Below are 138,336 nucleotides of genomic sequence, written 5' to 3'. Positions count from 1 at the left end.
AGTGCGAATGAGACGAGCCGTTTCGTCTACTACATACTCAAGTACGCGACGCGCTAATGGTGTTTTCAGCATCTCACAAACAATAGGCGGATCTTTTGTGACGTCATTGTTTATGTTTGCCGCGTTGCTTCACGGGAATCGTGTGGCAGCCGAGTCATATGTTTTCGCGTTCTGATTCAGGTGTCCCAAACCGCGATCCACAGCACCCAGACTACCGTATTTTCCGCACTATAAGCAGAGGCGCACCTTCAATGAATGGCCTATTTTATAACTTTTCATATATAGGGCGCACCGGATTATAAGGCGCATAGAATAGAAGATACTGCAGTCAAACTTTTGACTGGGTTTGCGTTATGCAGTGGTCACCAACTTTTTCAAGCCTATAAGATCACATCCAAGTCCAAATGTAAACCAAGATCTTCCACTTGCAAAAAAATATGAAAAAACAAGTGGCTGAGCTGTAAAACCTTGTTTATACTCGACGCGTCCGCATGAGCGCAAAGGTAATAAAAAAATTAGTAATATCCGTCATGCGTACAAAGATGTCAACAAAGGTCCTCCTATATGAGGACATGAAAACATGAACATCTCCAGAGCTGCTCTGAGAGAACGCCTAGTGAGCATTTTCATCATTTTATTTGAGAAAAACCTTGTCAAATACACTCTGAAACAGGACTTCACTACAATATCACTACTATTGTGGGCCTACAATAGAATGTACTTCTCATAATAATATTAACAACAACAATAATAATACAATTTATTTAAACATTACTTAAGGATTTTTTTTTTGTCCATGGTTTGAGTAAATCTGTTTTGCAGCACTTTGCCAAAAAATAAAAGGATAAAAAAATATGTTAAACTTTTATTTGATTACCACCGATTTGGATAATATATTTGTTTTAAATCATAAAAAGAAAAAAGGATTTTTATGAATGAAATACAATTCATAGAAGTCTATTGTTCTTGAACATTTTAATAAATTATTAATGATAAAAAATAAGTTGTTAAATGAGTAGTTCACATTAAAATGAAAATTACCCCATGATTTATCAGCCCTGAAACCATCCTAGGTGTAGGCTATATGACTTTATTCTTTCAGACAAATACAATCGGAGTTATATTAATAAACACTCTGATGATTCTGAGCTTTATAATGGCAGTGGATTGCAACCATCAGTTTAAAGCTCAAAAAAGTATGCCATACGCAGACTACTTACACCTAAAACGCAACTTATGCAACTCATGACATCAGAAGTAGTGTAGTGCGTCCTGGCATAGCGTACAGTAAATATCAGCAGTATGTCGCATTACTCTCATAAGTTGCGCTTTAGATTTAAGTCGAATCCATATGTTCGTTGGGCCGGAAGCTAGTAATTCTACTTTATAAAGTTTTAAATATGAATATCTTTCTTCACAAACTCAACGTTTTGTTTCAGAAGGCCTTTATTAACCCCCCATTGCCGTGTGGATCACTTTTATGATGGATGGATGGATAGATGCACTTTTATGATGGATACATGCACTTTTACGAGCTTCAAACCGATGGTTGCAATCCACAGCCATTATCAAGCTAGGAAGCGTCAGGGTGTTTATTAATATCAGAGGCTTCCTTCACCTCTGTACAGATAAAACATTATCTAAATGATTCCAGTTCGCATGGATACACGGAAGCGACATTTTTGTTTTGTATTATGCAGGCCTATAAATTAAACACGTAATACACATGCGTTTTCACAGATTCACGTTTTTGAAGTTTACACAGAGATGATAGCGTTTTTCAAAAAAATTTCAAAGCTTGCACTTTGGAACCTATTTCAAGGTTTACATTCTTGAGCTCCAAACACTGTTGTCGTGCAAATGAACGGCCAGAACACATTAAAGTTTTCTGTTTTCTGTTAAAGCGGTGTCATGTTAGCGGCCCCTATGTTAATAACTAATGATCTTTGCAACGGAAGTGAATCAATCAAAAATTAATGAATCAAAAACTAACTTTAGCTGGACAATAACTTTATTCTAGAGCTGCTGTAAAGCCAAAACAATCTCTGCTACTTTAATTTCCTATTATCACCGTAAAACTGCTTTGAAACAATCTATATTGTTAAAGCGCTGTATAAATGAAGGTGACTTGACTTAATATAACTCTGATTGTATTCATCTGAAAGAAGAATGTCATATACATGGCTTGAGGGTGAGTAAATCATGGGCTAGTTTCATTTTAAATAATTGATTATGAATTAGATTAAAGGAGTAGTAGTTACTCCTTTAATCTAATTCATAATCAATTATTGAAATTAGTTGATTAGACATGTTTTATTGAAATTTTAATAAAACAAATGTTTCCAAAAAAAACTGTTTTCATCCATTTAACTGTCATTTTAACTGATGATAATAATAACCATAATTTAATAATACAGTTTTTATATTTAATAATTGTTTAATACCGTAAACCATTATATTTCTGAGTCGGTTATCATACTGTGAAAATCTCATACCATTACAACCCTACTCGGGGGACTCCCCAACCCACCCCCGCTGTTAAAAAAGTAACTCAGTAACTTTTACTCTGAGTAAATTTTAAATGAGCTACTTTTTACTTTTACTTGAGTAGATTTTTCTACCGGTACTTTTACTTGTACTTAAGTAAAAAAAAATTGTAGTAATAGTACTTTTACTTGAGTAGAATATTTTATTACTCTTTCCACCTCTGGCAATACACTAAGACGTCATGGTTTGAAATCATGCATGGCACGGAAGTTTCCCCTGCTTAAACCAGCACATGTCAAGGCCCGTCTTAAGTTTGCCAATGACCATTTGGATGATCCAGAGGAGTCATGGGAGAAAGTCATGTGGTCAGATGAGACTAAAATAGAACTTTTTGGTCATAATTCCACTAAACGTGTTTGGAGGAAGAAGAATGATGAGTACCATCCCAAGAACACCATCCCTACTGTGAAGCATGGGGGTGGTAGCATCATGCTTTGGGGGTGTTTTTTCTGCACATGGGACAGGGTGACTGCACTGTATTAAGGAGAGGATGACCGGGGCCATGTATTGCGAGATTTTGGGGAACAACCTCCTTCCCTCAGTTAGAGCATTGAAGATGGGTCGAGGCTGGGTCTTCCAACATGACAATGACCCGAAGCACACAGTCAGGATAACCAAGGAGTGGCTCTGTAAGAAGCATATCAAGGTTCTGGCGTGGCCTAGCCAGTCTCCAGACCTAAACCCAATAGAGAATCTTTGGAGGGAGCTCAAACTCCGTGTTTCTCAGCGACAGCCCAGAAACCTGACTGATCTAGAGATGATCTGTGTGGAGGAGTGGGCCAAAATCCCTCCTGCAGTGTGTGCAAACCTGGTGAAAAACTACAGGAAACGTTTGACCTCTGTAATTGCAAACAAAGGCTACTGTACCAAATATTAACATTGATTTTCTCAGGTGTTCAAATACTTATTTGCAGCTGTATCATACAAATAAATAGTTAAAAAATCATACATTGTGATTTCTGATTTTTTTTTTTTAGATTATGTCTCTCACAGTGGACATGCACCTACGGTGACAATTTCAGACCCCTCCATGATTTCTAAGTGGGAGAACTTGCAAAATAGCAGGGTGTTCAAATACTTATTTTCCTCACTGTAACAATGATTCGTTTTCTGACGATAAAGGTATCCAAACAGTTGCTCACCTATCTAATAAAACGTCCTCTGTGTTTCCATGGCTTCTACAGAAGTAAAAGCAGAAATCGAGGGTAACGGGGGTATGATGACATTGACAGGCGACGTAATGACAAGGGCCGTTACACTGGTTAAAATTGCGAATGTCTCTGGATTGAAACATTGTTGGAAACATTTGGGATAATGTAAAACACAAGTCAACAAAATATATAACATTGTTCTAGTGGGAGGTTCATCCAAAACTTTGACATAGTACATATTGTGCCTTTAAACTATTAAAAACAAATTGGTCCTGTCAAATTCTGTTTTTAAAAAAAGCTCGCTTTTTATGAGACTTTATATCTGGTCATTCTTTTAAGGTGGTTGCTAAGATAGTTTTTCTACTTATTAATATGATGAATTAACCTATTTTTAGTTAATTTCCTGGAGATTAGGATGGTCAGAAAATTAAAGGTTTTTATGATCCTATCAGGTTTATTGGTAAAAATCAGATCTCAAATAGTGTTGCCATGTTAAACCATTGAGGGGTTTGTTTTGCCTACAGCAGGGATGGACAACTGTACTATGTTTGGTAACGTACTCGGTTACCTAATGTAACCTCGGTTCTCTCTAGAAGAGGGAACGAGTATTCCGTAAGTTGCTTACGCATCGGGAAAGTCTTCTTTCTTCGAGATCTGAAGCCAAAAATTATCCTTAATTTTGTATTCATTGTCAACGCAGTGCGGCAGCCGACAGACCTAGGCAGGCTGTATAAGCGTGCTCATTGGCTGCTCGGCGGCAACTGCTTAAGCCTATCAGTGAGCACTGCTTCGCGCCCTCCACACCCTTCTAACCGTCATAATGGGTGTGGCCAGCGTGTATATAACCAGTGCTCACAGGCTAAATATCTGGTTTTCGCAGTCTGAAGCGCAAAAGCTCGTGGCGCGACACGGCAGGTTACGCAATACTCGTTCCCTCTTCTAGAGAGAACCGAAGTTACATTAGGTAACCGAGTACGTTCTCTTACGAGAGGTTCTCTCGTATTGCGTAAGTTGCTTACGCATCGGGAACCCTTTGTCAACGCCGTGTGCGTCGAGCATCCAGCCCATGAATCCCAGGGAGACCGGGGAAAACATTCTGCTGGAATAGGTGGCCGGTCGGAGAGACGGGCCAACACAGTACAAAGCACTTCACTCAGTATATAAAATAGAGCGGCGTGGCCGGTCTATAAGCATATAACAGTGCAAAACAGTAGGGCCGGCAGAGCGAGCCCACACAGTACATAAGCACTTATTAGGGTAAGAAAAGAGCGACATAGTCGGTCTTTCATGAAGAGAATAAACCCCCGCGCCACAGAGTAGAATACGGGCAGCCAGCAGCGCGGGCCAGCACCGGTAAAACAGCGCGCAAAGGGGAAACAGAGCGGCCCAGCCGGTCTGAGTATAAAACACTTCACCCTAAGTATCATACCAGAAATATCGCCAGCATGTGAACGTAGTCTGCACATGAGAGACTGGGCAGAGCATATATGTCACTTATACTGACAGTAATTTTGCCTGTAAGGCGGGAACTTCCAGGTTATAAAACCTCACGAATGTTGATGGGGAGGCCCAGCCCGCCGCCATACAAATATCGTGGATAGAAATTCCGCTGGACCAGGCCCACGAAGAGGCCATGCCTCTAGTAGAGTGGGCTCTGATACCCAGAGGGCACTGCAGGTGTTTGGAGGCATAAGCTGCTGCAATCGCGTCCACTATCCACCTGGACAGGCTCTGTTTAGAGGCGGCGAGACCCTTGGTGCGTCCGCCGAAGGAAACAAAGAGCTGCTCTGAACGCCTGAAAGCGGCGGAGCGCGTGATGTAAACTCTCAGCGCCCGGACAGGGCATAGGAGGTTATTACTGTCCCCATTATCGGATGCTGGCAGAGCCGAAAGGGAAATGACTTGTGCCCTAAAAGGGGTTCCAATCCCTTTGGGGATGTAACCGTGTCTCGGTCTGAGAATGACTTTCGAGTCGTTCGGTCCGAACTCAAGACATGCAGGGCTAACAGATAGCGCGTGCAAATCCCCCACACGTTTAACTGAAGACAGAGCTATCAGAAAAACGGTTTTAAGCGGCAGGTACTTTAAATCCACGGATTCGAGCTGTTCAAAGGGAAAAGCCTTCAGGGCCTCCAGGACCAAGGACAGATCCCAAATAGGAACCGAGGGGCTTGCGAAGAGCTTCGCTGAAGACAAGAAAATCAGATATTTAGCCTGTGAGCACTGGTTATATACATGCTGGCCACACCCATTCTGACGGTTAGAAGGGTGAGGAGGGCGCGAAGCGCCCTCATTGGAGGCCATGTTTCAGAGTGCTCACTGATAGGCTTAAGCAGTTGCCGCCGAGCAGCCAATGAGCACGCTTATACAGCCTGCCTTGGTCTGCCGGCTGCCGCACTGCGTTGACAATGAATACAAAATTAAGGATAATTTTTGGCTTCAGATCTCGAAGAAAGAAGACTTTCCCGATGCGCAAGCAACTTACGCAATACGAGAGAACCTCTCGTAAGAGAACTACACAGTCACCAAACAGAACATGTATTGTTCTCGTAAAGCTGGACAACTTTCAATATTAAAGACATAAGCTCCCCCAACAGGGATTCTGCCACTTGTATTTATTCTACCCCTCCAAGGGGATTAATACATTTCTCACAAAACTTGGTCAATATTATGCCAAGACATTTAAGATTGTAGATAGTATAGCAATGAATGGTGTTACCATGGTAACAGATGACATTTGGCAAAAAGGAAATCAGGAAGAATCTCATATCTTACAAGAGCATTATCTGATCTATAACCGGTCTTGTATGTTTAGTCCAGGGGGCTGATCATTCATAGAATAAAATGTACAAAATGCTGTCATAGGGTAATACCCTTTTAAAATGCACACCTTTGAACCTTATTTACCCTTAAAGGGTGCATATGCCTTAAATGTATGTATCATTACCTAAATGGTACATATTAGAACCTTTTGAAAGTATACCGTCCCAGTGACGTGGAGAGTGGGTTTGTTAGGTGCTGTGAACGGTGACCCTGGTTTAATATAAATATAAAATTAAGAATAATAACAACTGTTACTATTATTGTTTTTTAATTAAACAAAAAAAATATATATATAATCCAAATAAAGATAATGAAGCATAAACAAAAAAGACTATTGTACTGTAAAACACACTGAATAATAAAATTAATAATATCTTACAGTACAATAGTAAAATTACAAAATAACAATACTAGCATTTATGTCTTCATGTTTCAAGGTTGTTGTTGTTATTTTTTGCAGAGAGACCTTGTCATGCTGCATCTCAAAGACACTTTCAACAAAAAGGAGCATAGAATCCAGGGAAGAATTCAAAACCACGAAACTCAAGAATATGGAGGCAGAACAGCATTAAACAGGCTATACAGCATCTAACCAAGACTAACACCAGAACAAAAAAAGAATCAAGACTGAGTATAAATAGTGTAAGCAAACAAGGGAAGCTAAACGAGGAGCACCTGAACTGAATAGATCAAACAATGAGTAACCATGGTGACAAACATAAAAACTAATACAGAAATACAAACATGGAGGAAAACAAACTCAAAATGTGACGGTACACCCCTTCCCGGAAAGCACGTCCTCGAGTGCCCAAGGACGTGCCGATAGTTCAGGGAGCCTGGAAGTGACCAGCATCACAGTGAGCCAGAGAGGTGCCGATAGTTCAGGGAGCCTAGAAGTGACCAGCATCACAGTGAGCCAGGGAGGTGCCAATAGCTCAGGGAGCCTGGAAGGAGCCAGCATCACAGGGAGCCAGTGAGGTGCCAATAGCTCAGGGAGCCTGAAAGGGACCAGCATCACAGGGAGCCAGAGAGGTGCCAATAGCTCAGGGAGCCTGGAAGGGACCAGCGTCACAGGGAGCCAGAGAGGTGCCAATAGCTCAGGGAGCCTGGAAGCTACCAGCATCACAGGGAGCCAGGGAGGTGCCGATAGCTCAGGGAGCCTGGAAGGAGCCAGCATCACAGGGAGCCAGGGAGGTGCCAATAGCTCAGGGAGCCTAGAAGGGACCAGCATCACAGGGAGCCAGGAAGGTGCCGATAGCTTAGAGACCCTGGAAGGGACCAGCATCACAGGGGTGCCGATAGCTCAGGGAGCCTGGAAGGAGCCAACATCACAGGGAGCCTAGAAGGGACCAGCATCACAGGGAGCCAGGAAGGTGCTGATAGCTTAGAGACCCTGGAAGGGACCAGCATCATGGCGAGCCAGGGAGGTGGCGATAGTTCAGGGAGCCTGGAAGGAGCCAGCATCACAGGGAGCCAGGAAAGTGCCGATAGCTCAGGGAGCCTGAAAGGGACCAGCATCACAGGGAGCCAGGAAAGTGCCGATAGCTCAGGGAGCCTGGAAGGGACCAGCAACACAAGGAGCCAGAGAGGTGCCAATAGCTCAGGGAGCCTGGAAGGGACCAGCATCACAGGGATCCAGGGAGGTGGCGATAGCTCAGGGAGCCTGAAAGGGACCAGCATCACAGGGATCCAGGGAGGTGGCGATAGCTCAGGGTGCCTGGAAGGAGCCAGCATCACAGGGAGCCAGGGAGGTACCGATAGCTCAGGGAGCCTGGAAGGGACCAGCATCACAGGGAGCCAGAGAGGTGCCAATAGCTCAGGGAGCCTGGAAGGAGCCAGCATCACAGAGCCAACGAGGTGCCGATAGCTCAGGGAGCCTGGAAGGGACTAGCATCACAGAGCCAACGAGGTGCCGATAGCTCAAGGAGCCTGGAAGGGACCAGCATCACAGGGAGCCAGGAAGGTGCCGATAGCTCAGGGACTCTGAAAGGGACCAGCATCACGGCGAGCCAGGGAGGTGGCGATAGTTCAGGGAACCTGGAAGGAGCCAGCATCACAGGGATCCAGGGAGGTGCCGATAGCTCAGGGAGCCTGGAAGGGACCAGCATCACAGGGAGCCAGGGAGGTGGCGATAGCTCAGGGAGCCTGGAAGGGACCAGCATCACAGGGAGCCAGGGAGGTGGCGATAGCTTAGGGAGCCTGGAAGGAGCCAGCATCACAGGGAGCCAGGGAGGTGCCGATAGCTCAGGGAGCCTGGAAGGGACCAGCATCAGAGGGAGCCAGCGAGGAGCCGGTAGCTCAGGGAGCCTGGAAGGAGCCAGCATCACAGGGAGCCAGGGAGGTGCCGATAGCTTAGGGAGCCTTGAAGGGACCAGCATCAAAGGGAGCCAGAGAGGTGCAGACAGCTCAGGGAGCCACCAGGGAAGTGCTGGTGGCACAGAACTAATAGTCTTTGCAGGAACGGCCACTGCAGTCAAGACGAGGGAACTAGAAACACTCAATCAATGTCTCTGGAGACAGGAACAAGCTCTGGGGCTGGACCGGACTATGGGCTGAGCTCTGGGGCTGGAGCGGAGTCTGGGCTAGAATCTGGGCCGAGCTCTGGGGCTGAAGCAGACTCTGGAGCATTTTAGTATATATTACTACTCTAAGGTACTAAAATGCACCTTTCAGGGGGTTAATGAGCTTCAGAAATCAAGTCCCTTGGAGAGGTTCTGGTCTAGGGACAAGCTGCCGTACCCCTAAAGATATAATTTCACTTTTGTTCTGACAATGTAATTATTAAAAATAATATATAAAAATCAGTGTTGTTATCCATGATTTAAATCTGCATAAATCACTTTCAAATTAAAATTTAAATGAAAAACAACAAATTCATAATTCATCCACTCCTTCATGTGATATAATTCAGATGCTGTTCCTTCAGTAATGTTGTATATGCCTTTCATTTGTTGAATTTGGTTTGTTGGCTGTATTCATGTAATTTAAGATGTGAATTTGCCCCATTTTTGCCTCATCAGCCATTAACTTAATTTTGTTGGATTGCACTTGAATTCATGCTGTTGTTTGTGTGATTTAATGTAGACAGTAATTTAATTTAATTTGTTTTTATATGATGTTTCCATATGGCTTCAGATATCCAGAGAGTTGCTGTATTTGGATATTTTCCTGTTGAAATGAAATGTGACTACAAACCCTTCATATTTGTGGCACCTTTGTGTCTGTGCTTTAAAAATGAAAGTATTTTTTAATGGCTACTTTATTTGTTGAATTATAATTGTTGGAATGCTCTGCCTTGTTTTTTAGGCTGTGCTTGTGAATAATGATTCATGACTTTATCCTTTAAATATTCCCATTTAAACATTTGTAATTAATGTTTCAGGTGTTTGAGCTTACTGTATGGATATACTGAATGCATACAATACATACAGCCTGTACCATCCATTTTGATTTCCTCTATTACATATTTTCAAAACATTTTTCATTTATAAAATAGCCAGCAATTGATTCGCAAAATGATTCAAAGCGCTCGAAACAGTGAGTACTGATGACACCTGCTGGTCAAGAATAGAGATTGTTACAGGCCCACAGAAGTGCCTTGAACCTCGCAGTATTTTTCCATGTGAACAGAATTTCCACTGAAACAGGAAGACAGGGCTGAACATATCAAACAGCTCCTCCCATTTTTTAAAATAGCCAATAGCATTTAGTTTATATCAAAGCTCAGTAAAGCCACAGTTTCCTCCTAATCTCTAATAGTTTATCCTCCAAATCTCCTTCATATCACTTTAAAATAGTATTCTGTGCAGAATTCAAATGGGTCCAATATTTTTCTGGTCTGCACTGACTCACGCATGATCTGCTTTGTGCTAACGTGTCTCTGGACTGAAGCTTTAGTTTGAACTTTTACTGAACGTACCAAACCCTTGTTGTCAGGTATAGGTCTCCACTCCAACTCTTCCAAGTAGCCATGTAGAATCAGCAATAATCACAATGTCTCCGGGGGTAAAACTTCTTCATTCTTTGTTCCACTTTTGTCGCTTTTGCAAAAAGGGTAAGTATTCTTGAACCCATCTTTTCCAGAAGAGATTGGAAATATAATGCACCTGTCTCCATCTCTTTTTGGCATACAGATCAGATCTTTCAAACAACCCAGGAGGCAATGCAGGATTTGCCATGAGAGCTTCCAAATCATTAGGATCATTGGATAGTTAAGAGATAGGTTGATCATTCAAAATAGCTTCGGAATCACACAAGACAGTTTGCAGTGCTTCGTCATCCAATGTTTGTTGTTGAAGCCACAACAACGAATTTGTCTCACCATTCGAATTATACGCTCCCATATTCCACCGAAATGAGAGCCTGTAGGAGGATTGAAGCTCCACTGAATTCACTTCTGCAGTAAGGCCCTTTGAACCCTTTCATTGTTTAATGCAGTGATAGCCTCATTTAACTCCTGCTCATTTGTCCCGTTATCAGACCTCATGTGAGAGACCCGTCCACGACGACAGACAAATCTGCGTAAGGCATTAAAGCATGAGTCTGTGTCTAGTAAAGATGTGCGGATGGGCTATTATTTCATCCACGAGGCTAGAAAGCTCTTGCCTGTTCTAGAAAGGATACTGATCCAATGCAGCAAAGATATTTAAAGGCTTAAGTCCCTACTAGTATAGCCTATTGACTATGTTGTATCCCCAGAATATCAGCAGTGAACTCCGTCTGCAATCGGCGCACAGACAAAAATAAATAAATAGCCTAAATAAAACGCACATCGGCAAACCTGACCTTACCTGACTAGGCTACTGTACAATTTTATCATTGTAATAAAAATCGCAATTTGGCACATCATTTCAACATGCTGCTATTTAGCCTACTATTCTGCCCTCGCAGTACGACGTCTGCTTTGTACGGTTAGTTAACAGCAATGAAGAAGAGAAACTCCAGAAGTCTTGTTGAGGACTGATGTTTTATCTTTTGTTCTCTTTTCTTCCTCAGTTTTATTTCTTAAGTTTTTCTCCATTTAAGTCTGTAAGACTGAGGGCCCTATTTTAACGATCTGAAACGCAAGTATCAAGGGCAAAACCCAAGCAACTTTGTGGGCGGGTCTTGGGCGCTGTTGCTATTACACCAGCGGGATAAATGATTCTTTCGCCTGACGCAAATCTAAAATGGGTTGGTCTGAAGTAGCTTCATTATTCATAGGTGTGGTTTGGGCGTAACGTGAAATAAACCAATCAGAGCGTCATCTCACATTCCCTTTAAGAGCAGGCGCGCTGGTTCTATAGCGGATTCCTATTATAACGGCGGATTTGCCAGGCGCACGTGAGGAGCGGTTCACAGCCGAGGAGACCGACATTCTCGTCAGGGCCATTGGGGATGGAGAAACACACCCAAATTAACTTCGGTTAAACAGGCATATGATAATTTGGGTAAATGTGTAAGCTAGATGTATACTTTTATAATAAACTATCTATCTATCTATCTATCTATCTATCTATCTATCTATCTATCTATCTATCGTAATAATGTAGGCTATGATTTTCAAAAATGAAAACTGCTGCGTCTGTGTGTAGATGAGAGAATCAAAGTGTATGCGCGTTGTGCACGCTATACATTATGGTCAAGCATGCGCCCTTAAAATAGCATAATGAACAACGCGCAACGCGCCACTGACTTTAAACTAGGTTTTGGGGGGAATCCCGCTGGACCAAGCCCACAACGAAGCCATGCCTCTAGTGGAATGGGCTCTGATGCCCATCGGGCACTGCAGGTGTTTGGACGCATAAGCTGCTGCGACAATCCACTATCCATCTAGACAGGCTATGTTTCGAGGCGGCGAGACCCTTGGTGCGCCCACCAAACGAAACAAAGAGCTGCTCAGAACGCCTGAAGGCGGCGGAGTGCGTGATGTAAGCTCTCAGCGCCCTGACGGGGCATAGGAGGTTATCACTGTCCTCGCTATCCGATGCTAGCAGAGCCGATAGGGAGATGATCTGCGCTCTAAATGGAGTGCCAATCGCCTTGGGGATGTAACCATGTCTCGGTTTGAGGATGACTTTAGAGTCATTCGGTCCGAACTCGAGACATGTGGGGATAACAGATCCCCCACTCGTTTTACTGATGACAGAGCTATCAGAAAAACGGTCTTGAGCGAGAGGTATTTTAGATCCACGGAATCTAACGGTTCAAAGGGAAAAGCTTTCAGGGCCTCCAGGACCAAAGAAAGATCCCGAATAGGAACCGAAGGGGGCCGCGGGGGATTCATCCTCCTGGCTCCTCTAAGGAAGCGGATGATGAGCTCGTTCCTTCCTATCGCACGGTTGCGTGTCGGCTCAGCGAACGCTGCAATAGCCGCAACGTAAACTTTGAGCGTGGAAGGGGACCTGCCCTTGTCCAACAGCTCTTGAAGGAAGGAAAGCACCTACGAAACCCCACACGTGCGTGGGTCCAGGCTCTTTGTAGCGCACCATTTGGAGAACACTGACCATTTAGAGCCTTCTCGTAGAAGGAGCTCTAGACTGTGTGATCGTGTTCACAACCCCTTCTGGCAAAGCAACGGGTATCCGTTGATTATCCACACATGCAGAGACCAGCACTCTGGATGGGGATGCCAAATTGATCCACCGGCCTGAGAGAGAAGATCTCTCCTCACCGGGATCGGCCATGGGGCTATGTGCGACAGCCTCATCAGCTCTGGGTACCAGGTTTGGTTCTCCCATCATGGGGCTATGAGGAGCACTGAGTGGCGCGTTTCCCTGATCCTCTTGATTACCTGTGGTAACAGCGAGATCGGAGGGAAAGCATACAGCGGGAGGCTGGGCCAGGTTTGGGCCAGCGCGTCCTCGCTCTTTGAGAGAAATCTCGGGCAATGAGCGTTGTCTTTTGACGCAAAAAGGTCGACTTCCGCTTTGCCGAAGAGGCGCCATAGTAACTGGACTGTTTGAGGGTGCAGGGACCATTCTCCCGGGGGAATGTTGTCCCTGTACAGTCTGTCTGGGCCGACATTCCTGTGGCCCGGTATATGCGAGGCTCTCAGCGAGCACAATGAGTGATGGGCCCACACGAGAAGGCGTTCTGTCAGTTTGCAGAGGTTTCTGGATCTGACACCGCCCTGGTGATTCACGTAGGACACCACAGACATGTTGTCCGAGCGGACTAGAACATGGTGGCCCCGTATGTGTGGGAGGAAACGCTTCAGCGCGTTCTCGACCGCTATCATCTCCAGACAGTTTATATGAAGGCATTTCTCCTGGTCTGACCACAGGCCAAAAAACGGTTTGCCTTCGAAAAGAGCGCCCCCAACCCAAGTTGGAGGCATCTGTCGAGATAACTTTCCGGTACGAGACGGCTCCCATTGTCACTCCCCGCTGGTACCAGTCGGCCGCTAACCAGGGTCTCAGTGCTGAAACGCAGCTCTGAGTCACTCTGATCCGGATGCAGCCGGACGCCCAGGCTCGGTGAGGCACTCAAGCTTTCAACCAGCGTTGCAGCGGGTGCATACGCAGTAGACCCAGCTGAAGCACTGCTGCAGCTGATGCCATACAACCCAGCATCCTCTGAAATGTTTTTAGAGGTGCGACACTGCCTTTCTGGAAAGACGCCAGGCATTGAACACGGCGCGCACTGGCCGACAGCCGGGCCGTCATTGCCACAGAGTCCAGTTCTATACCCAGAAAAGAGGCTGAATGACTGGGCAGTAATGAGCTCTTGGTCCAGTTGACCGTGAGACCCAGGCTTTCCAGATGGCCGAGAAGCACTGTTCTGTGAGAAATAAGTTCTTCCTCTGACTGTGCTAGAATAAGCCAATCGTCCAAATAGTTCAAAATCCGCATGCCCTGAGTCCTCAGGGGAGCGAGAGCCATGTCCATGCACTTCGTGAATGTACGGGGTGCTAAAGACAGGCCGAACGGCGGGACGGTGTATTGATATACCTGGCCGTTGAAGGCGAATCTCAAGAATGGCCTGTGACGGGGTATTATCTGAATCTGAAAGTAAGTGTCTTTCAGATCGAGGGAAATAAACCAGTCCCCCGGGCAAATTTGCGTGAGGATCTGTCTGGTTGTGAACATTTTGAATGGTCTTCTCATAAGAGCCTTGTTCAAATATCTCAGATCTAGAATCGGTCTGAGAGCTCCGTCCTTCTTGGGCACGAGGAAATAACGGCTGTAAAAGCCTGACTCGCTCAGAGAAGGCGGTACCCATTCTATGGCCCCTTTGCACAGAAGTTTCGCTATTTCTGCAGGAAGTAGGTGTGCTACTTCCCCATTCACTCTCGTCTCGGTTCGTGCCCAAAAGCGCGGGGGGAAAATGCTTGTCAGTAAGTGTGAGCGCTCGCGAGCGGGCACAGGGCTTACATTCGTGATGTGACCGGCAGAGAGTGGGCGTGTGACAGAGGGGGCGGTGAGTAGGTGTGGGCACGGGCTCGTGGGCACATATCCTACATCTAACACTCGAGCGGCTTTCGCCAGCTTTATGAGAGTGGGCTCTGTGAGAGACACGGGGGGTATAGTGCTTGTGTGCAGGGGTGAACACTGAAATGTGGGCACATTTTCTGCATTTAACCTGTTAAGCTGCAACGCCACTTTTGAAAAATCCCCAGAAATGACATACCCAAACTAAAACAGATACAGTTCATGAACCCTTTGTACTAAAAGCACAAGTATGATCTCGTTTGAAAGCTGACACCTGGCAGTTTATTGTAAATGTAGAATTAATTATTGTCGTAATGAGAAAAATTGTTATAAATAGCTTCAAAGTTTTGTAAAGTTATTAGAAATTATTTTTTATGAAACATCCTCATGAAAATAAAATTGAAATTGGCACTGTAGCAATCTAGAAATGCACTACAGCTAAAGCCACATGTCTAAACATTTTATGTTTAAAATCTGAAGATAATAAGCCCAAAACTCTGTATTTAGTTAAATGTTTTTCAAGACCATGTCATGTGACTAACAGTTAGGGCTAGCTAGCATGTTAGCTTAGCACACCATCAATACACGACAATATATGAGATTAAAACCATATTTATGCTCAAAACGTACTTTATAACTCAAGCCGAATGTTTTAAATAATCTTCTGTGATCTAATTTAGCTTCAGATAAAAAAATCAGACAGAAAATATATTATTTGATAGTATTATGCACAATGATGAAGTCTATATAGATTAGCATTACATTATAAATATAATCTATTATTATAAAAATACCTGGCATGGCTTGAAGAACACAGGCAAATCAGATATCATTGCAATCATGTTTATTGTCTTCAAAACATCTTTTATCTGCATGATTACAGCCGATCTCTGTTAGCTGTGTGTGTGTTCGAGGCTTCCTGGAATGTCACATGATCATGGCTTTTCTTCATGTGCCATATATGGACTATATTACTGTGCATATAGCGCCCTCAGGCTATTGGTATGAATTGAAAACACTGTGAATTAGAATACCAAACGCTCATAAAGATTACATTGACGCATTTGGGTATAAATTCAATAAATATTATTCCTGTCTATAGAAATATGATGTGAATCTAAAAGAATCTATCAATATTTCTCCAAATCTGCACATTTTTGAGCTAAAGCCCTGAGGGACGTTGTTTTGTGTATCGCTGTCATGACGACAGCACGGGAGTTTTTTATGAATGGGAGCGGCTGACGCGCATAATTCATATTAAAGGTATCGACTCATTTTTTCATTTCATAACTCCTGACACAAATTAAGACATAACTGTCACTATGAGTTTCTCAGAATACAATAGTGGTCAAATACTGAAACTTGAGTCTTATATCTTTTTAATGATGTATAGTTTGTCAAGGTATAACATTAAATCTGATAGTAATTTTGAATTAAATAAATAAAAAACGCTTCAGTGCGCCGACGCACTGGTGAAGCTTAACAGGTTAAAACACATTATGCTCTTTTTGAGATTTCTCTGGATCGCCTTGACAACGGAGGTTGTATGCAGGCGAGTGGGTTGTATCACTGGCTCGTTGGCTGCGTAATACACATCTGCAGAAGCCATGACTACGGGGACTGACAGAGCGGAAAGCTTTGACGGTGGTTCGGCCGCGGCGGGACTTAACCGTCTTTTCCTCCTTTGAGCTGCTAGGAGGACTTCGCAGGCTCGGGTTTCAGCACAATCTTGGGCCAGGGTCCCCACGGGGGAGGCGGCCTGTTGCGGCTGGTCGAGCGCGATCTAGGGCGGCCGCCCTGTCGTCGCTGCGAAGACGGAGGCTGAGCTGGACGCTGGGTGGAGCTTCGCGCAGGCTGGTCCCGAGGGCGGCGTGCGGCTGAGCTCGAGCGTCGAGGCAGGAAAAGGTTCATAGGATTCTACGATCCCGTTAACCGCTGGGCCAAAGAGGCCGGTGGGGGAGAGCGGGGCGTTGAGGAAAACAGCACGCTTGGACTCCCTCATGTCGGCGAGTGTCAACCAGAGGTGCCTCTCTGTGACGGTCAGCGAGGACATGCACCTTCCAAGAGCCTGGGCAGCAGATTTAGTAGCGCGAAGGGAGAGATCTGTCGCGCTGTGCAAATCCGAGATGGAGGTCCCTTCGCGGTCTCCGGTGGCCTCTGGGAGCGGCGCATCTTCCTGCGCGTCCCAGCAGAGACAGGCGGAGTGACAGCTTCATCATTAAAAGCTTCAAGTCTAGCCCACAGGGTCGACATTGAAAGCTCCTCGCACTCAGGGCAGCCGCCCGTAGAGAGAGCGATGGCTGCGTGCTCACGGCCCAGACAGACAGCGCAGATCAGATGGCGGTCGCAGCGGCGAACACACACAGCAGAAAAAGGATACTGTCACCGGATAGCTCAACAGGCACGGATGGCTGAAGGCGTCCTCAGGCGCTTCCTAGGCTTGCTTTAAGCATTAAGCACGCTTATACAGCCTGCTATAGTCTGCTGGCTGCCGCACTGCGTTGACAATATATACAAAATTAAGGATAATTTTTGGCTTTAGATCTCGAGAAAAGATGACTTTACCCGTAGCGTAAGCAACTTACGCAATATGAGAGAACCTTTCGTAAGAGAACTAGCATGTTTGAAATGTTAACACATATTCTCTATGTGACGTCTGCTTAGCTGCAGACATGTCTGCATAATCGTACTCTTAACGGCTCTGATCGTAGCCTACTTATTGACTAGTGCTGGTTACTTGAAAAATCATATTTCGTGATAGTGTCCTGGACGCGGGGCATTCATTGATAGTAAACGGACGCCCGCACTTCTTCTTCTGAAATGTTTTGCACATTCGGTTTGCCCGGTGTAGATAGCCTCGCACGGGGTAGACATAATGCAAGAAATTACAGAACATACGATTTTGCCTTTTAAAGGCAATTCACAATCGCGGTGACAAATAACAATAGGACATAAATAAATGTCATGTAGAATACCAAATATGAGCCCAAATGACCACCCAATATGTAACAGTACGAGCCTCAACATCAGCGTGTCGTAGAGAGAGAGAGAGAGGGGGGGGGGGGGGCTGTGTCTGTGGGTGGGGATGGAGGCCGTGGGGAAGAGAGAGAGAGAGAAGACTTCGGCTGGATAGCGGGTGAAAGCCTTGGTTGCACCGTGAGTCTGTTGAATTGCAGTTTTATTGTGGAAGTGAGCACGAGTGAAATCTTGCAGTGTGTTGGTGAATATACGAGTGTGGGAATTGTGTTTCTGCTGTCCACTCGCAGTCACAGCTGTTTATTCCTCTCCCCGCCTGAGCCCTGTTGAAAGAGAATGCTGAAACTGCTGAGATACGAAGAAGAGAACGCTGAAGAAGAGAACGCGGAAGCTGTGAATTATGTTCATATCTCTTTCTGTCTGAAACTGCTGAGATACGTCCATGTTATGTTCATATCTCTCTCTCTGAACCCTAAAGAAGAGAACGCTGAAGAAGAGAACACGGAAACTGTGAATTATGTTCATTCCTCTCTCTGACAGAAATTGCTGAGGTACGTCCATGTTATGTTCATATCTCTCTCTGTTTGAGCCCTGTTGAAAGAGAACGCTGAAGAAGAGAATGCGGAAACTGTGAATTATGTTCATTCCTCTCTCTGTCTGAAACTGCTGAGATACGTCCATGTTATGTTCATATCTCTATGTCTGAGCCCCGAAGAAGAGAACGCTGAAGATAACGCGGAAGCTGTGAATTATGTTCATTCCTCTCTCTGGGCCCTATCTTGCACCCAGCGCAATTGACTTTGTACACCGACGCATGTATCATTCCTATTTTGCACCCGCGCAAAGCGGACTTTTCCCTCCAGAGACGCACATCGGTAAGTTAGGAAATACACTTGCGCTCCCCAGGGCGGTTCAGCGCAAAGAGGAGGCGTGTTCCGGCGCAAACGTTCCTTCATGCTATTTTGCAGGTTTAGAAAACAATTCCGCCACTAACCAGGAAAAAATAGTTTAAAGTCAGTGGCGCGTTGCGCATGTTATTCATATGCTATTTTAAGGGCGCATGCTTGGCCATAATCAATGTAGCGTTTGCACAACGCGCACTTTGATTCTCTGATCTACACAGAAGCAGCAGTATTCATTTTTGAAAATCATACATTGTTACAATAGATAGATAGATAGATAGATAGATAGACAGACAATTTATTATAAAAGCATACATCTAGCTTACACATTTACCCAAATTATCATACGCCTGTTTAACCGAAGTTAATTTGGGTGGGTTTCTCCATTTCAATGTAACTTTCTCTCTTCTCTCACGGCTGTGAACCGCTCCTGGCGCGCGCCTGGCAAATCCGCCGTTACTATAGCAAACCGATATGGAAAAAGAGTGTCTGCTCTTAAAGGGAATGTGAGATGACTCTCAGATTGGTTTATTTCACGTTACGCCCAAACCACACCTATGAATAATGAAGCTACTTCAGACCAACCCCTTTTAGATTTGCGCCGGGTGCAAGAGTCATTTATCCCGCCGGGAAAATAGCAACAGCGCCCAAGACCCGCCCACAAAGTTATATGCGTTTTGCGCTTGACACTTGCGTTTCAGATCATTAAAATAGGGCCCTCTGACTGAAATTGCTGAGGTACGTCCATGTTATGTTCATATCTCTCTCTGTCCGAGCCCCGAAGAAGAGAATGCTGAAGAAGAGAATGCGGAAGCTGTGAATTATGTTCATTCCTCTCTCTGTCTGAAACTGTTGAGATACGTCCATGTTATGTTCATATCTCTCTGTCTGAGCCCCGAAGAAGAGAACGTTGAAGAAGACTCAGTTATTAACTGCTGGATTCTGTGCTCATCAATTGCTGTTCTGTGAACAGAGATCCTGTTATCCGCTGCTGCATTCTGCCATTACTGTCCTGTGGTAAGAAGACGACTCAGTTATTAACTGCTGGATTCTGTACTCACCAATTGCTGTTCTGTGAACAGAGAGATCCCGTTATCCGCCTGCTGCTGCCCTGTGAAAGAAAGGTGACACTCAGTTATCTGATGCTGTCCTGTGAAAAGAGAAAGCCCTTGTCCCCTCACACTGCTGTTCCGTAGAAGGAGATGACCAACTGCCGGCTGGCCCGAGTCTTCCTCCAATGAAGATTCCTTTGACCTGTTTCAATGTCAGTGACATTTCCTTAAAGTTGTTTTTACATTCAATAAAAAGAATCAAGCTTTTATATCACGTCGTTGTCCTGTCTCGTGGTGTGCTTTGGTATAGCTCCTCCGGAGTGGTGGTTGTCCTCGGCCCGTGACAAACATTTGCTTTGATTATCAGACTTTTGCAACACAGCGATCTTTGCGGTTGAAGCTCAATATTTTATGTAGCAGGGTACAGACTTTTTTTCTCACAGTTTGTTTTGCCAAGGAATAAAATATAACAGTAATTGCGACTTATTTCACAATTCTTACTTATTTCTCACAATTGTGAGTTTCTTGGAGTTCTGAGTTTACATCTCGCAATTATGAATTGCAGTATTTCTGGCAAATAAACCATGTATATGAGTTGTGTGCATCTCCAGACCACAATGAACATAGTCGGGGAAGTGAGTCACAAACGCAATGCCGGCAGACAGTGTCAAAGCATTTATAATAATCAGAAATGTTTCTTGAGCTGTAAATCAGCATATTAGAATCATTTCTGAAGGATCATATGACACTGAAGACTGGATTAATGATGCTGAAAATGTAGCTTTGATCACAGGAATAAATTACACTTTACAATATATTCACATAGACAACAGCTATTCTAATTTGGAATAATATTTCACCATTTTTACTGTATTTTTGATCAAATAAATGCAGCTTTCAAAAACATGAACACATATTAGAGTATAGTAGTAGAAATGCAAGATCATTTTAAGAATACAGCAGCTATTGCTGATACAGGCTTCCATATCATTGCAACATAATCCTGCATGTCAAACTCTTGAGTGAGTCTGAAAACGCAGGCCAGAATTGGAAAAACACAATCCAGAATAGCCAAAACATCCACTATTATATTCACATGATGAAGCATAAAACAAAGGCTAAATTCTGAACGGCAGGGGCCTGTACCATGAAGGTAGCTGAACAAACTCTGGGTTACAGGATTAGTTTTGAGTTGACAAAACCAAACCGATGCAATCAGGCTTTATTGGTACCATGATGCACCTCATCAACTTTCTCTGTCAACTCAGGCTTTGATCCTTAAGCTATGATTACTCCACGCGCGCGTGCACATAAAAGAGTGACGTCGACACTGAACAACCAATCGCGGGTAGAGCGAGAGCGATATATTTTTCCGCGGAGGAGCAAGAGATAATCATTCAGAATTACGATGAATTTAAATATGTATTTCAAGCTCGAAACAATAGTCTCTGCTGCCAAAGCAAGAGAAGACTGTTGGAGAAAGATTGCTGATTGTTAATGCGTAAGTTAAACAAATACGTTCTATATTTATGTAAAATTATGTATATAATAAAATAAAAAATGTGCATGTATGTACTAAGAAAGATTAATATTCATTGATTTTTAGATGCAACCCCAACTCCAAATGTTTTTGGCAGCAGATTAAGACAAAATATAAAAATATAATTCAAAGTGGTGAGTATTTACCACAACCTTTTATTACTTTTGTGAACATTTTATCACAAACACTTAAGCACTTAGAAATAGAGTTAAATTCAGAAAATCAGAATACACTGGCGGAGGAGGCTCTGAGTAGGCAATAAGGTACGGACGATTATGGATGGGATTACAGGTGCTATACAGTCTGACCCTGGTGCTGGCTCCTCTAAGCAAGTAACACTTGGTACGTGTGCAATACATTACTACTTTTTAAAGGGGCAGTAAGTAGGAATTACTCCCATCTAGTGGTGAATTTGTATTTTGCAATCAAACTAATTTTGCTCTCCAGCGCCTCGCGTTTTCAAATGCGCGTTGCATCTACGGTAAGCGATATGTACCAAAAAGCTTTGACAGGATGTCTTCTAATAGCGCCTCGTCGAGTTTTCCTTCTGGTGAACTGGTTTGTTATTTCAAACAAACTACAACTTGACACAACGAACAAACGAATGTTACAGTTTTGAACAAACAAAACTTACAACCTTGTTTATAGGACCTTCTCTACTTTACTCAATAGCTGCTATTCATCAAAGAGCCTGTTTAACTTTAACTATGTTCTACTGTCTATATCAGTGTTTCCCAACCTTTTTTCAGTCAAGGCACCCTTTGAAATTTAAAAAAAAAATGTGTGGCACCCTACAGTAGTGTTGTCACGATACTACTTTGATACTATACTTTGAAATGTGCTGGGATTTTTATTTTTTTATTTTTGATGTGCACAAATAAATGACAGGTAGGCTACCAGTACCATAAGATTTTCTTCTTCCTGTTCCTTTTTTTTTCTTCGTTCATGCATGTTACAAATGAATGAATGAATTAAACATTTTTAATTTTATATAATATATAATTTTGTTATAATTGCACAAGATAGCTTGTTTTTACTATATTTTATGTAGCCTAATAATTTCACAGTAAATCTCCAAATTAATGTAGAAACATCATAAAGACAGTATATTTCAAATAATTGTTTAATGGCATCTTTTTATGAATGAAGTGTTATTTGATTCTGATGTCACTGCTGCAGTGTCACATGTGGATCCCACACGCGTCCCATTTTCTCACAACTCTTAACGTTCATTTAAGACTTTATTTAACTAATTTAAGACTGCTCTCATGAGGATACTCAAAGCGAAAGCGCGAAAGAGAAGTCGAGTCTGGCGCGCGTCGTGTCAGCATCACAGGCCGGATTCTCTTTTGTATTTTCTCGCTTGCATGGTTAGAAGCATTTGCATGAAGAAGAACGTGATTATATAATGTAACGCTAGCCAAAAGATGACAGAAAAAAAATGCTGCTTTAATTGCGTTAAATATTTTTAACGTGTTAAACTGAAAAATAGTTGACAGCAGCACGGACATAACCGATGTGTTTATGTGAATACGCGGCAAGACGGACGTTGTGACAATGTTTTCGTGTGTATTTGACTGTAAGCGCATCAATCAAAAATAGGCAGCTTTATGTGGACGCACTGGGAATAAGGCACGGGAATATATCACATGCAAGCACAACCTCCGCAATTCAACGCCGAAAACTTATGATTTGCATTTGTATAATAAATTTGTGCGCATTATTTGTTGTTATTAGAGACTTCCGACGATCCGAGATTGATGGTAAAAATTTGTTTTTTTTTACACAGCACCCCTGCTCTCGCCAGAAGCACCCCAGGGTGCCGCGTCACCCCGCTGGGAAACGCTGGTCTATATAGGCTAATAAAAAAATAAAAATAAAAAGCCTGTAATTAAGACCTTAACATTGACTTACCTGTCGAGAAGAAAGCAGGCAACTTCAGCGTCTCTTTTGAAAGCTTTCTCCTGCATTAGCTATCCCGACATTATAGCTAATAATAACCCTTGTTTTTGTAATCTCCGATCACGTTTCCCTTTACGGTCTTATTGTGGAGTTTTTCGACTAAGAGGACTCGTTATCCTGTGACTTAACCGTGCAGTGCAGCCTTTTAAACTTGCCGGGGCAGTGACAAAAGCGCCTCTAACTGCTCTGCTCCGTTTCTGCTGGTTTCAGTCACTTGACGCGGGCTCTGAACGAAAACGCGTTAAGGAAACGTGTTGGCCTAGTACTTTTTGTCCCTCTCTGCTATTATAGTTTTTCAAGATGGCGGAACTACATGGAAGCCTCCGTGGTCCTACCCGTCCCATGTATATAAAGATAATAAATTCTTCGTTTACGAGGATAAGTCAGATCATTGGCAGAGGTATTTGGACACCATTGAGGACATATTTCTGAATAAAAATATTGATTTTAGATAATAAAATACCTAAAAAGTTACTTATTGTCCCTTTAAGTTTTAAATATGGCTGACTGTATGTTCTGCAGTAGAGGGAAATACAGTGTCCCTGTTGAAGCCAGCACACATACACACAGTCTCCCACACAGAGGTCAGTATGCAGCAGACAGAACACCAAACATAACCTGCTTTACATTGGCCTATTTTTATTTATTAGGGTGGAGGAAATGAAGACACTCTATCTGTGTGTTCTCAGACAGTTGCTGATGTGAATGCACTGGGCTTTTTATTATGGCAAACATTTGAATGTGTGGCCCTCACGCCCACGCCCTCATTTTATGCCATGGACACACGGAAGACGGCAAAGAAGAGAAACTTCTTTGAGAAAGAGAAAGAGAAACGAGGGAAGTGGAAAGAAACAAAATTGATTTCTAGATTTTTATTATTAATGACGCTTATTGTTATTTAGAAGAAGAATGTCGTTATTATTATTATTTGTATTTTTGTTAATATTATTATTTAAAAGAAGAATGTCATTTTTATTATTTTGTCAGTCTGAATTATTTTTTGGTCATTGAAAGCCTTTCATTACTGAACCCAGTCCGTTCACACCTGCCGGGCCTAACCCTGGCCCATCGTTTCAAAGAATAGTACAACGCCTCGTCCATTTGGGGAGGTGTGCGCACAGTCCGCGGAGACTCGCGCTGCGGAGCCAGGCGAAAGTATAGGCTAAACCAGGCTTGAAACGTCAGGTAAAGTGCACAGGCTCGCAACTGAAGGAATACATATGCCTACAAATCAAATGCTTTGGTAAAGTCTCACAAATTAAACATTGAAGTCCATGTTGCACAAAAATAAACACTGAAGTTTATAATTACTATGTTGTTGTTTTTTTACAGTGGGTCATACTATATCATATCTTTTAGTTTGTCAGTGCGTTTTGTGGTGTTAGGAATTGTTTTTCTGCGCATTTCCGCACTAACTCAAAATGTGCGTACACCACCTCCTGAGCTGGCGTAGGATTTGAGCGTGCCGTACGCCAACGTCCATATTGATAAATCTCAAAGTCACCGTGGTTTTGGGTGTACGCCAGGTGTACGCTGGAAATTTGGTGTACGCACTTTTGATAAATGAGGGCCAATGTGCTTTTATTAAGTGTAATATTGTATGGTGCATCTCAGTTCAAATTAACAGTGTTTTGTACTGTACCAAATTTAACTTGCTTTCCTCAAAGTGCTGACACAACACAGACTCATGGAAAATTTGTGAGACAAGCACTGGAAGCATTTGGCATCCAAACTTGATCATACGTTCATGACCACAAGTCGTCTGCAGATAAAATGTTTAATAGATCATTGTTATATCTGTTAATGTTACTATTAATTTAAAGATTCATCTCACAGAAAATAATCATCTAACATATTCACATCATCTCTACCTGAACATTAAGGCTGTGATAGGACTTCCTATTAACACAATCTGCCTCATGTTCCCCAAGAGCAGTGGAGATTGGAGCAATAGACTGCATGCATGTTGCAATGACTCTAGGGAATCCTATCATAAGATTAACAGAATAATAATACAAAGATTCTAAATAATTCTTAACATGTATTATATTGTATAGTACATTTGTGAAATTTGCTTTTTGAAAAAGAAAAAAAATGTGTTCATGTGATGTCACCCTATCAATATATCTTACTGGCAATTTTATAAAAGCCCTCTTTTATGGACATGGTCGATAAATGTCCGGGGAACACTATTAATGAAACTATTCATGTACTCCTACAGAGCGAGGACCACCTTGCGAATGGTTCGACAAACCGTGTTTTCCCCTAGCTTCTGCGTCACCCACCGTGCAAGTATGTACCACTTGCAAAAAAAACGCAACACAAACCATTTGCGGTACAGTAAGTGCTGCGTGCATGAATTCGACGTGTTAAATTCTTTATGTGCGGCTCAAGAAGTTTGCAAAGATAAGACATTCTTTCCGCGGAAAATCTGTATCTTTCATACACAGGGTAGCCGCGGGGTCTTAAAAGTCTTAAAAAGGTCTTAAATGTCATGTTCCTAAATTAAGGCCTTAAAAAGTCTTAAATACCGTTGTCCAAGTCTTAATTTTTTAAACTAAGGTCTTAAATTTCATTATACTAGCCTATTTATTCAAAGTCAACCAGACTGCAACGCAAATGAAATGGGGGGGAAAAAACAACAACAACGTGAAAATTCAACAGGCAGGGCTCGAATTTCGGCTCGGTATTGCGCATAATTTTAATAATTCCCGCAGGTCTGCCATTTACAATGCGGGAAATTCCCGCAAACATTGATTCACTTTAGCATGTAGGTTGTATTAGTAAATTAATCCACACAGATTATAAAATCAAATCAGTCATTTTAAAACTGTCTGCGAGACGCAATTTCACAAACAGCGTGAGTGATTCAGTGGCGCTGCGTCTTCTATCTCTCGTCTCTCAAAATGGGTTGCACAAGGTAATCGTTAAGCGCGCTGCAGGCGGCGATAATACACTCTCGCTTTCGGGAGTCGTGATAGACGGAATTGTCACTTGCATTATCGGGCCAGCATTGCATCATGAGTAAGTAAAGTTTACCATTAGCACGTCTTTTTAAGTCTTACCAGTTTAAACATTCACGCGATTTTAAACTCTTCGGTACATGCGCGCTGTCTGAGAGATGTTTTTTTTCTCTGCACACATACATAGAGTAAAGCCGCCTCACAAACAGCTCGCGGGTAACAAAAGTTATTTTTCGTGAAATTTTATCGCTTTAACAGTCAAAAACATGCGAAAATCATGTCAATTTCGGTCTTGGTGAGTATCCTCTAAACACAGTCGGTTATGTCTTAAATAAGCATAAATCGCAAGTGACCGTATAATGAAAACAGGTTCCGTGCACTAGCTCTTAAAGTGACAGCAGCCATATGTGTCTGTCATTAATTTGGTTGTCAAAACAACAAAACATAGCTTTCATTTTAAGGAATCAGGATTAATAGCCTATGTATTTAATTTAGTCAGGACTAAAATACTACCCAGTGTTATTTTACATTTGATTACTTTATTCAGTCTCTGGTATTTCTGAATACTAGTGTTAGACCTAAGCAAAAACTTTTCTCTTTATTGGTATCTTTATTCTATTGTATTTATTTGTGCTACTTTTTTCAAAATAATTCAAAGATTGAAATCAAGCTTCCTTGAGTTGTGTAAATTCTTGAGAACAAAATTACCCCATTGTAAAAATGCAATGAGTAAGCATACATTTAGGCGAGATAAATTCTAAACTCCCCCCTCAAATTAAAAATTTCCCCCCCATTTTCCAAAATGAAATTCAGGCCCTGAACAGGGTTTAGCGTAACGTCAGAGAACGTCTAATTTCTTGGAGTATTTATTTACCAAAAACATCACTTTGCAGTGTATTGTTGAATGAGTTTTTTTTATAATAAATGTATTTTTAATTAAAACATTTGTTAGTAATAGTCATTATTGGGATTTGATCTGGTGTTTTACGACTGCATAATGAGTGTGATGTAGGTCTTAATTTTCATTAAAGTGGTCTTAAAAAGGTCTTAAAAAAGTCTTAAATTTGGGGTGATCAAACCTGGGGAAACCCTGATACAAGTAACTATCAGGAAAGGCAAGGGGATTTTGTCTGGCTAAAAACTCTTTCTCTACGAAGTGCTCGTCAAACAATTTGCACTGAGATGTCCACCGGATTTGGAAGAAAAGGTGAAGTCATTGTAAAAGACACTGGGAATAAGTTACGTCACCTATATGTTTCTTTACTCTCAGCTGATTGGTCAAACTTCAGTCTGAGATCTTGAATCCAGAACATATCCTGCCCCGGAGCAGGTTAGCCGTGCAACGTAAGATACCATGGCGACGAACACCGATTAAAGCCAAGCTACTTTCATAGTACCTAAAACCCAGGGTTGGCGGAAATTAAACTGAAACATAGCTGGCTAGCCACCTAAACCGGCTTCATGTTACAGGCCCCAGAAATAGTACTAGTAAACCATTCTGAAATCAGCTCAATATGTGCATTCTATGTATGTTCAAAAAGGCTGGAAAAACAAGGAAAATTTAATCTTAAGAACAAATGGAAACACCCAGTTGCATAAACTCCCAACTCATGCAAGTCTGGAGAATCATGACTGTTAATGAAGAGAGTTAATTAGCCGAAATCTGTAGAGTACAAAAAGACCAAAGGGCAGCATCTCAACAGTGTGACTAACTATTGAACAATGGCAGGAAGTTGGTGTGCTGTTCAGTCTCTGGCACTGTGTGTTTGGTTCTGTGCTTTCAGTCATGCTGTTCCAAAGTGGAGCAATCTGCCCCAAAATCCTCAACCACTGATATTCCAGCAAACTGACCAGCGGTTTCAGCAGTTTCCTCAGCAGTTTCCTCAGTCAGTTCAACAGCAAGGTAGTCAACAGTTTCCTCAGCAGCTTCAACAGTTTCCTCAGCAGTTTCCTCAGTCAGTTCAACAGCAAGCTAATCAACAGTTTTCTAAGCCAGTTCAACAGCAAGGTAGTCAACAGTTTTCTCAGTCAGTTCAACAGCAAGGTAGTCAACAATTTCCTCAGACAGTTCAACAGCAAGGTAGTCAACCGTTTCCTCAGTCAGTTCAACAGCAAGGTAGTCAACAGTTTCCTCAGTCAGTTCAATGGCAAGCTAGTCAACAGTTTCCTCAGTCAGTTCAACAGTTTCCTCAGTCAGTTCAACAGCAAGCTAGTCAACAGTTTCCTCAGTCAGTTCAACAGCAAGCTAGTCAACAGTTTACTCAGCAGTTTCAGCTTAAGCAGCCAGTGGCACAGGCAGAGCTGCTTGACAAATGTACTTCAATCCAAGATGGCAGCATGTCCGCGTTTGTGTGCAGCATGTCTCAGTTTGTCTTAATTTTATGTCAAAGATAATTTTATTTGTTTTATGTTTATCGACTTTTACCTATGGAGTTCGCCGTCTTATGTTAAGACAAGCCGGGGATTGTTTATTGATCGTGTGTGGTCTTTTACTTCCACCAACGGAAGAGAAGAGTTGATCTGCCGATCGTGCTGCGATTTCCTTACTAACGGAGGGAAGACGCCGACCCACTGGATTAATGTATTAGGCTCTATTTCGTTAAGGAAAGTGCTTATTTCATTAACGCGTGTGGCCTTGTCCACAAACTAGCGTTTTGAGAAATCGGTCGCTGTTTGTTGATCTGGCACTGATCCTTTTCTGTTTGTTTTGTTTTTGATTTTCTCTCGGTGCGGGACGCGGTTTGATGTTGCGTGGATCCCTCTTTCTGCTTCGTGGTGTCGGGCAGCACCCTGTGAAAAGAGTTGGAGTACCACAAGTCTACACGTCTGTAAAGAAACCTTCATATTTTATTTTGGTTGTCGGCTCAGCTGGACTTTGAAAGGACTATGTGGTTTGTTTCTTCTAATCGCGCAGCTCTGGTGGCATTTCTGGTTGTGATACTCTACCAGGGAAACATCGGCTACAGGTATGACTCAGACTTTTCGTTACATAACGATACATCCTCAATTTTAAAATGGACAAATTTGACGGGGATTGGTATATGTACAAACTTCAACGTTCTCTCGGACTGCCGTTTGAAGTCACTACTTTCAAACTTTGTGAACGAGGATTCCATAGTTTTTGCTCAAACAAATAAGGAGCCCAGTATCAAATGTTCCATTTGTTTGAATCTTTCTGTTGGAAATGTAAGTGAAACAGTAAGGCGTCGGAGTTTTATAATTCTTATGTTACTGATATCAGGAAATGTATTACCAAATCCTGGTCCTTTTAATGACACTTCCCTAACGTTTAAAGTTCCTGCAGATTTTAAATCTAGATCAGGACTAGGTTTTATTCATTTGAATGTGAGAAGCCTGCTTCCTAAGTTGGACTTGGTGCGTATCTGGGCAAAAAATACCAGTGCTGATGTTATAGTAATATCTGAAACATGGCTTAAAAAAACAGTTTCAGATAATGCCATAGACATTGATGGTTATACCGTTTATAGGACTGATAGACCAAAAAGGGGAGGGGGGGTAGCAATTTATGTTAAGGACAGTTTTGAAGTTTCTGTGTTGCTCTCTGAGTCAGTAGTTAAAAAGTATGAATTATTAGCTTTAAATCTTATCGTTTCCAAGACTTTACATCTTACTGTTGTTGGTTGCTACAGACCCCCATCAGCTAGTACTGATGCCATTTCCTCTCTGATGCACTCTGTGACTTCTTTGAATTATAAGGAGCTTGTTCTCCTCGGTGATTTTAATGTGAACTGGCTACAGTCAGTATCTGATTGTTTCAAAGCAATTTGTGACTCTTTAAATCTCTTTCAGCTAGTTGAGACACCTACTAGACCCAATTCGAAGGATCACAAAAAGTCCACATTAATTGATCTTATTTTCAGTAATTTGCCTCATAAGTACTCTTTGGCCTCTGTATTTGCTAATGATGTTAGTGATCACTGCGTCGTTGCTGTAGTCAGAGATACCAAATTACCCAAGCACAAACCACGTATTATCACTAGACGATGTACACGGCACTTTAATAAACAAGCCTTTCTTTTTGATGTAGCACGCTATGATTGGGACAGGATTTTTCTTATTCCCGATGTTGAGTCTGCCTGGAATTACTTTTATAATGGATTCTTATCAATCATCAACAGGCATGCACCTTTTAAAAAATTCCGTGTTAAAGGTAGGGATAATCCCTGGTTTTCTGAAGCCCTTTCTGTTCAAATTCGTGAGCGGGATGTGGCTTGGGCAAAAGCTAGACAATCTGGTGTTGGCTCCGATTGGATCCGTTTTAGGCAGCTCCGGAATAAATGTACAGTGGCTATTAGAAAAGCAAAGGCTGATTATTTTATTGAAAAAACCACTATTAATTCAAATAATCCCAAGAAATTCTGGCAGAATATAAAACTGATATCAGGTAGTAAAAACAAGTCTAGCTTCCCATCATGTATAAAAATGAATTCCACTAGCATATCAGATAAAGAACATATGCTCAATTGCTTTAATAAGCATTTTGTTGCCTCTGGGTTTCTATTTCAACCACTAAATCTTACAGGCTCTGATTCTGATTTTATTAATGCAGAAAGTCATCTAGAAAAGGAAGAGTTTAGATTTAAACAAATTAAGAGCACTGACGTTTATAAAGCACTCTGTCTGCTTGATATAAACAAATCTTCAGGTCCTGATTGTGTGGAGCCTGTGTATTTGAAACTGGCAGCAGATTATATTATACCTGCTTTAACTTATATCTTTAATCTTTCTTTAAATACTGGTGTTATTCCAGAAATTTGGAAATCAGCATTTGTTGTTCCTTTACTAAAAGGGGGGGATCCCACTATAATGAATAATTACAGACCAATCTCAAAGCTCTGCGTTTTATCAAAGATATTAGAAAGCCTTATTAGTGAACAGTTGACATGCTATTTGAACGCAAACAAAGTATTGTCTATTAATCAATCAGGGTTTCGCAAAAAACATAGTACTACAACGGCTATTTTGAAAGTTTTAAATGATATTGTAGAGTCAATGGATAATGGTAAATTTTGTGCCTCGCTTTTTATTGATTTATCAAAGGCCTTCGATACAGTGGATCACGGAATCTTGTTGCACAGATTGAAGGTGGTTGGTTTATCAAGTCACGTTATTCCTTGGTTTAAAAATTATCTGAGTGGAAGAACCCAGTGTGTTCAAGCCGAAGGTAAACAATCTGATATATTAGAGATTTCCAAAGGTGTTCCCCAAGGATCGGTGTTGGGGCCCCTTTTATTTACCATTTATATAAATAGCCTTGATTACGACATTCAGGATGCCAACTTTCATTTCTATGCCGATGATTCTGTTGTGTATAGCAGCGCTTCCTCTGGACAGCAAGCCTTGTCTAAGCTTCAGTCAGCCTTTGATATTATTCAGTTAAGGCTTCACAGTTTAAAACTTGTTCTGAATACTGATAAAACCAAGTATATGTTATTCACCAAATCAAAAAAACTTGAAAATAATTTAGTATCTCTTCAGACCTTTGAAGGTATAGTGATTGAATCAGTAAAAGAGTACAAATATCTAGGCATCATAGTTGACGATGCCCTATCTTTTAGTTCTCATATCACTCAACTGAAGAATAAGTTGAAAATCAAGCTTGGGTTTTATTTCAGGAACAAGTTTTGCTTCTCTTTTAATGTAAAAAAGAAATTAGTCTCTGCTACTTTTCTCCCTGTTCTCGATTATGGTGATGTTGTATATCAATTTGCACCTTATTATCATCTTTCTTCCTTAGATGCCGTTTATCATGGCGCTCTAAGGTTTATATCAAATTGTAAATATTCAACTCATCACTGCACCTTGTACCATAGAGTAGGTTGGCCTTCTTTGTCTACCAGAAGAAAAACGCACTGGTACTTAATTATTTACAAAGCCATCTTGGGGTTGTTGCCTTATCTCTGTTGTTTCGTGCAGCAGAAAATTATCAAGAACTATTCTCTTCGTTCGCAAAACTTTTATACTCTTTCTGTTCCTTTTACTCGAACTGAGTTTGGTAAGAAGTCTTTTATGTATGCAGCGCCATTTGATTGGAATCTCCTCCAATCTAAATTAAAATTAGAAAATCTGCTGACTCTGGACCGTTTCAAATCAGTTATCCGGCAAATGGAAGTTGATCTAACATTTTGCAACTGCTTTTAAGTTTTTTTTTTTTTTTTTGTTTTTTTGTTTTTTTTTTTTCTAATCTGTTTGTGTGATGTTTATCTGTGATGGAACTGAATGTATTGCTGCACATTTTGGCCAGGACACTCCTGTGAAAGAGATTTTTAATCTCAGAGAGCTCTTTTCTGGTTAAATAAAGGTTAAATAAATAAAAACTGTAGCTGATTATGAGCAGATCCAATGTGGACCACCTGGTATCAGTGGTGCTGAGTGTGCAGCTATTAACTGCTGCTTTAACGGACAACAGTGTTACTATGGGAAGGCAGGTAAGAGTGTTGAGTCAATGTAAAGGTGTTAAAGTTAAATTGATCCTCAGCAATAACCTGCTCTTGTTCCTTGCTCCAGTGACTGTCCAGTGTATAAGAGATGGTCAGTTTGTGGTAGTGGTGGCTAGAGATGTTACGCTGCCTCGTTTGAGCCTGGATTCAGTCCGTCTCCTGGGTGGAAGTGATCCAGCATGCAGTCCTGTGGGATCCACACCTTTCTTTGCTATATACCAGTTCCCTGTCACTGCATGTGGCACCAGCATGATGGTGAGTAGCTGCTTGTGATTTTTGTTTGGCATGGCTTATAATGGACTGGATACCAATAGTGTTAATACTTGCAGGAGGATAGTGGATATGTGGTGTATGAAAACAGAATGACCTCCTCATATGAAGTGGCTATCGGACCACTTGGTTCCATCACAAGGGACAGCCATTTTGAGTAAGTGATGTATGCTTTATAAAATGCTGATCATTGACAAATGCTACAAGCTCACTGTTTGTTTTCCAGGCTTCTCTTCCAGTGTAGGTATTCTGGTACTTCAGTGGAAGCTCTGGTTGTGGAGGTCAACACTGTTTCTCCACCTCCACCAGTAGCTGCTCCTGGACCCCTCAGGGTGGAGCTTAGACTGGCAAATGGCCAGTGTGTTACCAAAGGCTGTGCAGAAGGCAAGTGTTTGTCCCTAGTGTGCCTAAAACCTTTCTAAAACTCCAGGTTGCAGCAGTTTCTGGTTAAATGCTGGTATTCTTCCTCAGGGGATGAGGCGTACACGTCCTACTACAGTGATGCTGATTATCCTGTTACAAAAGTCCTGCGGGAGCCTGTGTATGTTGAGGTGCATGTTTTGGAGAGGACTGACCCCAGCATTGTCCTGATGCTGGGACATTGCTGGGCGACATCAACCCCCAGTCCACTCAGTCTACCCCAATGGGACCTTCTGGTTGATGGGTGAGTAAGGCCATTCTTTAGCCATCTAGTGTGCTGTAAGGTGTTTCTGACTGCCTCTTTGCTTTTCAGATGCCCTTACCAGGATGATCGTTACCTGACCACATTGGTTCCAGTGGCTGGATCGTCTGGTCTTCAGTTCCCAAGCCACTACAAGCGCTTTATTGTGAAGATGTTCACATTTGTTGATCCAGCATCACTGGCTCCTCTGCAGGAAACCGTATGCTCTGCAGCATTACCTCAACCCTTAATATTGGTGCTTTTTATAGTGAATTCTATGGCTTAACCCTTTCCCCCTCTGTTAGATCTTCATCCACTGTAGTACAGCTGTGTGCCATCCCTCTTCTGGCTCCTGTGAGCAAAGCTGCACTAGGAAAAGTGAGTGCTTGCTCTAAACCGACTTCAGGAACTGAGAATTTGGTATTTTAAACGTGTGTTTTTGTTTTTTTGGTTTTTTGGTTTTTTTTTTTAATGCAGGAAGAGACACTCCCATCAAGACCATCTCTACTGGGCAAACTGTGGTGTCTAGTGGAGAAGTTAAACTGGTCATGTGAATTTGGATTTAGTAAATTGCATGAAACCCAACATGGTCTCTTTGGTATGATTTTCAACTGGAGTGGTCTTTTATGGCTTCAATTTTATTTATTGGGCCACACTACTAAACCGTAGTTGTGTTTTTGCCATAGCGTTGTTTATTCTGACTGGGGTGCTTGACTTGAACTAAACAAGCCTTCCCTTTAACTGAACTACTTGCCAAGCTCCATTTGTTAACCTGGGCCCCTATGCTTCTGTATAGCTCTATTTTATGTAGCAGGGTGCATTTTCACATTTTCTTTCTGCCAACAAATAGTGTATAAAGGTAATTGTGACTTATGATTATCAGTTTAACCATCATTGTGCAGCCCTACTTGTTATGTGAAGGGCTTTTAAATCCCTTTATTGCAATGATACAAAGCAAATTCCCTCTGTGGTGAAGTCACAATTCATATTAGTATATTAAGTTTGAATTAAGATTTTTTTTTTTTGCATTTATTTGATCAAAAATAAAGTAATTTGTAATATTTTTCTAATTTTAAATGGTTATTTATTTGACTATATTTGACAATTTAAGAATCAAGCAGCTATTGCTGAAAGTCTTCCATATCATTGCAACATAATCCTGCATGTCAAACTCTTGAGTCAGTCTGAAAACAAGGGCCAGAACTGTAAAAAACAATCCAGAATTACCAAGACATCAATTATATTCACATGAAGCATAAACCAAAGGCAGCCCGAGCACATGGAAGCAAGCGAGCTCAAGCCACATACCTGCGTGCCTTGCTTTCTCCATCACAGTCTCCTTCACATGTCCTGTTCACCCAGGCAGGGGTGCGTTTCCCGAACAACGACGTAACTTGCTGCTTAACTACCATAGTACGATGCATCATTGAAGAAATCAACTAGGTAGTCACGACTGTTTCCCGAAAACTGTATTGTCGTTCAACCACGTTGGTTTATGACGTCACGCACGTGGTGGAGTGATGACTTCTTTTAATAAATCTGTTTGAGATCTAATTAATGCTAGATGTTTTGCTATAAATTACAGACATGACATCTGAGGACTATTTCTAATTTTTCTCAGTTATTTTGCTTTATTTCCAGATTCAGTCATAGGCTCGTTCTTACATAGAGCATGTTTGTACATGCGCACTCTTCAAAAACGGTGCTTTAAATCTCTTGACAAACTAAAAGACGTAAATGACATTTGTATGTATTCCAAATAAAATACACAAGTTGTACTGAATTGTCAGCTTTCTTATTTTGCTCAAGATGAGGATTTATTAAGTCCACATGTCATGCAAACTAGAAACTATGCTTCTAACCACAGGTCGAGAGCTGTCATTCCAACTACACAATTTGCGATGCTATTTGCAAATGTTCATTAGAACAATGGTTTCGGGAAACACTGACTCGTTGAACTATGCTGATAACGACGGAACTTGCGAACATAGATGGCTAACGATGCTTTTGGGAAACGCACCCCAGACCAGCGCCCCTCTCATCGAGTTGCAGGTCTCGTCTCCTTCGCCGGATCGGATGAAGAGCATGACGACAGCGTCTCCATTGCCGCGTCTGAGGAAGAGTGGTCGGGCTCTGCCTACCCTGCTACCAGGACTAACTCAGACACTGAGATGCTGCGTATCCTTACCGTGACCGTTTCTGACCTCGAGCGAGGCCCAATCTAGCCTCTTAGGAGTCAGCTGGATGGATGGTTTCCGACAGGGCGCCAGCAGGCCCCCCATCACAGACCAGTGCCTTTCTTTTCTGAGGTTCACAATGAACTTACAAAGTCATGGTGCGCCCCCATTCAGCATGCACAAGCGCTTCTACTTCCGCTATGCTCTCATCTGTTTACGGCACAGCGGATAAAGGATATGAGACCGTGCCGCCTCTCGAGGAAGCTATCGCCGCTCATCTCTGCCCGTCCACTGCTGCTGGTTGAGAACCAGAGCAGTGCATTCCTCAAAGCCCTGCCGTAACACTTCAGCCCTCGCTGGATGCGCTTTCTCAGCTTCCGGCCAGGCTGCATTGGCCCTGCACACCATTGCGGTGTTGCAGGTTTTCCAGGCCAAACTTCTCCAAACTATGGACGAGTCTGGCCCGGACCCTGAGGCACTTTGCGACCTATGCAGCGCCACAGACTTAGCACTGCATGCTACGAAGGCTACCGCCCAGGTGATTGGCAGAAGCATGGTTAACCTTGTCGTGCTCGAGCACCACCTCTGACTGAACCTCACCGACATCAAGGACGCAGACAGGACGGCATTTTTCGACTCTCCTATCACCAGCACCAGTCTCTTCGGCCCGGCGGTGAAAGGGTTCTCCGAGAGATTCACCGAAGCGCATAAGTCGTCCCAGGCTATACTTCTTGCCAAAGCGATCCAGCTCCACTTCGAGTCGTCCCAAGAATATGCCGTCTTCAGCCAGCAAAGCCAGCGCCTCGGGTCCCTCAGCCCCGTCCAGCGGCTGATACCCATCGTCGCTCACTGCCAGCTAAGGGCCCCCGACCTAGCATTGTGTTGGACCCTGAGCCTCCGAAGCCCTCCTGGCGACAGGAGGAAAGAGAGAGGGTGTGAAATGAGAAATGAGTCTCGCTCTAGCCGGACCGCCCTCGAAAAGAGCTCATTTAAATCTCCCAGCTCCCTGTTCAGCTCAGGTGGCTGCAGATTTTTATGCTGTAGACACTGGGCCCACTGCACTGCGCGTGCCCCTACAAACAAACACTGTTTTTACAGCGACCCACATAAAGAGTATGTTTCAAGCACACAACACACGGGTTACCGGTCCCCCTTCACTAGGCGCCCCCCTACTCTATCTCTGTCCAGCCGGGCCAAGGCCTGTCAAGCCATCCCCAAAGAGAATATTTGCACAAATCACAACACAACGGTATTAGGTCCCCCTATGCTGGACGGCCCATCCCCAGTTGTCATTCAAACCCTAGCCACCAGGGCCGAGGCCTGGCAAGCCATCCCCAAAGTGCCAGACTGGGTTATGAACAACATAAAGCGAGGTTATTTGCTCCAATTCGCTCGCATCGAGACTTCAGTGAGAAGCAACGTGGCTCACGTGCTTCGCACTAAAACCCATCGTCTACTACTTCGATGGGTCTGCTACTTCCTGCTCAGCTACTGTTCGGACGCTCTTGCTTACTGCTCCGCGCTTTGCTCTATCGCTTTTACATTTTATCTCCTATTTTTTTAAATATTTTATTTCCTTTATTTTATTTCCTTTTATCACCTAATTTTAACTTCAGCAAATCAGCACAGTGCTCATACGACAAAGTTTGGATTACTACAAAAACTGAGAATTCTTTTACCCGACCAGCTTACATTCCGGGAAAGGAAAACACAACTGCCTCAAGGATAAGAGAGAAAATGCCTCTTCTGGAATCTACTTGCTGCACTAACTGCCACAGACTTTTACAAAGGATTGCAGTTCTTGAAACAAAGTTACTTACGGGACCACCAAACCAGACGGAACACACAACAGAGCTTCGTCATGGACACCCTCAGCATACCGGTGAGTCCCATGAAACTAGTGCTCCTCGACAGGTAGAGAAACAAGCCGATCGACTTACTAATCGATGGCACAAACAGGGAGCGAGACCCAAAGGCACTCGAGACATCAGATTGTCACGAGCATCACATATTGCCGCAGTAGCATCCTCTACCCCAGATACAGCTCTGACAAGGATTGCAAACACTGGTCTCCAACTACCGCCTATACATCTTGAGAACAGATTTGAAGTGCTAATGAATGTAAATGAGGAATCCCCAAATGTGATGAATGTGATCGAACACAGACTGAATGGGCCAGTAGGTAACACTGATGCTAACTGGCACTCAAGGTCGAGCAGACAGCGGCACTCAGCTCAGAGCGCAGCCGAGCCCAGGACTCTGATAGTGGGGGACTCCATAATCAGAAACATTAGCAGCAGGGACACAACTACGTGCTGCCTTCCACAAGCAACAACTTCTGATGTAAACAGGGAACTTCAGAACATTCTGATGAAACATAAGACTGCAAATCGACTCATCATTCATGTGGGGAAGAATGATATTCATAGAGAGCAGTCAGAACTCCTTAAGAAGGATTTCCATGAACTTTTTGAAACACTTGAAAGACTGAAAGTTCAAACACTCATCAGTGGACCTCTCCCAGCAAGAGGAACAAACAGGTTTTCACGGTTACTTGGGCTTAATACATGGCTGCAAAAAACCTGCAATATAAAAGGAGTGAACTTCATTGATAATTTCAATCTTTTCTGGAGTCAGAGACAATTGTTTCATCGGGATGGCCATCACCCAAACAAACTTGGTTCAAGAGTGTTAAAGGACAATATCTACTTCTCCCTCAATCATCCTTCTGCAGTGTGTGCCAATCAACTCAATCTGAATGGCACACACACACCTGGACACAGTATGAATGACCACGGGACTTCACTTCAGCAGCAAAATGGACATGATAACACCACTCCGCCACAACAACCTCTGCTCATGGACACAATCTCAGCTGAGCCCTGCCTACAGAGCTCACCAAAGACAGACTGTGACATATTAGAACTGCTCGAAGATTCAGCACCCAAGAACGACTTGGAAAACAGCCAGGGAAGCCAGGACAGCATATAACAGCCTCCGATAACACCAGAGCAACAGCTCCTCTCACCAGACACGTTATCTCTCTCGCCAGCAACTCCACTTCTGTGCTTCTCACAGAAAATGGAAGAACTGGTGTATGCTGGAACCAGACTATCCCACTCTTTTGCTGCAAGCCCCCAGATACCAACCAAAAAACGACAGGCACCATTACCACCCGCATCAAAGCCTGCGGGCCCAGCTCGCCCTCCTCCTCCCCCTGTGAGAGCTCTTCGGCCTCTGCCACAACGCCAGGGCCCACACCCTCCTCCATCTGCTCGAGGTGAACCAAAAACAACTGATACCAGCTCCCAGTGATATGTGTCGGGTCCCCGTTTTGATAACAGTAACTCTCTCAAATGTTTACAGAACAAACGGGAACCCAGTGTGCCTGTATCTTTCTCTATTGCTGTTCTATTACAAGATAGAAAGTCTAAGGCCTTCAATAGCCATACAGCAAACCTAACTAATCTGGTGCCTCTTACACGTCAAACTAATATTGCTGTGGGGAAAAGTAAGACTGTCAAGTTAGCACTTTTTAACATCCGCTCACTTAAAAATAAATCACTTCTTGTCAACGACTTAATAACCACAAACAATCTGGATTTTATGCTTCTGAATGAAACCTGGCTAGAAGACAGCTGCAGTGCAACAGTCCTCAATGAAGCAGCCCCCCCTAACTTTACTTTTATGAGTGTCTGCAGAGCTGTTAAGAGAGGTGGGGGTCTAGCTGCTCTTTTTAAAGATATCTATCAATGTAAGCAAATATCATCTGGGAATTACTTGTCTTTCGAATATCTGGGTATTGTGTTAAAAGGTGCTCCACGCATTTTACTTATCATTATTTACAGGCCTCCAAAATACTCTCCAGCCTTTGCTGAGGACTTTACAGAACTGTTATCAACAATTACATCAGAGTTTGACTGTTTTGCCATTGCTGGAGATTTTAACATCCACATAGATAGTGCAGAAAACAACATGGCTAAAGAAATCAAAAGTGTTTTAAAAACTTTTGATCTGACTCAGCATGTACATGGACCCACACACAATTGTGGACACACTCTAGATTTACTTATCAGTAAGGGTCTAAACATTTCATCGATTGCTATTAAGGATGTAGCACTGTCTGATCACTTCTGTATTTTCTTTGATATATTGATCTCTCCTGCCACTGAAGCTAGATCTGTGTCTGTCAAGAAGAGATGCTTAAATGAGAACACTAGTGTACTATTCATTAAGGCTATATCCTTAACACCAAGTATATCTGCTGACTCTGTTGATTTTCTCCTTGATTCTTTTAACTCAAAAGTTAAAAGTGTGATTGATGATATTGCTCCTGTGAAAGTCAGGAAGAAGAGTAGCAGACAAAAAGCACCTTGGAGAAACTCAACAGCAGTGCAAAATATGAAAAGACAATGCAGAAAAGCAGAGCGCATGTGGCGGAAGACAAAACTTGTAGTCCATTATAACATCTACAAAGACAGCCTTCATGCTTTTAATATGGAACTAGGCAAAGCTAGACAGACTTTCTTCTCAAATATTATAAACAGTCATTTAAACAACACACGCACTCTTTTTGCTACTGTAGAGAGACTGACAAACCCCCCAAGCCAGATTCCCAGTGAAATGCTCTCAGACAACAAGTGTAGTGAGTTTGCTTCTTTCTTCTCTGAGAAAATCAATAATATCAGAAAGGTGATCAGCACATCCTTGAGTTGCCCTGAGGTCAGACAGATCAAACCACCTGAGAAAGTAGTTACTATGTCTGATTTCAAAGAAATTGATGGCAAAATTTTGGAAGAAACCGCACAGCACCTTAAAACATCAACCTGCGCTCTTGACACACTCCCCACATCATTTTTCAAAAGTGTGTTAAACAGTTTAGAAGCAGATCTTCTAGAAGTGGTAAATGCCTCACTTCTCTCTGGGAGTTTTCCAAACTCCCTGAAAACTGCAGTTGTCAAGCCCCTCCTGAAAAAGAGCAATCTGGATAAGACCATATTAAGCAACTATAGACCGATCTCAAATCTTCCTTTCATAGGCAAGATCATTGAAAAAGCTGTCTTCAATCAGCTGAACAAATTCTTATGCTCGAATGGATACTTTGACAATTTGACAATGGATACTGATACAATACAACGCACCACAGCACAGAGACAGCGCTCATAAAGATAATAAATGATATTCGCTTAAATACTGATTCAGGCAAATTATCAGTGCTGGTAATACTCGACCTCAGTGCTGCATTTGACACTGTCGATCATAACATACTTCTTGACAGGCTGGAAAACTGGGTGGGGCTTTCTGGGATAGTCCTAAAATGGTTCAGGTCATACTTAGGAGGGAGAGGTTATTATGTGAGTATAGGAGATCATAAGTCTGAGTGGACATCCATGACATGCGGAGTCCCTCAAGGCTCAATTCTTGCGCCACTCCTGTTCAACCTGTATATGCTCCCAATGAGCCAAATAATGAGAAAGAACCAAATTGCTTACCACAGCTGCAGCGTAAATGCCTCTGGGTTAATGCGAATTAGCTCAAGGATATAGGGAATTTTAGAAATATTAATAATTATAACTCATGGTCATAATTCATAAATCGCATATGCATTTACTTTATCAATTATCGGAAATACCTCGTTCTGTAACTGGTCTCGTCATCAGCTATTCGTCCCGCGAATAAATGTAAGACTATCACAGTTAAGAAGGAGTATCCCTGTTTACAAACTCCAAGAAAGTTTATCTTCTGGCCACGAACATAAAACCTTTTGGGTTTATAAATTAAAACTAGGCCTACTCAAAGTAGTCTATATAGAGCGAGTAGCTTAGATCTTTGATTTCATTGACTTATAAGGTGGTTTTTCAAACACAGAGACAATTAAAAGTATTAATGGGTTTATTAATAAAATCCGATATAGGTATACATTCAAGGTATACATTCAAGAGCTATATTTCTATATGAAGTTGCACTCAAAGGCTTTTTGTGTGCGTGTGCGTGTGTGTGTGTGTGCTCTGGAATGTCTTTGAGGCTTGTCACGCGGCTGTAAAATCACTAGGGGTCCACGCTGAGCTGGGGGGGGGGAAGTCCAGTCACCCGGGCACTGGTTAATATTTCCCCGTGGGGAAATATTAACCAGCGCTGTTTGGACAAAGACGATGTGTTCGACATCACATGATTCCTTAATGTGAAAAGCAGATGCCATTGTTGCTACACAGCTATGCAGACGACACACAGATTTACTTAGCCCTATCGCCTAACGATTACAGCCCCATTGACTCCCTGTGCCAATGCATCGGTTGTAAATGCAAAGTCAACAGTTGGATGTGTCAAAACTTTCTTCAGTTAAACAAAGACAAAACTGAAGTCATTGCGTTTGGAAACAAAGATGAAGTTCTCAAGGTGAACGCATACCTTCACTCTAGGGGTCAAACAACTAAAAATCAAGTCAGGAATCTTGGTGTGACACTAGAGTCAGACCTTAGTTTCAGTAGTCATGTCAAAGCAATAACTAAATCAGCATACTATCATCTGAAAAATATTGCAAGAATTAGATACTTTGTTTCCAGACAAGACTTAGAGAAACTTGTACATGCTTTCATCACCAGCAGGGTGGATTATTGTAATGGACTCCTCACTGGCCTTCCCAAAAAGACCATAAGACAGTTGCAGCTCATACAGAACGCTGCCGCCAGGATTCTGAGCAGAACCAGAAAATATGAACATATCACACCAGTCCTCAGGTCTTTACACTGGCTCCCAGTTAAATTTAGGATTGATTTTAAAGTATTATTACTGGTATATAAATCATTCAATGGCCTTGGACCTCAATATATTGCAGATATGCTCACTGAATATAAACCCAACAGATCACTCAGATCACTAGGATCATATCAGCTAGAAATACCAAGGGTTCACTCAAAGCATGGCGAGTCTGCTTTTAGCTATTATGCCAGCCACAGCTGGAACCAGCTTCCAGAGGAGATCAGACGTGCTCCTACCTTAGTCACTTTCAAATCCAGACTCAAAACACATCTGTTTAGCTATGCATTTAATGAATGAGTACTGTGCCAATGTTCGTCCGACTGTTTGTACTGTACTGTATTTATTTATTTTTTATTCTTCTTAACTGTTTATTTCTTGTTATTATTTTCATTTCTTCTATGTAAAGAACTTTGAATTGCCATTGTGTATGAAATGTGCTATATAAATAAACTTGCCTTGCCTTGCCTTGCCTAAAATACAAAACCTACTAGCAAAAGGGGTGATAGAATTAGTCCCCCCCACGGTCAGTCAGGGTTTTACAGTCGCTACTTCCTTGTACCAAAAAAGTGTCCCAGTCGCCCTCTATATGAGTTTCCTTACGTCTCTATGATCCCTCAGGTCATCAAACAGATCAGAGAAAGCGGATGCTCAGTCCTCCTAGTAGCCCCCCTCTGGAAAACCCAGGCGTGGTTTTCAGAGCTGGCTCAGATGATGGACGAAGTCCCTTAGCCCACGCCAGTGAGGAAGGATCTCCTTACGCAGGCAAACTGGACAATCTGGTACCCTCACCCCGATCTGTGGGCCCTCCATGTATGACCCCTCAACGGGCTTCCTGGGACCTCCCGGAGAGGGTCTTGAATAGTCAAGTCAAGTCAAGTCATCTTCATTTATATAGCGCTTTTAACAATGTAGATTGTTTCAAAGCAGCTTTACAGAGATAAACGTATAATTTAAGGTAACAGAGATTGTTTTGGCTTTATAGCGGTTCTTTAATAAAGTTATTTTCCAGCTAAAGTTAGTTTTGATTGATTCGCTTCCGTCGCAACGATCATTTGTTATTAAATTTGGGGCCGCTAAGACAACACCATTCTCTCTACACAGACTTTAAACGCGAACCTGTGAGAAACGCTGATGGCGGTCACATGCGCATTAAGAATTGGTTCTATAGTTATGTGCGTTTGAATATATGTGCGCAGGTTTGGAATTCCCTACAAACCAAGCCTAAACAAAGTACTGGCGTTTCCTTATAATTTTTGATACATAATTTTATTTTATTTTATCAATTCGGGGTAGATACGCGAATTGAGTTTCCCGACAACGCTTTATCTGTAGAGTGGTAAAGGGATCTTCCATAGGGAGAGACTAGTTGGCACTTCAGCACTGCGTTGGATCGGGTTCAGGCAAAGGTCCTTCATCAGATCTGGAGATAGCCTGGATCCGGCAGGCTGCGGGAAAACCTTGGGATAAACAAAGACACTAAAATTAGCGTAGATGCCATTCTTCTTATGATGTAACGAGTACATCAGGATTTATGGGAAGTGTTCCCGGTTCCAGCTGACCTAATCTATGCAGCCTAACATTGAATTCTAGAAGTCTATAATGTATTATGTGAATGCTAGGTCAAAGAGATGTGTCTTTAATCTAGCTTTGAACTGACAGAGTTTGTCTGCTTCCCGGACAATGGTAGGAAGACTGTTCCAAAGTTTTGGTGCTAAATAGGAGAAGGATCTACCGCCAGCAGTCGATTTTGATATTCTAGGTATTATTAACTGGCCGGAATTTTGAGATCGCAATAGACGTGAAGGACTATAATGCGTTAAGAGCTCGCTCAAGTACTGCGGAGCTAAACCATTTAGTGCTTTGTAAGTAATCAGCAATGTAGATTTATCAATAACTGACACAATGCAGACTAGATTTAACCGAACGTGTTCCTTGTTTCTCCTGCAACCCTGCACTCTGGTTCACACCGACCACACCCACCTTCCCATGTAACACCACCCTTAAAGGGCTATAGCATTTATCAACTATGATATAACATTTATCAACACTACAAGCAATATTTTAAAATTGATGCGATGTTTAATAGGCAGCCAATGCAGTTTTGACAGAACCGGGCTAATATGGTCATACTTCCTGGTTCTGGTAAGAACTCGAGCTGCTGCGTTTTGAACTAGCTGTAGTTTGTTTATTAAGCGTGCAGGACAACCACCCAGTAGAGCATTACAATAATCTAGCCTTGAGGTCATGAACGCATGAACTAACTGTTCCGCATTTGTCAATGAGAGCATATGGCATAATTTAGATATATTTTTAAGATGGAAAAATGCGGTTTTACAGATACTAGACACATGACTTTCAAATGAAAGATTGGTATCAAAGAGCACACCCAGGTTCCTAACCGACGACGAAGACTTAACAGAGCAGCCATCAAGTGTTAGACAGTATTCTAGGTTATTACGTGAGGAAGTTTTTTGTCCAATAATTAGAATCTCTGTTTTTTCAGAATTAAGTAGTAGGAAATTACGAGTCATCCAATTTTTTATATCAGCAATGCATTCCGTTAATTTTGTGAATTGGTAAGTTTCGTTAGGTTTTGAAGAAATATACAGCTGAGTATCGTCGGCATAACAGTGAAAGCTAATGCCATGCTTCCTAATGATATCTCCTAATGGTAGCATGTACAGAGTGAACAGCAGCAGTCCTAGTACTGAGCCTTGTGGTACGCCATACTGAACTTGTGACCGATGAGACATCTCTTCATTTACTGCTACAAACTGATAACGGTCAGATTTAAACCATGCTAATGCAATTCCACTAATGCCAACATAATTTCCGAGTCTATTTAAAAGAATGTTGTGGTCAATAGTGTCAAATGCAGCACTAAGATCGAGTAACACTAATAGAGAGACACAACCACGATCGGATGATAAGAGCAAATCATTTGTGACTCTAACGAGAGCAGACTACTATCATTGAGGCTAGAGCACCGTCTACCAGACGCCTCTATGCCCTGAAGTGGTCAGTGTGAGTTTGAACCCCAGTCATGCAAGGTATCAGTGGTATTCTCTTTCCTACAAGAGCTGCTGGATGCAGGTCACTCCCCATCCACGCTCAAAGTGTATGTGGCAGCCATAGCAGCCTACCATGCTCCTGTGGCTGGCCGATCACTGGGGAGAAACGACCTCCTTGTTCGTTTTCTAAAAGGAGCCAGGAGGATGAACCCTCCCAGGCTCCCCTCTCCACGGTCCCCCTTTTGAGCCACTGCAGCCGGCTGATCTTAAGCCACTTTCGCTGAAAACTGCTCTACTGCTGGCTCTGGCATCAGTTAAGCGAGTGGGAGATCTGCGGGCGCTCTCTGTGAGCCCTTCCTGCTTGGAGTTTGGAGTGGGTGACTCTAGAGTCACACTCAAGCCAAGACATGAATATGTACCTAAAGTGCTCTCAACTCCATTCAGAGCACAGGTTATCACATTATCAGCTCTTCCACCCTCGGAGAACGATGGGGAGGCTAATTTGTTCTGTCCTGTCAGAGCTCTGAAAATTTATCTTGAGCGTTCTGTGCCGTTCAGGCAATCAGAACAGCTCTTTGTTTGCTTCAGTGGCCGCACCAAAGGGTCTCCGGTCACGAAGCAGAGACTATGTAGATGGATAGTGGACGCCATCTCAGGTTTGTCCCATAGGCGCTAGAGCCAGCCCACTCTACTAAAAGCATGGCCTCTTCGTGGGCCTGGTCTAGTGGTGTACCAATTCAAGACATATCTGTGGCGGCCAGCTGGTCCTCGCCACCCACATTTATGAGATTTTATAACTTGGAGGTTCCTTGCCTGCAGGCTAGAGTCCTCTCAATATGATAATTAGACCCAACGGTTGTCTGGTGCTCCCTAGGCTCCAGTTTATGCAGCCAGTTGCTAATAGTGTGGCGTGTTACATTGCGTCCCCACTGCATATTAGCTACGCAATACGAATTGACTGTTCTCAAAAGGGACATTACTGTTACTAATGTAAACTCGGTTCCCTGAGAGTAGGGAATGAGTATTGTGTAGCCTGCCGCACAATTGCAATCTGTCAGTGTTTGTCGCTTCAGTCTATTTAAACCTGCTATTATGGCGAAATAATGGGCTTTTATAGACATAAGCCCCACCCATTCTTGCTTGCTCTGGCGCGGAGTCGCCTGATTGGTTCGCACATCGCCATAGGGTGTGCAGTTGCCGCAGCACAGCCAATGGGCGAGCTAGACGCTCTGCTGTGTTCGCTGTGCAGCTGCACTGCATTTTAAATATAGGCTTCAATATTTCTTGAGGAAAGGAGTTACCCCCACTGTGTATTAGCTACGCAATACTCATTCCCTACTCTCAGGGAACCGAGGTTACGGTAGTAACAGGGTACGTTAAGCTACGTTAGTTCAGGGTTTCTGCAGGTATCTTCAAATTAAATTTAATGCTTTTTAATGCCATTTATATATACTGTATATATATATATATATATATATATATATATACATATTAGTGCTGTCAATCGATTAAAAAATCATTTTTACTAGATTAATCACACAATTTTTTTATGATTAATCGCAATTAAAAACACTTAAATGTTCATAGGTTTATATGAAAATATATAGTTTATATATTTTATAATGTAATAATTTCACAGTTAATCTACAAATGAATGTAGAGACAACATAAAGGCCTGTATTACTGATACTAATACAGCTACTGATGTCTGGATAAAAAAGATTTTTCCCCTCTAATATCCAACATTACAGTGTAATTGAAAGCTATCAATTTAACATTAGGCTCCAAAAATATATAACTTTTAATTTAAGTAAACTTAAACAACTCTCAAATAAACCTATAATAAAATGTCATTTACCTTGTCTATGTCATTCCTGTCTAACAAGAAAGAAATTGAATAAAGTTATCAAACAGCCTGCACGGGGATAAAATATAAATTAAATATAGACTAATTCTTATTAAAGCAACAAAGTTCTTCAGTTAATAGCAGTGAGTAATTTTCTCTGGTCCCTTTGTTCTACTGGGACATTCTAAAACGCTTAATGTGAAAAACGCTTAATGTGGCTTAATATACTAAGACAGTGATATTAAAAGACCAAACTCAGTAAACATAATATTAATAAGCCATATGTACAAGAAATCAGATGAACCCAGAATATGAATGCAACGCGTTTAATTACACGTTAAGCATTTTCCTCCCATAGAAAAACAGTCATAAGAAAAGGCTTAAAAATCTATTTTACTAAAAAAAAAAAAGTTTCCTTTTCATCTCCCTTTTGTGAACACGCCCCTTTTTAGAGCACATGGTTGCCTACAACCAATCACAGATCTTTGTTTTTGAATTGTCCAATCAACACACAATGTAATCTTTTGAAATGCATGTAACTGTCATCTGTAGGTATATATATATAAGACACTGTTAGTGGCGTAACTAGCGTCACAACCAGTCATTTGTGTAGTCGCCTTGCTAGAGTAACTGTGTAGACCTTATGCACCAGAGAAACAAGCGCACAGCCATCTTTAAAATTTTAACGAACTGCTCCGAGACACGAAGGTTGAGATCCAAATGCAGCTTTAATTAATGGGCAATCCAGACACGTAATCCAATATGCAGTCAATAGGTCAAAACACAGGAAGACAGTCTAAACAAACAAACAAACAAACTAGGGCTGAACGATTAATCACACTTTCCATGTAATCGCACTTAAATCGAGATGGCTTATCGCGATTTTAAAATCGCAAAGGCTGCGATTATTTTTTATGCGCAGCTTGTCATTGATGTACGGCTCTGTAAACGCTGCTCCATCTGAAAGCACTGTGAGTTTGAGTCACTTATAACGTGCATTTGAAAAAACAACACGCGTCAAACATCTTTCCAAAACATGAGAAGCATTTATGAACCTCTTGTCCAACAACAGACAACATTTAATAACATGCATTTACTCCAAACTCACTTCATAATGACAGCTGAGCTCCTCCTTCTGTGAGATGATGTGCCTTCTTACACAGAATAAGGCAGTCATTTATTTATAAGTGAAGTTTAATCAAAGCGTTTCAAACTTCTGTTTATTCAGCTACAGCGATAGGGATTTCCTGGAATGATGTGCATTATTGTACTTCTGCGAGTAATGAGAGCGCCCTCTGGCGTTCAAATGGGGCAGTATTTACTACCAATCAGCCGCACTCCACTGACAAGCTGCGCATAAAATAATCGCAGCCTTTGCCAAATCGCGTGCGGTTTTATTGCGATTAATCGTTCAGCCCTAAAACAAACAAACAGACAGACAGACAGACAGACAGACAGAGGTCAGAGTCAAAAAGGGAATCCAAGAAACAGGCAAAAAACCAAGAGCCATAAAACCAGGGAAAACGCTTAGAAATGCAGTGAGTGAATGAGTGAACATGGTATAAATAGGCTGAGACTAAAAGGTTAATGAGACACAGGTGAATGCAATCAGTGATGATGAGTCCGGGCAGTGAGTTATGGGAAATGTAGTTTGTGAGGGAGTGATAATAGTCTGGTGTGGAGTGCCCTCTGGTGGCTCTCAAGTGCACTCCAGCTGGTGACCGTTACAAAAATATTGTCTTTGAACTTCTGTTTTTGCGGTCGCTCTGTCTATCTCTATGGCATTGCTGTCCAGGAGTAATTAGCTTTTGAAGTGGATTTACTTAATGTAAAGTTAACGAAAGTTATCATGAGGATTGTAATGTTTAAAGCAGATGTCTTAACAAATGTTAGTAGACCGGGAAGATTTTAAAACGAGCTATTCATTCATAAATACGCAAGATCACTGTGAAAATACAGACCAGAAGACAAAAGACAATGAGTGCAGCTATGAAAAGGGACGGGGCTACAGAAGGTCTATAGGTCTTGCTGTCATTCAGTTGGATTCAGATTATTGGAATTGAAATTTCTTTATAAAAAGCCTTTTTAAAGGCTACAACTCATTTTCACTGGTGTCATACTGATTACCAGGGTTTTCTTAATATACACTATTATATTATATTTCATTGTATTACATTGTATTGTCTTTTTTTCCCTTTGTTGTTTATTCACATCGACACAGGTGAATATACAGTATATGTTACCGGCAAAGTGTGAAATCCCGGTATTGTATAGAATGCCTAGGCAATGTATGCCTGATGGTTTTTGGCAAAAATACATTACCTAATTCTATACATTACCTAGGCATTCTATAGAATACCGGATTACACACTTTGCCGGTAACATATATATTAAAAAAATGACTTTAAGGCAAAAACAGTCAGAGTTTACAGTTAAAGAAGCAGAAGCAATTCTAGATGATGTTGAAAAATACAAAGAGTTCATTTCCAGCGAACCACCATTACATCCAAAGGGTGATGATGTGTTCCTTTACAAAAATTCACAGTCAGATAAACCTAACATGGACTTTAGATTTGATCAAATTATGTGGATGCAGAAAGGTTAAAATTATCACAAAATTAGAAAGTATGGGGGAAGAGTTTTGAAACGCTACTATCACATTAGAGCTGGTGAATGTGAAAAAGGCACTTCCTCAGAATTCAGGAACTGGATTTACTCTCTGGTTAATGATGACCAAATTTGGCAACAAATTACTATTTGATTCATTACCTGGGAAATGAGACCGTATATGTACCAGGAAAGCATGACAATAAGTTTTCTCTGACATACTTCTAAATGACCACGGTCAAGCCCCTTCAAACTACAAAACTGTCCTTGCTAAAACATGCAGTGGTAATCAGAAGCACAATGCCCGAAATACCCCACAAAACCTTAAACAAGTCCAGAACACAGTATATGTGCAACATATACATATACATAACATTTTTGTGTGTCTGTGCTGGCTATGAGAAACACTGCACTGGTCAATGACCCAGTGTATCCAGTTGGCTTCATGTTACATGAACGTAAATTCATGCAACACCATGAGAAATTTCTGAGATTTTTGGAAAGCTGGGAATGGACTCATACCAAAAGATACCAGTGACAGGGAGAAAGGAATTGTAGGTGCTTTGAAAACAAACTTTACCAATATAAGTGTAGTGTTCTGCCGCAACCACATCTTTCGAGATGTGGAATATTGGGTTAAGACACATGGGGGGAAAAGGGATGATGTGAAGGTCCTAAAAGACCATGTTGAGCAGCGCTTTGATTCCTCCTGTCCAAATGAGTTTGATGCCCACTATGATGCCTTCGCAAAAGGATGGTCAGAAGGATTCCTGTGCTACATTGACCATCACCTGAAAGCAGACATTTGTGAAAACATGGCTGTATACTACACAAAACAATTCTGTGCTTTTAAAAAACACCAACAAACAATATGAGATCATCAACAAAATGATAAAATCCTAAAATGAATGGCGAGAACTTCCAGTGGACGCAATGGTGCTCTCACTGTACTACATGCAGTCATACTTTTTATTTGAATTTCAGAGGGCAAAATGTGGCTTGAGGGAATTATGCAATGAAGCAGAACCTTAGCCCTTACGAAAAAAAAGTATACTTCAAGTTCATTTCTATGAAGTATACTTGAGTAATGTTCAAGTATATTTTTAAGTATACTTTATGTAGTAAGTATACTAATGACAATATGTACTAGTGGTAAACTTGTAAGTGTACTATTTTAATACCGCTTGGGACTAAACTGGCCCACTTGAAGTATATAAAAGTATATGTTTAAGTGTACTATAAGTGTAACAGTAGTAAACTTTAAGTACACAACTAGTTCATAATTATGTTTCTCATTTGTACTGCAAGTGAACTTATGGGTATACTAGTAGTTCACTATTGTAATACTTGTAGCAACTTTGAAGTATACTCTCAGTAAACTACTAGTTTAGTAGTTTTATACTACAAGTTTACTGAGAATACACTAAAAGAAAACTTTCTAGTATACTTGCAGTATAAAACTACTAAACTAGTAGTTTACTGAGAGTACACTAAAAGAGCAAAAATAATATATAAATGGTAAACTATAAGTATGATGTTAAGTTCACTTAAAGAAAACTTGTAGTATAAAACTACTAAACTAGTAGTTTTCTTTTAGTGTACTCTCAGTAAACTACTAGTTTAGTAGTTTTATACTACAAGTTTTCTTTAAATGAACTTAACATTATACTTATAGTTTACTATTTATATACAATTTTTGCACTTGCAGGCCTATACTACTATGTTCAAATGTTATTTTTTATACTTGAAAAATACCTTTAACTGTACTTTAATTTTAAAAACATTTTATTAGCTTCATGCATCCTTTTTTATCAACACTTGAATGTCGGTAAGTTTCATAAAGAAAGGCAACATTTTAAACAAAATAGTTGAGAAAATCACATTTTTGCCAAAGACTAAGTTACGCCTTGATCAGATTCAGAACGATGATCAAACACAGGTGGAGTAGATCGAGTCCGACACCCCCAAGCTTCAGTCGTTTTTCCTTCATGGGTTAGGCCTACGCTTCATTTCATTTGGAAACATTAAGCAGTTTTGATTTACAAGCTGTTTAATGTTTGATGATCACATTATTTTACATTTGAGTGAGCAATCTTCTATCACATGTTTCAGCTTCTTCTTCTCCTGTGTTTTTGATCCAGAGATTCTGTACTAGAAGATGTGTCATAGCGCCCCCTAATGTATACCAGTGAAAACATGGGTAGCTGGAAAATTCAGTCAATGGTGGGGGAAAGTTTAATTAAAGTAAATTCCTATGTACACCAGTGGACTAGCCTACACAAAAATTCAGATACGCAGAATTAGAAACATATGTGTTTTATATCAATATTTTAATCAATATTTTCAAACAAAGTTTCATAAGACTGTATAAAAAACTATGTAAAAAAAGTATATTTAATAGGCTACTCGATCAAAAGAGTTAACACAACTACAAGCCAAGTATACTTTGAATAATTCAACTTTTAAGTATATCTCGATCAAAAGATTGAGTACAAGTATAGGCCAAATATACTTGGACTTTTCTCTCAGTATAAGTCAAGTACACTTAAGTGTAATTAAGTATATTTTTGAGAAGTATATAAAATGTAGACTGAAAATATGCTTTCTTCTTTTTAGTTGAAAAGTATACTAATAGAACACTTGAATAAACTTATTTTCCATGCTTATTTTATTTGCTCTATAAGCTCTTCCACCCGAAAGTTTGTTACTATATAAAGCTGAACATGTTAGTTTATAAGACAGTGTGTAACATTATGTTTTTAAAAAAGTATTTAATAAGCTACTCAATCAAAATAGTAAACACAAGTACAAGCCAAGAATACTTAGAATACTTAATTATACTTTTAAGTATATCTCGATCAACAAGTATAGGCCAAATATACTTTTCTGTCAGTATAAGTCAAGTATACTTAAGTGGAATTTGAAGTATATTTCTGAGAAGTACATAAAGTATATTTCTGAGAAGTATATAAAAAGTAGACTGAAAGTATACTCTCTTATTTTTAGTTTAAAATAAGTATACTAATAGCACACTTGAATAAACTTGTTTTTCGTAAGGGAGTGTAGCATTGACGGATGTGAAAATGCCCCCTTTTCTTCCTTTGGAAGAAATTTTAGTCTGCCTCTAGTACCACACCTTTCCAGAGTATCTACACCAAACAATACAGCGGCCTCATTTGCTCCTTGGATGTGCATCAATGACATCATTCATGACTGGACAAAGGTCTCTCTCCAATGACCTGGCTTGAAGGAGAAACAATTGAGCAGGCAATTAATGTCTTCATTCACCAACAAAAAAAGTCAGACTCAATTCTATGTGCACCCACATACCTTTACCAGCTAGCTGCACTAGGAGACTTTAGTCCAGTTTTGCATTCTGCTCCAAAACAAATGAAAGTAGTAGCTTGCATGTACACTTCAGCGACAGAAAACGTTCAGGCTTCTGACTGGAAAACTTCAGATGTGGTGAATACTCCACAACAAGGAAATCAGTATGACAGCGGTGTCTTTGCTGTTGTGAATGCTTGTGCTACCATTGACAACACAGCATTAGGTCCAGTCAACAGCATGAAGAATGTGGATTCATAACCTTATTGAAAAGTATGAGCCTCCAAAGGTCAGAAGGGCGGGACTCTCACACGAAAAACTGCAATGCTTTAAAAGAGAAGTACAGACATATGAGGCAGTCACACAAACAGTACATGTAAGCAAAGCAGATAACACTGGTAGCCTACCTTGAAAAGACTACACCCAAACAGCAAAGACTGGACTCACTGCTTAACCTCAACGTGTAAGGGTGACCCAAAGCACAGAGATGACTATATCTTGTGCATTATTTGCCGACGGTGGTTCCAACGCACAAAGTCAGCTGACCGGTTAGTTGTTGCATACACAGATTATCATAAATGTCTTATGTGCTGTTGCTGAGGCAGCAAATTTGAAACAACACAATGAAATGTGTTAACACAGTGAATGGAATAGTGCAGGTTTCACTGATATGTAAAATTGAGAGTGAACTGTTGCAAATACCCCTCCAAAAAAAAAAAAAAATTTAAAAATTGAAAATACAAAAAATACTATAAAATATATATAATATTATTCCACACATACATACATACATACATATACACACACACACACACACACACACACACACACACACACACACACACACACACACACACACACATATATATATATACATATATATATATATATATATATATATATATATATATATATATATATATATATATATGAAGAGTTCAGATGCAAAAGCCTCTAAGTGCCATCTGAAATTTTCTTCTAGAATGATCATTTTTATCAAGCTCGTATATTTAAGTTCAGTAATTTCACTTAAATGGCAATGAAAATTGCCTATTAATTGTCATTTAAGTGAAATTACTGAACTTAAATATATGAGCTTGATAAAAATTACCATTCTAGAAGAAATTTTCAGATGGCACTTAGAGGCTTTTGCATCTGAACTCTTCATATATATATATATATATATATATATATATATATATATATATATATATATATATATATATATATATATATATATATATATATATATATATATATATATATACACACTGTGTGCATAATTATTATGCAAGTTGATTTTCTGATATTTTTTTCCCAGGCAACTTTTAGATCATTTTATCTGTAAAAGAAAACCTGCTTAATAATTATGCACACATGAATATAAGGCGTTTTTCACTTCCAGCTTTCATGAACAATTATATATAACTGATAAATGATTAAAGTTAATAGTAGTAATTAAGATTGATGTGGTTTGGAATTGGTAAAATTTGCTTAGGGAAAAAAATATGATAAAAAAATCATAAATAATACTTATGCACGCAGTGTATGTACACTCACCTAAAGGATTATTAGGAACACCATACTAATACTGTGTTTGACCCCCTTTCGCCTTCAGAACTGCCTTAATTCTACGTGGCATTGATTCAACAAGGTGCTGAAAGCATTCTTTAGAAATGTTGGCCCATATTGATAGGATAGCATCTTGCAGTTGATGGAGATTTGTGGGATGCACATCCAGGGCACGAAGCTCCCGTTCCACCACATCCCAAAGATGCTCTATTGGGTTGAGATCTGGTGACTGTGGGGGCCATTTTAGTACAGTGAACTCATTCTCATGTTCAAGAAACCAATTTGAAATGATTCGAGCTTTGTGACACATGGTGCATTATTCTGCTGGAAGTAGCCATCAGAGGATGGGTACATGGTGGTCATAAAGGGATGGACATGGTCAGAAACAATGCTCAGGTAGGCCGTGGCATTTAAACGATGCCCAATTGGCACTAAGGGGCCTAAAGTGTGCCAAGAAAACATCCCCCACACCATTACACCACCACCACCAGCCTGCACAGTGGTAACAAGGCATGATGGATCCATGTTCTCATTCTGTGTACGCCAAATTCTGACTCTACCATCTGAATGTCTCAACAGAAATCGAGACTCATCAGACCAGGCAACATTTTTCCAGTCTTCAACTGTCCAATTTTGGTGAGCTCGTGCAAATTGTAGCCTCTTTTTCCTATTTGTAGTGGATATGAGTGGTACCCGGTGGGGTCTTCTGCTGTTGTAGCCCATCCGCCTCAAGGTTGTGCGTGTTGTGGCTTCACAAATGCTTTGCTGCATACCTCGGTTGTAACGAGTGGCTATTTCAGTCAAAGTTGCTCTTCTATCAGCTTGAATCTGTCGGCCCATTCTCCTCTGACCTCTAGCATCAACAAGGCATTTTCGCCCACAGGACTGCCGCACACTGGATGTTTTTCCCTTTTCACACCATTCTTTGTAAACCCTAGAAATGGTTGTGCGTGAAAATCCCAGTAACTGAGCAGATTGTGAAATACTCAGACCGGCCCGTCTGGCACCAACAACCATGCCACGCTCAAAATTGCTTAAATCACCTTTCTTTCCCATTCTGACATTCAGTTTGGAGTTCAGGAGATTGTCTTGACCAGGACCACACCCCTAAATGCATTGAAGCAACTGCCATGTGATTGGTTGATTAGATAATTGCCTGATTGGGAGGAACGGCCCCCCCTAATCTAAACCCGAGTGGTGTTCTGTTATTGGACTTCTGTGCTAGTTACAGCTTGTCCATAACGAACACCATATTCAAGCATAAGGGTGTCCATCAGTGCACATGGCACCAGGACACCCTAGGCCGGAGGTCGATGATCGACTTTGTGGTCGTTTCATCCGACCTCCGGCCGTATGTCTTGGACACTCGGGTGAAGAGAGGGGCGGAGCTGTCAACTGATCACCACCTGGTGGTGAGTTGGATCCGATGGCAGGGGAGGAAGCTGGACAGACTCGGCAGACCCAAACGTACTGTGAGGGTCTGTTGGGAACGTCTGGCCGAATCTCCTGTCAGAGAGATCTTCAACTCCCACCTCCGGCAGAGCTTCGACCAGATCCCGAGGGAGTCTGGAGATATCCGAGTGGACCATGTTCTCCACCTCCATTGTCAACGCGGCCACTCGGAGCTGTGGCCATAAGGTCTCTGGTGCCTGTCGAGGCGGCAATCCCCGAACCCGGTGGTGGACACCGGAAGTAAGGGATGCCGTCAAGCTGAAGAAGGAGTCCTATCGGGCCTGGCTGGCTTGTGGGACTCCTGAGGCAACTGATGGGTACCGACGGGCCAAGCGGACTGCAGCCCGGGTGGTTGTGGAGGCAAAAACTCTGGCCTGGGAGGAGTTCGGTGAGGCCATGGAGAAGGACTATTGGTCGGCCTCGAAGAGATTCTGGCAAACCGTCCGGCGCCTCAGGAGGGGGAAGCAGTGCCATACCAATGCTGTTTACAGTGGAGGTGGGCAGCTGTTGACCTCGACTGGGGATATCAATGGACGGTGGAAGGAATACTTAGAGGATCTCCTCAATCCCGCCGTCACGTCTTCCATTGAGGAAGCAGAGGCTGAGGGCTCGGAGGCGGACTCGTCCATCACCCAAGCTGAAGTCACCGAGGTAGTCAAGAAACTCCTCGGTGGCAAGGCACCGGGGGTGGATGAGATCCGCCCTGAGTACCTCAAGTCTCTGGATGTTGTGGGGCTGTCTTGGCTGACACGCCTCTGCAGCATCGCGTGGCGGTCGGGGACAGTGCCTTTGGACTGGCAGACCGGGGCTTTGTCGCCAGTTCTGTTCATAATTTTTATGGACAGAATTTCTAAGCGCAGCCAGGGGCCGGAGGGGGTCAGGTTCGGGGACCACACGATTTCATCTCTGCTCTTTGCGGATGATGTTGTCGTGCTGGCCTCATCAAACCAGGACCTCCAGCATGCACTGGGACGGTTTGCAGCCGAGTGTGAAGCGGCTGGGTTGAGAATCAGCACCTCCAAATCCGAGGCCATGGTTCTCAGTCGGAAAAGGGTGGTTTACCCGCTTCAGGTTGGTGGAGAGCTCCTGCCTCAAGTGGAGGAGTTCAAGTATCTTGGGGTCTTGTTCACGAGTGAGGGAAGGATGGAACGGGAGATTGACAGGCGGATCGGTGCAGCTGTACCGGTCTGTCGTGGTGAAGAAGGAGCTGAGCCGCAAGGCGAAGCTCTCGATTTACCGGTCAATCTACGTTCCTACTCTCACCTATGGTCATGAGCTGTGGGTCATGACCGAAAGGACAAGATCCCGGATACAAGCGGCCGAAATGAGCTTTCTCCGCAGGGTGGCTGGGCGATCCCTTAGAGATAGGGTGAGAAGCTCGGTCACTCGGGAGGAGCTCAGAGTAGAGCCGCTGCTCCTCCACATCGAGAGGGGTCAGTTGAGGTGGCTCGGGCATCTTTTCCGGATGCCTCACGGACGCCTTCCCGGGAAGGAGTTCCGGGCATTTCCCACCAGGAGGAGACCCCGGGGAAGACCTAGGACACGCTGGAGAGACTATGTCTCCCGGCTGGCCTAGGAATGCCTCGGTGTCCCCCCGGAAGAGCTGGAGGAAGTGTCTAGGGAGAGGGAAGTCTGGGCATCCCTGCTTAGACTGCTGCCCCCGCGACCCGGTCCCGGATAAACGGTAGAAGATGGATGGATGGATGGATGGACTATATTACATATTTATTATATTTTAACTTATGTCATTAAATAATTGTTATTATAACAAAAACTGCATTATATTTAATTTAATTTGTTATTTTTAACCTTTAATAATACCAGCAGATTGGGCCCTCTATGTTTACAGCATTAGGTGAGATTATTTTTTTTAAATAAAATTTAAAATAAACATGTATCCAAATTAGTCAATATTGAATCAAAATCGGAATCAAATCACAAGAATGGAATTGAAATCTTGAATTTTTTGTCAAGCAATAATAAAAACTGTATCCTACCAGTCATTGTACAATGTAAGCATTGTAACATTTTGTCACTAAACTTCATAAAATTCTATTTAGTTACCAAATGTTTTGACAATCACAATTACATCCTTCTCAAATCATTTGCACAAAAACGCAAGGTGAGCTTTAACAGCGGATGTCAAGATGATGAGGGAAAGTTAGTTAATTGCTGTCTGCCTTTTACCGTTGATTTGTGGCTGTCAGATATGAGATTTTACGGTGTTGATTCCCATTGTAGCTAACGTTACCCAACTTAAATACCTTTTTACAAACGCTGCAAAATCCTTCTTTATTTTGACCACCAACGGGCTGCAACCATGTCCTAAATTGTTTGTCTTCCAGCCACTTCTGCTGGAATTTGCACTTTCCCATTTTTCTGGTCTAGTTTTATTCCTGTTGTTTCTGCTGTTCAAAATGACCCACGTCACCTCCGCATCACGGCAATTTTGCTCTGGCCAGAAGCAATTACCAAACTGGTTCCGCATGTTTATCACACTAACGTACATATTTTACGACAGCAAATAAAAATTATTAATTATGAAGGCTATATTCAAATAAATTGATAATATAAAATTTTCTTCAAAAATATCTAAATTTTTAATGCCTGTAGGATTAAAATGTAATGCTTTTTAATGCCCCGTAAAAACCATGTAGTTAGAAGCAGGGCTCAACATTAAAGGCACACTATGCAGTTTCCATTTTTCTCAAACAGCGACCCCTATAGTACTTGTATTTAACGTCACTGGAGTACCTGTATTTGACGTTACTGTCGTAAATACCACTCACGCAGAGCCGTCTTTTTCTTTTCCTTAAATCTTCCGACCATGCTTTCTTCGTTTTTTTCGTCGACTCTGCCATGATTCACGTCTGAAATGCGTGCTAGTGTCTTAAACAGAGGCTGCTTCATATGTTGTTGATGTATGTGACGTCATGCCGTAAAGCAAGTCGTTATTCTCGCGAGATTTGTTTGGGCGCCACCTCTCAAACCTGCATTGCTGGTTTTGCCAGCGGCGTCATACAAAAGTTCAAAAGATTTCATATATAAGTTCAATAGGCCTACAAGTTGTTAAAATGAAGTCATTTACATTTTAGATGCTATATTGACTGTTTTTGTTCTGTTTCAGCAGCGAAAATAGTTCCAAACAAAGATCACAGCAGAACTATTCGCATCTCACAGCAACTGTGTTCAATTATCAAGTGATTCTGTGTTTTGAATCGGTTGAGTCAAAGATTTAATGACCCATTCATGAACAACTGCCTCATTCTTGAATGAATCAGCAACAACAACAAAAAATTCCGGACAAGCAACTTTTTTACTTGGACAAGTGAATGATAGATTTACTTGTCTGAAGGACAAGCACATGGAAAGGCTTAATGTTGAGCCCTGTTATGTATCATAATTTGTATTATAGATCTTCAGAAGCAGCAGCAGCTTCTAGTCCAGTTTGCTGCTAACAGTGAAGTAACCAAGCACCAGTCAGGAGCCCAACACACCAGAATAGGCAGGTAGGATTGTCATTGCATGGATAAGAATTAGAAGAATCAATATTAATAAAGAGCACAGTGTACTCCTGCTCAATGAAAAATTAATGAAACTACCTTGACAGTGGCACAAATCCTCAACAACCCGTCTCCATCCTGCCGTGATGACTCTGATCTTCAACCAGATGGAACTGGATAATATTCTGAATGTTACAATCCAATCTGACTTCTGACCTATAATGCTAAATCATAATCATACACTGTTCGTTCGTTGGCCAGAGGAGAACTGGCCCCCGACTGAGCCTGGTTTCTCCAAAGGTTGTTTTTTTTTTTCTTCTCCATTCTGTCACCTGATGGAGTTTTGGTTCCTTGCCACTGTTGCCTTTGGCTTTTGGCTTGCTTAGTTGGGGACATGTAATATTCAACAATATTATTGTTCTGCCTGCATTGACACCACTATATGAGAACTGAACTGAGCTGGATGATGACATCAATGTTTTCTCCAGAGAGATACTATACTATACTATACTATACTATACTATATAAATTAACTGAATTAATAACTTTTTACAACAAAAACGAACCATCACTGAACTTACTTAAGCTGGACTATGACACCATTTTATTCCAGAAACAAACTTTGTAGTATTATTGTTCTGTTATCACTGTAAAGTTGCGTTGAAACAATCTGCATTGTATAAAGCGCTATATAAATAAAGGTGACTTGACTTGACTATAATGAGCTTTTACAAATAATGAGCTTTGTTAAAAGGGGAGATTTGAGGTGAGAAATATGACCATTTTTAAATTTTAATTTAGTGTCAGAAGCAGAGCCAGGACCTAGTTGTATTATGCAAGATGCTCTCACTGTGGAAGACACAGGTAAGCTGTTGTACCACAGTGTGTGAATAAGCAAACATCATCACATTAGTTACAATATAACAACTTTCTATGCCCAAGTGTTAGTGACCTACTATGTTTTTGATCAAAAGATAGTAAATATACAAAGCCCTCGATTGAAAGGGAATAAGATAAAAGTCATATGAAATTTTCCAATTTGGAAAATTTTATTTGCTTTGATTTAATTTAATTTGAACGTGCTTTCCATGTCAAATATGTTAAAGCTTACAGAATGCTTTTTATTGTGATTAAATACAGTTGCACTCGAGTCTAGGGATACAGAAGGAAGTGTGGAAGGGAGAGCAGAGTCTACTCAGGACAGATAACAGAGGCAACAACTCATCAGCAGAACCCAGAACCACAAACTAGGAACACGGAAGATGAAGATGATTCTGTTGATAGTTTTGATTACTTTGCTAGACCTCAGTCACAGGATGATATACATAATTTTTTTTATTATCATCCTCAACAAACCTTAAATATTCCTATACCAAAGGTTTTCAATAGCAAAGATGGAACAAACCGCAAGTGGCATACTGTGGAAAAATTTGCATTTGCACCTTTGGTAAGTGATGGCCCTTTCATAAAGGGAGGAATGAAAGACTGGAAACACATTCAACAAAGGATAGTGGAACACGAAAACAAAGACACACAGAAATAGTGCATGCTTACCATCTGAAAATACAAAATGTATTTTGTACTAGCAGAGACAACAGGCAGTGTTGTGGAAAGTGCGTCTCTGTTTAAACTGCTTAAAGGAGAACTCCGGTCAATTTTAACATTGAGCTCATTTTTTTTGTAAATTTGGAGTGCTGTCAATACAGAGAACAACGTCAAAAATCGGTGTTGCCTACACCGTGTTATCCTCTTTTTTTTCACTCGATTGTCGAGTTCACGCGCATAGGTTCAGTTACCTATGATCACGCACGTGAACTCGACAATCGACTACTGTGGACTTCGACCGAAAACAGGATGTAAATACGGGTATGTGCACTGGGTGAAATAACATCACTTTTATTCATATCTTTCACATCTACTGCAGTCAGATTCACCCGTGATCACTCTGAAGGAATCACTCACATTGGCTGTGCACTTGTAATGACACATCAAGAATGTTAAGAGGCTAAAAGCAGGTTTAAAACTTGTCCCATTGAAGTCAACAGGGTGCAAATTTTAAAAAGAGGATAACACGGTGTAGGCAACACCGATTTTTGTCGTTGTTCTCTGTATTGACAGCACTCCAAATTGACAAAAAAATGAGCTCCATGTTAAAATTGACCGGAGTTCTCCTTTAATGATATAACATTTTTTTTAAGAGAGTCATACAAGCGCATGCAGAGGTGGGAAGAGAAGAGTCAGGACAAGCATCACAGACGACTGTGCCCAATAGAGCCAACTAGGCTAAAGATCAGGCACTAAACTAAAGTGTTTGGGTGCTTTGGGAATCCTCAGGAAGACTTGTTTTTTTAAGTGCTTATGACTTTAGACACCATTGTAGATGATAGTACACAAAAGCCAAATGTGAGGGCCAAGGCAAAGGGATTCATAGAAGGCCTATTGAAGGATGAGACAGTGCTCACTGCTCAACTCTTCCTTCGCATTTTTGAGCTTACATCGCCACTTTCAAAATACTTACAGACAAGGGGAATGGATATCATCACAGCTCAACGTCTGGTTGAGGGGACAGCAAGTAAAAATGCCACAAGGAAGTGATCAGGATGTCGAACTAGAGAGCAAAACTGGTTCCTCTTGTAAACTGTGTCATTTGTGTTCATCTCATCCTCTTTCTGCACAATCTTCTAAATGATGCCTACCATTGATTGGACTCGCCTACAAGTTACTGTCCATCATGCAAGTAGCCTGTCAGAGAAGCTTCTCAACAGTGAAATTCATAAAAAAAGGCTCAGGAGCACTTTAACCCAGAAGACCCTTGAGGCATTCATGCTCATGTGCACTGAAAAAGAAATTCCCATGTCTTTGGACAATGACACTGTGATAAACAAAGTTGCAGAGACCAGTGCACTGCTCAGGCGTTTATTAATGTTTTAGGGTTGGCCATGTTTCCTTGAAGCTACACTTATGCAGAGGAAAAAGAGATGAAGCCGTCATTAGAAAGTTATTCTGTGGGGGAAAAAGTCTTGCAGATAACAGTGCAATACTTGTTTAAGGATTGGATATCTGTGAACAATTTTGCATAGAATATATATTCAGATATTGCAGAAAAGGACATTGTGATGTTTTAAAGAATATTGTTGGAGATTTACCCTTTAACTAATGTTCTCATATTTCTGAAAAATATTTGATATTGATATTTTAATTTTGGACCGGAACGCAGCCCAGGGCTGAAAATGAGTCCCACTCCGGAGCATCTCTTTTTCCTCTGCATAAGTGTAGCTTCAAGGAAACATGGCCAACCCTAAAACATTAATAAACGCTTGAGCAGTGCACTGGTCTCTGCAATTTTATTTATCACAGTGTCATTGTCCAAAGACATGAGAATTTCTTTCTCAGTGCACATGAGCATGAATGCCTCAAGGGTCTTCTGGGTTAAAGTGCTCCTGAGCCTGTTTTTTATTTATTTCACTGTTGAGAAGCTTCTCTGACAGGCTACTTACATGGTGGACAGTAACTTGTAGGCAAGTCCAATCACATGGTAGGCATCAATTAGAAGATTGTGCTGAGAGAGGATGAGATGAACACAAATGACAGTTTACAAGAGGAACAAGGTTTGCTCTCTAGTTCGACATCCTGCTGCTCTAAGGAAGGATCCTGATCACTTCCTTGTGGCATTTTACTAGCTGTCCTGACAATGTAACCCTCCAGAGGGGACATCTTTAGTCTTTCCCACTGAGATGCATGCAAGGCTGTACAGTTCACCACATAATGCTTGTGCTCCATTAAACATGATCTCAAAACTTCTTGTGGCCTTTCCTTGTGAACACGTAGCCTACACACAAAGCCATACCTTGTAGACAGCATAAAGCCGTGTGTCCACCAAAGCGTTTTTTTCACGCGGCAATTGTTTTTAATGGGAGCGCCGCGTTTTTAACACGCCATGAGCGTAACGAGGCGCTGAGCGTCTTTTTCACGATGAAACGCTAAGCGTTCAGCGTTTTTTACAGGTCGCCGAGAGTTGAAGAATGTTCAACTTTGGGTAAAATGCAGCGCTCATCACTGTCACTTTTTACCCAGCCGTCCAATCACAGTCGAGGAGGGGCGGGACAAATACCACACCGACCAACTGTCACAACATTCTTTCTGTACAACGACATCAACCAGCAGAGCTAACTGAACAAAATGGATGAAAAATTTTTTTTAGTATGAAACAAATTATCTGCGAACCCAGTTACAAGTAAACTCTGCTGCGGATATACGAAGCGTCTCAACTGAAAAAACGCTGTCGCAGATAATTTGTTTCATACTAAAAAATTATTTTTCATCCATTTTGTTCAGTTAGCTGAGCTCTGCTGGTTTATGTTGTTGTACAGAAAGAATGTTGTGACAGTTGGTCGGTGTGGTATTTGTCCCGCCCCTCCTCCACTGTGATTGGACGGCTGGGTAAAAAGTGACAGTGATGAGCGCTGCGTTTTACCCAAAGTTGAACATTCTTCAACTCTCGGCGACCTGTAAAAATGCAGAGCGCTCAGCACTTCAGCGTGAAAAAAACGCTAAGCGCCTCGTTACGTTCATGGCGTTTTAAAAACGCGGCGCTCCCATTGAAAACAATTGAAAAAACACGCCAGCCGCGTGAAAAAACGCTTTGGTGGACACACGGCCTAAGAATAAAATCCACCCTGCGAGTTATTCTGCCGTGCGGTCAAAATCTGTGTGCTTTCCAATACCAACACACACACTTATTGCTCATGTGCTCTAATTATACACAGTAACAGCGCCATCCAGTGGACAACAAAAACTTTACCATACAACAAATGGCTCCTACACCCTAGTGCCATTCACCATGTAGAAAATAGTACTTGTGTGAAAAAGTGACAGATTTTAACCGCAACTTCAGCGTCTATTTATAATGAAGGGGTCGGAACACTTCAGATTCTAGAGTGCATTTGATTGGACAGAAAATCTGCTGAGAAGCTGAAGTGCAGAGTGATGTTTTCAAAATAATTGATCATTGGCGGAAGTGAGAGGTAAGTTTTTAATGCAAATTTTGTCATTGTTTTGGAGCACACTAGAGCTAACACACTATGGTTAACATTCATAAAAGCCAAAAAAATTCAATTTTGATTTCATGGGGACTTTAATATTAACAAGAATGCAGCTAAACATGTAGATTTGTGCCTTTAAAAAACAAACAAAAAAAAACAATATCAAATATTTTTGCAAATATGATGTTACTTGATAGTAACGTTGATTGGTAGTAAATACTGCCCCATTTGAACGCCAGAGGGCGCTCTCACGCAAACATGCTAAATATGCCCCGCTGCAGAAGTACAGTAATGCACATCATTCCAGGAAATCCCTATCGCTGTAGCTGATTAAACAGAAGATTGAAACGCTTTATGACTTATAAACACACGACTGCCTTATTCTGTGTAAGAAGGCACATCATCTCACAGAAGGAGGAGCTCAGCTGTCCTTATGAAATGAGTTTGTGAGTAAATGCATGTTATTAAATGTTGCATGTTATTAAAAAGAGGCTCATAAATGCTTCTCATGTTTTGGAAAGATGTTTGACGCGTGTTGTTTTTTCAAATGCACGTTATAAGTGAGTCAAACACACAGTGCTTTCATAAGGAGCAGCGTTTACAGAGCCGTAAGTTACATCAATGACAAACTGCGCATAAAAAATAATCGGAGCCTTTGCGAGTTTAAAATCGCGATAAGCCATCTCGATTTAAGTGTGATTACATGTAAATTGCGATTAATCGTGCAGCCCTAAAATGCACTAACATTCAAAAGTTTGTGGTCAGTAAAATATTTAGAGCCGAAATGCTATATATTCATTGTGCTAAAGTTTTTAAGTGACATTTAACCTGAACTTTTCTATTAAGCGTGTAAAGAACACAAAATCCCTCGTAAAGGTCTCTTGCCTGGAAATATACAACGACGCAATTAGGGATCTTTTGGCAAAAAACCCCACAAAGAAGATGAAAGTATGTCTCTCCACTGATCACACAAAGTGTATATTGTATTGTACACCATTGTATATTAGCTAAAATGGGCTGAATGTCTCAATGCTGTGTGTGTTTTAGCTGAAGACGAATCCTAGGGGTGGTGTGCATGTACAAGATCTCTCCAAGCACACGGTCCAGAGCGTTGAGGAATGTGAGCGGATCATGGATCAGGGCTGGAGTAATCGCACTGTGGGATCCACACTCATGAACAAAGAATCATCTCGTTCACACACCATATTCACCATTCACGTGGAGACCTGCAACACAGTTTTGTGTCTCAGTCACACATTTCCTACTGAGTTCTGCATGAATAAATCTATATCTCTGTAATTTTCATATGTAATTTTAGATTCTGCAGGCAAAGAACATAAACGTGCTGCAAAGCTCAATATCGTGGACCTTGCAGGGACTGAAAGCATAGACAGTAAAAGAAATGGACACAGCGACCCCATTGGATTCAACAGAGACAAAGTGAAGCCAATTAGAAAATCTTACTTCCTGGGGGTCCAGCGTACTGCGCAGACTCAAACTGAGCTCGACGACGTAGATGTGACGTGAGCAAACCGTCTGTCTTCTAGTAGCTGTGCCAAGATCAATCTGAATCATTACCTTCCGAAACTTGCAGAGACGGAGAGCGTGAGTAGGAGCTGTCCATGATCTTGGAGCAGGAGAAACTTTTTGTAGGTGTTCTGATTAATTACTTTGTCATTTTGCCTCGACGTCCTCCTGATTGCCCGCGAGCTTCTCCTCCTGTCCATACGGTAATTCTCTACTGTGCGACAGAGAGTCGCGTGGCTGTGACGCAATCGTTAGCTTACTTTTACAAAAACTGCTTCTACAGGGCCATAACGTAAGATACAAGGTAATGGAGCCTTTTATACATTTTCGTGTTTCTTTAGAATTAAATAATGGACAAATGGAGTCTTTAAACGCCTCAGATGTGAAGTTATTCGCTGTCAAAGTGACGCCAAAATGAATGGGAGTCAATGGGATGCTAACTGCAGGTGGGGTTCCGTTAGCCAATGGCGGCGTCCGGGGGTACTTCAAAATAATACAAATCCCTGCACCCTTGACTGAAAGACTGTCGAAAACAGATCCACACCATTTATGACTGAAATTTTCGCATTGTACCTCTCTCTGTCTTGTGTTAATAGAGTCTCTTTATATATAATCTCTGTCTCTTCATGATTTTCTTAACATTATAAATGGAAAGAAATATTTGAAATTTGCTTGTTAAACTCATAGACAGTATGGTAAAACATTGTAAACACAGCAGCTTTTGCCCTCAAAGATGGCGTCTCCGGGGAGGTCACGTGACATTAATTGGCCTGTGGGAACTATCAGAGCCCGTCTACAGATTCCTATTAGACATTCTCTGGAACTATGTATTACAAGTTTCCAGCAGCTTGTTGACCTGGTTGTCCACAGGTTGAGATCCTCAGACATCATAGATTTCATTTTAATATGACAACCTTTTACAGCAGCCCATGTCTGCTAAACCCCCTTTGCCCCCTGGGTAATATGAGGGCGAGTAAATTATTACATTTATTTTTTTCCAAAAAAGCAGCAGCTGTGGCGTCACAGGCAGCGCGAGTTCCTTATGACGTCACTGAGTTGTTCAGGTCAGCAGCGATTATCAGAATCAGTCAAATAGAGTCTACACAGCTCGTTGAGATTCAGAATCTGACAGAATACGGTGTCATTTAATATATATATACAATATAAATTGAGTTACTTTGACGGAATCTTCAGTTCAGGTGATCATAAACAGTAACGTTAGTTCAGCAGAGTCACTAGCGGACGAAGAGTACAAACGCAGTCTAAACAACTGGGCAGATCTGATATCATGTCTGCAAACTGCCCACTGGACCGGAGAGTCCCTTTGGAGGACCACCCAACAGGTACTGAGTTAATACACATCATTCAGAACTGACACATACTTAAGTAAGGCCGGGGTAATGTATAGCGAGGCGGTTGTTATTGCGAATAACAACCCCGACAGGCTGAACGGGACCCCGACGCGAAGCGACCTGAAGGGGTTGTTATTCGCCTGATTTAGCCTAAAGGGGTTGTTATTCACCTGAATCAGCCTGAAGGGGTTGTTATTCACCTGAATCAGCCTGAAGGGGTTGCGCCTTGATATTATCACGCTTATTACATGACTAACGTTACCTACTAAATAAATAAATAATTTGACACAAAATATTGATTTAAAAACGAGTTTATTGATTTAAAACTAAAGTTTTGATAGGATTTTGCTGGAAATTACCATTTGAACTCACCATTTAAAGTCTCACCTCCGAGGCATCCTAATCTACATTTCATTCCCTCATCCCTCACCCCCCCTCTCTCATACTCAATCACCTGAATTCACCCAAGAAAATATATAGTTAAATGTGAATGATTATCATCGAGTATTATACATAGTATCATTTGAAATGTCATAAGTGCGACTGGTACAAATGCCTCATTTCCAAATAAGTAAAACAAAAGGTAATAGGCCTAAGGTTTTTAAGAGTTTATGGATTACTGGCACACAAAGAAACGTGGTCTCCTGGCAATTGGTCTCCTACCCCCAAAAAGTGGAACCTCTGAATGCAAAATTTGTTAGCACATGTTTCCTTGTGAAAGAGGTTCTGTCTATATAATGGAATGTAGCAAAGGGTTCGGGGCCTTTCTGTACTTCAGATTAGCCTGAAGAGTAAGACTCTCAGCTTCATGTATAACATTGGGTTCGCATCTCTTCTCTTTATTCCAGAGCATTTGATGTTTTGTATCAATTATCTTTGAATTGATTATGAAATTGGCATGATACATTTACCTGACATAATAAATTGTTACATTTAATTATTTTTGACTGACTTTGACATTATTTTCATTAAAGAGTTAAAAAGAATCGTCAAACATTCGTTCACGTTTAATGATGCACAGATATCATTGAAACCTTTTCATTTATGGAGTCAGATGAAATAACGAGAAAATACAAATGAGAAATTTGCCTCGAGAAAAGATAGTAACACGAAGAGACCTTCCGCGCTGGTCGGATGCCGGACTTTGGGACCGAGCGCGAGCCTACAGTTACAATCGCAAAATATCCTTTAATCTGCCAGGAAAAACTGTGACTCAAACTGTGACACAAACAAAGAAATGTCCATATGAAAATAGCTCTTAGATAATAAAAGTCACGACTTTAAAGTCATGTTCAGATAAATATACAAAATTATGCTTTCCTTTAACATTTTTTAAAGATTTTTTGCATCTGCACAAATTTGTTAGATCGGAAATCCAACATGGCGGCCATATGCAACTAGCCCATTTCTCTAGTGTTCTTGGAACATGAACTAGTGAATCATTGAGCTGTAATCTGTGCTAATAAAACAGACGTTTCTAATCAATATTTGTTGTTTGCAGAAAAACAGGCAAAAGAGAGTAACATCTTGATTAGAGGATGGAAGGCTGTGAGAAAGTCCACCCAAACCAAAACCAAAGTGCGTCCTTTTGTGGCTGAGCAGGAATCACAGGTTCATCCAGACACATCCAGCGTAGAGCCGCCAGCCGGCTCAGATGCGCTCGGGTCCGAGCCGACAGATGGTGAGTCTCCAGTTATTATAACCACCCTGATTTATGGGCATTTCAGCCTGATGTTTCTGGTGTTAGGCTTCATTTTTCCTTCTCTACTCCTGTTGGCTCCTCAAATATGCAGTAAAAAAAAAATAATTAAACACAAAAAAACATATTTATGGTAAATGGACTGCATTTATATAGCGCTTTCACAGACCTATGGCCACCAAAGCGCTTTACTTATAGCCTCACATTCACCCATTCACTCACTCATTCATACACTGACGGCGGTGTCAGCCATGCAAGGCGCCATCCAGCTCGTCGGGAGCATGAGCCTACCCTTTAATTAGAATGTTAAAATTAGAAATCAGTTCATATTTTAATATTGAATAAAACAACAACAACAATCTCAAATTTTTATTTATGCAATTGTAAATGCAGTGTAAATATATTAATGCCAGATCTGAAGCCGCTTCTTTGTCACCTCTGAACTGCAAAGATGGATTTTGATTTAATGATTCAATTTCACTATTAACATTGGTATTGTGTTATTATTCTAATAGAATTAAATTGGAATGTTATAATTTGACATAAAAGGTGATGCATACATCTACAAATGTCCCTATATAGGTGAAAATGCCCCTGGGAATAAATTTGAGGTGGGAAATATTAGCCCTTAATAAAAAATGTAATTTCTGTCACTGCTGTGAACTGACCACTGCATAGAATATGAAAAATATTAATATCTTCGTCAGTCAGCTGTCAACAACAGGCCTAAACCAGCCATGGCACCAAGCACAAAAACTCAATCAGTAAAATATTATCTAATTATTATCAACAAAACTTTGAAATTATCAAGACATATTTTGTCAATATTGCGCACTCCTAATGCACGGTATTATGTTTCGGGTCTTAAAAAGCCTTAAATTTGAATTTAAAAAGTGTGCAGAAACCCTGTAAACTGTACTGTAAATGTGTCTTATGGTGTGACATAACAAAAAACTAAGAACATTTTCAATAAATACGAGACAAACTTTGTTTTCATCCTTTCAAAAGTGCTGAAAATCACACCATTTTAAGATGAGTTAAGATTATATGTCCCTTATTGCAATACTCAACTGTTCTTTAAGATATTTTGAGATAAAAACACATCTTCTTTTATGCCAGGTCCCTCCAAGATGGAGCGAACGCCGGACACAAATCCTGTGGATCATGAGACGATGATGTGCCTGCCAGGACAGGTCTGCGAAGATCTGTGTGTGCCTGGTCCATCCAAGATTAAAAAAACACAGCATGCAGATCCTGTCGATCCTGAGTGGCCGCCTGTGCCAGAGCCCTCCAGTTGTGATCTGGATGACAGTGAGTCATTATTACCTTTGTTTCATGATTTTTCTGCCATCTGTTATTTTCTACTTTTCTACTAGGCTATAATTCTGATCCTCTGACATCACCTAAAGTAACTTTTTGTAGCTGATTTGCAGCAGATCAGAAATTAAAAGATTGAAGTCTTTTAAGATTCTTTAAATGGATATTTTTATTTCTATTTTATACATTTCTGTGCTATATTTTATTTTTTAAATTTGGTTATATTTACATATTTGTATATTTACAGTAGGCATAATTGGTCCAGGAATCAGACATTGTGTATGTTCAATGAACCATGAGTCCGCGCCAATTTTCTCTTCATGTTCAGTAAAGTGTGTTTTAGTATTATTTTAAGCGATGTATCATTTTCTTTATACAACTATTAAAGATTATTCTCTGCTTTCTCCGGCTCTCTGCACTGGCGTCTGCACACACTCGCTAGATCGGAAATCCAACATGGCGGCCATATGCAGCTAGCCTATTTCTCTAGTGTTCTTGGAACATGAACTAGTGAATCATTGAGCTGTAATCTGTGCTAATAAAACAGACGTTTCTAATCAATATTTGTTGTTTGCAGAAAAACAGGCAAAAGAGAGTAACATCTTGATTAGAGGATGGAAGGCTGTGAGAAAGTCCACCCAAACCAAAACCAAAGTGCGTCCTTTTGTGGCTGAGCAGGAATCACAGGTTCATCCAGACACATCCAGCGTAGAGCCGCCAGCCGGCTCAGATGCGCTCGGGTCCGAGCCGACAGATGGTGAGTCTCCAGTTATTATAACCACCCTGATTTATGGGCATTTCAGCCTGATGTTTCTGGTGTTAGTCTTCATTTTTCCTTCTCTACTCCTTTTGGCTCCTCAAATATGCAGTAAAAAAAAAATAATTAAACACAAAAAAACATATTTATGGTAAATGGACTGCATTTATATAGCGCTTTCACAGACCTATGGCCACCAAAGCGCTTTACTAATAGCCTCACATTCACCCATTCACTCACTCATTCATACACTGACGGCGGTGTCAGCCATGCAAGGCGCCATCCAGCTCGTCGGGAGCAGCTATTTATGTATTGAAGTCTGATATTTGAAAAACATCACTAACTTGCAGACCTGCCAACCTGTACGCATTTTGCGTAGCGGATACGCATTTTGACTTCAAAGTACGCTGGTACGATTTGTCACTCTAAACTATGCAAAAACCTGGTGACGCCTCTGTGCACGTGCTGTCCTCAAATCAAGCTACAGCAAAAGAAGAAGAAAAATTAAAAAGAGACTGAAAATCGACACCAATAAAGATTCCCGCTCGATCCCCTTTTCACTCCCGCGGCCGCCGTCTTACTGATTTCATAACAGTAGTCGCGGTACTTCTGACTCCTGAAGGTAAACGGCCTGGGGTCGATGTGGAAAGTTGATTGTCGAGTTAACTTAATATTATGGATTCGATGATCACACAGATCGCATGGATTATCTTAAAATACTCCGTTAAGTTATTCATGGTCACTCAGAAAAGAGGAGGACATCATTCATCAGTCATGCAAATAATAAAATGCTCAAGTAATGCTGAACTATAAATCTTGAAATCGCTATGATTATGAAAGTGCTGTGATTTGTAGATTAGCCTACTGATAAGCGCGAGTCTAGAGAAACAGGCGTTTATTTATTCATTCATTCTCAGTGTTGAGAAACGTATGTGTTACGTTATTGTGTTAATTATGTTACATATTTATATTGTATGAAAACTAGCGTGTTAGTTACTTATGGATTAAAAAGCCCCGCTGTATCAGTGCTGCGTGAGTTCTCTCACAAACACGGATGCGCGCACACAGAGAGAGAAGATCATTGTAAAATGAAAATTGATGGACTAAGTTTAAAATTTTGCTCTTGCTTGTTTTTTCTCTGTCAAAAAGCATTTTGTATTATCCATCCCTGCTTTTAAAATTCGTTAAATGACGGACGTTTTAGGCTACTGTTAACACAGCCCTCATTATATGTCGGATTCGGAACTTATACTTTATATTATTTTAAGAATAAGTGATTTGTTATGCTATTATTGGACTCCTGTCTATTCATTGTCAACAGTTTTCTATAAATATGTTTGTATTGGCTAACATTTACTCAGCTAATGCGTGTCCTGTTTAAAATGTGCAATGTTCAAATCAAATGCAAAGTCTGTACGTCACAAATAGAAGCCCTTTTCCCTGTGGTATTTAGTATCATATTTGGATATTGGAAAATAAATTAATTAACCTATCTTAATTGTACACAATGTTCCTATGTTTTTATCTTTTTTATCTTTTTTTTTTTTTTTTTTGACTGTGTTCTAGGGGTTTCTTAATTTTAGACTAGTTGACCAGCACACATTATATGCAATGCAATTATATAATGCATGTGTGTCATTGTTTCATATTTAAAGTACCCTTTAATTAGAACGTTAAAATTAGAAATCAGTTTGTATTTAAATATTGAATAAAACAACAACAACAACAACAATCTCAAATTTCTATTTATGCAATTGTAAATGCAGTGTAAATATATTAATGCCAGATCTGAAGCTGGTTCTTTGTCACCTCTGAACTGCAAAGATGGATTTTGATTTAATGATTTAATTTGACTGTTAACATTGGTATTGTGTTATTATTCTAATAGAATTTAATTGGAATGTTATAATTTGACATAAAAGGTGATGCATACATCTACAAATGTCCATATATAGGTGAAAATGCCCCTGGGAATAAATTTGAGATGGCAAATATTTTCTGTCACTGCTGTGAACTGACCACTGCATAGAATATGAAAAATATGAATATCTTCGTCACTCAGCTGTCAACAACAGGCCTAAACCAGCCATGGCACCAAGCACAAAAACTCAATCAGTAAAATATTATCTAATTATTATCAACAAAACTTATCGAGACATATTTTGTCAATATTGCACACTCCTAACGGTATTAATTTAGTATTAATTTTATTTAATTTGCCTTAAAGTTGAATTTAAAAAGTTTGCAGAAACCCTGTAAACTGTACTGTAAATGTGGCTTATGGTGTGACATAACAAAAAACAAAGAACATTTTCAATAAATACGAGACAAGCTTTGTTGTCATCCTTTCAAAACTGCTGAAAATCACACCATTTTAAGATGAGTGAAGATTGAAATCAGAAGATTGAAGTCTTTTAAGATTCTTTAAATGGATATTTATATTTCTGTGCTATATTTTATTTTTAAATTTGGTTATATTTACATATTTGTATATTTACAGTAGGCATAATTGGTCCAGGAATCAGACATTGAGTATGTTCATGCACCATGAGTCCGCGCCAATTTTCTCTTCATGTTCAGTAAAGTGAGCCAAATGAAATGAAAGCCAAATGAATCCTGGAAATGTATGTTTTGTTTTTAATAAAAGATCAGATAAAATAAGAAAAATAACTTTATCATTGAATCAGAATCACCAGGCTCCACCCTCGTAATCGTGATAATAGTGAAATAAAATGACTATTAATATTGTGAATTAATATGTTGGGACATTTATGCAGGCATTAAGCAGAAGTGATGACGGTGGATAGCGTGAACAATTCCCATTACTTTAGTTTGTAACATTACAGATAAGACTTGAATAGTAAAAATGTAAGTTATGTCATTATCATTGCTTAATTTGACATCAGTTGTTTTCATTTGTTTTTTCTTCATTTAAGAAAAAGTTACAGAACATAGGAATAGACCTGTTGTGGAGCCTTTTATTCCTCCAGCAGAACCAGCTCCTGAACCATCCACTGCTCCAGATCACTCCGGCGTCAAGCCAAATAATGGTAAATCATTATTTCTCCAACATTATTTTAAACAGTATTATCTTGTTTTCCACTCAAAATAAGGCTTGTTTTTACAGAAAAAAAAAAAAAACAGTTTTTGATGTCTGAAATGTTCCATCCTCAGGCCCTCCCAAATCCGGGAAAACTGCTTCCACATATTCTTCTCTGGGCATCCATTCAATTTTCGCTTGGCTGCTCCCTGAGGTACAACAGGTTTTGTCCAGGTGCGACAGCTGCGAGGAGTTTCTGTGTCCTCAGCTGCCGGGTGAAGATCCTGTCGAGCCAACAGAGACATCAACTGGCCGAACTGCTCAGGGTGCCGTGGAGGCTTCTTCAGTGAACAAGCGCTCAACAGGTGAGACTGAAATAAGGCTGGGCAGTGCAAAGTCTACAGATAGAGATTTTGCTATTTTGTGCATAACTGAGTCAAGTTTTTAACATGTCTACTCACATTTACTGTTGCTCGACCAGCACTGATATTTTTTAAATAAAACAATAAATCTAGCAAGCTAATAATTGTCTCATATTTTTCTGTTTGTTTTTCAGAATCCTTTGAGTCTCTCTATAACGTGGGAAAGATGATTGGATCCGGAGGATTTGGCAGGGTTTTCCACGGAACACGCAAATTTGATGGCAAAAAGGTAAATCTTACTGAATTGTACAAACATTTAGCCTCTTATTGTACAAACATTTTACTGTTATTGAAACTGGGTCTTTTTTTTGTGCAGGTTGCCATCAAGCGGATAAGGAAGATTGACAACGATTGCTATCTTAATATTGTAAGTTGGCCAAAACCTGAATGTGTATTGAGTTATTTAAGTGCAGATTACTGTAGTTAATACACCCGTAGGAAGCATTAGGTATAAATGTGATCAACAAATAACAAATAAACTTGATAAATATTGAGGCACCAAATAACTTTGAGCTGAAAAGGCTCTTTTGAAAAAGATCAAAGAATAGTACATTTCAAAATGATGTTTTCTTCAGATTTTTACCCAGCTAACCTTCTGTCTGCTTCTTCTTTCTAGCCTTGGAATACCGAACCTCTCGTTACAGAAGTGGCGCTGCTGCTGATGATGAGGCGAGAACCCATAAGCCCCTTCATCATACAACTGTACGACTGGTTTGAACATCCTAGAAAATTCACTCTGGTTATGGAGTATCCAGAACCCTGCGAGAACTTGAGGGACAGAATGGATCGTCGACCTTGTTGTGACATGTTTACACGGTGGATCATGATGCAGGCTGTGATGGCAGTGAAAGCCTGCTACGAACATGGTGTTTTCCATAGTGACATTCATGCGCAGAATTTCCTGTTGATGAAAACCGAGATCAAGCTGATAGACTTTGGCTGTGGTGAGCTATTAAGTTGGAATGGCTACGAGAGCAGCAAATACAGGGGTGAGCATTTTGGGAGTGTGGAAACCTGAAGGTAGTGAGTGACTTACTAATTATTTGATGATGCTTTAAAAAAAAAGCTCAGCAATGTGCAAATGTCTTTCTTACAGGAGCTCCGGCATACTGCCCACCTGAAGTCTTGACAGAACCTCGATTCCACGCCGTCCCAGCAAATGTCTGGTCTCTAGGAGTGTTGATGTATGAGCTGTCGAACGAATGTCTTCCTTTTAATAATATAATGGAAATCACAGAAGCCAAAGTTACATTTCAGAACCCCAACTTATCCGAAAGTGAGTGAATAATGATGATAACATTGATACACACACATAAAGCAAACAATTTGTACAGAAAGTAAAAGGTTGTAGTGTGTCCGAATTTTTATATATATACTCAACGTATAGCGAGAGCCATCGCTGTTTTCAAAAATGCTAGGTCACATGGTCATGACTAACCAGTTCTCTCCTTATTAAAATGTGTACAGACTGCAGGGATCTGATTAGACAGTGTCTAGACCGGGATCCAACTAAACGCCCCAGTTTAGAGCAGATGTTACAACATAAATGGTTTGATCTTGAACTAAACTAGATTGGAGAAGTTGAGGAGATTCACTCGATCAGTTTCAGGTGTGAGGAACTGTCCACGTCTGAGCAAGAACGTTTATTTTGTTTAACATGTTTATATTTTATTTAACATTTGTATCTCTTGAATAGGCCTTTATCACAAAACAACAGAACGCCGGAAGTAGCCGTGAAGCAGTGTACTGCGTCTTCCGGTTATTGCGTTCACCATGGCTGCCTGTTATCGCTGGACTACTTCGCTCTCGCATCTCCCAAAAGTTGGTCTAGACGATGTGGTGCAACTCGTGAATGAACACTCCAAGGTAAAATCTTCCAAGCTGGAGAAAGGATACAAGTTCTTCTACGAGAATTTTATCTTTAATTATAGAGGTAAGTGGCTCGAATTCTGTTGGCAAGTTATCGCTGATTGCTAGCTTGTTATGTTTAATAAGCTAATCGTCAGCTTGTTAGATAGGTTCAAATACAGCAAAAAAAACTTATCCTATTGAATAATTAGAACAATGTGACTGATTATTAATGCTATTAAGATATTTTGCCTTTCACTTGGGTATGTCAGTGTCAGTGATTATTAAACTTTTGCCTGAGGAGCCCAAATGGCTCTAGCTAAACTTAATGGCGCGAAGTTTGGATGGTCACTTTGGCTACATTAATGTTCCGAAATGCCATTGTGGCTGTTTAAGAATTAAATGTTAAGGTTAAGTAGTATGTGGTTAACATTAAATATTGAATCCTTTTTCAGTATGATGTGATAATATTTCCCCTTTTTTTCCCCCTACCGTTCTATGCAGAAGAATGAAGAGCCACATACACTGCAGGTTACATTGTCCGGAGTCCGAAATCATGCTCTAGTCCCTACTCATCAATTTGTTTTACTGGTTTCCTGTAGTCTTTTATCAACAGGACATCATGTAGATATTTTTCAGAACACAGACTGAAGATGAGTATCGCAGGTAAGTAGAACCGAGATGGTACCGTGTTGGTCGATGATATATCCCAAGAACTGAACAGAGGTGGTGTGGAACTCGCACTTCTCCAGTTTAGAGATAAAGTTGGTGAGCTTGCAGTTTCTCAAGGACCTGCGAGATGTGGTGTCGATGTTCAGAGAGGTCTCGGTAGTAAATGAGGATGTCATCGATGTATACCACCAGAAATCGATTGAGGAACTCCCGAAATACCTCATTCATGTAGCCCTGGAATACCGCTGGAGCGTTGGACAGGAAAAAAGGCATAAACCGGTATTCGTAGTGCCCCGAGGGTGTGATGAAATAATATAGAAAGTTTTTGTGGCAGACCTGACCTGTTGATAAGAGATGGTATTCATCCCTCCTGGGATGGTGCTGCTCTTCTCTCTAGTAATATGGCACATAGTCTTAGAGCTCAAACATGACAATCTGGGCCTCAGGTCAGGAAGCAGACAGACTGGCTAAACCGACCGTCTGCTAGCGGCCTCACGTCACCAAGGTCAGATAAATCCCATCACAAAGAGCCTCTTTCACCTAGATATCATCATATAGAGACTGTGTCTGTTCCCCAAATTAGGCAAGGCGAGGCAAGGCAAGTTTATTTATAGCACATTTCGTACACAATGGCAATTCAAAGTGCTTTACATTAAGAAGAAATTAAAATAATTAAAAGAGATAAGAATAATTAAAACAGTTAAGAAAAATAAAATAAAAATACAGTACAGTACAAACAGTCGGACGAACAGTGGCTCAGTGCTCATTCAGTAAATGCATAGCTAAACAGATGTGTTTTGAGTCTGGATTTGAATGTGACTACAGTAGGAACACATCTGATCTCCTCTGGAAGCTGTTCCAGCTGCGGCTGGCATAATAGCTAAAAGCAGACTCGCCATGCTTAGAGTGAACCCTTGGTATTTGTAGCTGATATGATCCTAATGATCTGAGTGATCTGTTGGGTTTATATTCAGTGAGCATATCTGCAATATATTGAGGTCCTAGGCCTTTGAATGATTTATATACCAGTAATAACACTTTAAAATCAATCCTAAATTTAACTGGGAGCCAGTGTAAAGACCTGAGGACTGGTGTGATATGTTCATATTTTCTGGTTCTGCTCAGAATCGTGGCGGCAGCGTTCTGTATGAGCTGCAACTGTCTTATGGTCTTTTTGGGAAGGCCAGTGAGGAGTCCATTACAATAATCCACCCTGCTGGTGATGGAAGCATGAACAAGTTTCTCTAAGTCTTGTCTGGAAACAAAGCATCTAATTCTTGCAATATTTTTCAGATGATAGTATGCTGATTTAGTTATTGCTTTGACATGACTACTGAAACTAAGGTCTGACTCTTGTGTCACACCTAGATTCCTGACTTGATGTTTAGTTGTTTGACCCCTAGAGTGAAGGTATGCGTTCACCTTGAGAACTTCATCTTTGTCTCCAAACGCAATGACTTCATTTTTGTCTTTGTTTAACTGAAGAAAGTTTTGACACATACAACTGTTGACTTCATCAATGCATTGGCACAGGGAGTCAATGGGGCTGTAATCATTAGGCGATAGGGCTAAGTAGAGCTGTGTGTCGTCTGCATAGCTGTGGTAAGCAATTTGGTTCTTTCTCATTATTTGGCTCATTGGGAGCATATACAGGTTGAACAGTAGTGGCGCAAGAATTGAGCCTTGAGGGACTCCGCATGTCATGGATGTCCACTCAGACTTATGGTCTCCTATGCTCACATAATAACCTCTCCCATCTAAGTATGACCTGAACCATTTTAGGACTATCCCAGAAAGCCCCACCCAGTTTTCCAGCCTGTCAAGAAGTATGTTATGATCGACAGTGTCAAATGCAGCACTGAGGTCGAGTAGTACCAGCACTGATAATTTGCCTGAATCAGTATTTAAACGAATATGAAAATAAGCGAAAATCTTCATGAGTGCTTTCTCTGTGCTGTGATGCGATCGGAAACCAGATTGAAAATTGTCAAAGTATCCATTCGAGCATGAGAATTTGTTCAGCTGATTGAAGACAACTTTTTCAATGATCTTGCCTATGAAAGGAAGATTTGAGATCGGTCTATAGTTAGAGAAACTAGAGGAGCACTAGTTTCATGGGACTCACCGGTATGCTGAGGGTGTCCATGACGAAGCTCTGTTGTGTGCTCCGTCTGGTTTGGTGGTCGCGTAAGTAACTTTGTTTCAAGAACAGCAATCCTTTGTAAAAGTCTGTGGCAGTTAGTGCAGCAAGTAGATTCTTGAACCAGAAGAGGCATTTTCTCTTATCCTTGAGGAAATGTTTTCCTTTCCCGGAATGTAAGCTGGTCGGGTAAAAGAATTCTCCGTTTTTGTAGTAATCCAAACTTTGTCGTATGAGCACTGTGCTGATTTGCTGAAGTTAAAATTAGGTGATAAAAGGAAATAAAATAAAGGAAATAAAATATAAAAAAAATAGGAGATAAAATGTAAAAGCGATAGAGCAAAGCGCGGAGCAGTAAGCAAGAGCGTTCGAACAGTAGCTGAGCAGGAAGTAAAGTGAAGATCAGTAGCTGAGCAGGAAGTTAAAATGCCTTAATTAAATTACAGTATCTATTTAGATTACTTGGTAATTAATTACACCCATCACTGTATAACAGTAATTAAAATGTAAACGTACGCATTGACTCGAGCAACTAATATCTCCCTTGCTAACTCTCTGTCCTTCGCTGCTGGAGCTAATATTTTAAAAATAATAATAATATGTGTTCATACTCTCCATATGCTTGCAGAAGCACATCCAGTTCTAATGGTGAAAATATTAAATAATAAGATAAATACCTCTTTTTGTCTGGGGCTGTTACCATGGTGACTCATAATATCTGCACTCCATTGATAATGGCTTTTTATAGTTGTGGTGCACGCGCTTAACTCAAGAGTCAGTCAACTCAGAGTTGATTGAACTAACTAATTTCAGCTGTCCTGTAACCGAAAACTCAGAGTTTCTCATCTCAGGTTAAGTCCACTCAGAGTTCAAGTTTTAACTCAGAGTTGGTTGAACCTCCTTTCTGAAACAGGCCCCTGTACAGTGTGTTTCTGTGTGTGTGTGTGTGTGTGTGTGTGTGTGTGTATGTGTGTGTGTGTTGTATCAACCATTGGACAGACTGAATATAGGTCTATTTGACCTGTGCAATGTGTTTCTGTGTGTGTGTGTGTGTGTGTGTGTGTGTGTGTGTGTGTGTGTGTGTGTGTGTGTGTGTGTTGTATCAATCATTGGACAGACTGAATATAGGTCTATTTGACCTGTGCAGTGTGTGTGTTTTTGTGTGTGTGTTTGTGTGTATTGTATCAACCATTGGACAGACTGAATATAGGTCTATTTGACCTGTGCAGTGTGTGTGTTTTTGTGTGTGTGTGTGTGCGCGTGTGTGCGTAAGAGTGTATAAAATCCTTATATCAAAGGCTAGTTATTATCACTTTTAAAAGTCCCAGCATTGCCTCTAAATGCTCTCTCATTGTAGTGTGAATATTTTACATATAAGCCTTATACTATCGGCTAGCAATATGAATACTGGGAGCACCGTTATGAATATTGAGGTTAAGACAAAAAACAACAACAATCATCAGTGTTAGGAAAGTTAGGCAGAATTAGATAGCTAGCTAGTCTTTGTGTGTGTGTGTGTGTGTGTGTGTGTGTGTGTGTGTGTGTGTGTGTGTGTGTGTGTGTGTGTGTGTGTGTGTGTGTAAAGTTGCAGTAGGTAGGAAGTTAGGTAGCAGCAGAATTAGCTAGCAGAATTAGCTAGCTAGCTAGTCTTCCTTGGGTCTCTGTGTGTGTGTGTGCGTGTCTGTGTGTAAAATTAGGTAAAAACCCTACATGAGATATTGCTTAACTTAAAAGTAATAGTTTCATCCCTAGTGCTGAGGCCCCTAACAATACTTGCATAAAAGTCAGCATACTTGATGTTAGGGGGTAATCACTTACTGTGCCAATGCAGCACGCGTACGTCCATCGGTGTAGAAACCCAAGGCCGACTGGACCAAGAGATCTCTTTCTTGCAACAATCTGACAGTTCGAAGTGCTCCCATTATGCTTAGGCTGTCCTCTGCCTCACTTATGGCATTGTTTGCCAGTTCTACAGTCTCTGCCTCCTTTATCTAAAACAAGCAGTTACTAAAACAGCTGACTTTTGGGATGTTTTAAAATAGATGCTGTCTGTGAGATTATGGTCTTAAAAGATTACCTTGAGTAGTTTTTCTTTGAAGGAGTGGTCTCCAACTTCATCAAAGACAGCAGGCTCTGTTTTTCCCCCACAAAGCTGCAGGAACAGTCGTTTGGAAAAAAAAGTATGGGCCAACACCACCATGAATGACACAGACTGAAATCATAAATATTATTTTCTTTGTGATTAGATTATTATGCCTGATCATTGTGCCCCAAATAAACTTTAAAGATTATCTTTCACTGTTGTAGTAAACATCTTTATTTTCATAAAATAAGTAAACTGAAAACAAACTATATACTAATTGCAAAAACTGATAATTCACATGTCAGGTCTCTACAGGGAAAGATGGCATTGTTGCTACACAATGTGAATGCCCACGTGGACAATACAAATGCAGCCATGCAGCTGCTTTGGCCATCTTTGCCATCCACAATTTCAGCTGCACAGACACCACATGTCAGTGGAAGCAGCTAAGAGCACACACTCTGTAGAGGAGCTGTTCCCTCCACTGAATGAGCCTTATAACCCACTGACACGAGAGCCAACAGCAGAGGATCGTGATTGGCTGAGGAACAGACTCAGGGGCAGGTTCTCAGGAATGTCCTGGCTTCTCTCACCTGAGCCTGAAGAGAATCCTCACACCTTGGAAGCACATTCTGTTCCTCGAATTGTAGAGTCTGTGGGTCATCAGGGGTCTGAAGCTATCCTGGCCAGTATGGCTTTGTCAGAGGAGGAACGGAGGGCTATTCAGGTGGCAACAACTGGTCAGCGCAACAATCCAAACTGGCATTTATTTAGACGTGGAAGGCTGACTGCCAGCAACTTTGGAGCTGTCCTTAGGTCAAAGCGTGTGACTGCTTCACTTCTTGCTAATGGCTGGATGGAGAGCAGGAGCGTTTTTGCACTATTCTGTTGCCACTTCTTTTATGAGAGGACTTTGGAGGTTCACTAGTGCACAGCATAGGCTACCTGAACCAGTTTATCTGCAAAGTGCCGCAAGTGAGATGGAATAAATCTCAGAATTTTAAAATCTTTTAAACGGCCATTTGCCCTCTCTACATGAATTCTGTTCTGTGCAATCAGCTTTGTAGCATGTGCTTCACTGTGTGTCAGTTGGCCGTGACTGAGGAATGGGGGAATGTTTACTGTGACTCCTTCTGGCAGAATGTTGTGGATTAGGAATCCATTGGTAGCCAAAATCAGGGGCCTGTACCATGAAGGTAGCTGAACAAACTCGGGGTTACAGGATTAGTTTTGAGTTGACAAAACCAAACCGATGCAATCAGGCTTTATTGTTACCATGATGCAGCTCATCAACTTTCTCTGTCAACTCAGGCTTTGATCCTTAAGCTATGATTACTCCACATAAAAGAGCACATAAAAGAGTGACGTCGACACTGAACAACCAATCGCGGGTCGCGATTTTTCCGCGGAGGAGCAAGAGATAATCATTCAGAATTACGATGAATTTAAATATGTATTTCAAGCTCGAAACAATATGGTCTCTGCTGCCAAAGCCAGAGAAGACTGTTGGAGAAAGATTGCTGATTGTTAATGTGTAAGTTAAACAAATACGTTCTATATTTATGTAAAATTATGTATTTGTAGCCTATATGTGTAATATAGCCTATAGTCTATTTTTATAATATATAAAAAATGTGCATGTATGTACTAAGAAAGATTAATATTCATTGATTTTTAGATTTTTAGATGCAACTCCAAATGTTTTTGGCAGCAGATAAAGACAAAATATAAAAATATAATTCAAAGTGGTGAGTATTTACCACAACCTTTTATTACTTTTGTGAACATTTTATCACAAACACTTGTTTGCAGCAAACAGAAATAAAGAGTTAAATTCAGAAAACCAGAATACACTGTGGCGGAGGAGCTGGCTCTGAGTAGGCAATAAGGGACGGCCGATTAGATTTTAGTTAAACTTTATTGTCCTTAAAGGCAATTCTTTGTGTAGACAGCAATAGGAACAGTAGTATACACATACACATATTAACAACACAACACAACACAACACATCAATTACCTTGAATTACAAAAAATCATTTAAAAACTTAATTGCCGCCGATATGAATGAATTTCTATATCTATTTGATTTACACAAGGGGAGTCTAAATCTCCGCCCTGAAGGAAGGAGTTGAAATTCAGCACACAATGGATGAGTAACATCAGAAAGCACTACCTGGCCCTTCCTAATTGTCCTGCACTCATAAATCTGTGAGATAGTCCTTAACTCGGTCCTCACTATCTTACTGCACATTGTCACAATGCTTGTCAGCTTCCTCCTGTTCTTTAAATTAAGGTTACCATACCAGCAGACGATGGAAAAACTTAAAATGGCTTCAATGAAGCATGTATAAAACATTTTCATAAAAGAAACATCCATGTTAAAAAGTCGAAGTTTCCTTAAAAAATGCATACGCTGAAGAGCTTTTCCTCTAATTATATCAGTGTTTTCCTCAAATTGTAGTTTATCGTCAATTATAGTCCCTAAATATTTGTATTGTTTGACTACTTCTACCTGCTGTCCCTTTATGATAGAAGGCAACACAGGTGCAGAGCTCTTCTTACGGAAGTCAATAAGCATCTCTTTTGTTTTTGAAGCATTAATATTTAAAAATTAATCATCACACCATTGAATAAAATTATTGATCACTGGCCCAACATCTGGCTCAGACTCAGTGAGAAGAGACACAATCACAGAGTCGTCCGCAAATTTAACAATGTGTCTCCCATTAAAAACACTACGACAATCATCGGTGTATAAAGAAAACAAAAGAGGAGACAAAACGCAACCTTGTGGCGTACCCGTGGAGGACATCAAAATATTCGACACCACTCCATTGACCCGTACTCTTTGGGATCTATTAGTTAAAAAATCCACCAACCAGCACACAGTATTTAGATCTAGTTTAAAAGTATCAATCAATTTCTTTGCCAAAATGTGAGGCTGAACACAATTGAAAGCAGAAGAAAAATCTATAAAAAGCAAACGTGCATGACTTTTCTTGCCTTCTAAATGTCCTAAAACCATATTCAACAAAGTACAAGTGGCATCATCAACTCCTCTACCAGATCTATATGCAAACTGCATAGGATCAAGTGCTGGCTGTGTTAGGGTTAAAATCTCCTTCCTTACTATTTTTTCAAAAGATTTCATAATCAAGGAGGTTAATGCAACAGGCCTGAAGTCTTTAAGAGAAGAAGAATTTCTTTTTTTTCCGCAATTGGTACCACAATGGCATCTTTCCATAAACGAGGGACCTTAAAAAATGTTAATGATTCATTAAAAATAAATGAATAAATCCCTGAAAGCTGCTCTGCACAGTTTTTCAACAACCTACCACCAATGTGGTCAGGCCCTGGACTCTTTCTAACCTTGACCTGACTAAAACAGCTACGTACATCAGCCTCATTAAAGGTGAACTAAGTAACTTTTTTACCTTAACTGAACAGCTTCGGAGTCATTGGAATGGTTATATTACTTATTTCGGGTTGAATGGTGGTCGTTTCGCACCCCCCTGGTGCCCGTGAGCGGAAAATTCGCACTTGCAACTTTGAGACGGTGGGCCGCCGGCAGCCGCGGCAGGAAGTATCGCGTGATATCAGGTCTCGCGATGTAAACAATTGCTTTACGGCCAAAAGAAATCTGCTCAAATACTGTCATTATTGCGCTCCCTCACGCTGTCCGAACCCAAAGGAAGAAGACGTTTTAAAGAATGTCCCATCTGCTTTGATGTCGTTGATCTACTAGCCTCTGGTGTCTGAGAATCACCAAAGAGTTTTTACAACAGTGTTGTCAAATATCTATTCCGAAGCTGTGGGGGGAGCTCTAGAGAGAAACCTGCGAGCAAAAAGCGAGAATACAGCGAAGAAATCCCGAAGCTACTGAGTGCTGCTTTAATTTGAATTTTAACAGGAGTGTTCTGAGTCACAGAATTTCCCCTATATTCAGACAATTCTCTTGAAAAATCATGATTGTCAAAACGTACATAAAACGAATTAAAAGCATCTGCTAATTCATAATCAGATTTCCCTCCAAAACTAATACATTTTCTCTTCTGTTTAGTTCCGATAATAGACTTCACTCCCCCCAAGCTACATGAGACTTTCCATTTGTAAACATAGTTTCTATCTTTTCCTTGTACCGCAATTTTGCTAATTTCACCTCATTTTGTTTATTGGCCTCTTTGTACCGAATACTATCGCCTTGTTTAAAATAAATATTCCTTAAGTTAATAGAATTTTTAACTTGTTTAGTAATCCAAGGCTTTTTGTCTGGAAAAACTATACATGCTTTTTTATGAATTACCAAGTCTTCACAAAATTCAATATAGCTAGTCACAGTTTCAGTAAGATCGTCTAAGTCAGTACATTCGGATTTGAACAAGTCCCAATCAGTACATTCAAAGCATCCCATCAACTCTTGAATTGAGTCTTCAGACCAAACAGGAACTAATTTCTTCTCTGTTTTTTCCCTTTTTTATAAGGTTTATAAGTAGGGGCTAGATAAACAACATGATGGTCAGACTTGCCCAAAGGGGCTCTTAATGACGACTTATATGCCCCCTTAATAGACCCATAACAAAGATCCAAACATTTTCCATATCTGGTAGGACAGTCCACATATTGTTCAAAATGTGTAAGTGATGTCTTCATTTTACAGTAATTAAAATCTCCCATCACAATATTAGGTGCATTAGGGGAGATGCTTTGAAGCCGGTGTACCACTTTACATAAAAGTGTGGATTGGGATGGGATTATGGATGGGATTACAGGTGCTATACAGTCTGACCCTGGTGCTGGCTCCTCTAAGCAAGTAACACTGGGTACGTGTGCAATACATTACTACTTTTAAGTTTTAAATATGGCTGACTGTATGTTCTGCAGTAGAGGGAAATACAGTGTCCCTGTTGAAGCCAGCACACATGTACACAGTCTCCCACACAGAGGTCAGTATGCAGCAGACAGAACACCAAACATAACCTGCTTTACAACAGTTATGCTTTACATTGGCCTATTTTTATTTATTAGGGTGGAGGAAATGATGAAGACACTGTGTGTTCTCCGACAGTTGCTGATGTGAATGCACTGGGCTTTTTATTATGGCAAATATTTGAATGTGTGGCATAAAAAAGGGACTGGCCCTTACACATCTCTTTTATTGTAGGATTTTTGCCCCAGAAACTGAGGCCTCTACGTCAATGGGCTTCAGAAGAAATGTGAACAAGGTAAGGATTTAAACCCTTGACATAAATTACAGTCAGTCCTGTGTTTGTAGGAAGTCAAGGAACTTTTTGTGATTTGATGAGCCTCCAGAAAACTTGTAATGATCATGTTTGTGGTGGAATTATGTTTCAGGTGGAAACAGACTCAGTCAGGGCCCTGTACAAAAGGAGACTTTAACTAGACTGTTCACTAAAGGAGCTGGACTGTGAGCTGAGGAGGCTCCCAAAAAAAAAAGAAAGAAAAAAAATTGGAGATCAAACAGCTGGATAAAACTGATCTCAGTATGTGAACTTATTTAACCAAGTAACACTTTAGTATGAATATTTATTAATGCAACTTTCTCTTGCTCTCTTCTCCCTCTCATCCCACAAAACCAATAAAACAGTTTGAGACCTATCTGCAGTTTCAATGTGCTTTTATTAAGTGTAATACTGTATGGTGATTGCATCTGCACCAGCTGGGTGGTCAAGTGTGATCGGGTCAGTTTCATTGGGGAGAAGCTGGTTTTGTGGTGTTTCTCGCTCCTTTCTATGGTGGCTATATTGTGCAGAATGGCACATGCAGCCACTATCTGTGTTGCCCGCTCTGGTGACTCTTAAAGGTGCCATGTGTAAGAATTGAGGTAAAAATAAAAAATATCCAAAAAATGAGCTACACGCATCAAAAGAATGAGAAGAAATAAGGGCGATAATGTCATTAAAAAAATTACAAGTTATAGTGCTGCAGAGGTATCAACCTAAATTAGCATGCTAAATTACTAGCCACAGCCCGACAGGTGTCATAATACCAGTTTCGGCCATGGGAGGCGTTATGCAGGCAACATAACCACCAGCCAAACTGCAATACACGAATAACTCGCACGGCTTGTGGGCGTACTTGAACCTGATGTCAATCGTGTGGAAAGTACAGCCCACTACTACATTTCAGTTCAGGGAAGAGAGCGGAAGAATGGCTGAAGCCCTTGGCAAGAGACCCTTACCACCACCACAACCACACGCTGCAGGGGAAAAAAATGCGCCCGGAATCGCAAATAAAATCTGATAAAAAAAGGAACAGAACTAACCTGCTCTGTCTAGTCTGTCGGTCTCCGTGTCCTCTTTGCTTCGCGATTTTTCTGTGCGTGAGAAAATTTATGTGTGGCGTGAGAGCGTGTGAAAAGTGTCAATTGCGTGTGTCTCACGGTGAATGCGTGAGAGTTGGCAGCTCTGATTACATTGCCGCTAGCTTGGTCAACATCAGCGAATGCTGTCTGTCAAATTAATGTAATTCAAACTAATAAAAATGTAATATGAACAAAACGAATATGAACATATTCACTGGTAAAGGTGAAGGGGAGTAGCTTGAAGATGTCATATTTCAAAATCACTTGACATCAACGTTCCTCTGGAGTCAAAACGTCCTCTATTAGGAGTTGGCTCGGCATCGGCTCTAGGGTCGTTGTGAAGGTAGGGCGGAGCATAGAGACTATGCCGTTTCTCGGTTGTTACTCTAGAGTAGACCAACTCACTTTCTGGAGGTATACTGCCCCCATCTGGTATGGAATGTGGAGTATGAATTGATTTTTTGGCGGACATTACACAAGGCACCTTTAAGCGTCGAACACAGTTGAAACGTGCCTTTAGGATGCCAAAGGTCATCTCTATCTTTTCTCTGGTTTTACTGAGGGCCACATTGAAGCGGTGCTGTGGCCCTGTCTGAGGGTCATGATAGGGGGTTATTGTGTAGGTTTTTCTATCTCAGTTCAAATTAACAGTGTTTTGTACTGTACCAAATTTAACTTGCTTTCCTCAAAGCACTGACACAACACAGACTCACGGAAAATTCGTGAGTCAAGCACTGAAGCCAGGCCATTTGGCATCCAAACTTGTGATCATATGTTCATGACCACAAGTCGTCTGCAGATGAAATGTTTAGTAGATCATTGTTATATCTGTTAATGTTACTATTAATTTAAAGATTCGTCTCACAGAAAATAATCATCTCACATATTCACATCATCTCTACCTGAACATTAAGACTGTGATAGGACTTCATATTAACATAATCTGCCTCATGTTCCCCTAGAGCAGTGGAGATTGGAGCAATAGACTGCATACATATTGCAATGACTCTAGGCAGGGCCGTAATTTGTGGGGGGGTTGGGGGGGAGATAACCCCCCCAATATTTATACCATGATCATATGAAAAATATGCAGAACAATTTTTTTTTAACTATATTAAACATTACAACCCCCCCAATGTTCAAACCAAATCTACGCCCTTGACTCTAGGGAATCCTATCATAAGATTAACAGAATAATAATAAAACATATTTAAAATAATTCTTAACATGTATTATATTGTATAGTACATTTGTGAAATTTGCTTTTTTTTTTTTATGTGTTCATGTGATGTCACCCTATCAATATACTGTATCTTACCGGCAATTTTATAAAAGCCCTCTTTTATGGACATGGTCGATAAATGTCCAGGGAACACTAATAATGAAACTATTCATGTACTCCTGCAGAGCGAGGACCACCTTGCAAATGGCTCGACAAACCGTGTTTTCCCCTAGCTTCTGTGCGTCACTGTGCAAGTATGTACCACTTGCAAAAAAAGCCAAGCTACTTTCATAGTACCTAAAACCAAGGGTTGGCGGAAACTAAACTGAAACATAGCTGGCTAGCCACCTAAACCGGCTTCATGGTACAGGCCCCAGGTCTCCAGGCTTAAAATGGTTCAAAACACCAGAATCAAGTAAGGCGTTCAATTCTCTGATTGTGAACTGATTGTCTGGTTATGAAACCTCTGTGTTCAAGTCCTTGAACTAGATGCATGAATAAAGCCACAAGGATGTTTTCACCACCATGGTCAGATCTGACTCTTGACGGTAGGGGATGGAGGCATGTTGCTTTCAAAAACAAACATTAAAATCAACAATAAAAATGGCAAAAAAAAAGTATGATAATGAACATTATTATTAAATTGAATTATTATTAATAAATAAAGTATAATAATTCATGTATAGTATATATAGGCTATAAAAACATTAAAATTAACAATAATAATGTAAAATAAATGATGTATATTAATTAACTAATAATTAATTAACATTCATATGAACATGAATACATTGTGATAATTAATGTAAATGATATATAGGCCTAAAAACGTTAAAATAATAAAAAATCAAATCAAATAAAAGTCATTGTTCTGTCCCCACTAGACGTGTCGCTTCCATAGACTGTAAAAAAATACGTTTCAACCTATCAACGTACGAGCCGCTCTTAAGCACTTCACATGAATGAACTCAACTCAACACAAGTTAGGCCACGTGATCTGAGGGCGCGCTAGAAATAAATACATATGAGTATTGTGAACTTATATATATTGAGTCATCAATAAGTTCACAATACTCGTATTTATTTTTAAACTTAAATGGTTTGCCGCAATCAGTTTCCTCAATCGGTTTGAGTTGAGTTAACTTGTTGGGTTTTACAGTCGGCTGCAAAGATGAGGTTGACAATATGCTGACTCGCGATCTTCGCAGCAGTGAACACGCCAGAGAGAAATGCACATTTCAAACAGATTACATAAGCAGACAGCAGATCTGTTTTCTTTCGTTTTGAATTGTTTGTTTAAAAGTAGACAATTTCAATATAGATATATTTTTCAGGTCTGTGAGGCAAGACTACCTTATATGCGGTTAATTTATGAGACCTCCAGACATATATAATGTGAAAAACGATATACAATTGTTGAATATTATTTAAACTAACAGTGGCATTTATATATTTGTAAGAATGTCGCTTCAATAGAAGAGAGACAGAAAAACGCATATTCAGCGAACAGCCAATGTAAAACTAACGTGGCGCTTGTCAATAACATTAAAAAACTACAATCCCCAGAAGGCACGGAACTTCCGCCATCTTGATTAAGGCGGTCCACAGACAGCAGAGACCTACCACGTTTTGTTTAATGCACATCTACAGAGGCTGAACTGAGTAGCGAGCGAAGCGTGCAGTAACATTTTACTAGTCGACTGGTGTTTTACATTCCGTCTGCTGGACGTGCTTAAAGCCATGGCCGAACCGATACGTGCTTTGTGCGATGAGCTTATAAAGGCTGTGAATGTGATGATGGAGGCAGAATCCAGTCAGACATACCGCCTGGAGGCCCTTAAGGTGAATTATCCTCTATCAAATACAATAAAAGGTTATTATGTATGTATTGATACGTAAATCCATATTATGGAGGTCACACTTGAATATTTTTTTTGGAAAATCCCGTTTTCATTTCATTCATGTTTATTCAAACGATCAAGTCGTAAACTTATTTTGTTTATGTTTATATTCTTATGTGTTGCTTTATAATACTAACCTTATCGATATCAACCTAGAAGCATAAAGAAGGTTGCACTAGGCGACATTGTGTCAATGAGTATCTCTCATAGCATACATAAAATATTGGATGCACATTCACTTGATCATGCATCAAGGGATGCAGCAGAACGGATAACGTTACACACAATGACATGGATGAATATTATTGTCATTGCAACACCAAAACTTATAAATAATTAATTAAAACAAACATTGCTGTCTGCGGATCAACACGTTACACAAGACCAGGGGTTCTCAACCAGGGGACCGGGGCCCAATAGGGGGCCTCAGCAAACTTACAAGGTGGTCACAGGATCACTTAAACTTATTTAAATTGACATATTATTATTAAAAAAGTTATATTGATAGTATCCATATATTGAAATATTATAGTTAAAGTATTATAGTTAAAGGGTCTACTCACCTCATGTCGTTCCTCATGTCCCACTTTCGCTCATCTTCAGAACACAAATGATGATATTTTAATGAAATCTGTGAGATCTCTGTTCCTCCATTGACAGTTACGCAACTACCACTTTGATGCTTCAAAAGATGCTTCAAAGTTCTTAAATCGATTGCAAACCTAATCCATAAATGAATTGAGCGGTTTTGTCCAAATTTTCTGAAGAGACACGATCGCTTTATATGATGAACAGATTTAATTTAGGCTAAGTGGTAGTTGCGTAGCTGCCAGTGGAGGGACAGAAATCACTCAGATTTCATTAAAATATCATTTGTGTTCTGAAGATGAACGAAAGTCTTGCGGGTTTGGAACGACATGAGGGTGAGTAAATGATGACAGAATTTTCATTTTTGGGTGAAGTAGGCTAACCCTTTAATTGCATATGACTGTGCTAAGAACTTTGTTTATAAAACATCATTTAAGGCAGATTTTCTGTTCTCTGCTGTATTGAACAGTCACCCCAAAACTGAGGTACATGCTTATCTACTAGATCTTGTTGTTAAATGTTTTAATCGTTTTTTTTTATTTTTTTATTTTTTTATATAGTTTATTGAAGATTTCAAAGAGAAAAGTCCCTTCTGCGTTGAATGTGGACTTCAGTTAGCGGAGAAATCACAGACGGCAGTGGTCAGACACTTTGGGCTGCAGATACTGGAGCATGTAGTCAAGTAAGTGCCTAAAACACTTTTGTGTGTGTACATCAATAGCTAGCCTATGTTTCCATCCCAAGTTGAGAATTAAATTTTTGTGCAAAATTAATGTAGCATGTAAAACAATTGCGAATAAAGTAGGGCTGTCACCTTTAGTCGTTTAGTCTACTAAGGCCATCCTTAAAAATATTTTGGTTTGCAGTAACAGCAAAAAAAAAGAAAAAAAGGGTCGGTAGGTAGGTCTATATTTTTTTATATATATAAAAAATAATATAAAAAAGTATATTTTTTTAATAATAAAAAAAAAATCGGGGTCGGGGGGGTCTTGAGAGAACATTTTTCACCGATGTCTAGGGGCTGTTTACACCAGGCCACTTTGCGTTTTCTCAGATCGGATTGCAATCTGATTGATCAAAACGATTCAATTATTTACACCTGGTTACATAGATGTGTGTTGTTGTTTTTTTGCGGATATAACCGATCTTCAATTCCCGCTATATGCAGATTTAATGCAGTGCACCGAAAGCAACAGTTATTATTTTATTGGTCAACAGCTAAAATTTCTGAATCAAAGCCCGCAATAAGAGAAAGCGGAAACAGCCCTGGTAAGATCATTTCGTTTCTTTACATTTAATGAAGATGATCGTGTGTTAAGCGTCTGCGACTTACTTTCACTTTGATTTGCGATAGCACGTTGATGCTTAGCTTCTCATCTGCGGCGATGCGTGTTGCAGTAGCGTCGTCATTACTGACTAAAACATGACATGTAGCCTATATAACACGCTTTCACATGTTTATTTTTTAATAAACCATAATCAACAACATATAAAAATGAAATAATCTTTAGAGTAAAGCCGCAGCCATCATTACCAAGCGCGAACCATTGACAGTGAATGAAACGGAGCGATCTTAGCCTGCAGGCCGTAGTGTGACATGCGTAAACCTGGTGTAAACATAATGACGCGCCACGAGTTTTTATTTAAAAGAAAGAACGTAGCTTATGTTTGTATACGTCTAAGCAATTTATATTCACAATACTTAATAACTAATATTATTTTATTGCATTTGTATTAGTTGTTTAAAGAGTTAAAAAAAAATTGGTCGGTCTTAACGCAAGTTTACAACCGGCAAGTCGGTCGGACTAAAAGGGAAAATAAATAAATAATTGGGTCGGTACTAAATTGACAGGGTCGGTCGGGTTACGGCAAACAAGAATATTTTTAAGGATGGCCTAATCGGTCGATGCCGTCTTGGTCGACTGACATTCTCATTGGTCGACCAGTTGCATAATTTTTTTTTTTTTTTTTTCACCAGTAAAGAAATTTTCATTGATTTACTACTTGATATTTATTCCTTTATAAGCAGTTATATATTACTGTATTCTAAATATAATTAGCCTATGTTTTATCCCCAACTTTAAATGCTTTAATTCATGCTATTTTGTAACAGCGCCACAGTTAGCGCATCACGTAGAACACTCGGGAACCGCACCTGTGGCTGGCTGCACTGCTGCTTCACGCTCAGTAACGAATATAGGTAGTTTTGCTGTATTCATTCAGTTAGAACCAGTGCTTAATTTGTAAACTGGGAGGTCCCGGAGCGCAAAGGGAAGGGTGGATCCGCGACTCAAAACGGGGTTGAAGGTAACGGAACAGGTAAGGAATAATTGACGACAGGCCGTTGAATTATTAGAAAAATAATGCACACCCGATGTGGTAATGCGGTCGCGACGCGAAGCGGAGTTATTAAATTGTTTAAATTATTTAATTGAACAAGCGCAACATTCAGCATTCAATCAAATATTTTAAAAGATGTAGGCTATTATTAATAATAATGTTATTTCGACATATGTGTGCGTGCAACAAGCTAGATGTGAATTTGTAAATCCGGTGAGGAGTGCATTGATTTTTATTAATAAACTAGAGTTTTCTGTCGGCTGCAAATATGAAGTTGACTATCGCCATCTCCGTAGTGAACGAGCCTACAGAGAGAAATGCACATAGTGGATCATAATCAGCCTATTTCTTTTTTCTTTTTTAATTAATTCGTTTAAAGACATTTTTAAGCTTTGTGTATTTGATGTATTTCTCATGTCTGTGTGAGGCATACACTTAGTTTCGTTAAGTTAGGATAAGATGCGCTCCAGTTAACGTGCATGTTACCGCGCGGGCGCCCGATTTTGTCTGTTATACCGTATTTGCTTCTTATTTATTACAAAACAAAACGAAAATAAACATAGGCCTTCCTTCTATACAGCCTATTATTAGGATTGTTTTTTAGGCTATTTGGGTTTTTTGTGTGTTTGTTTTAAAACGCCTAGATCAGCTGGACAAAAGTTAACCCACTTGAAAGTAAAGAAGAATATACAGCCTGTTTAAACGAGAGCTTTTGTTAGGATTTTTCGTTATTTGGCAGTTTTAGCACTTATATTTTTTGTAGCGTGTGGTGTGGTCAGGTGCGCGATTGTGACTGTCACTATAGACGTAGGACAGAGCTCTTCACTTTGCAGTTAAAAAAATCACTTAATTTTCAAAGAATTGTAGGCCTGTTATTATTATTATGGTTTTATGTATTATTGATTTTTTTTCCGTTGTTTTATAAATGCTCTATGACAATTGTTTAATAAATGTTCAATCAAAATGCAAAACATCGCGTTTTTTTTTTTTAAGTCGACTAATCGTTGCGCAGGACCTGACTTTGGTCGACTAAGCATTTCTTTGGTTGACTACAGCCCTAGAATAAAGCACTATTTCTACCCCATGTGTTCAAGAGAATAAAATCGTCACTTCCTGGGCAATCGAAGCCGCTGTGGCTTTTTTTTTGTATGTCATAAATAACTTGCAGGCGAAATGCAATAAACGCTGTCATGTTATCTTGCGGTCGGATGCTGTTTTTTGGAAACGCAATTGTGCGATACGTAGGGGTGTGACGGTTAGTATATAACCGTGAGACCGACGGTTATAGTTGAACACCGTCATTACAACTCTATAACCGCCAAAACCGTTATTAAAATATTTTTTACAAACATTTTCTATCATAGAGAATGTTTAAATACTAATTAAAAACAATTGTTAACAGTCTGTGTTATTAATGGTCTTTGTCGTTTCCAACTGTATTTGATTCTTTGCCAAGTACTTCTTGACCAATCATTTGAGATAGAAATAAAAGCTATGATGTAGTGATTTGTCATCATTATGAGATTTATTAAACAAATGAAAAACATTTGCAATAATAAACATTAGCAATGAACATTTGCAATCGGGAGACATGATTTTTACCACTTCATTAAGTTTTGCTTTGTAGAAAGCCTTTCTTTAAAGCGAATTTCGTTTTGTACAAATTGTATCTTAATTTTAATAAATGTTTCATCAACCAATTGCATGTATTTAATAAATAAAAAGCAAATAGGAGACAATATAATAACCGTGACATGAAGGCTCCGATGCGCCGCGTTCACTTGCATTGCATTGTGAAGTTGAACTAGAGTGCATCTCATCGTAAATGAATGAAACTCAGCGTAGGCCTATGCCTCATACATTAGCATTAAATATCTTTGCTGCTGCATCCTTTCTAGAACAGACAAGGGCTTTCTTGCGGCTCGCATCAGCAGAGCATTGCATCGTCCATAGACCGCAAAACAATCAGCGGATGGCGGGTGGGTGCGGCTTTGAAATCTGGTCAAAAAACGTTAGTGCGGATGATGAGTTTTGTGATGCGGTTGCGGATTAACTAATACCCCATCCGCGTATCTCTATTGATAACAACATTGAACACTACACAAATATTAATTTTATTCAAACTAAGTTGTCCTATAACAGACATGTCATACAACACCCACGTCATAACCGTCATCACCAATTCTGAAACCGGCACACCCCTAGCGATACGCTCCTTGGCAGGAAATATAACCAAACCATTCCAGAGTTTCCCACAGGATTTTGTGAATCTGTTGTAGGTGTACCTCTGTCCCTCTAGTGGGGTCCGGGGCCCCCCGTAAGAATTTTTTTTTTTACATTTTAAAGTTAAATTCATCAATCTGGTGCACTTTTAGAGTTCAAAATTAAGAGCTCCAACCCATATTCAGTGTGCAAATTGACACAGAAAAAAGTCAGTGCATTGACGAACTTTAAGGGGGACTCAAACCTCTTTTTAGTTGTGATATAGTGTCTGTCAACATTACACTACATAATAATAATGATGTTGTTATAATATTATTCCTATGACAGTAATAGCCATATATTGTAAAACAAATGCACTGAACAATAAATTGTCCTAATTTCTTTACATGCATGAGAGAAACCTGTGAGCTTTTAGTTTGACGGAAAATAAGTTTACAAAGTTTACAAACGCGAAAAAGTCGAAGCGAAATTCTGTAATCATCAACTATGCAAATGTGAAAGTAATGCATAACTGTGATCCCAAATGCACGCTAAACTCAGCACATGAACAGATAGAGTTCACTGCATTCATTCACTGTGAATTGAGATGCAGCGCAAACACAGTCCTTTGATTAAGGACACAAAGGCTTTCGATTTGGTTTGTTTGACAGCAATGGCGCAAAACACGACTTTAAAGACCTTTTATGATATTATGAGAAGTTAGATAATGAATGGGATATTACGCCACAGTCTAGTTAATGAATGGGAAGCACTAAAATCTATTTGTGGCTGTCAATTTTGATATTGTGGCGGGGCGCCACAAATAAATCTATGTATGGGAAACACTGCATTCTAATGACTGACTTTTGCCCGGGTGTTTCAGAACCACCAAACCAACATTTGAGATGCTGCGCGGTGTGATTGGTTAGCTGGTTAGTCCTGTTATCCAATCACATTCTCTGTTTTCCTTCATAGTTTATACATGTCGTCTTATTAGATAAAAAAAAAAAAAAATCCGCCTCAGTTGAGCGTGTGAGTTTTTTATGCACATTCTTTTCCATTCAGGTTTTTTTTTTAATGCAATATCCCAAAATGGGTGGATGTGAACATTGAACACTAAACTGAACACATTCTTCTGTGAACAGGTTTCAGTGGAATAATATGGCACCACAAGAAAAGCTCCGGCTGAAGAACTGCACTATGGGCCTGTTGTCAGATGTGAGCATTTTGAAGTGTCTCTACTCAATTATCTTATTGCATGCTTTATGAAGATTTCTGATTTATTTACATGGCTTAATGTTCTGTTTTAGGGTACACATCCAATTCTGCAAGAGGAATGTCATGTTAAGGATGCACTCTCACGCATAGTAGTTGAGATGATCAAGAGAGAGTGGCCGCAGCACTGGCCCGATATGCTGAATGAGATGGAGGCCCTGGCTGCTATGGGGGTATCAAGAGTTTTGGCTTGATGTTGTAGGACAGGTCTGCTTCATCCTGCTCCTGAAGTTATGCCTTCCTGTCAGAGTTTAGTTCCAAAAACAAAGTAGGTGTGCACATCCAAACCCCAGAATTGGGCTTATTTAATTGCCTGATAAAACAAGAAGAATGGTTTATAAAACGTTTATTAAAAAACAGGGTCCCTCTTTTGCACCTTGCTTTTAAATCGCTAATTCGGAAGCAAAAGTAAATCTGAAAATTATGCAAATGTAAAAAAACACATGCAGAGATGGAGTTCACTACATTCATGCACTGTTTACACCGGATCACGAGATGATCACATGAGCAAACCATGCACTTCGTTTTTAAACAATCAGCACAAAATGCCTATACTTATTTAATTAAATTGCAGTTGTTTGTGATTTGGTAAGGGCACAATGTCTTATTGCACTTTCAATTTTACTTTGAAAAAATTGTTTAGGGGTTGGGATAAGGTTAGGACTAGGCCTACATTTCAAAATACCTGTACTTGTTCCAGGAAAAGATATCTTGCTTAACAAAATCACGGTGACAGGCAGGTAATTAATAGGAAACACTGAGGTAGTAGTAATGCTATAGAAATTGACACAGACAGCAGTCGGAAAGTTAGGCTGCTGCCACATTAAGACCTATTTATAAGTCTTGATAATTGAGACTCAATTATCTTTATGAGAATGATAATTTTGCTTAGTACATACTGCTAGGATGACTGACAGTCTAATGCTAGGATGACTGACAGTCTCAGTGATGTGCCAGCTGTTTCTCTCATTCATGTGCATCAGTAATGTTCTAATGCTGCTCAGACAATTGCAGGAACATCAGAATCCTCAGAACTTTCTCATAATGAAGTCCCAGAAAATCAAAGAAAAAATCAAGACCTACAAATTATTAGTCAGGTAAAACATGTACTATGCCAATTACGTGATTAATCAATTTGAAAATAATAAATGAAAAACTGATAAAAACATTCTCAAAATTTAGTGTGAGATAATTAGAATTTGTATTAAATAGGATCTTAGTTTGAGTTTGCACCCTGTCAGGGAACAGAAGGTCATTTGGATGAAAGAACCTGGGAAGGGAATCCCCTCTGTAGTGGGCAAAGTACGTCTAAACACTCAAATTTTATGATTGATTCTCGATCTATAGGCATGAAACCATTGTACCAGTTGCTCTGAGACTTTTCAAATGATCCAACATCAGCATGAAAATCCACTTGCTTTCACGTAGAACACTGTATTTTGCATATAACCAGTTTGAGTGAATGGAGGAAAGGGAGGGAATAGGGAGATTGAGCAATTGTGAAGGAAGGACAGGTGAGAAAGAAGCTTCAAGTGAATCAAAATAAATATTGTTTAGATTACGCAATCAAAAAATAAACAATAGAAACAAAGGAAAATAAACGTACATTAGCACACAGCTGTAATGATTGGTTAATTTATTAGATGACGTATACAAATCAATGAGCAGCTAATTAAAGAGAAACTAGGGCTGAGCAAATAGCATCTTATTAAGGCAAACCAGGAAAATAATTGTAAAAAATGACACTAATAATAATAATAATAATCTTTAATTCACTTACAGTATTGGAGAACATGCAATGTGAGAAAAAAGTCAGAATTGTGAGATAAAAGTTGCAATTAACATTTTTATTTTTTATTCCATAAGCTCCCATTGACTATTGCACAGAATATGAAGAAAATTAAAAGCTTTGGGAATCAGATGGACACGACAGGCCTAATCCAGCCAACAAAATGTTCTTTAATTATTGTTATTGGCAAAATCTTTTATAATTTGTCAAATTTGACACACGTGGTTGAAACTAAACTCTACAGAAATCTTCAGGAGTCAGTGTGAGAACATTCTGTTGATCTGCTACTTGATGTGCATTTTGCGTGCAGATCAAGTAAAGATTAAGTAAATAATGACAAGTAAAGTAATCATTGTCTATTTGAATAAACAATCACATTGTAATTCTCTTTAGGATGCTCAGACAGAACTTGTAATGCTTGTCCTGCTGCGGTTAGCTGAGGACGTGATCACATTTCAGACATTACCCACTCAAAGACGGCGAGATATCCAGCAAACCCTTACGCAGAATATGGACAGCATCTTCACCTTCCTGCTTGGCATTCTGCAGCTTCATGTTAATGAGTACAACAAGTTGGTGAGTTCTTCAAAAAATTCATGATCACGTGCAAAACATTTTTAAATGATGTTAATATTTGTAACAGAATATTGTCACGTTCATATGATCTGAATGGATTTATTCATGTTTTTTTCTAGAAATGTGTTGCTGGTCTGGAATTGAAGGTGAGTTGGGTTATTCATCTTTATTTATCATGTTTTTGTGAGGGGGTTAGTTAGAATGACCATACGTCCTCTTTTTCCCGGACATGTCCGATCGGGATTTCGAGATCGCCCAAAAATGTCCAGTATTCGGCTTTTGCTTTCTGCAGTTGCCATTCATTATGTTTACATTATTACATAATTTGACACCGACACGTGCGTGCCAGCTTTGCTGGTCATGCATTCTGCTTCTCATGGATCCCGACCGAGACGAAAACACAGGAATTTTCTTAGCAATTTTCAAGAGGCAATTTCAAATGTAGTCTGTTGAAAATCTTAGATCTGGTCAACTCTCCTACATCTAAAGGGGTTTGCACAGAGTTTGGAAAATGCTTTATTTCAACCATATTTATAACCGATATTCAAACCGTCAGGTTCATCATTGAAAACACTTTTTTTCCCTTTAAGAACGTCCAGTGTGATTTTAAAAAAAGAAAAAAAAATACATTATTAAAGGAGTCAAGAATTTATAAAAAAAAAAAAAAAGATTTTACTTTTTTTTTTAAATAATTTTTCATGATTTGTACTTTGAAACTATCATAATTTAGAAATAAAAGGCCATTTCTACCCTGTATTTACCTTACCTAGGCAAGTATAATGTTAATGCTGAACATTTCAGTTTTCTCTGCTGAGGGACCAGAGAGGAGCCTGTTATTTTCGCAGATAGAAGTCCTCTATTGTAGCGTTCTGCTCTAAAAATGAGTTTGCGATTCTGTTGGTTACAGAGCTAGGGCTAGTATAATTTTCTTTTCATGCATTTTGAACAATGAACAGATGTAAAATAAGAATAACAAATTATAAAAAATAAACACTATTGTACAGTAATTATGTTTATGATTGATGTGTTCTCAAATTCTTGGGTTACAGGAATAATTTATTTAACAGACAAAAGCCAAGTGGAGGAACTTGGCTTTTGTCTGATTTTGCAATATTACCATTTTGAACTGTTCTTGTGTTTGTCAGATATGAACCAAATTTGGCTCTGATGACCTTAAGACTGTAATTGCTAAAAGCTATTAAAAGCTTTTCAATATATCAAGCTGTTCTCTGGTAATGCGTAAATCCTTTATGGCATCTTTCCATCAAATGTGTTTGAGACTGTCATGCTTGGCCCCATAATTGCTTTTTGCAGTTATTGTATTTAAGTTCTTTAAAAATATATTTTTTTAATTTGTAATGCTTTCTGAAAGTTTCTTAATGCAATCTATCTGCTCTATATTCACCATCTAGTAGTGTATTTGTCTGATGTAATTAGCTCTAATTTTTGTCTTTTACTCCCAGACAAAAGCTCACTGGCGAGTTGGTGTGGCCACTCTCAACACTCTGGCTGGCTACATTGATTGGGTTGCTCTGAGCCACATCACCAATGAAAACTGCCGTCTTTTGGAGATCCTGTGCCTGTTGCTTAGCGAACCCGAGCTTCAGTTGGAAGCTGCAGAGTGTCTGCTAATTGCCATTAGTAGGAAAGTGAGTGACTGCTGCATTTACATTATACTACTTTACCTTTTCAGCTGCTTTTCTGAAATAACATTTTTCACATTTATTTATTCATTTATTTATTTAACCCCCAAATACAGAAAAGTTGGGACATTTTGTAAAATCAAGAAACAGTGATGAGTTAATTTTCTCTAAAACCTTTATTTAACTGACAAAAGTACAGAGAAATGATTTTCAAAGTTTGCACTGACCAATTTATGTGTTTTGTAAATGGGGTTAGGGTCATGCTTCCTCTGCTGTGGGCTTCCTCTGCTGTGGGACACTGCACCTTGTCGGGCTGGCTTTTCTTTGTTTGGTCTGTGAGGGGAGAGGCCAAAGAGGAAAAGCCCCCGCTATAAAACAGCGATAGTACCCTGCCAACCCCTGAAATGCATGTCCCTGTTTCTTGGACGTGGGCCAGGGCAATTCATGGATTGCTTTTCCTCCTCTTGTTCGTCCTTCTCTGCTAACAGGGCCATGGCGTTGGGGGCTGCGTCCCAATGCTTCAAGAGGTCAACACGATAAATCTGCTCTGGCCTTAGTCTCCCGGGTTGGTGCAAATGGTAGTTTACAGGTCCGACCCACTCCAAGACAGTGTAGGGACCTTTCCAGGAGGCAAGGAACTTGCAGGTAGTGTTGGGGATCAAGACTCCTGTACCCGAGGCATTACTTTGTCGATTCTCTGCCTCATGTTGCGAATATGCTCAATGGCGGAGCGATAGGGAGAGGGCTGTTGCTCCCAGGCTGCTTTGGCGATGGCCAGAGTCCTCTGGGTTGGCGTCCAAAGAGCAATTCAAAGGGGGTGAAACCAGTGGAAGCATGGTGTACTTCCCTGATTTCAAAAAGCACATTCGGCAGCATCCTGTCCCAATCACGCCAATCCTCAGTGACCATCCTCTTCAGCATCTGCTTTAACATCCTATTAAACCGCTCCACTGAACCATCAGTCTGTGGATGGTAGACTGAGGTTAGAAGATGTTTCACCTTTAGCAATTTGCATTGGTCGGCCATTATCCGGGAGACGAAGGGAGTCCCTTAGTCAGTTAGGATCTCTGTAGGAATCCCCAGCCGGCTACACAACAGGAAGAGTTCTTGGGCGATGACTGCTGCTGTTGCTCGTCTGAGGAGGATGGCCTCCAGGTAGTGGGTAGCATTGTCAACAATTACTAGAATATGCATGTGACTCTGAGCTGACTTGGGCAGCGGCCCTATGAGATCCATCCCAATATGCGTGAACGGCACGTCAATAACAGGAAGCACTCGCCAGGCTCACCGGCTTGGGTTTGTCATCCACAACACCTCGCGCCCCTCCGGACAGACGGAACAGCTCTCCCCCCGGAATTTCTGGTGAAGGACCGCCTCTGACAGCACTACTGCTTCCACGGTGCGGCGATGAGGGCGGGACAAAGCACAGAACAGCCAGTCCACAGGGACTCTCTATACCACTTCCTCAGCAGAGGCTTGGTCGGGCAGTAAAAATGGTAAATGGACTGCATTTATATAGCGCTTTCACAGAACTATGGCCACCAAAGCGCTTTACATTGCCTCACATTCACCCATTCACACACTGACGGCGGTGTCAGCCATGCAAGGCGCCATGTGTTCATCTGCTGCCCGCATTCTCCACCAGTGTGCGGGCTTTGGGGAAAAAGGAGAGCAAACATGTAAGTTGTTAAATCCGGAGGGTGTGTTTATTTCTTGTGCAACAGTAAGGATGAAAGGAGTGTTGGTGCTCTTGTGCTTCTGTTGTGAGTGTGCTGGAGAAAGTGGAGCTAAGATAGCAAACTTCACTCAGGCAGCAGGGAGTTGGCTTGACCAGCAGAGAGTTCTCTCAAGGCTTGCAGGTTCCTTCTCAGTCATTCTCTGCAAGAGAAAAGGGTAAACGGAAGGCAAACAGAGTGGGTGTGGGGTGAGAGTCTGGACTTTTCAAACCTGCAGTAAAATGAATTCAAATACTCAAGGCCCTGATATACTTCAACAAAATTGAAGAACAAACTGATGTGACATTTTGAACAAAATTTCCAGAAAAGTTTGCTTGGGCTGGTAAAAACCTTTGTACAACCATTGGTACGTGGTGATTACATAAAAGGTAAGTGTGCGCGATGCCTCTGCCTCCTTTCACGAGGAAATCTTTTCTGCTTCATTTCTTCTTTTCAGTCTGTCATGGTCAGACTTGCTGTTTTCTCAATGTTGTTGTGTGTTTATTAGGGTTAGGTATCGAGTTTGATACTTTTTAGGCACCGACCGAATTGCCTCGATACCATCGAGTATCAAAAAATGTGTCATTCGGTATCAAATTTTGATGCCTAAGGGGTTAATCTCGTCAACGTCAGTGAGTCCTTTTGATTCATATTCTCTAAGCTTTTCACTTTTCATATGTGTCATGTCACTAGTTTGTGTATGTTGTGTCAGTGTAGTATGTTGTGCATGTGTAGACATATATTGTAGAAGTTTCTTACGGAGTTCTTCATAATTAGAAAACTTTCTATGTACCAGTGTCAGTTCTGGCCCTTCTAACATCACAGAGACAGTTACAGTGAATGGTTATTTTGACTCGACAGGATCATGTATTGGTGGGTGTGAGAGTTCTCAATTTTGGATGCATGTCTTTAAACTTATATTAAGCAAGCATGTACTGTTGTAAATTCACATAATTCACAGTCTCTTAATTAACAGTAATGATAACTGTTTGATCATAGCCTCAAGCTCATAGCCTCAGCCTCAAGCAAGGACTCACTTGACATGAAAGTGTCAGTGTACTCAAAACATCCCTCACTGTCCTCCAGATCCAGTTCCTATGTGTCTTTCACTGGTATCTGCCAGTTGACCTTGATAATGCAATAAAGTTCATCAGCAGGTAAGGTTACTAAGTCTTTCTTGATGTCCCACACCAGCCGTTTCCTAGCAGGATCCGCCATGATGTTGCTATCTGACGTCCCTCTGGACCCTGGATGCAGCCTCAACCTCTGGATACAGATAGCCATTCGCAGATCGTCTGGCACTCGCCTCGTGTCTCGTCGCCCATGAACACAGCAGCCACTAGCCTCTAGCCCCAATGCCCCCTGGTCCCAACTGTTTTGAGATGCTTGGATCAGTCTCCTTGTGATGCGTGGAGCTGGCCCCGGAAGATCCCCCACAAATCTTTTGAAGACCTCCACTCTGGGGGTCAACTCAATAGATGAGAATGTTTTGTTTTTAGTAAATAAAGGAGAGTGAGACAAGTGCGTGTCTTCAGTAAACACAGAGGACTGCTTGACTGAACACACTATAGTCTCTCTCTCATTTATCTACTAAAAGCACATTATCATCTGTTGAGTTGACCCCAGAGTGAGGTCTGCAACACTTGCATTGGTTTGAGATGCTCCTTTTACATTCAATCACAATACCCTCACATATGACCAATTCACCTGGTAATTGTGGACTGTTTCAAAACAGTTTAACTTGGATATTATCTAAGCTTTTCACTTTTATTTGGCCTCTGTCCCACCTTTTTTTTGGTGTGTAGCAGACATAAAAATAAAAAAACAAAACTTGTTTATATTTACAAAAGACACTTAAATTGATCAGTGAAAACTTTTGTACTTTTGTCAGTTAAATGAAAGTTTAAAGGGATACTTCAGGATTTAGCATTAAGCTTTGTATTAGTAGAAAACCTGTAGTATTTTCGAATTACCATGCTTTCCACCCTCATATCCCCCTGAGACAAGAGATTTATGTATTTTTTGTCTGGAAAAAATCCTCCGATGACGCAAAAATCGTCATTTTGCGTCATCGGACGATTTTCTGGCCAGAGGCTAAAGACTACAGCCAGTAGATGGCGTTGTTCCGCATGTTTTCAACCCGCCCATAGAGGGTTGGATCTCACTCACAGAATGTACACACAGTGTCAGCGTCTTTCTTTGGAAGCTAAGCTAGCAGGCTCTTGTTCTGTGGAGAAAGCTGAATAGTAGGAGAAAGCTGAGTAAGTAGGGGTTACCATCTTCCTTTTCCCGGACTTGTCCGGCCGTCGAGATCGTTCAAAATGTACGGGATTCAGCTTTTGCTTTCTGCGGTCGCCATTCATTGTTTACATGCACACCTTTTGTTTCAATCTAACTGAATTCATTCCGATTGGTGAATCTGAATGTAGTGTTTACATGAACGCTAAACAAGTGATCGGTTGATGTGCATTTTAACATTGCTAAGAAAATTCCCGCTCCTCCGTGAGAGATGCGAGACCCAGCGCGTCTCAGTAATGACGCCACCGGCCTCGCGCCGTTCTCCCGCGGCCGTCAGCCTCGTCCTGCTCGCCACAGTAAACATGATGAATGAATCACAGGTTCTTGATTTTATTACATTTTTCGAAAAGTCCCAACTTTTCTGGATTTGGGGTTGTATTCATGCTGCAACTTTTCACTTGCATACATGACATTGGAATGTGTGAAATGTAGATTTTAATAAGCCCATATACCAAACAAGTCCACTTGCTTTTTTTCTGTTCTTACTTGAGTTTATATCTATTTATTGTATTTGAACTGATCTGCTAACTCTTTATTGTGATGCTCCACCATTCTACTAAGTAATTTTGCAAATACATGTCAGCTTATTCTAACCCCAACCCTAACCCTACCAGTGTACTAATACTCTACTAACACTCTAATGGGAGTTAGTAAACATGTAGGTGTAACGTTACTAATGTGTTAAAGGGACCATCAAAATAAAGTGAAACCGGACACTTTAGTTATGTGAGGTAACAATGTTATAATCAACCTTAACTGGAAAAATCGTTTTGAAGGCTGACTTAAATGTGTTGTAAAAGGCATATATAGCTGTACTGATGTTTTTGGAAGAACTTGCTAATGGTGGAAAATGGACTACTAATAACTAGCAGCAGGTCTTGAGATTAACAGTCATTAAACAAGGAATATTTTGATAGGAGACACCACCTAGATGGGGCTTCATTAACTAGTTCTTTCATCAGGCATGCATAAAACAAAATACAATGCAAGATACATTATACAAGACATAACAATAATCATCATACACACAATGTACTGGGATGCACGTTCATTTACAGCTCAGTATGTCTATAAATGAATGCAGGAAAGTCTATTTTATGTGTCTTTCCTTTTGACCTGACTCAAAATGACTGCATACTTTTAAGTTGTAAAACCATGGCAATCAGAGGCCTGGTTCTATTACTTTGTGGGTTGTGCAAACACCTTAGCACCTTCGTTGGTGGTTGGTGAGGGTTTTTAAAGATTATTTGTTCAATATAACAGACACTTGCGTCTAATTTGTCTCAGTCATTAGTGCTAATTTTAGTTATTTTTCGCTGCTTATTGCTCTTAAACAGTCAAATACACACAAAATAATGTGAAAAATGCCGGTCTTGGCGAGTATTCACGCAAACACCGCCAGTTATGTTTTAAGTGAACGTAAACAGTTAAGATAGAAAATGCATGCGTAACAGCATAATAGGTCCATGTGTCTGGTCTTAAAGTGAAAGCAGTCTAATATACCTGCTGCCAAATTATGAGATGATATTAAAACATCTATATGGCAGTTTCTCCGCATTGTATCAATGTTGTGGCCAGAGAAAATGCTGAGTAGCAAGTAACTTTGGAAAACCACTAGCCACATTGGTTGGTGAGCAAAAAAGTTAATGTCAAGATCTGACTAACACAACTATGTTGTGTGAAGTTAATTGTAGTGCTATTTAGTGTCAGGAGTTTAAGTGATCAGTTGAAGTGTTTTTGATTGAGCAAATCCTTTACTTCCACAGGGGAAGTTAGAGGAGAGAAAGCCATTTATGTTACTCTTTGATGAAGTCGCCATGAACTACATCCTGTCTGCTGCACAGTAAGTAAACGTTTTAAGTTTATTCTAAATCAGGGTTCCTCAAATCTGGCCTTGGAGGGCCACTGTCTTGCAGAGTTTAGCTCAAACCCTGATCAAACTCACTTGCCTGCAATTTTCTAGTAGCTCTGAAGACCTTGATTAGGTTTTTCATGTGTGTTTGATTAGAGTTGAAACTAAACTCTGTAGGACAGTGGCCCTGCAGGAACAGATCTGAGAAACCCTGCTCTAAATGACATATACTCTAAATGACTCTAAATGATACTGTTCGAATGACTGCATAATGCTGTTTGGATTTTATTTTACTATAGGTCGGCAGATGGTGCAGCTCTGTGTAACCAGTGAGTTTACATTTTTCTCTTAAAAACCAACACAGGCTTAATTTAGAACAACTGAGTTCTCTCCTGTTAGTTTTAACCAAAACCGTCCGTCGTCCAATTCAGATCATCGGGTGCCGTTGTGGAAAGAAGATACACTTTTTTGAAGAGGCTGTGTCAGGTTCTCTGTGCCCTGGGTAGCCAAATCTGCTCTCTAGTGGTGAGGTGGTCAAATGAGCATCACTGTTGTGTATCATTTATCATTTTTTCCTCTTATGAGAAATGCAGAATATTTTTATTTTTCTCTTCAGGGTTCAGATGTTGGAGTACAAGTTCCTGTTAACCTGAATAAATATATGGAGGCTCTTCTTGCCTTCACTACTCATCCCAGCCAGGTTGAACTGCATTACAGCTACTCAGTGAAACTCATTGGTCAACCAAGAATTGTTACTAAATATTGCATTCCATATTTAATAATTTATTTGTATATTATTCTAAACAGTTTCTGAGGTCGTCCACGCAAATGACCTGGGGAAACTTATTCCGACATGAAGTTTTATCGAAGGATCCTATAATTTGCCAAATGACCATAAAATATTTAAGATCAGCAAGGATCAATCTTGTGAAGGTAACTGCTGTGTATCCCAGACACAGAGCAGTTTTGAGTAATTGCTATCATACTTAATCATACTTAATCATACTTAATTGCTCTCTTTGCCTTTTACAGACTGGATTTCCCTCCAAGAATGATTGTCCAGGTTGTGAATTCTCCAGAGTGGACTTTGATAGTGATGAAGATTTCACCTGCTGCTTTAATTGTGAGTTATTATTGGTTAGTAATTAGTAATTTTCCCAATCCTTGACAATCAAATGCACAGATGATATCATCAACCCAGCAGTTCATATGTCGATCTAAAAGTTGCTGAATCAAGTCAAGTCACCTTTATTTTTATGGCTCTTTATACAATACGGATTGTCTCAAAGCAGCTTTACAGTGATCAATGGGAAAATGATTCAATGATGCAAACATTGCTCAAATTGGCTGTAAAGCAACTCTAAAAAGAAAGTGTGTCATTGTTCTGCTGAAGTCAGTTCAGTGTTGATTAAGTTTCTGTGTAAAGATCATCAATTATTAAATTAGTTCAATTCGGCTTTAAAGCAGCTCTTCAGTAAACAGTGAAGTCATCTTCCAGCTCAGTTTTCATCAAATAGTGTCAGTGCAGTCAGATTAATCTGTAGCTTGTTTCACCACAGGGAGTGTGTGTGTGAGAGAGAGATTAAAGGTTCCAGACAGTTATTGATTTTGTACCTTCTGATGGTACCAGCTGGTTCTGCCCATTCACTGACTGTTGAGGACAGGAGAGAACATGAACTTGTAGGAGGATGATGAATATGATGTGATTGAATTTGATGTGGTTAGGAAAATAAATAACAGTTAGGAAAATGAATAACAAAAAATCCCACACCAACCAGTGCATGCCCTGTGTGATGTATAAAGATATGGCAGAAATAAAATGGCTTGAATCTCAAATTTTCTTTTTTGGTTTAAACAGCTTTCAGGGCTCATCAGGGGGAAGCAGTTCGTCTGGCTTGTAAAATTGTCCCTTTTGAGGCCTTTCAAATTGCAAGGGAGTGGGCGCAGTGTCAGATCAACACACCTATAGATGCTGGGAATACAACACGTGAGTATTGTTACTACACTTTCTTTATGGTAGGTACTCTTTAATCTGCCAAAAGTTTGTGCTGTTTTTATAAATGTGTTGCTGCTTTCTGATTTTTTTTTTCTTTTCTTTTTTCTTTATTTTAAAAAAAAAATTGTAACACAGTAGAGTCTAATGTAAGTCTGGTATTTGTTATCTAGTCGTAGCCAATACAGCCTGTGCATAGCACTTCATCTTTTATAACAAAATATTTTGTCCAAATGTATTACACAACAGGAAAAAGTTGTTCTTTTTGTTGCTTTAAATTTATGAAAACGTAATGTGTTGCACTTTTTGCCTCAGATGCAGCCGTTCTCTGACCATTTCCGTTTTTTTTTTTCGTTCCTTGAACCGATTTAGAGCCCTGCTTCATTGTATTGGAAACATTATTTTAATGCAAAGATTACATAATGAGGTAGAATTCTGAATTTCTGACAAGAATTAGACCTGTTTTTCAGACACACAGCTATAATCATTTAACCTCAGGATATGCCAGGTTTTAAACGTTATTTAAAATGTCTCCAAAGAATCACTGTAGATCAGAAAAACATTTCATAAACAATAGTCCATCACATTTCTTTTTGGTTTGTGAGGCCATCATACAAGTTATATACAATATACATCTGTGTCCTTTTGAACAAATTGTCAAAGAGTGCATCAAAAATATGTAAGCTTCTGCTTTATCAGAGTGATCAGTCTTTTTTTTTGATCCAGTTAACTATGCACATTTGAACTCTTACTTTGACACATCACCCTTGCCTTGTCCTACACAATTTCAGTATGTGGTCAAATTTATAAATTGGGGATTATTCTATGTACATACACTGATCAGCCACAACATTAAAATCACGGACTGGTGAAGTGGATAACATTGATTATATTGTGTCAATGGCACCTGTCAAGTGGTGGGATATACGTTATTAGGCAGCAAGTGAACAGTCAGTTCTTGTATTTCATGTGTTGGAAGCAGAAAAAATGGTCAAGCAAAAAGATCTGAGTGACTCTGTTGAATCAATGCCACGTAGAATTAAGGCAGTTCTGAAGGCGAAAGGGGGTCAAACAGAGTATTAGTATGGTGTTCCTAATAATCCTTTAGGTGAGTGTACATGTTGTACAAAAGTTAATTATATCCATGCCATACAGTGTGTTTTGTGATGATCTTATAGGATTGCTGAATTATGCATTATGGGGTTTTCCCCAGTATTCAGTGGTTGGTACCTACCAAAATTGGTGCAACAAAGGACAACAGGTGAACTGGCATCAGGGTCATGGCTCATTGATGCACAAGGGGAGTGTCAGAACTGGTCAAACAATCCGATTCATTGAGGCCCCACTTCGCAACTTGCAGGACTTAAAGCATCCGCACCTAATATCTTGGTCCCAGATACCACAGGACACACTCAGATGTCTTGTGGAGTTCATGCCTTAACACATCAGAGCTGTTTTGGCTGCATATTGGTTTTAATGTTTTGGCTGATCAGTGTACCTATGTCATAACGCATTGATTCCCTGTGGAATGAGATAGAGTTTGATTTACATTCTGAAATGAACAGATTTTCATTCATGAGGAGGCGCCTCATTTGTTTACAAATGTTCATGTTCATTCATTTCATTCATAGACTTAAAACGCAGATGTTCACAATTGAAACAACATTATATAAGTTGAGCTCCACCGATGTCGGTTGCCACACACAAAAAACGACACCTCAAAATCGATACTTGTGTATTACCTTAGAATGTTCCTTTAACATGCCTACATGTCTGTTGAAGCTAAGATATAGAAGGTTCTCTGTTCTGCTCTGTCCCCTTCAGCGGTTCAGTGGGATGCCATGACTTTCTTCACTGAAAGTGTATTTGGACAGCTCTTCAAAATCCTCGAAAAAGAGGCAAGACCATCCAATTTCTTTCATGGTGCATCAGTGAGGGATTTAAAGCAGATCTTATCATTAAGACTTTTTTTACACTCTTGTAGAAACTTCCCATAGATGAGGGCATGGAGCTGCTGCAGATGGTTGTAAACTATGAGACAAGAGATCCTCTCATTCTGTCCTGTGTTCTTACCATCATATCCACTCTCTTTCCCTTCGTCAAACACCAACCTCAATTCCTGCCTCAAGTACTCTATAAGGTAAGAGATATAATCTGGTGTTTCAAAATCGTAAAGCTCTAAGGTCTGGTCATATTAACTGTTGCACAGCAAAATTTTAGCTTACTTTAAGAGCTAATGCACCAACCCATTATATTGTTAGACATGTGTTTCAACTATTTATGTTTACTTAAAAAAATAACTGACTGTGTTTACATGAATACTGGCCCAGACCGGCATTTTGACATTATTTTGTGTGTATTTGACTGTGTAAGTGCGATAAGCAGGGAACTTTAACTTTTTTAACAATTTAGCACTAAGACTTAGTGCTTTATGTGTGCGCACTTTGGGGGTGAGAGCAAAATCTGTGGGAAATTCAAATTCAATTTTCATCCGGAGTAAATGAAACGAGTGAGTGAGTGGAGTCGGGTTTGTCAACTTGCTGTCGGAGAGGTCAGAGAGCTAGAAAGCACAGCTGGTTTCGTGTATCTATTCTGCATTTCAGATATTTCAGTATTGATATATATCGAAAAATCTATATTTTTGACAACACTACATTGCACTTAGTTTATTATTTCAGATGCCTTTTAAAAGACTACAATTTAAAAATGTATATATAAAATATAAAATTCAACCTGGTTAGTAGGAGTGACTGTGTTACACGCCACTGCTGAAATCCACCTGCATTTGCCGGATTCGCTGGTGTTAATCTCGAGCCCCCTGCCTGTGGTTATACACGGCTTATGATCTAGAATCAATCTATCAGTAATATGTGAGTTTGAATCTGGTTCACAATGTTTTCTAACCCCCTGTATTCTCTCCCCCTCTCCCCAAGATTGTTTGTCTTCTCTCTGCCGTTGTATTTACATATTGTTTACCTAAATCTTACCTAAAAAGTTTATTTATTAATAGCCTGTATGTGTTTTACTTAGTGCAATTATAGATACGTTAAAGACCTACCAACATTAATTTTGTTTCCTTTCTAAGATATTTCCTGCCATCACGTTTGAATTGGTTGAAGAACGCAAGGTAAGGTGCCCATACTTGTAAACATATCTGCATATCATTCTCTAATCAAACACTCTTGTTGACGTTCAGTGGATGTGTTCAGGCACCTCGAACGCGAGCTGAAAAGAACGTCAGAAGACATGCCTGTTCCTCCATCATTAGGATGTGTCGAGATTATTCGGACTTTATTCTGGTATGTTAAAGCATGCAGGTACAAAAAATGTTCCTCCATAATGCAAAACATGCTATTTAATAGTTGTTATGGTTTGTTCTGCTCTTTGTTTTAATGCTGGAAAATGATTTCAAAACGGATAATTTCCAGTTTGATAACGGATGTCAGTCAGTTTGATGTCAGCCTTAAGTAATTGTGATATATTAGCATTCTCTTTTGATATAAACGCTAACAATGATAGATTATTTTTCATGCATTTGCAGCCATGCTTCGATATGATGTATGAGCATGTGAAGAGGTTGTTCTCAAATGAGATGCTGCTGACACAGATGGAGAAGTGTGCTCTTATGGAAGCCCTGATACTGATCAGCAATCAGTTTAAAGACTATAACAAGCAGAAAGCCTTCCTGGAGGAACTCATGGCACCTGTTACTGCCCAGTGGCTGTCAGAGGAGATGAGGAGGTATAAATGGATGCTTTTACTCAGACTGGCCTTTACTGAATTTATTAAACAGAAGTTTAAATGAATGAATGAATGATGTGTGATCCTTCTTTTATTTCTGTGTTGTGTAGCGTGTTATGGGATCCTGCTACCTTCTTGGCATATGTTGGTGCTGATCAGGTGATCAGTGACCCAGACACAGAGGACCAGATGGGTATCAACAGGTCACGGGTAGGTGTGCACTAGGGATGCATGATATATTGAAATAAAATCAATATTGCTTAGTGTGATTATCAGATTGTTCAGACTTCGATTTAATTAAATATGTGCTATCAGATTCAGAGTGAAACGCATCATTTACACATGTAGTTCGTGATATACTATATTTTTGTGTCTCAGAGCATCCTCATTTACTGTGAATGAGATGCTTTGAGCATGTAAATTAACATACAGTGCCTTCACTCTGAAACCGGCATTTATTTATTTGCGAGCAACCCATCAAAATGAAAGCTTGAAATCACTGAGCAGATTTCTTATCACTTTCGACTAATAGGTGGTGCTGTTACCGAATAAATGTAGTATGGTCAGTGTGAGGAGACAATGACGCACAAAAAAGTTTGGTGTCAATATGCAAAAGTTTTGCAGAGTTAAAGCCTCAGAATCAGATTGGCACCATGCCATCAAATTTGTTGATGTTATTCAAGAACGATTTGGTCAATCAAAAAGCAGCTTTTTACCAGCATGGCTTGAAGATGATCTGAGCCTGTTTCGGTGACAATTGGACTATATACTCAGCAGCTCGGGTTGAAATAGACAGGTCATTCCATATCATCATATCACCCTGTAGCCCAAGACTGGTTTGCCACTGAAGCTAAGCAGGGTTGAGCCTGGTCAGTACCTGGATGGGAGACCTCCTGGAAAAACTAGGTTGCTGCTGGAAGAGGAGTAACTTTGACAGTACATTGAGGCCAGAAGATGATCTGAGCCTGTTTCGGTGACAATTGGACTATATACTCAGCAGCTCAGGTTGAAATAGGCAGGTCATTCCATATCATATCACCCTGTAGCCCAAGACTGGTTTGCCACTGAAGCTAAGCAGGGTTGAGCCTGGTCAGTACCTGGATGGGAGACCTCCTGGAAAAACTAGGTTGCTGCTGGAAGAGGAGTAACTTTGACAGTACATTGAGGCCAGAAGGGTGTGCTCACCCTGTGGTTTGTGTGGGTCCTAATGCCCCAGTATAGTGATGGGGACACTATACTGTAACAAGCACCGTCCTTCAGATGAGAAGTTAAACCGAGGTCCTGACTCTCTGTGGTCATTAAAAATCCCATGGCACTTCTCGTAAAAGAGTAGGGGTGTAATCACATTGTCCTGGCCAATTTCCCTCCATTGGCCATTGCCAATCGTGGCCTGCTAATAATCCCCATCCATTGAATTGGCTCTCACTCCTCTCCACCTGTAGCTGGTAAGTGGTGAGCACACTGGTGGTGGTTGAGGAGAGATCCCCTGATATGATTGTACAGCACTTTGGGTGTACAGTAGAACTTATGAAAGCGCTATATAAATGCCTCATTCATTCATTTACTCCACCAGCTTGAAACCGTCAAGGTAAAGGTCTGTGAAGGTGATTTTGTGCCTCTTTGGGATGGCACCTCAAAGTGCCATTCACTTGTAGAACGGATGAGTAATGAGTTTGGGTATAGGGGTGCAGTGTCAGTGGTTGTTCTGTAGGGAAACTTCAGAAACATCAGTTGTATAGCATGCTCCAATAGGAAGGACCTGATCCTCCTAATGTTGTATAAGGCAAATCTGCAGGCCCAGGCAATTCTAGTAATGTGGTCTGTGAAGTTTATCTGATTGTCAATCATAACTCCAAGGTTCCTGGCTGTCCTGGATGGAGTTATGGTTGACATACTAGCTGAATGGATGTAAGTTGTGATGAAGGGTTGGCTTGGCTGAGACTACAAGCTACTTTGTCTTCGCAAGGTTGAGTCCTTCATCCAGCAAGAAATCTCTGTCAGGCAGGCTGAGATGCGAGCAGCTGCCATAGGATCATCTGGCTGGAATGAAAGGTAGAGTTGTGTCATCAGTGTAGCAGTGATATGAAAAAACATGTTTCTGAATGACAGATCCTAGTGGTGACATGTAAATGGAGAAGAGTAGTGATCCCAGCACTGAGCCCTGAGGCACCCCAGTAACTAGATGTTACAACTTAGACACTTCAACCCTCCTCGACACAGCGTCTCGATAGTGCACAAGAGTGAGTTCAAATGGTAATTTCCTTTGTTCTCTCAGAGAGTTGCCCTCTCTTCCAGTTTTTCCAGCCTTACAGGGTGGAGTGGGCTGGCCTGTATGAAAGGTGGCAAAAGTTGTCGAAAGATGTTAGAGATGGATAAAAGATTATTAGTTGCACTGTTAGTTAATGATGATTAGGGGGAGGAAGTGTGGATAAGACCAAAGAGGATAGGCGGGAGGGTGAGAGTTGAGCATAGGTTACACCGAAAGGTGACCTGTGGAGGATTGTTTATTGTGTCACGAGCCAGGTTGAGATTAAAGTGTCATGAACACACACTTGAAACACACTTATTCCATTCCGTGCGAGCATTGTTCTGTGCAGAAACCATTCTCATGCGTGCTCTGCATATTGTTTTGTTGTTTGAATTCTCCACAGTAATGCGATATCATGGATAATACAGTGCAGTGATTGGGTTAAAACCCAAACCTTGAACCATGACTCACTCGGTTCGCCTTGTGCGCCGCCTTTGCCTATGGCAAATGTCACGGCGCTGCCCACAGTGCTATTGCTCCGACATAACAGCTCACTTTCAGCAGTTATTTTTTGGGGTCGTAACATAGCCGGATACAGATAAATTAGCACAGTGACAGTACATTTATTTTAATGCATTAATGAAAGAGCGATTGCATGTGTGAATTTGTCATACCGTCTCTCTATTAATTGTAAAGCTGACTAGAGCTTAGATCGGGCCCAACAAATCAAGCCCGACCCTACCCGAGCCCGAGCACGTTGTGTCCGAGCCCGGCCCGGCCCGACACATTCACTGCAATTATGAGCCCGAGCCCGATTTAAACTCGACCATTTTTAATATGTGGGCCGTTATATCCAGGGGCGGCGCCAGAATATTTTTTAACGCAGGTGCTGCTGTGCTAGATCATTTAAGCTGCAGGGGGGAGCTGCGCAGTTATATATATTATATAAATACTATTAATAAATGAGCAAAAATTGCCCACTCAATATTAAATATTCAGTTATTTTAATTATCACAATTAAAGTTTTAATTTTATTAAATTGAACAAGCACAACATTCAGCATTCAATCAAATATTCTTAAAGATTAATAATGTTACTACAACATATTGTTATTTCAACATAATATGTGAGCAAGATTTGAGCAACAAGCAAGATTTGTAAATTCGGTGACAGCGTGTGTTACGAGTTTCAAATGGTGTAAGTGACCGTGACGCGCCGGCGACTGCATGTCATGATTATATTGTCTGCTATAGGCCTATTGCTTTTTATGTATTAAATCCAGGCAATTGGAATGTATTAAAATTAAGATACAATTTATACAAAACGAAATTCACTTTAAAGAAAAGCTTTCTTCAAAACGAAACTTAACAAACTTGAAACTAAATGTGCTTATTTAATGGCTAAAACACATAGGCTAGCCTACTACAGACTCTCTTTTTGTACAAATTGCAGCACATTCATTTAATTCTGAATTTTGCACATGTAAAGGAAAGGCATTTGTTTGTGCATAGTAAAACATATCTGTAACATTTATCAAGTTCATGTGCGTGCATTTATTAATTATCTTATGAATAATGCGACAAGGAAGAAGCATGTAAACTGCATTTTTGTTTATTCAGAAATAATTGAATGGATCGGAAAAGTAACAAAAGAGGACATTGAGGCCTGAGGCTGACTACTATCATAATTTCTGCCATGGCAAGACTGCTTCATGTGTCTGTTCATCGTCGAAGTCCCCGTTTTTTTGCGGTCATAGGCGAGCAGCGTGCCGCATTTAATGCACGAGACAAAGCCAACACATATTGTCACTCCGCACGACTAGTTTAAAATGTTTCCATACCTCCGATTTTCCTCCAAACTTGCTCAAAGTTAATTCTCCTGTTTTAATTTTTTTCTTTGCTTCTTCAAGCTCCATGTTGCACTTAAGCAGCAGAATAGTAGCCTACAGCACGCACAGCAGGTGTGATGCGTCACGCGTGCGAGACTGCAAGTGAGAGTGGAAGAGACGCTGCGTATGACACGTAACGTGCTTTATCAAGGGCCTGACCCGACCCGGCCCGAGGACAGTGGCGGGAAATATCGACCCGGCCCGCGGGTCGGGTCGGGTCGAGTCCGGGCTCGGGCTCGGGCAGAGAATCTAAGCTCTAAAAGCTGTGGGTCATAGTTACTTCAAAAGTAAAAAAAAAACTATGCTATACCTGTTGAGTTTCTAAGCTTTAGTGATAAATCAGAGGATAGCTTTCACAGTATCTACGCTACTGAATGTTTCTCTGTACACGCAATATTCACGTGATGTGCAAGCTACTGTCTGTATGAGTGTTTGTGTGCCACAATGCATCAGTGCAGTAATTTCAAAATAATGATACACATCCGATGGTCTAAAATCGCTTGAATGTACAAACTGGCATGACTTCAATCACATACAATTGATGGTGGTGCGGCTCGGCGCGGCTCTCTGTGTCCCAGAAAACCGTTCGCGAGCACTGGAGTGAAATGTTTTCCGTATTGAATGTTCAAAATGGCAAACACATACAAACATTCGTGAGGATGCAAACGAAAGTGATCTTTCTTTCGGGCTTGCATGCTGTCTTGTCTGTATGTGTGTTGACTCTGTGTGTTGACACTGTGTTTGAGTTCGTTCTGTTTGAGATGTTCCATCTTTGACTGCATGAAGAACTGGAGTGTCACATAAATGAACCGAAACTCAGCGTATAGGCTATTTGCCATACATACATGAGAAAGCCCTACTGCTGACACACATTTATGTAAAAAAAAGTGAATTTTCCAAAATAGGTCCTCTTTAAGTGAACATAAACTGTTGGTAAATAAGTTGCATGTGTATCATTATATTGGATCAGTGTATTCTGTCTTAAAGTGACAGCAATCTAATACATCTGCTGCTGTTTGTCATTAATGTAAATCAGACAAAAGACAAAGAGAAGATCACTTGTTGCTCTTTAGTAGATTTAGTAGGATTAATCTATATTTAATTTATACAGTAATGACTATGCAGTGTTGTTTTACATTTGTTACTTTGTTTTTTTATTGATTATTATTATTTATTTATTTATTATTATTATTTGTTTTTACTTGGCCCATTAATTTCAGGTCTTGGAGACTCCGTGAGTAGAATCATATGAGTTGAATAATATTAGGATGAGTTTGAAAATTAGTAGTGTTGGTGTGCTTCCAGGGACAGGGTTGGGAAACACTGGTCTAATAGATGTGAATATGAGTGGCTTTGATTGGTTTGTGTCTTTTATGGCAGATTAGTTTTTGTGTGTACACCATACTTGGAGTTGTGAAGCGTGCTCGGTGGCCTGCTGATCCCGAGGAGGCAAAAGCAGGCGGCTTTGTGATCGGCACTACCTCAGATGGGACCCCCATCTACAGAAACCCTTGTGCAGAGCCAGTGCAGGCCCTTCTGCCCAACCTTTTGGCCCTCATCAGGTACATTAGGTCATTTCTAGAAATGTTGCTTCCAAAATAAGACATTAGATATGTGGAAAATAATCATGTTAGCTTGTGTATATGTATTGGTTTTCTGCTATTGTAACAGTGTTTGAAGTAGTTTCATGTTCTTCATCCTTTCAGGACCCACAACAGCTTGTTCTTGCCAGAGAACGTCAACCGGCTTAGCAAGACCTTTACTAGAGTCTATGATATTATGGATATGGAGAAGAATTCCGTTTTAGGTAGGTTTCTAGTTTGTCCTGTCCTGATACAAACACCATAATTCTGGTTTTGCTGTTACCAGTTTAAGTCAAGTCCCATTTATATTACACCTTATATTGCAGCTTCACAGTAATAAACAGGAAAAGAACAGTTACTGTTGCAGATTTCATCAATTATAAAACAAGTTCAATTCAGCTGTAAAGCAGCTCTACAGAAGACAATAGTTAGTTATTCAGATCAAGTCAGTTTAGTGTTAATTCAGTTCAGTAAAAGTGTCAGTGCTGCAAAGTTAAAGGGATCGTTCACCCAAAAATGAAAATTCTGTCATTAATTACTCAACCTCATGTTATTTCAAACCCATAAGACTTTTGTTAATCTTCGGAACACAAATAAAGATCTTTTTGATGAATCTGAAAAATTTCTGTCCCTCCATTGACAGCTACGCAGCTGACACATTGACTCTTCAAAAAGTTCATAAAAAAAAAATCATTAAAACTGATTCATATGAATTGAGCAGTTTAATCAAAATTTTCAGAAGAGACACAATCACTTCATATGTTGAACAGATTTGAATTTAGGCTTTTATTCACATATAAACTCATACATCAGTTGTGGTAAATGGAAGCTCAAGCATGTTCGCTTGATGTGCGAGAACCAGTGAGGTTCATTCTTGTGTTACACACTTTTGAGCTTCCGCAAGAACCAATGAGGTTTATTCTTGTGTGTCAAGCAGGTTCGGTTGATTTCACCGAAAAGAAATTCTGTGAATTTCACTTCAGAAATTCAATTATGAATTTAATTATGATTAAATTATAATCAAATTATAATGATTTCATTATATAATTTCACTATATGAAATATATATTTCATATATATGAAAAATGAAATCTTATATACTGTATTCATATATATATATATTTAACTTATATATTTCATATATGAAATATTCATGATTTATGATTCCACTTTTATGATTTAAAATCAATTATGATTTTTGACTTCATCTTAAATGTATGATTTCACTTTCCTAACTTTAGCTGGTGTGTAATGTTGCTGTTTAATCTAATGTTGCAACATTTGTAAAGTTACGACGCTCAAAGTTCAAAGCAAAGGAAGATATTTGCTTTTTAAAGAAATAGTTTTTAAAGGACTACAACAAACGGCTGGTGGGGACTATTCCTCTTGGGTTAGTGACATCACCTACCCAAAAAATCTACATAAACCCTGCCCCGGGAACATGCAACACGGGGGTGAGTCAGTCCATGAGAAGAGGAAGAGTTGTTGTAGTACAGCACGTTTGGGAGTTTGCTCAAGTTTCGCATTTGTCTTTTCACATGCAATACAGTACGTAACACAAATGCAATAGCACGTCACTCTGTAGGCATCTTACAACAGTTCCCACACGAGCGATTTATAGATAATCATGACAGAATATGCTAATCAAAGACTTGAAGATAGTTAACAACATAAATTCATCACCTAACCATTCAGAAACGTCCTGTTGCATTCTACATGTTGTCACGCCGTATGAGTGCCGTATTTATGACATTTTAGTGCTTGTCTGCGTGAGGTAATCGGAGCTACTAACACACACGAGCTCTGTGCTGGGAGCAGCAGTTCATTTGCATTTAAAGGGACACATTTTTACTGACCCTCAAAAAGGGACAACTTTAACATGCTGTAAAAAAATATCTGTGGGGTATTTTGAGCTAAAACTTCACTTACGCACTCTGGGGACAACAGAGACTTATTTTACATATTGTAAAAAGGGGCATTATACCACCCCTTTAAATGTCCAAATAAAGCATTTGAGTCACTTCAGAAAATTTGGACTATACAGCTCAATTCATATGGATGCATCATTATGTATGTTATGAACTTTTGAAGCGTCAAATTGGTAGTTTAGCTAGTATAGCTGTCATCGGAGGGACCGAAATCTCTCTGATTTCATCAAAAAGATCTTCATTTGTTTTCTGAAGATGAAAAAAGAATTTTGGATAAACCATCTCTTTTATCAATTATGAAAGCAGTTCAATTCAGGTATAAGCTGTAACTATCTCGCCTTTTTATTTCATAGACTATAAGTTACATAAAAGGGGGATTCACTTTTGCTTATAGTTGTGTTCAAATTAAATACGAGTCTCAATAAGGGAGTGAAAACGAATAGTATGTATTAAAAATGAATGATACCAATAACAATAGACATACTGATGAAACCCAAAACAACATTTCACATAACCAAGCTCAATACTGTAAACAAACAAATAAACATATCAACTCAAATCCAAAACATAAATAAACAAAACAGGCGAAATGAGGTATGGAAGGTGTAACTGCAGTATGAGAAGAGAAATACAGTCTGTAATGCAAATCTTCTTTTCTGAACGTTGGTAGAAAGTCCCAGTCTTTGCAATGTTCCAGCAGGCAATGAAGATTGGCCATTAGTTCAAATAATTCCACTGGTGTAATCCAACACAGGTAGCATAATCCAACACAGGAAAAAGTATATCTCATCACAACTCTTGTTTCTCTTCTAAAGCCCCATTACAGAGTCCTCTGTGAGCTTCTCTGCAAACATCCTTAACCCAATGGGTTTCCACCTCCTTTTCCCCTCAACCAAACCCAAACCATCACCATGCTTCCATTCACTCTCCCTCTATGCTATCCCAAACTTTAAACCATTTCCTCCTTTTGTTGCCCTCTTGAGGCCAGGATGAACACTTTCATCCTTGTAACAGGGTAACTGTTACATACTTCACCCCTCACTGGAAGAGTTTACCATACCGTAAAAAGGTTTTAAATTTTGTACGTGAAATTTATCAAGAACCAGAGGGGCATCCAGAAATGAAATTGAATAATTTACAGGACCCAACCGTTTACAAACTTTGGCTGGACCCTTCCATTTTGCTGCCAATTTTGCCATATGACCTTCCTCTGCCCTGGACAAAGGGTGAGCCCTAACCCAGACCAAATCCCCTTCTTGAAAATCCTCCACTTTCCTCCTTTTGTTGTAGTTCCGCTTCTGTTTATGCTGAGCTCTTTCAACATTCTCCTTCACAGTTTCCACAAGCTTTCGTTGTTTCTCCAATAGCTCATAGGTAGGGCTGTCAGGTTGAGGTGGTGTTGGTATAGCTCTTTCAAGAGGACCCTTGAGAGGACGCCCAAGAGCAATCTCTGCTGGAGTAAACCCCGTACTTTCTTGCCAAGCAGAGTTTATGGCAAATCTGAAATCTGGCAACCACCTGTCCCAGTGTCGATGGTGATCTTTTACATAAGATGCCATCATCGTTTTCAAAGTACGGTTAATCCTCTCAGTCAAATTGGTCTGTGGGTGGTAAGCAGTGGTCAGCTTTTTAACTACTCCCCATTGTTGACATACTAAGGTGAGGAGACGAGATGTAAATTGAGCACCTCGATCGGACACAAGGTAAGCAGGGGTACCCCAGCGAGTAAAGATCTCCTCAACCAAGATTCTTGCCACTTGTGGTGCTTTAGCTTTCCGCATTGGGAACATTTCCACCCACTTGGAGCAGTAGTCCACCACCACAAGTAGGTATTCATGTTGTTTAGTACTTCTGGGAAATGGTCCCATAAAATCTACACCCAGCATATGCCCAGGCTCCACCACTGGGGTTGACTGTAACTGTCCAGACAATTTAGTGACTGAGGGTTTGTATTGTTGGCATACTTGGCAGTCTCTACAATAATTCCAGACATCTTTGCGTATACTTGGCCAGTACACCACTTCTAGCAGCCGTAGGAGAGTTTTCATCCTTCCAAGATGCCCACTCAAAGGATTATCGTGAGCAAACTTCAAAATTTCCTCCCCGAAACATGTCGGAATGACTAACTGAAACTTATGTCCCTGCTGCTGACTTGGCACACTACGGAATAAATATCCATTTTCATTGGTGTAATGTATTTTTGAAAGGTCACGGTCAATTTGAGATGTAACTTTGGCCATCATTTCTTTGACTTCATGGTCTTTCTGTTGTGCTTCAGCTAATCCATCCCAGTCAATCTGAAGGCTTGCATAATTATCCGACACTTTCGGGGCTTTGCATACAACAAGCATTGCTGGAGAAGTTATGTCATCCTTACTTCTGGACAAGGTATCAGGTACGATATTACATTGCCCTTTCCGATACTTTACCTCAAAGTCAAAACTCTGGAGCTGAATGGTCCATCGTGTTAGTCTGGAGGAAGGTTTTGGATGGTTGAAGACCCAAGATAAAGCTGCATGATCGGTGATAACCTCAAAGCGTTGTCCTTCAAGGTAAGGTCGCCATTTTTCCACAGCCCAGATTACGGCGAGACACTCCTTTTCAGAGACTGAGTATGCTCTTTCAGCACCATGTAGTAATCTGGACGCATATGCTACAACATGTTCCTCACCTTCATACTCCTGGGTCAACACGGCTCCAAGACCCTCTTGACTAGCATCAGTCTGAACTCGGAATGGTCTGTAGAAATCTGGAGGACTCAACACTGGAGCTATGGTAAGTGATTGCTTTATGTCGTCAAAAGATTTCTGACACTCTTCAGACCAGACCCACATGGCACCCTTTCGTTTCAAGGCATGCAAAGGTGCGGCTCTCTCAGCGAAACCAGGGATGAATCGCTGATACCATCCAGCTAGGCCAAGAAATCTCTGTACATATTTGAGTGACTGAGGGGTTGGGAACTCCCTCACAGCTCTCACCTTTTCTGGATCCGTCTTCACACCTTCAGCGGACACCACATGCCCCAAAAATATAAGGGATTTCTGAACCAGGTTGCATTTCTTGAGGTTAAGTGTTAAACCTGCTTTCTGAAGACATCTGAAAACTTGTGAGAGGTATTCTATATGTTCTTCTTCACCTTTAGAATAAACAACGATGTCGTCTATATAGACAAAACAACACTTCCCTTTTAAGTCTTTCAACACAAACTCCATCAACCTTTGGAAAGAGGCAGCAGAGTTTTTCAGGCCGAAAGGAAGACGGAGGAATTCATAAAGCCCTGAAGATGTAACAAATGCTGTCTTGGGAATACTGACTGACTCCATATCCAGTTGCCAGTATCCACTTTTCAGATCCAAAGTGCTGAATACTTTGGCTCCATGCAGTGATTCTAGGATCTCTAGGATTTGAGGCATTGGATAGCAGTCCAGGTAAGTCTTTGCATTTAGACCCCTGTAGTCGATACAGAATCTTGTACTTCCATCTTTCTTTGGTACCAGCACTACAGGAGAGGCCCAAGGAGAGACAGATGGACGAATAATACCTTTAGCCAGCATGTCTTGAACTTCATGATCTATAATCTGTTGTCTCTCTCTTGAAACCCGATATGGCCTTTTCCTGATGGGAACTTCATTATGTGTAATGATGGAATGCTTCACAATCTTAGTATGGCCAATGGCAATAGTGCATACAGTTGGCCATTCTCTCAGGACCCCTTGCAATGAAACCTTACTCTCGTTGGTGGTATCAGCTGCTTGCACAAGTTGATTGATCAAATGGTTAGTATCTACAGTGTCTGGAGGAATAGGTACAGCAAGGTAAAAGTTTAGGTTAGGTGGGCAACCTGATTCTTCAGTAACAAATGGATGAACTTGATCATTTTCCTTTGAAGCTGTGGGTAGTATATACTGAGATCTAGAAAAATCCAAAATGATCCCCGAAAACATCAAAAAATCCATTCCTAAAATGAGAGGAAATGTCAAATCAGAATCCTTCATCACATATAAGGTGACTATGAACTTTTGTCCAAACACCTCACACTCCCAGTTTGAACGTCCTAATGCAGTCTGAACTTGTCCATTTGCTAGTAAAAACGTCTGTCCTCCACTGGATTTCCACTTCTGCTTAGATTCCAACTGCCTCCAACAGGACTCTTGGATCAAAGAAAATGTACTTCCAGTGTCAATATCAAAAAAAAAAAATCAACTCAAATCCAAAACATAAATAAACAAAACAGGCGAAATGAGGTATGGAAGGTGTAACTGCAGTATGAGAAGAGAAATACAGTCTGTAATGCAAATCTTCTTATCTGAACGTTGGTAGAAAGTCCCAGTCTTTGCAATGTTCCAGCAGGCAATGAAGATTGGCCATTAGTTCAAATAATTCCACTGGTGTAATCCAACACAGGTAGCATAATCCAACACAGGAAAAAGTATATCTCATCTCAACTCTTGTTTCTCTTCTAAAGCCCCATTACAGAGTCCTCTGTGAGCTTCTCTGCAAACATCCTTAACCCAATGGGTTTCCACCTCCTTTTCCCCTCAACCAAACCCAAACCATCACCATGCTTCCATTCACTCTCCCTCTATGCTATCCCAAACTTTAAACCATTTCCTCCTTTTGTTGCCCTCTTGAGGCCAGGATGAACACTTTCATCCTTGTAACAGGGTAACTGTTACAAAGCAGCTCTACACATAGTATCATTATTCAGTTATTATGGAATATTATTATTCAGATTTTGTTCTCATCTACTAGTGTCAGTGCAGTTGAATCGATGGTATTACTGAATATTAATTGTCTTTTAAACACCAAACCCTGGTTATGTTAAAGAAGTGACTCTTCTTGTTTCCTACAGGAATTCCTCAACAAGTTTTAGATTCCTACGACACTCCAGTGTACAGAAACATTGATGAGCGCATGCAAGGCTTCTTCTGCTCACTCTACGAAAACTGGTTGGAACAATAAAGTTCAATGATTCATTTTTTTCTTTTTTGTTTGTTTGTTTAATATATAAAAACTCTTCTCCAATGGTGGAATCTCACTTTTCTGGTCCTGTTTACTTTTTTCTGTTTTTCTTTTTAAAGTTACCAACTGCTTGGGAATACTGGTCCCTGCTTGCAACAAGACTTTTATGCAATAGAAGGCTTGGCAGAGCAGATTGTTGGTTCCGCCTTCATCCATCTAGACAGTGTTCCAGACCACAGGCTCCGTCCCCTAGTCCATATCCTTTGTATCATATAAATGTTTTTTTTTTTTTTTTTTTTTGCTATTAGTTATATATACTTCTACTAAAAAGTAGAGCTGCAGGGTTAATTAGTAAAAGATTGTGATCTAGATTCAAACACCCAAAAAATCTCATTCCTAACTGAAAGCGATCCGGCTCTATGTCTATCAAACCTTGTATAATCACAGCGAACATACAAATCTGCATTGGCGCTGCCGCCAGTTAACTAACCTTAACCACTGACTAGAGTCATTTTGATTCATACCTGAATAACGACCACCGTAACTACATGTTAGTACATGTTTAATAGTTAATGCACTAACTAACATCTAGGTATAGACTAAATCAAACATGCTCTATAAGAAAGAATGAGAAGTATTTGACTCCGAATTAAACGTGCATAGTTGCATATTATTGCCATGATTTAAACTCTTACCATTTGCAGCTTCATCATAAACATCACTGGATGGCACAGGATTAGTTCACCATTATTTACACGGATCCTTTTTATCAAATGTAGATAATGCTAATTGTCATTGACTCATGAATAAAGTGCTGTAGGGTTCAGTTTGTTTTTGTTGTTTTCCTTAATGTCTTTCACGTCTCTTCATGAAGCAGCTGGTCATGTCCTGTCCTCGAGAGTACTATGACAGCCTCCTCTGTCCTTTGCTGGGTCCATTATTTGCCTATCTACAGCAGGTAAACTTCACATCACACCCAATAAATACCTCATTTAAATACTGATATTCTGTGCCGCCTCTGCTGTGCAAAGATGTTTTGTTGATACTGATTTCATTTGATTGGTAATAGCCCTATGTCTCTTCTTTATTTATTAATTAAAAGTGAATTTATGTATACTTATAATAAGGTTAAGATCAATTGCCTTTATAATGGTATAAAGGTGCTCCTGGAAAGAATTTAAGGGAGCAGAATCATCCCCTAATAGAAAAGTTCATAATCCCATAAAATATTGAGATATCATTCTGCACACCCCTACTATGAAGTTTGAAGGTTGCACAGACACTTCACTGTTGTTTTATATCATTCAGTAATTTTGGGTAAGCAACCAATATTGCTTGTAGCACAGGATTTGCCTAATGCTATCTCCTATTTTTTTTATTTCATTGAAAACAGAGACTGAGCTTTCGGTGGCAGATCATCAACCAAAGGACCAGTCTAAGGTAAGATATTTTAGTGTTGGATAATACTACTTTTTTGTGTACAGTTCTGGCCACCGGTTCTTTTACAGTTCTTTTAACTCAGCTTTCTTCTCACACTTTTTGTGTGATACCCCTGCCTCGGGTGTGTGTGGTTTAGATTGAAAGAGAGAAGCTGCAGTTGCATAAGACTGACACGAGTTTTTTTTTTTTGACATTCTCCGGAAGACCTGACTGAAGCCCCATTAAAGGTCCCGTTCTTCGTGATCCCATGTTTCAAACTTTAGTTAGTGTGTAATGTTGTTGTTAGAGTATAAATAATATCTGTAAATTTATAAAGCTCAAAGTTCAATGCCAAGGGAGATATTTTATTTAACAGAAGTTGACTACATCGAACGGCCCGTTTGGACTACATCCCTCTACTTCCCTCTTTAATGATGTCACTAGAACCGTTTTTTGACTAACCTCCGCCCACAGGAATGCTCCCACAACTCTACCGAAATTCGTTTATGTAGGCCTACTTGCGCACTTCTTATAACTTACTGTGTTTACTCAGCTCTTACGGTGATTTTCTGAAGTAAAACTGACGCTTCATCTTTTGTGTGATGTACAATAAACTTTATTAAACTCATCAGTATATGTTTGATCATCATTCAGACAGCAGACTTGTAGGCTATTAATAAATAATGGATACATACAAGCAGATGACAAATACGTTATAATAACCGTAATTAAACTACTAAACTATACCTGTTCCATCTCTATACAGCACTCTGACTCTGTAGGCATTATTGTCCGACTCGAACTGAACAGTTACTGAGAGTTTCTGATATTATCATCATTCCGTGAGATGAAATTGTCCTGAGAGACTGAGCGCGAGCTCGTGAAGCTCCGCCCCCTGTGCCGTCCAGCAGCAGCTCATTTGCATTTAAAGGGCACACACTAAAACAGCGCGTTTTTCTAAACACCAAAAAATGACAATTTAAACATGCTGTAAAAAATTATCTGTTGGGTATTTTGTGCTGAAACTTCACATACACACTCTGGGGACATCAGAGACTTATTTTACATCTTGTGAAAAGGGGCATAATACGGGACCTTTAACACCACCAGTGACTTTGTAGCTGCATGTTGCTTGTCTCCTTACTTCATGTTACTTGTGGCTGTTTGTTGTGCCGTCGCTTTAAAGTTTGTTTTTCATTGCTTTTGACCCATGTAACCTTGTAAAAACTTCAGTCTTCACTGCATGAATGATAAATTAAATATAAATTAATACTTTTTAAAACTACAAAAGTTATTTAGTCAAGAGCAGTGAGTGATTTTTCTTTTTCAGTTGTTCTTTGATTGTCCTTAATGACAGACAGCAGCAGGTTTATTAAGCTGATGTCACTTTAAGCCCTGCCGCACATGACGCGGATCTAACGCACATCCAATTTTTTAACGCTTTAGACTGATATTTCTAATGCTTTCATTTTGACAGCCCTAGTCAAAATACAGTGCCAAAAGGTTCCAAAACATCATGAAAATTTGACATATTCACTTTTCTTGTCTGTTAAAATTTTCATTTTGCACGTTTCAAAATCCAATCAACAACAGAGGCACAGAACCACGTTTTTTTTTTTTAAACCCTTGTTTTTTCTTTCGGTAATCTGTTTCACACGGATGTGTGTCATAATACAGAAGATCTGTCACTACTTCTTTTTCATTGTGACTAAATAGTAGAATAGTATGTTTGCGTTGTCAAGCCAACATAAGTATGTTAGCTTTCCTAAGCCAACATAATATGTTTAAATACAGCATTAGTATGTTTTTTTTATCTCAAGCCATTTAGACCTTCAAAGATTAAACTGGTCATGCATCTGTTCAGTCAATATAATACGTTTTATTTAAATGTATTATGTTGGCTTAAGAAAGCTACCATAGCTTTCTTAAGCCAACATAATACATTTAAATAAAATGTGTTATATTGGCGTGAGAATGGAAACATACTGATGTTGTAAGTTTAAATAGAATATCTGTGTGTTGGCTTTGTCAAGTCCACATGATTATTAATAGTGTTGTTATTCATGTTTTAGTGCTCAGGAGGAGGAGGAGGCCTATGAGGAGAACCATGTGACTCAGGAAATGGTGGAGGAGCAGCTGTTGCGGTTGGTCACGCGAGAGGTCATTGACCTTCTAAGTGAGTTTCCCTTATGTATGTGAAGCCTTTCAAGTTTGCTTAACTTTTTATACAAAATAATAACAAAAACTTTGTAAATGTGTTTTCAGGTGTGACTTGCATTACAAGAAAATGTCCAGAGTTATCTGCAAACAAAGAGGACGCAGATGGTGAGTTAATGATCACATTCTCCCTGTATCTTGTGGTGGAAATTCACCAATGAAATTAAAGTCTGACCACTCAATAGTAAAAATTTTATAAAATGTATTTGTCTGAAATCACGATCCAGGGGTAGTCTCTCTTACAACCAAAACACATCTCAGAGAGCTACAAAATGAGCTCTAAGCAAAACGAAGTAGCCTATTTATTCAGTAATTTGGTACTATTATGTGCTACAGAGTGAACAACTCTGTGCATCACGTTGAAGGTGGCTTCTGCTGCTTAAAGGAGATATCTGATTGTGAGCATTTGATTTTCAACTCGGATTACTGCACACTCACTCACGCTTATATGTGTGTTTTGGAACTAATAACATCTGAAACACAAGCGTAGGTTACTTTACTTTCTGAACAAGTATGGACCAGAGTGTGAGGTGCTTTCATGTGCATCGTGCCACAGTTCCAGTGCAACCGAACTTAGATCCCCTCCTTCGGCTCCCTAGTCCACATGACAGCTGTCACATTACCATTTATTTTATTTTTTTTTTCATATGAACCATGCACAGTTTCAGACTTAACTAGTAGTTTAAAAGCCTACTGATTGCTGTGATGTGTTGGAAATTCAGAAGCGAAGACCAGGAGACTTGGATGCATCTTCAACAGGATTCTTTATTGAGAATGTGCCGTTTCGTAGCTGCAGTCATCAAGGCCAGCTAAGGCAGTGATACATTGTAGTTTAAATAGATTTTAGGGGGCAGTGCTTAGAAATTTAGACAGTACCTGGGTGACAACCTTAAACAAAACATGCAAATAAAGGATCCAGGTATAGGAACCTGCCCCAGACTCTAGAGTATAACCAGTCCTAATTCAATCGGCATAACTATTCAACGAATTGGACAGGGGCTCCAAGAGCCATTAAAGACAAAAGGTGAGAGTTTCATTAATCTGGCTCATTTGACTTGCAATCAAGCAAAGAGGAACTGGCAGAAACATCTTACTAAAATCTTTTCTTAACAGAATCATTCATCTGATGTCATCATCTTCACCTTAAATGCTGAATACTATATACTTCACCTTAGTTTTTCATGTGATGTTGTCAAGACATAGGATCAGCGGATCTTAAAAAGACTTTCATCTTCTGTTCAGGAGACGAGGAGATGGTGTCGATGGATTCCTCACAGGGGATTCAAATGAATACACCTACAGATGAGCTCTCAGAAGTGGGCAAGTGCCTTCTCCGAAGTGAGGTAACTAAACATTTATTTGTGGGCTCCATCTGTTGACTTCTATAGCTGACCTCTGAGATCAGAGTCATTTTTTTCTCCCCTTCTTTTCAGGATATTTATATGAACCTCCTGACTATATGTTTTAACTCCCTTTCCTGGAAGGACACTGTAAATTGTCAACGGACTGCTGGTTTGCTCTGCTGGACTTTGCTAAAACAGGTGCTGATTCTTCCTGTCTGTCTCTGTAAGGGATAGTTCACCCAAAAGTGAAAATTCTGTCATCATTTACTCACCCTCAAGTTGTAAAACCTGTATAAATTTCTTTCTTCTGAAGATATTTTGAAGAATATGGGTAACCAAGTTTGGTGACACATTCTTCAAAATATTTGTGTTCAGCATTCATACAGTTTTGGAACAAGGATGACAGAATTTTCATTTTTGGGTCAACTATCGCTTTAAAAACATTCATAATTCATCACAATATTTCTACAGTATCAGTCTGCAAATGAGGTTAGAATTGAATTCTAAAGATGCCAGCTATTTTATATTTGAATCCTTTGCCTTGTGAAAATACTATGTGTGTGACTGTGTATGTGAATGAATTCTTGTGCAGGTGCTTGGTGGTAACCTGCTTCCGGAGGCTGTGACGTGGCTCTTCGCCAGTGTACTGAAGGGTCTGCAGATGCATGGTCAACACGAAGGCTGCAACGTTGCACTAACTCAGCTGGCCTTGCTGATCTACGAGGCTCTAGTGCGTCATTTCAGCTCAGCTATCATAGCTTGCATGTTTCTCAGTATGGGAAGCACATGTGTACATGTATTAATGCTGCACCACTCTAAAAAGTATATACTTTTTGCCAATGTTACCCAAAGCAGCTAACCTGCTGGAGATCAGTTGCATTCATTCACTGACTCGTACAGACTAGGAGTTGAATGACTTTTTTTAAGTTGGCATTTATGAGATTAAAGTTGAGTAGTCGCTGATGACGTCATTAATCAACAAATAAGCCTTGCGCTGAGACTCGAATGCGGGTTGCCTTGTGCACAGCTATGGCATCTGACACAGTGCTGCCCACAAGGCTATTGCTCCTACACAACAGTTTATTTTTTATCAGTTCTTTTGTCTTTTGGTCGTTATATTTCTCTTAGATTTCTGCTCGTTCTAAATCATATATAGATAAAGTAGCACAGTAAAGATTACATTTATATGAATGCATTAGTGAGAGAGCATTTGCGTCTGAATTAATTCTAGCCGGCAGCGTCTCTCTAATAGTGAAGCTGTGGGTTTTAGTTACTAAGGAATATATGCTAAAACTTTTCAGTTTCTAAGCTATTTTATTGATAAATCACAGAACAGCATTGACAATACATTTCTGAGCTGCTGAATGTTTCTGTGTGCGCGATCTGCCTGTAATGTGTGGGCTACTGTCTGTATGTGTGTGCGTTACAATGCAGCAGCGCATTAGTTTAGAACGGTGATTAACTTGCGTGTACAATAAGTACAATGAAATGTGCATTCACCAATTTTGAGCATCCAGATGGTATAACCAAACATATCTTTAGTAAAAAAAGTACACATTACTTGTAATTAAACAAAAAGATACATTTGTATGATGATGCTGTATTGAAGCGTCCATTGTAGCGCATCTCAATCTCAATGCCCCATTCAAAAACAATAGTTTTTTGTGAAGTATCATTCAAGCCTTGAATTGTGTACACTCACACCCCCCTTTATCTCTCCATGTTAAAATGATGCTTCAACTATCAGTGACACTCTCTATAACCATTATCAGTTTAATTTTCATAAATGTCAGTGACGATCATGCTGATCCACGTAGATGGCAGTGCAGCGTCTAACACCACTTTATTATTGGTACTTCAAGTACACAAAGAACAGCGATGTTAACACTGAAGTACTACTGAATGCACCTTTAAATCATAGTAGTGACTGAATGCATCGGTGAGAAAATGTAATTAATTTTCTTTGTGATATTTCTCTACAGAGGCCCCGATACGCGGAGCTGCGTCTCATCATGAATCAGATCCCTGATATCCAAGTTGATGCCCTGGAGCAGTTTGATCAGAAGGCCATCCAACCCGCTGTATCAAAGGCAGGAGAGAAGAAAAAGAAAGAGCAGTTTAAACGGCTCATTGCAGGCACTGTTGGGGTATGGATACTTTTAACATTTTTAAAAATACATGCTCAATGTTAGAAAAAATTCATGGAATACACTTGTTTGTTCACAAAGAATTTGATTTCAAGATGAATTCAAGAGATATATAATCTCTTGCCACTTTCATTATGGCTGAAATTGCAGAAATGCTCAATTATATTCAAACTTAAAGGGATACTCCACTTTTTTTGGAAATAGGCTCATTTTACAACTCCCCCAGAGTTAAACAGTTGAGTTTTACCGTTTTCGAATCCATTCAGCCGATCTCCACGTCTGGCGGTACCACTTTTAGCATAGCTTAGCATAGATCATTGAATCGGACAAGACCATTAGCATCTCTCAAAAAATGACCGAAGAGTTTCGATCATTACGCCTGCTGCACTCATGGTACGGCAGCAAAGTTTCTTGATTAATACACAGGAATGAGACTATAGTTCCTAGCCATATCAGCCTAGAAAATCGCATCTTTACATTTTCCGTCGGTCTTAGTACACGATGTAACTGAAGAAGAGTCAAGTTTTAAATAGGAAAAATATCGAAACTCTTTGGTCATTTTTTTGAGAGAGATGCTAATGGTCTTGTCTGATTCAATGATCTATGCTAAGCTATGCTAAAAGTGGTACTGCCAGACCCGGAGTTCGGCTGAATGGATTCGAAAATGGTAAAACTCAACTGTTTAACTCTGGGGGAGTTGTAAAATGGGCCTATTTACAAAAAAAAGTGGAGTATCCCTTTAAATTAAACTAAGCACTAAAGCACTTAATTATCAATTACCCGAGATTAGGGCTGCAACAACTAATCGATAAAATCGATAATAATCGATTATGAAAATCGTTGTCAACGAATGTCATTGTCGATTAGTTGGTCTGCTCACGTCACGGGGAGCGTTACTGATGACGTCACTTTCATGACAACGCAGTCACGCGAAATGGCAGAGAGTAATCGGAGAGAAACATCAGCACGGCAAGCAAAAACTGTATATTCTCATTATATGAAGATGTGAAAATGGTATAGTCTAGTTTAATTCAATGCTACTGTGTAAACAGCTTTGTTTACTAACTTCGGGACAGTCACACTAGATCTATTTTGTATCGAGCATCAGGTTGCGCAATCAGTTCGCTCGCAACATAAGTGATGGATTAAAATAGCGCTACCGCAGAAATAGGTTAAATTAAATGGTGTTTACAAAGTGAAGCACTAAATATAAAGGCAGTTAATAACAGCAGCAGCAAAATATTGTTTTTTAGTCACTGTAGTCAGTGGTTTTCAGCGAATGCTTGTGCAGTAATACATCATTTTTCCTGTACATTTAACCAAGCCTGTTGTCAGCTGCGTACCTCCATTCCGCTCTTTTTTTAATAGCATTTGTCTACTATGTAAGGGATAATCCCGCTTATTACATGGCTACCCACCAAATAAATCAATAATTTTACACAAAATATTGATTTAAAAAGGAGTTTAATGATTTAAAAATGATTGTATTGCTTCCGCTAAAGAAAATAGTCCGTTCCGTCTCTACGGTTAGAATCCTGCGTCCATAGCAACGCTCTGTTTTTCTGGTGTGTTATACTTCGCAGCGGTCTGTTATCAAGAAATAACACACCGCATTCTACATTAGAATTCAAAATCTGCTGCTTAATATCTTATTACAAACATGTTTGTGTCCTAATTTCATAATGTGAAGTTTATATGAGCAGCGCAACTCAATATTTTGTTTTGTTTATTTATATTTTGGATATTTAAAGAAGTTTTACTGTTTAAAAACTGGACAAACTTTTGTGTTTGGGGTTTAAAATGTAAAAATTAAAGATTATATTAGTAAAACTCAATGTGTGGCTTTTGCACTTTTTAAAGTACACTTTTACACATAAATACCCTGATTTAGGGTTTTATTTAGTTATAAACAAAAATTAAATAAATTTTTTTAAAAAACCTATCCGATTAATCGATTAATCGAAAAAATAATCGTCCGATTAATCGATTATCAAAATAATCGTTAGTTGCAGCCCTACCCGAGATTATCGTTGTCATTGGAAATACTGTCTGAATGTTCTTCTTCCCGGCCAAAACATCACAGAAATAGAAGAATTGAATCCCCTGTCATGGGAGTGGACGATCTTCCCAAAATTTCATATCATTATCTTATAACAGACAATCACGATCTGATTCTCGATCTTCCCAATTATGAGGTGTACTATGGAGAATATCCAGACTGCAACAACCCTATGGACTTGTCCATTTGCACAATTCAAAACACAGTATTGCATTAAACAAACAGTTGTCAAAATAGTTATTAAACTAGTGGTTGACCGATAAAGGTTTTTTGATGGCCGATATCTTAAAGAGCAGGGTGGCTGATGGCCGATATGAAAATGAATTAAAAAAGAAATCTTTAAATTAAACACTTACTTTAGATTGACTTCTTGATTCTGGAATCATATTGCAGTATTTTTCACAAGTAAAGAAATTGTTTGAAAAATATGAATATAAAGGAAGTAAACACTGTAACCAACAGATACTCAGTAATCTAAGTTTGTGTGCACTGGGAATTATATATTTTTTTCAAATAAAAACAAGTTAACACAAATTTTACATACAGCACAGTGAAAATGGCAAGAATATGACATAGCGACTGAATATACACTATATTGCCAAAGGTATTGGGACGTCTGCCTTTACATGAACATGAACTTTAATGACATCCCATTCCTGATCCTTAGGATTTAATATAGAGTTGGCCCTATATTAAACCTTTCCACAAGGTTTAGGAGTGTGTTTATGGGATTTTTTTTACCAGTCTTCTAGAAAACGCATTTGTGAGGTCAGGCACTGATGTTGGACGTGAAGACTGGCTCGCAGTCTCCACTCTAATTCATCCCAAAGGTGTTCTATCGGGTTGAGGTCAGGACTCTGTGCAGTCCTTTTAAGTTCCTCCACGTCAAACTACATCTATGTCTTTATGGACCTTACTTTGTGCAGTCATGTTGGAACTGGAAGTGGCCATCCCCAGGCTGTTCCCACAAAGTTGGGAGCATGATATTGCCCAAAATGTCTTGGTATGCTGAAGCATTAAGATTTCCTTTCACTGGAAGTAAGGGGTCAAGCCCAAACCCTGAAAAACAACCCCACACCATTATCCCCCCTCCACCAAATTTACTCTTGGCACAATGCAGTCGGGCAAGTACTGTTCTCCTGGCAACTGCCAAAGCCAGACTCGTCCATCGAATTGCCAGATGGAAAAGCGTGATTCGTCACTCCAGAGAAAACGTCTCCACTGCTCTAGAGTCCAGTGGCGGCATGCTTTACACCACTGTATCCAACGCTTTGCATTGCACTTGGTGATCAGAAGTGGTTGAAAGTGGTGAAAAGAGATGGATTAAAACATTGGGTGTAAACAGGAATGTGTCTCCCTCGTCTACTTGTGATCCATTCGACCAAAATGCATCTTAATACCAGGTGTAAACAGGGCCAATGTGATCCAAAACAACATGAGGGTGGGAGTGGACTGCTTTTACTTGGGCCTTTATGCAATCACCCAGAACACCCTAGCAACAATTCAGCAATAAGCTAAAAACCCATAAAGTGCAACATTCCAGGTTCCAAAAGTAAAAACTCAATTCCTTTTCTCTGTAGGGAAATTGATTAACAATAACTTGTTAAACTTTGAAGACCGATCTGTTGTGAGGTCCAAAGGTTCTTAATCAATGGTTTATGGTTTTTGAATCCATTCAGTTTGCATCATTTCCACTAATAATTGTGTTTTACAGTGGAATTCATTGTGAAAAACTACATTACCCATGATGCTGTACTCAAAATTCCACCAATCAGAGTTGCAAAGAGCAAATCACGCCAAAAGAGCTCTGCGGAAAACGGCCACTCCCATGAAACACCACCAATCACATAATGAAGTCGATCTCCCTACGCTCTCAAAATATATATATATTTTTTTTAAATCCCTATGGGAAAAATTAAAAGATCAGGTGATCATCCACTTGAACCCTGATGATATTAACCTGTATCGCTCAGCTCTAAACATTCATACAGTTCAACTCGCTACTAAAATACAAAATATGAACACTTTTTTTTATATTACAAAATTGGTCTTAAATTTGCATAGAAATGTTCCTGGTCTGCTACAATGATAATAATATCTTAATTTAATCAAATCAAATTGCATATAATAAATCATTGTCAATCAAATGTCAACATTTTAATCAGTTGGTCCATTTGTGTGTGTGCTGATAGAAACCCCTAGGACAGCAGTTCAAGAAGGAAGTACACATCCGAAACCTTCCATCTCTGTTTAAGAAGCCAAAGCCTACGAAAGATGTGCTGGAGAACACTGATTCTGCAGGTCTGATCGCTCTATTCTCTCCTGACCATGACCATTGCTGAGGGAAGCACAGCTTTACAACACCCTCACTTCATTGAGCCTCTTGAGTGTAGTACAGTATCCAGTCTGAAAGGCCTTTTTAAGGCAATGCTGGTTTATTGAAATGAGGAAAGACAACAAGAACATTTGTTTCATTTAATTTGGGTGTACATTGTTTCTTTTGTATGGATCTATGTAATGGATCTGTATAATTGTTATTTAAAGAAAATTCAAATCTTGCTGTCGGAGCACCTCATAAAAAAAAAAAAAAAAAGTCTTGTTAATTATACAGTACCATATCTGTTCCGGGGATCTTATGTGCAAAACCAGCATCCAGCACTACATTCCAATAGGAGACAATGAGCTATTTTTAAAATAAATTACAAAATCAACACTAATTGGCATTTGACATGTCTGTGTACAGATTATGTAAAAAGTGTTGTGATTTATACTCTGCAGTTTTTAATAAATGTATACCTGGACAGTTTTCAGTGATTGTATAGACTCTTTCCTCAGTAGTTAAATATTTTATGCAGACTTCACATTTCACAATTGTGACAAGCTTGTTTATGAACATGTCGGTGCATCTGAGCATTTAGTCTGCAAGGCATAATAGATGGATAGAGACATTTTCCTCACATAGAATCCATGTAAAAAGTTAAACAATTAAATTGTTTTCCAAAGGCATTTAACTTGATAATGGCAATTTATTCTTACCTTATTATTTTGTCATATTCTTAAATTAAATTAATAAATGTAGTTTATTGATAATAGATTGTAAGGATGACCCATTGGCCCAACGTCTGAATCCAATGGCATGGGTGAAGGTGTACTGCGTTTACTCGCGCTTCTGTTAAGTGCACTTAATTTATTAGTTTAGTTTAGATTTTATTT

The 138,336-nt window shown here is 40.1% G+C and overlaps 2 protein-coding genes across 6 annotated transcripts; both read left to right on the top strand.

The window, feature by feature from the left end:
* Positions 1 to 28,028: 28,028 nt before the first annotated feature.
* On the top strand, positions 28,029 to 34,302 carry LOC308682314 (zona pellucida sperm-binding protein 4-like). Of its 5 annotated transcripts, none has more exons than XM_081351975.1 (11): positions 28,029 to 28,230; positions 29,114 to 29,151; positions 29,242 to 29,293; positions 32,686 to 32,776; positions 32,856 to 33,043; positions 33,118 to 33,215; positions 33,285 to 33,442; positions 33,530 to 33,722; positions 33,792 to 33,939; positions 34,025 to 34,097; positions 34,197 to 34,302. In XM_081351975.1, exons 5-11 carry the CDS (start codon positions 33,038 to 33,040, stop codon positions 34,271 to 34,273), a joined length of 753 nt encoding a protein of 250 aa, XP_081208101.1. In that variant the 5' UTR covers positions 28,029 to 28,230; positions 29,114 to 29,151; positions 29,242 to 29,293; positions 32,686 to 32,776; positions 32,856 to 33,037; the 3' UTR covers positions 34,274 to 34,302. The 5 variants fall into 5 exon arrangements, with proteins under 5 accessions (XP_081208101.1, XP_081208098.1, XP_081208099.1 ...); XM_081351972.1 differs by having other exon boundaries at positions 32,650 to 32,776; XM_081351973.1 differs by having other exon boundaries at positions 28,761 to 29,151; positions 32,650 to 32,776.
* A 56,727-nt stretch (positions 34,303 to 91,029) lies between these two features.
* Positions 91,030 to 138,128, top strand: xpo5 (exportin 5). Its single transcript, XM_081350247.1, has 33 exons — positions 91,030 to 91,258; positions 92,466 to 92,587; positions 97,593 to 97,665; positions 97,758 to 97,895; positions 99,905 to 100,087; positions 100,207 to 100,233; positions 101,551 to 101,736; positions 107,510 to 107,586; positions 107,895 to 107,924; positions 108,027 to 108,120; positions 108,212 to 108,295; positions 108,403 to 108,528; positions 108,628 to 108,718; positions 109,454 to 109,582; positions 111,413 to 111,486; positions 111,573 to 111,728; positions 112,674 to 112,715; positions 112,798 to 112,887; positions 113,130 to 113,329; positions 113,440 to 113,539; positions 118,846 to 119,027; positions 119,172 to 119,272; positions 125,829 to 125,925; positions 126,058 to 126,194; positions 126,799 to 126,896; positions 127,332 to 127,378; positions 129,430 to 129,533; positions 129,623 to 129,682; positions 130,817 to 130,917; positions 131,008 to 131,115; positions 131,510 to 131,647; positions 132,900 to 133,064; positions 137,316 to 138,128. Exons 1-33 carry the CDS (start codon positions 91,157 to 91,159, stop codon positions 137,463 to 137,465), a joined length of 3,612 nt encoding a protein of 1,203 aa, XP_081206373.1. The 5' UTR covers positions 91,030 to 91,156; the 3' UTR covers positions 137,466 to 138,128.
* Positions 138,129 to 138,336: the final 208 nt, after the last annotated feature.

Source organism: Scardinius erythrophthalmus (assembly GCF_964197995.2).
Source record: "Scardinius erythrophthalmus genome assembly, chromosome: 21".
NCBI lineage: Eukaryota > Metazoa > Chordata > Actinopteri > Cypriniformes > Leuciscidae > Scardinius > Scardinius erythrophthalmus.
The sequence above is the reverse complement of the archived record's forward strand: the minus strand, read 5'-3'. Positions and strand labels throughout refer to the sequence as shown.

What these genes read in the sequence shown, in the direction of transcription:
- xpo5 (XM_081350247.1), top strand. Translation starts at nt 91,157, where the DNA reads ATGGCCGAACCGATACGTGCTTTGTGCGATGAGCTTATAAAGGCTGTG. An exon ending in ATTATTCGGACTTTATTCTG is followed by an intron (nt 112,888 to 113,129) that starts GTATGTTAAAGC and finishes ATGCATTTGCAG; the next exon opens with CCATGCTTCGATATGATGTA. An exon ending in TGCTCACTCTACGAAAACTG is followed by an intron (nt 125,926 to 126,057) that starts GTTGGAACAATA and finishes TTCTTTTTAAAG; the next exon opens with TTACCAACTGCTTGGGAATA.
- LOC308682314 (XM_081351971.1), top strand. Translation starts at nt 28,050, where the DNA reads ATGGCAGGAAGTTGGTGTGCTGTTCAGTCTCTGGCACTGTGTGTTTGG. An exon ending in ACAAGGGACAGCCATTTTGA is followed by an intron (nt 33,216 to 33,284) that starts GTAAGTGATGTA and finishes TTTGTTTTCCAG; the next exon opens with GCTTCTCTTCCAGTGTAGGT. An exon ending in GCAAAGCTGCACTAGGAAAA is followed by an intron (nt 34,098 to 34,196) that starts GTGAGTGCTTGC and finishes TTTTTAATGCAG; the next exon opens with GAAGAGACACTCCCATCAAG.